Below are 144,179 nucleotides of genomic sequence, written 5' to 3'. Positions count from 1 at the left end.
ATTTTCTTGCTCTATATATGAGTTGTGTGAGTGTGAGTGGAAGAATGACCTTCAAAACAGCCCCCTCTCTCCTCTTGGTTGACCCCCCTTGCCAATTACTCATGCTGCATTCCTATTGGCCCTTGAAAAGCCTAGCCAATAGTATTTGAGTATGAGTTTTACTCTTGCTGGCTTCCTATTGGCTCGTAAATAATTTGGCCAATAGCCTTTGAGAGGCCCAGTCAAGAGCCTTATGACAAGTGTCCATCCTTTTTTCCATTTTGTAAATGCCAAATAATTAATTTAATTATCTGCTTTGCTATTGGACCTTTTAGTCCTTTGGCTAATAGAAATTAAGCAATTTTAGGAACTGCTTAATTATCATTGGACCTTTTGACTGTCCAATAATATTTTAGGGAGAATATTTCTTATTGGTTATTTTTTTGAGCATTTATAAAAATAAAAATTTAGTTTACACTAGCTAACTTCTCATTGGTCCACCTCTGTGTCCATCCAATAGGATTCATGCAAGAATTGGGGGTTTCTTTGCATGCTTGACATGTGTCCTCTTTACTTTGTGGAAAGGGTAAGCTTAGGTGTATAGTGTGTGTGTGTGTGTGTGTGTGTGTGTGTGTGTGTGTGTGTGTGTGTGTGTAGTCACTTCTCAAGCTTTGTCATCTTCCTAACTCGCCCTCTAATTTGTCATCTAGCTATTTGGACTTTTGTACACACTCAAAGCATCCAATTCCATTAACATTTGACCATTGGACTTACACTTTGAAATTTTGGAACTTAACCGTTTGGAAGTCTTAATGGGCTGAACCCTAAGGTCTTTGGAGCCCATTCATTGCACATTGTACATTGCACATTGCACATTGCTCTTCTGCAGATGGTACCCCTTTGGATCCCTATTGTGACCAGTCTGCTAGCCTTCCAAATAATCTAGCTTTTTCTTTGGACTTCCCCATATTAAATGATCAGTTTAACATGAGAATATCATTTAGGAGAATTAGATATTAGTTATTATGACATTACCTCTCTCTTGAAATCATAGTTGTCCTCAACTATGAGGTAGAGATGATAAAGCATAGTCATTAGTCCTTTGCTTAGCGGGTATAGGATCCCTATTTTACCCTATGACACCGTTCCACAATGGATGACTAATCCATTTGGTGCTTGAGAGCCAAAGCTGCAGCAAGCATGTCTGTGCATTAGTCCTATCAATCTTCCATAGTAGAGTGACAAGCTCTACTTGGTGTTTGGGAGACGTTGTCTCCGCAAACGTGATCCTGAGCATGCATACTTATTAACATTTGTGCACAAATAAAGAAAAAAGGAGAGTCTTATAAGACAAAAACATTGATCATTTAAAACATATTTACATTTGCTTACTCTAGGGAATCATTGTAAGCATTGACAAGGTTTAGGTTATCCTTTAAATGTATGCCTTGCATCCATCTAGCATTTTCAAAAGGATAATTATTAAACTTAATAAGATACCATCGGATAATACTACCACATCTCAATACCTTGTCTTCGTGTCGGAGAATGGACTCTGGCTGTAGTACCTCTTCTTGGTCTTCAATCTCCGGTGGGTCTTCTATGGTTGCTTCTTGGGGTGGCTCTCCTTGGTAAGGCTTTAACAGGCTCACATGGAAAGCATTGTGTATGAGCCAGTGGTTGGGCAGCTTGAGCTGATAAGCCGTCTCATTGATTGGCTTAAGAATCTGAAAGGGGCCATAGTACCTTTTTGCTAGTTTAGCATAGTATTTTTGGTGTCCCTAGGATTCTTGCCCGTCGTGTGTCTTAATCGAGCCTTGGGAAATTTAAGCAAGACCCAATCATTTTCTTTAAAGGTCAGGGCTCTTTTGTGCTTGTTAGCAGCAGCCTTTTGCCTTTGCTGTGAGATGGATATAGCATCTTTAATCTTTTGGAAAGATTCTTGTAAATCGCGGCTATATTCATCTGCAGCGAAGATCTTCGCATGTACCTTAAGTAGCAGGGGACTTTTTGATCTTTCCTCAATTACCCCAAAAGGTGCTTTTCCCGTGGATATATGAAGTGTGTTATTGTAAACATACTCCACTAAAGGTAAGTACTTCTCCCATTGGGACCTTTGATCTACTTCAGTGACATAAGCTTTTAGTAGATCAAGAATTGTTAGGTTAGCTATCTCACTTTGGCCATCCGTTTGTAGATGATAGGCTGAAGAAAAATTTAACCTTGTACCTAAATTCTCAAAGAGACCCTTCCAAAAATTGCTGGTCATTCTAGGATCTCTATCCGACACTATTGACATTGGCAAGCCGTGGTACATAAAGATCTGTGATATAAAGAGGGTTGCCATTTGATGGGCCTTAATAGTCTTTTTGGCAGGTATGAAATGTGCTTGATTACTGAACTTGTCTACTATTGTCGATATTCCTGTATTCCCATGGATAGACTTAGGCAATCCAAAGATAAAATCCATGGATATGCTCTCCCAGGGTGAATTAGGGATTGGCAAAGGTTGAAGCAAACCAGGTTGCTTCCCTCTATCAAACTTTGTCTTTTGGCAAACCACACATTTTGAAACATACTCTTGTACGTTCGCTTTCATGGTAGACCAATAGAAGTACATTTATATCCCTCTCAGGGTAGCTTGATTCCCTCTATGCCCCGCATATGGAGGAGCATGAGATTCATACATTACTTTCTCACGTAATGAGTTAGTAACACAGCCTATTACCATAGAGAAGATAACCATCTTGTCGGGTAAATGGTTCCTCCTTCTTGCCTAGTGCAAGGGCTGACATCGCATCTTTAAAATCGGGATCGATAGCGTACTCATCTATCATAGAAGATAGATCATTGTGAGTTGCTATGGAAACCACATACACTCTCGGTTGTCTTGAGAGAGCATCAGCTACTTGATTATGCTTGCCAGCAATGTTAGCAATATGAAAATGAAATTGCGAAAGAAAATTTACCCACCTCATTTGTTGGTCGGAGAGCTTGGTTTGCATCATGAAGTACTTGAAGCTTTGGTGATCCGTCCGCAGAATGAAAGGAGTCCCCAATAAGTAGTGCTTCCACGTGTCTAAGGCATGTAGAACTGCGAGGAGTTCCTTTTCATATATGCCTAGAGATTGCTCAACTGGGTCGAGCCTTCGACTTTCATATGCTATGGAATGCCCTTCTTGGAGCAGCACGGCTCCAAGGCAATCACCACAAGCGTCGCATTGGACCTCAAATGGTTTTGAGAGATCCGGTAGTGTAAGCACAGGTTGAGAGATAAACTTCTCTTTAAGCTTTTCAAAAGCAGTGTTCTCCTTGGTAGTCCATGCATACTTAATGTTCTTTTTTGTTAGGTCATGCAATGGTTCTGCTATGAGTGAGGATTTTTCTATGAAGCGTCTATATTATGCACACATACCTATAAAGCTTCTTAATTCATGCAGATTCTTTGGGTTAGCCCATGCTTTTATTACTTCTAACTTTGATGGATCCATTTGGATGCCATCTTTAGAGATAATATGACCTAAATATTGAATCTCTTGTAAGAAAAATTCACTTTTCTTTTGATTTATGTAAAGCTTATTCTCTCGCAAAACTTGAAAAATTACCTGGAGGTGCTGGTTGTGTTCGTCCAAGGAATTGGAGTAGATGATTATATTATCAAAGAACACTCCAATGTAACTGCGGTGAGGCCTAAAGAGCTATTCCATCATGTGGTTGAATGTAGATGGTGCATTGGTCAAGCCAAAAGGCATGACAATGAATTCGTAGAGACCAAACGTAGTGCGAAATGCGGTCTTTACTATGTCTTGATCAACAATCCTTATTTGGTGATAGCCACTTTTTAGGTCAATCCTACTGAAGTAGGTCGATCCTTGTAGCTTATCAAATAGGTCTTCTACCCGCGGAACGGGAAACCTATCTTTGATAGTGATCCTATTTAGTGCTCTATAGTCGACACACATACGATATGTGCCATCTTTCTTTTGCACTAATAAAACTGGTGAACAAAATAGAGATGAACTAGGCCTAACCATTCCTTTCTCAACCAACTCATGCACTTGTCGCATAATTTCCTCTTGTTAAGCTTGAGAAACTCGATAAGGAGGTTCATTAGGTGGTGAGCTTTCTGGAAGAAGCTCAATTGCATGGTCATCATCCCCTCGTTTTGGAGGCAATTCATTAGGGATATCGTCAATAAAAACATCTTGGAATTCATTAAGAAAATTAGATAACCCTAGTTCTTTTTGATTCCATTTATTTTTATTTGAGAGAACATGAGGTTCATTTTGAAAGTGTTTTACAAATATCATGTACACGGAAATAGAGCTCTTTATTGACTTATCAAAAGCTTGCTTATGTACAAGAGGTATAGTGTTACCTGACTCGTTAGCATATATGTACATGTCTTTTCCCTGTACTTAAAGTAAATTTGCCTTTCAGGAAACTTGATGTTGGCCGCCATGAGATCAAACCATGGTGCCCCTAGGATTACATCCTCATGCTTAAGGGGAGAGATGAAGAAATCCTCTTTGTCCACATAACTTTGGACATGAAGCCTCAATTTCCCAATTAAGGGAGTAACCGGGACTTCTTCTCCCTTGAAAGCACTATCCGCTGGTAGGGGATTTCCCATCTCAAAGGCTTGGATGCCTAGCTTAGTGGCCAACTCCGTGGATATGAAATTGTGAGTAGAGTCATTGTCGAAGAGAATGAAAGCATCATGTTCTCTGACCTTCCCCCAAGCATGGCATAGAGGAGATCCTTTGCGATGAGCATCTTCTTCTTTAACTTCAATTATGGAATCTCTAGGAGGTTCATTGCGTGTGTTCTTTTGTGGGCAAGCACAATAAGCATGCCCTTGCTCCCCACATTTAAAACAACGGTTATCCTTGTGATAACACTCTAGCTCTTCAGGAGAGAGTTTATTTTTGCCTTTGTAGACTCCCTTCTCCTTAGCTTTATTGTTGTTGAAGTTCCCCTTGGGAAACTTTTGGACATGGTCCTTCCCCTTAGGCTCATTACGGTCTTTTCTTTCCATGGGCTTAAATGTTTTCTTAGCCCCTTGTTGGAAGTGGATTCATGAAGCCACCATAGTATGGTGTATGACCGCTGAAATGGTGTGAGTCCTTTGGGAGTTGACATACTCCGCCATATCTTCAGATAAACCCGCACAAAATTGTTGTTTTTGCTCTCCAAAATCTATCTTTTTGTAAACAGTGGCTTTGAGATGTAAATCCCAAAACTTGTCTACGTATTTGTGAATAGATTCGTAGGGAGAGAGCTTCAAGCTTCGCCATTCGGTGAGCACTTTGTCTTTGGCATCGCTAGCCAAAAACTGCTTCATAATGGAAGCTCTTAAAGCTTTCCATGTTCATGGAGCTTCACCGTTTGCTCGTAGGCGAGACCACCATTGCTTGGGAGACTTTTGGAGATGCATGGCTACATCACGTATCTTAGAGGACTCCATGAAGCCCTCGTCTCCGAATGCCGTATCAAATTGTTGAATAAAGGCCAAGACTTTGTCCGTAGCACCAAAGGTGCCATCGTAGGTAAGAAAAGAGATACTCTTTCCTCCCTCCTTGAACTATGGCCTCTCCTTTTGAATTCTTTGGGAGCCGCACCATCACTTCCTTTAGAAGAGGAGGAGGATGATGAAGATGGAGAAGAGAGTGACCTCTTTCTCGCCTTTTTCTTCTCATACTTCCTTTCTTCCTTCTTTGAATTACAGTGAGAAGGACTATCCGATGGTCTTCTCCGTTTAGGGAGTGTTGGAGAGCGTTTTGCCCGCCGTCTTCGTGGTGCCATCTCCACCGAGGTGGCGGGAGTTTCATGTCTTTCTCGTTCTTTTGGTGGGGGCTGTACCGTTGAGATTTGGGCTCTCCTTGGTGAGGGAGTTGCCCCGTCAACTTGTAAGCTTCTAGGTCCTTCGTATGGGTCCTCCTCTTCTCTCACCGTAGAGAGCCCTCTTTTAGAAATATCACTAGGAGCTGTCATAGGCACTCCCTCTTCTAGGTGAGGAGATTGGACAATCCCATGGATGCGTAATTGCTATTGTACTTCACCTTGGAGGGATGGGTTGCCCATGGCTTGCTGAAGCCTAGTAACAAGATAGTTCACAAGCATAGGGGCATCATTAGTAGCTTGGCCATTAGCAAAATCAAAGCCATCAACATTAATTTCACTCTCTCTACTATTGTTAGCCATTCTAACTAAGTTTTAGGTGTAAATTTTTACTTGTACTTTGGCACTTCAAGCCCTAGTTGCTACTCCTCTTTACTTTCAAAGATAAGCACTCAAGCATCTCTACCCGTGGCTCGGAATATCATTAATTGCAAGGAATAGAAGAGAGGGTTTATCATAGCCCATTCGCACCGGTTCCTGTCAAGCTTATAATAGCTCAATAATGGTTAAGCCGTAGGCAAGCCCCTTGGGACTCCATTATTAAGACCATAGCTCTCGATGGTGATACCCCGTTAACTGCACGAAGCAGGCACACCTCAAGGATAATAAATCCCTATTCTACTTACCCTCATGCAATTAATAATACCAACCGTTTGTAGCAAGCTTGAGGACCTCTCTTCTTGAGCAAGAAAAGAGAAACCGATAGCTCTGATACCAATGTAACAAGTAATGGTCTATAAAGCTTGTAAATAGCGGAAAATAACTTAACATAGTGAGCATTTTATTAAGAGAAAATTCCTAATGAGCATACAAGAGTGCTTGGTTGGAGATAACAACATTAGCATAACACCTAATTAGTTTGGCATAACAATACTTGAAAGAGGGAGAGAAATAGAACAATTGACAACTATTGAGGACCGGATTTACATGGACCGGTCCCCCCTCCATTAGGCATTTGTATTATAACTTCTCCCATTAAGAGAGATTTTGTACAATACAATTCTTTGTGTTCCTTGGTAAAAACTCGTCGATGCTATGAAGATGGAAGCTTCATGCACCAAAATTACACGTGATAACACATAACATCAATTACTCGCTGGTCTCAGACCCAAGGCCTCACACACCTTCGAAGATGGTGAGAGCTAGTGGGGTATGAGAGTAGATCTAGAGGAAGAAGGAGTATTCTTACGAGAAATAAGTATTTCCTCACTTAATTACTCTTGTAACTTAGCTTAGCTTAGTAATTAGATAATAGAGCAGAGAAGCATGGCATTGAAGCTTGGCTCTTGGTTGGATTTGCATTCCATATCCAAGAGTTGTTGGTGTAGGCCTCCATTCTCAAACGAAGAAGATGAGCTTTCCATTAAAGCTTGGAGAAGGAGATGATTTTCTTGCTCTACACATGAGTTGTGTGAGTGTGTGTGGAATAATGCCCTTCAAAACAGCCCCCTCTCTCCTCTTGGTTGACCCCCCTTGCCATTTACTCATGTTGCATTCCTATTGGCCCTTGCAAATCCTAGCCAATAGTATTTGAGTATGAGTTTTACTCTTGCTGGCTTCCTATTGGACCATAAATAATTTGGCCAATAGCCTTTGAGAGGCCTAGTCAAGAGCCTTGTGACAAGTGTCCATCCTTTTTCCCATTTTGTAAATGCCAAATAATTAATTTAATTATTTGCTTTGCTATTGAACCTTTTAGTCCTTTGGCCAATAGGAATTAAACAATTTTAGGAACTGCTTAATTATCATTGGACCTTTTGACTGTCCAATAGTCTTTTAGGGAGACTATTTCTTATTGGTTATTTTTTTGAGCATTTATAAAAATAAAAATTTAGTTTACACTAGCTAACTTCTCATTGGTCCACCTCTGTGCCCATCCAATAGGATTCAGGCAAGAATTGGGGGTTTCTTTGCATGCCTGACATGTGTCCTCTTTACTTTGTGGAAAGGGTAAGCTTAGGTGTATAGTGTGTGTGTGTGTGTATGTGTGTGTGTCTAGTCACTTCTCAAGCTTTGTCATCTTCCCAACTTGCCCTCTAATTTGTGATCTAGCTATTTGGACTTTTGTACACACACAAAGCATCCAATTCCATTAACATTTGACCATTGGACTTACACTTTGAAATTTTGGAACTTAACCTTTTGGAAGTCTTAATGGGCTGAACCCTAAGGTCTTTGGAGCCCATTCATTGCACATTGCACATTGCACATTGCTCTTCTGCAGATGGTACCCCTTTGGATCCCTACTGTGGCCCCCCTATTGTGACCAGTCTGCTAGCCTTATTAATAATCTAGCTTTTTCTCCCCTGGTACTTCCCCATATTAAATGATCAGTTTAACATGAGAATCTCATTTAGGAGAATTAGATATTAGTTACTATGACACACTCGTTTCCACAATTCATCAAAGACCATCTATTTCTTTACAACCCTAAGGTATAGCTAGGTGAAATCCCTCGTAAGAGTTATCCATGGTATTCAACACTATCCTTGGCTCTAATGTTGGGTTCTTGAGCTTTGGTACATACTCGTGCCTGATATTTGGCTCCATTTGTTCCTGGTTTGGAGGGATTATTGGTGTAGGTGAGACAAGGATCACACCCTCATGTTTTCCAACTGGTGGTTCTAGTAAAGTTTGGGCTGTTTGCATCATTTCTTGGCGCATTTCAACCTTTTGCTTTTCTGGTTCCGCACATGGATATGTCATCCACCTTTGTTCTTGGGTTTGGTTATTTTTGAGCCGCACTTCATAGGCTTTCAAGAGGACATCTAGTGGCTCATTAACCTTCTCGACCAATACTGATCCTCCTGAACTAGTAGTTCTTGGTTTCTCATCTGTGGATGGCTCTTTTGGAGGCTGAGACATCTATGTAAGAGAAGGTACAACCCTTTCCTCATGTTGTCTTATCTTCTCTTTAGCTTGGGTAAGCTCCTCGTCTAGAGATTTATGTTCTCGTTCCATACGTGCTTTCATCCTAACCTTTCATGCTTTCCAACTATTCCTTTTGCTCTTGGTTTTTTGACTAGGTGTTTCAGTCTTTGGTTCACATGTCTTTGGACTCGCGTCAGTTTTCGTTTTCTCTGTCTCTGGGTTCTCATCAGCTTTTTGAGCTTGCACTCTCGTAACTACTTGAACTGGTATGACGTTTTTGTTTTCCGAGCTTTTGGGTAGCTGAACGATTCTTGAGACATTTGTTGTGATATTTTTGATTCGGTTTGGGTTTTTTGGACAGTTGGAGATCAAGTGAATGACACCACAGTCAACACAGCATTCACTTGAGTGATCTGCGTCTGAGGACATTGTTTGACCAAGCGGTTGTCACGGATTTTGTGACACTCTGGTTCAAGAGCTTCTTCTTGAATTTCCTCTTGGCTGTAAATAGGCTTTGACCTAGCTAAGCCTTTATTCACAATGAACTGCAATGTCCTTTCGTCCATCTCATACCTTATTTCTTCAAGTCAAAATGCAGGAGGTGGAGGTTGTACCGGCCTCACCACTCCATGTGTCTCTCTCTCATTTTCTCTTGCTTTGAAGGGTAGTACACACTTTGGTTGTTATACAACATTGTAGTTGGTACTAGCACTTGTTTATCATATGCTTTTATCATCGGTATGTATCTCATGTCTACATGCATTCTAGCACTTGGAAGTGGAGGTTGTTTTCTTAAGATAGGTTGTGGCCTTGAAACTCCTATTGAACCTGATGCATTCCCCGTAACGTATCTAAGTTGAGTAGATGCTACTGGGGTAGGTTATACATACCTCTCCCTAGTATGTTCCATGCTATAGTAACACTCTTTCCTCGTATGGTTTGTATATTTTCTCTCAATTTTGCACCACTTAAGCTCTTCCGAATCAGACTTTACAAGAGGAGTTAATCTCTTGACCATTTGTCGATAAACTTTTCTTGATTGATAGGTGCCAAAGGTTTTGCAATATACTCACTTATCTATGAATCACTATGATGAGAGGATGTGTTATTGTCTTGACTCTTACGATACTTTTCTTTATATTCCTCACAATTATCCACCAGATAAAGAGCTTCTTTGATCAATTCAGCGTCATGCTTCTTATTATATGCAGATCCTTTTGAAGACCCGCATGTCTTGTTCCATGGATAAAGATAAGCATCAACTGTGCTTACATAGGTAGTTCCGCTCTCGAGTAGAACTTGACATATCTCTTGAGCCATAATGCTGCGTTGTGTATTGATTTACCCTCTTTTTGTTTGAATCTATGGATTTGCGAGACCGTATTGTGAGAAATACCTTTCTGCGAGAGTTCTTTGAACAGCTCGTCTAGAGTCTCAAAATCACTTATTTCCACTGAGTTGAACCATGTAGCCGTGTCATCTTCTAGAGTCAACCAAATCCCGCAAACTGTGTCGCAAAATCTAAAACTTCCTTGCTCTAATTACTCTTCTAAAAGCTGCTACGTGATTGCTTGGATCTTTATCTCTAGAGTATTTCTTGTTTACCCTTTGGACTTGGGATGGTCTAACTCGTTGATTGTCGACAAGTCTAATCATAGACTGTCCCAATCCTTCTCTTGTTTCATGCCTTCTACTATGGCTAGGTTCTTCTTCGAAGGGATTGGTCGTTCTCTTGGAGGTTAGTCTATTAGGGACATTCACTTGAGGAGGTATGTCTGTCATATTTGTGATCATTTCATCCCTCGTTATCGCTCTAGAAGGGAATCCAGGTGGCTCCCTCTTTGGAATTCTAGTGTTTGGTGGGGGTATTTGTGATCCTTCATTGACCAAATATCCATCTATTTTAATGTAGTCCGTGGATTTGTGCTTTCTACAGCTCTATATTCTCATCCATACTTGTCAACAACTATAGATTTCCATTAATAGTCGACTCCATATGTATAGACATATAAGAGCTTGTCATTTGTTAGCTCTTCTGGGTATGGCTCTGAGCACCTATAAAGGTTGATCTCACTTTTCTCAATGTATCTATACATTCCTTTACTCTCCAGATCTGTCACCCAAACTCTCTCAACAAAATTGGTCTTTATCAACTGCAAGTTTGGAAGCTCCATTATGGGCGGATGCTCCTCTATTCCTGGGATCCTGGAGCTTTTGTAAGTTGAGTTTGAATCTAAAGTAGACACGATCTTTGGGCCTAATAGCTCTAGCTCAATGTAAGAAGACTTATTCCAATGTTTTCAAGTGCTTTGGTTAGGAAAAAGTCAAAACTATGTCCAAAACCGCGATCGTTTCCTCACAATTCTCTCAAATTGTCACTTGTAGACACCCCTAACTTCCGGATGCATTTTGAGGCCTCAAACGAGGTTTTTTTGGGTGGTGACTAACAATGAATAATTTTTGTTCATGAAGGCACATCAAATCTTGTAGAGCTACTCTACAGCTTCATTTTGATAAAAAACGTTTCTGAAGACATCGGGAGCTCAAGTTATGGCCAAAACAATCAACCTGTGCTTGGAGACTTCATACGCGTATGATGTCTACCAACTTAGAATTGCTCCAAAATTTAACTGTAGACTCTCCTTGATGTACTCTAACCATTCCAAGTCTCAGGTTGTGATTCTGACACTTTTAGATAGGTCTATTATTCCTTTTTCTATTTGGTTGCTTGTAACTTCCCTGGGAGGTTAGCTAAGCCAAAAGTGATCCAACTTGAATGAAATGGCCTATCTTGTGATGGAAAACACTCTTGTAAGCTCATATGCAAGTTTTGGCTTCAAGTTTGATGCTTGAGACATCATACACATATGCTGTCTTTTGTGCCAGAATGAAGTGAGTTTTATTCCAAAGACTCTTTATCACTCAAGAAACTCTCAACAACTTTCAGAATTCAATTTCAATACTTTTTGTGCAAGTTATGGTCAATGCAAGCATGAATCTGACTCAATTTCCATCTTTGGTATGTGCTCCAAATGCAATGAAATTTTGGCTACGGACTTCTTTTATGCCTTAGGACACTATGGTTTACTCATATGTCTGATTTGACCCAGATTTGGCCTCTAAGACATCATACACGTATGATGTCTTTTGGCTCAGATTTCACTTAGATTTCTACCCAAGGTACTCCTTGATGCATACAACAAGAATATGTGATTACAACAAATTTTGGATGTCAAAACTGCTCAAAATCACTACTTTTTCACCTTTACCTTCTTGGATCTACAAAAATCTCCTTAGATTCAAAGATATGTGTCCAAATGAGACGAAATTTTGCAAACAAGCTTAACACATCATTTACAAACCTCCTATGTGGTAAAAAATGCAATTGGACCTTCAGACCTTGACCCAAGACTCATACGTGTATGATGTCTATATGCTCAGAATTGGATGAAACTTGGTCTATAAGCTTGTCTTGTGGTGCTAAACACCATGCTATGCTCTGATGTCAACTTTGGTCCCTATGTCTAACTGGTCAGAATGAAGTGAAATTCACTCCAGAGGTCCCTCACTACACTGGTAATTCAAAGAAAATTTAAAAATTGAAATCCAACACTTTTTGTGTTAGATATGATCAATTCAAGCATTCACTTTTCCTAGATCCTTCTTGTGGCCTTTACAAGTCCAAAAATGCTTCAAATTCAATGAAATTTGGCCTATTTGCTTCCTAAATGCTTTAGATCAATAGGGTGCACTCAGATGTATCTTTTGACCTCAAATTTTGCCTTTACGACCTCCTACTCTATGTGGTTATGGACTTTTGTTTCTACCACAAGTGCCTCTTGATATGTAGAACCTGAATATGTTCTCACAACAAATTTTGGACATCAAAATTACACAAAATCACCAGTTTTTGACAAGGAGATCTCTCGAAAGAGTAAAATCCCCTCAATCTCAATCTATATGCCCAAATGAAATGAAATTTGGTGTATAGAGTTTTTAACCGTAATCTGCATCATTTCATAACTCTCAAGAAATAAAGTTTTTTTGAGTTATGTCGTATTGTTGACCCGTGGGTCAACAATGATATCACGCGAGTTAACTGGAGATGATTATTAAAAGATCAAAATGTATACTTTTATGTATACATTAGAAGGGGGTGGGGTTTTTTTAAATAGGCCCACAGTGTAAAGATAGTATGTATATTGGGGTATTATTAATTACCTCTCGATGCACATGATATAGGGAGATTTTGATACGTTATTTCCCAGAGGCTAAAAATATAATAAGGAAGTTAGTTGAGCCTAGACTTATACAAAATATTGAGAGTTTATTTATGATTGTCAATAAATAATGTATGAAATGTAGTACATAACCTACATAGTACAACATAGGATTAATTGTGAACACCAAGGAGCTCCATACTTTCCATATCAAATCTTGAGCTCTTCCCTTTGTGTATCTTAGAACTCCCTCATTGCATTGTGATTGAGCTATTTGGATAAAGCCAATGATTTGATTTATTTTTGTCTTTTCAAATTCTTTTGATGCTAATCAAGAAGGCTTCCTTGGATTTGTGCTTAATCAATGTTGTGGTGACATTTAATGTACATATTTTTCATTAAGGTTGCACCTTACAGGAGTAGAATAGAGAGCGGTATTTAGGGTTTCACCTTTTACATAGGCATTGGATCCCCTTGCATTCAAAGAGAAGCTACATATCTTTTTTCGTGTTACAGTTGAGTTGCATTGAAATTGTTGAAAAGATGAGCATGGAATATCATTCCAAAGGTAATCGATATATGAGTGAGAGTGGTTGAGCTCGCAAAGTTGACACTTTCTGGCACTCTCAAAGTAGTGGTGCATACTTTAGATAGCTCCAATGCTTTAGGTTAGGGTTAACTTCCTTGTTCTTTTGGATTGACAATCTAGTTGGTCGTAGAAGACTCTATACTATGATAGTGGCACAACCTTCATTCAGTACCATTTTTGGGGAATGAGAGAAGAACTAAGAGGCAACAAATGCTTGCTTTATGTTGCTTCTTAGGCCAATTTTGCACTCTGAGATAAGTATTAGATTAGGAATTTTCATCATAACAACCATTGTGAGTTGTGAGATGTTAGGGTTACTCTATTGCAATTATAGTGATTTATTGATTGGAGAGAAATATAACATACACGAGAGAGAGAGAGAGAGAGAGAGAGAGAGAGAGAGAGAGAGCTCACTGGCTTAACCCTTCAAACTTGAAGTAATTTACGAAGTTCTTAGAAGCCCTCAATAGTCATCTTGCCGGAACCTCTCTAGCTTGTACTTCTTGCTTTGCCATCGTGTAGAAGAGGCCTCCTTTTATAGATGTCAGCGAGTGTCTATGGGCTGCCCTTTCACATGAGAGGCAATTACCCATGTGTAGACGCATCCATCGACCATCGGCATCCCAATGCCCACCGACCATTGACTGTCACCCACTGGACAACGACCACTAGACATGTATCCACTACACACTTTTCGGCCATTGCCCGTCGGCCAAGATGTTCTGACAAAAAGGTAATATTCTAGTGAGCCCGTTCTAGAGCAAAGCTCAAAACCGAAGATTGATTTTTTATTTTTTGGTGAGTGATTTTTCTCATGCATGATGGCTTCTCCTCATTACGAGGCCATACAAATGTGCTTTTCTAGCATTAGGAGATGTTGGAGATCTTTTAGAGGGCCATATTGAAGAGAGAGAGGAAAGAAAGCGTGTCCAATGAGCAATAGCACAACTTAACGTAAAAAATACATGAAATAAATGAAGAAATAAGATAAAAAATTTAAAATTGGGAGAATCTCTTTTTAAGGTAACATTTTATTTTTACGGAGTTGACGGTTGAATATGTGGACTCGCTACCAAGAGACTCTGATAGAGTCAAGGAGGGGATATTTCTAGGCGAGCAATTTTTGGTGAGCGCTTTTTAGGAATCAAGCGAGCAGATTCCTAAAAAGATTTTCTCTTCCTCTTTCTCTCTCTCTCTCTCTCTCTCTCTCTCTCTCTCTCTCTCTCTCTCGTGCAATTTTGCTAGTCTCCGCTCCTTCGTCTTTTTCTTCTCTCTATCTCTCTCTGTCACACACACACACACACACACACACACACACACACACACACACACAGAGCAACAAGGTATTAGGGAGGTTGAGACAGACAAAGATATGCGAGCTAAACAAATTGTTTCAAAAACAACAGAGACAAGGGTACTTAAAACAAGAACATCCATTAATAATAGAAAGTTACATTTTATTGCACTTGCATTACATAGGCAAGAAGCGTTCATCTTCTGGAAGGCCCGGTTTTAGGAGTAGATGTGCTGCCTTCGAGTGCCAAAAGAAGATTCACCACGTTCCCTAGCTGCTGCATCATTTGTTCCTCATCCTCCTCTGTGATGAGCCCAATCTTTTTCCAGAAAGAGAAAGCGAATTGTCCCTTCTCGTTCAAGCTGAGCAAGGTCCGCATATTGAGTTTCGTGCGGCAATGATAGAGGCGATACACATTGAATGTTGCGTTCAGAGTCTCCCTAAACCAATCGGCTCCATACAACGCCTCTTGATTGAGAATGGCTTCCATGGCATCCCACGCAGACTTAATTTTATTGTCAAGATAGTCGGACATCGTGAAAAGTAAGAGAAGTGCGCTATGGTTGCTAGTGGACGCTTTCACAAAAATAAATTAGCCATTCTGATAATATTATATTATTTTATTCACGATTTGAGACATAAACAACCACTTTCCAAATTTGAAAACAAATTGCAGATCAATGTACCGAAATGTGGCCATTATAAGATAAAATTAGAACCTGATAGAGTTGTCCATTTTGTGAATTGACATATAAAAAGTGAGAAACAACAAATGCTATGCATCCATGGCTGGATAGGTCCGGCCTCGGCTCAGTGCCTTGAAGATATCAGCATCTGCCAGAATTGGTTGATGGATAAACATGTTCTCATTTTGGCTTAACCCTAGCACACGCAGATAAATAAAATACAAATGTTTACACGCAAAATATGGTTTTTGCTTTGACACCCGTTACATGAAGTCTGGACATGTGCACGATGGCTGATTGAAAATACAAACATTGTACAGCCCGACATGACCATCTTCACTTTTGGTCTCTACTTTGAAGACCTCATTAACACCATCTGCCGCACATATCTCTTCTACGACCTTGGCTCTCAGCGCTAGTGCTAAATTGATCTTGCGAAGTAGCGTCCTCGAAAATGGAAGTCCGATCCCGTACACGCACACCATCTCACGCTGTGGCTTGTGCACTGCCTTCAGGACTGGATGTATCTTTTGACTTGAAAGGAGAGTTGTTTATATTTTATGCAGGAACAACTGGCGTTACATTAGAGATTCATTCTTTCCTGATCTCCACTTGATACCCCCCTTCATGCAATATTTGCACCTCATCCTCAGATAGGTTGGTGCCCACATGCACGGGCCAAGTGTGTGGTGGATGTTGAGTTTGCGGCTCAATGTTCTGGTCTACTATATGGCAATGCAAGACATGATCTGGACAAAACCAAAACCACTCGTGCACCACACCATTCGGATGCTTTCGATATCCTTCAAAAGATGGGGCCGGTATACCAAGGCTAGAACCTGCAATACTGCTTCCACACCTTCGTCCTCCTCTTGGCGTGCCGCTACATGTGACTCGACTACCTTGTGGAGTTTGCCGTATGGCCCACATTGCCTCATTGACCTCGTGTTCCACTACATACTACCCACCCGAACCTATACTTCATTTTGGGGTTTGTGATATCCCTTCTTCTGCAAAGTTGATCTTACGGGGTACACTTCTTGCGATCTTTGGTGACCGGGTTGTACTCAGGCCTATGCGATGCATCATCTTCCACATTGATAACCTCATTTGGCTTGCATTTTCGCCTTGATGTCTCCTTATCTCCTGTCAATGGAGTTGGTTGTTTATACATTGGAGTGCCCTCAGTAGCCTCATTCACTGCTCTTATTACTTGACTGGGACGTTTTTCATGGCGTTCCGCAAGCTTCTGTATCGATGGACCCTTCCCAATGTGTTTTCCATGGCTGTATGAAATGGTCTTTGTGCTCTGTAAGATGGAATTTTCAAGGTCGGTTGTACATGCATCATATAATGAAATGCGTTTATGAAAACCCTCCCCTGCTAGCCAGCTACCATGCTTGCTCTCCGCAAGGTTTGTGCATGGAGTATTTGGTCCATCAGACCTTCTTTCTATGCACGTCATAATGCCACCTCAATGTGCAATACGAATTTCCCACCAACTAAGACATGAATCCATGTATGGAATGTTACGGTCTATGTAATGACCGTATGCCACCATTGGCATATCAGACAAGCCTCTGCTGCTGCAGCCTCTTTTGTTGGTGCTTGCCTCCACTTCTCGCACATTTCTTTGCATGTGGGTTGAGAAGCTTGCACCACATACTTCATTGTGTGTCGATTCAAGGTTTGCTTCCAATGGAATAGACAAGAACGCTCTCGACCGCTCATTGTATTGGTCTTGTTGCCAGCATTGAAAACAATTTGAACTGCATTCCAATTTGCTTGAGCTTCATCCACCATGAAGCCAAAGAAATTAGCTTTATCACACCCATATGATAGCATTACATCATTGAGGCACTCCCAAAATAGACATTGCGTTTCCATGTCTTCCTATTTCATTTCACAAGTTGCAATAGTCAAAAGATCCTACATGCTGCAAAAAAATTGTTAGAGAGAGAGAGAGAGAGAGAGAGTCAAAGGCAACCCACAATGTTGTCAAGGTGCGCCTTGTACCTTGGATCATAGACATGACAGGCCATATTCACCCATTCGTTAATACGTCTGGTGTGATCAAACTGGATCCACGCACGTCGAAGATCGTCATCCCTGTCTTGTCTCATTTAGTTCACCAGGTCCACACCGGATGCTGGACCAATTATGGACATTTTGAAGACATGACATTTCTCCCCCTTACCAGGAAACCTGCTTCAATGGAAAAAGTCATGTTTGCAGTCTCGCTTCAGCTTTAGGAGTGCATCAATGCCAAAAGATTCTTTGTCAATCCCTCTTCGTAAACTAGATACTGACCTTCGAAACCTAACAATGTTCATAGTGTTCATAGCAAAAATAATTTAGCATAGAGTTTTGCATCGAAATAAGAATCTAGGAAATGCTCATACCAATTATCTTGCACCAATGGCCGCAACTCCTAAGCAATTGCAAATAGCTGTTGCTCGCCTAAAACTCTTTCGTTGGTGTTGTTGCGAAGAAGTGTTGTACTTATAATTCCTTTTGTCAAACAAATTTGAACCTTCCTGGCTCCTGCGTGTGGGTCAACAGTCAAAATCCTTTGCACCATCACCTTGGTGTTGTCTGTTAGTGTTTTGGATGTGTCGCTGCACACATCGTGTCTATGTGTGTCACGATGAATCATGACTCTAGTGGCTGTCTCATCGGATGGCATGACATAGTATACTACACAATCACATGTTGCACTACAGAAAGCAATTGCCTTGCAAAAGTGGCATGTAAGGCTCTTATCTCCAATCTTACAATATTGTTCGAGTGCAGTTGTCTTTTGTATATACCTGTTGAAATGACTTGTATTGGGGATATGATAATTAGCGAGGCGGGCACATTGTTCATTCATGCACTTTAGAGATCCTATGCAATGATTAAGACGCATACACCCGGGAAAACTATATTGGACGTTTGTGGCTTCGACCACAAATGAGGATCATACTTATGCTCCATTGCATCCATATGGTGCAACCTCCCCATGGTAGGTGAAAATTCTAAAACAAGATCACCATTGTAAGCCCTTGGAATCTCTGCAACTTGTTCCACTTGTTGTGTTTGCATTAAAAGCTTTGTCAGTGTGCCCTTCTTTTCGGCCTGCAGAAGTTTCTGTTTTGTACTCCTTTTGAAGCTATTTGGAAGCAAAACTCGGGCAGGGTGCATAGATCTACTAACTCCTTTTGAGCGAAGTGCACCTCTAACGAACTATCCACAATGGCAATGGGAGTCGTGCTAGGTGAGCCTGCATAGTGTGTTTGATGGGATACGTTGACTTTGTATTTACGTGAAAGTTGTTCATCCAGTACATAGATGAATTCACCCAAATTGTTGAGCGTCCTTTCAAGATGCAAATTCATTTCAATATCACCAACTTCGATTATTGCATCTAAAGTTGTAAATTGTATTAGAGAAATTATTTCTAAAAGATATGATTCAGATATTATAAATTTACCATTGTAAAAAGGTTAAGAAAGCTTTTTATTCAGGAAAAATAAAGAGCAAGCCATAATAATAAGCTAAACAAATAATTAAGCACAAGATCACATTATATAAACTAACAAATTGTTTATATACTCACGTCTAATAAAATAGCCGTTATAAATTTAAATTTAATAATATTTTAACAAATTTATTTAAAATATATATAGTTTCAAAAAATATTTGTGTGCGACCGTGTGCGCACGTCAATGCCAGTTGAACGCAATGGTAAAAGGAGAAATTCCATCCCAATTCTTTTAAAATTTTCTCTTGGCAACTTAAAGGCATGGTGGCAGCGTGTGTTTTTGTGGTAGGGAGGGCGCGCCCGCTCGGGTGTGCGGTCGACTGGGGGAGAGGGGAGCGGGGGCATGTGGGCAGCCGGTGTACAGACGGGCGATTGTGGTCGGGGGGGCCAGGTGTGCGGGCAGGCGGCCAGGGGGAGCTGACTGGCGACCAGGTGTGTGGGCAGGCGGTCGGTGTGTGCGGACAGCCAATGGGGCCGGGTAGTGTGTGTGCGGGAGATCGACTGGTGGGCCAGGTGTGTGCGGACGGCAAAGGGGGCAAGTGTGCAGGCGGCGGCCACGTGCTGCCACGCGGTAATGTGTGTCTGTCCCTAGCCAAGGGCCTGGGGGCCAGCATGCGACGGCCACGCACCCCCACGCGAAGGCGTGTATCCTCCCCTGGCAAATGGTTGCTTGGCGACGTGTAGCCCAAGGGCCACATGTCGCCCAGTGGCAGACAAGGTGGCCACGGAGCGGCCATGCAGGCCGCCTCGTCGCCACGTGGTTTGCCACATGTACCGTTGCCAGTCGACGGTACATGTGGCATGCCATGTTGGCCACGTGGTCTGCCACGTCGGCAGCGCGGTGGCCAAGTGGCATGCCACGTGTACCGCCGTTGGGCGACAGTACACGTGGCACGACACATAGTGTCTTTTTGGTGCCACTGTCGTGCCATGTGTACTGTCGCCCAACGACGATACACATGGCACGCCATGTGGCCATCGCGCTGCCAACGTGGCAAACCACGTGTACCGTCGACTGTCGATAGTAACATGGAAAACCACGTGGCCACGAGGAGGCCTGCGTGGCCGCTCCATGGCCATGTGGTTTGCCGTTGCGTGACACGTGGCCCTTCGGCTACGCGCCGCCCCGGCCATGCGGGGAGACATACTGCCATGCGCGTGGTAGCGTGTGTCTCGCACCGCCCGATACAGTCACACACGTGCTAGTGCGTCTAGCGTGTATGTACACACACACACACACACCAACGCGGGGTGTGTGTGCGTGTTGTGTCACACCCACCCCCATGGGATGGGTGTGTGTCATGTCAACACGCACACGCACATGCAAATGTGTGTGTGGATGCGCATCCACGACACACACACACATCCAGCACACACACACACACACACACACACCATGTATCCACCACACACACAGATACGCTCACCCACCTCTCTCACACACACACACATCTCAAATATTTAAAAATAAATAAAAAATTATAATGTTGTAATTTAAAACCTTTATAAAGAGCTTTTGGAAGCTCTTTTCATTTCTTTTTCAACTCTTAGCTCTTCCTATTACTTCCTTATCTTACACAGATTTCTCTCTCAAGTTCTCTTTAGCTCACTTTTCTTTCTCAAGCTCTTAGCTACAATTTGTCATAAGCCATACTCATATCTATTTTCTCTAATTCTTTAGCCCAACTATGAGAACAAAAAATCGATCCAAAAAGAATGGTGTCGTGGATGAAGTTTATGTTACTACGTCGCAAGAAGTCTCTCCGCGATGCACTCAAGAGAGCGAACAATCTCAAGCTTTAAGTTCTCTAGATCGGATTGTGTCCGTCGTAACCGGTGTGGGTGAAACAATACAATCAAGTGGAGAATTGAGTCATCGTGTGGAAACTGCTACCACAACTGAAAACGTAAAAGATGAAGCGTTTGGAAATGTGGTCGACAAGCATATTTCTTTGGGACGGGTAGATTCTCATAGAGCTCCCTATGATGGAAAACTTCCACGCTTGCCTCTATGTTGACTTCGTTCAAACCCCGCCATCTGCACGCATGTTGATCATGTGGTGGATTTGTAACTCTCCATTGCAAATAAAAGCTACCAACCAACCATGGCAAGTTTTATTGTAAGTGAGCAGACTCGTGGGGATGATCATAAGCAATTCTCTCATCGTGGTCACACTTCGAGAGATCTTGCAATGTCATAGGACTTGGACGAGGAGCTTCGTGTAATCCTCGATCTTAGTCACATGGTCGAGAGGTACTTTGTGGTTTGGGATGAAAATCACAGATTGGAGGCATGGATGCGCTGGATGAACGAGAACAACATCCCAATTGAGAAGGCACCAAGGGTGGAGTGCGTGCTTGTTAATTTTCAACCCCATGAGACAAGGGAGTTTCTATTAGTTTTGGGAATGATAAACAGGTAGGTCCAACTGTTTTTTGCAAATGTAAATGCATTTTATTGTTTTGACAATGTGTATTACTAGGTACCTTCACAAACATGGGAGATGCTATGTTGGACTGTTTTGCAGGAGTGGGGACATTGACAGCACAATGTTTACTACTACGCATGCATTGCATCAATTGTGAGAAGGATTGATCAGTTTTCAGTGCTTGTCTAGAGCCGGCTTAGCGCGTACCTTCCGATTTAGGCTCGACATTGATGTTTTATAGGAGTGATAGAGTTCATGTAACTAAGCATTCGAAGTAGGTGACACAGCAGATTCATCCGCTGGAGCCACCTTTGTCGACACCACTCAGTAGTCAGGCGGGGTAGTAGCAACTCCATATACTGCTTTCACGGCCCCAGTGTTGGCATGGCGTGCAACTGGACCATCTCCCAGTGCATTCAGTGCCTCCACATATGAGGCCCTGCCCAGAGTTGATCCATTGCCTCTTTCACTACCTACAGACACCCCCACATATTGTTCGTACCCTCTGCCATTTGGAGGAGTTCCCCCACCATTTGGCGCACTGCCTCCGTTGGCACGACCTTGGTTTCCTCCCGGATCATATGGCCGCCCATCGCCCTTCTTTTATCCACCTTACCCATGATGTATCCCCCCATATGTATTTACTTTTGATGCAATGGAACACATAGATTTGGGGTTTGCTATATGAAATAGATCATAATTGTGTGTAAGGAGCTTCTCTTTGTCTTATCAATAGTGTATTGAATGCATCCATGGTGGTTTTTGTTTGAATGTAAGTTGGCTTTGAACTTGCAATTAAATTTTAGTTGAAAAGAGAGAGAGAGAGAGAGAGAGAGAGGAAATAAAAAAGAGGGGTTGGGGGGGGGGGGGGGGAAGAGAGAGAGAGGTAGATAAAGGATCTTTTGAGAATCTGCTCGCTCGATTCTTTAAAAGCATTCGCCAAAAATTGCTCGCCCAAAAACTGTGCCCTTGAGTCAAGGTACTAAAAGATACTGATTTAGCTATATGTTAGAAGACTATCATTCTCCCGCCACTAAAGACTATCTACAAGAAGGCTATCTTTTTCCAATATAGGAGCGATTTGAGGGTTCCCTTGAGTGTACGCATATATTAACATATTATAATAACTCAAAACACTATGATAATTTCTAAACTTATCCAGACCACTAAAACTCAATCACATGACTTGATCAATCATGATTTATCCAGTCCATTAAAACATAATCACATGATTTAAGCAATCGTGACTTATCCAGTCCATTAAAACTCAATCATATAACCTAAGCAATCATGACTTATCCAATCCATTAAAAATCAATCACATGACTTAACCAATCATGAATTATCGAGTCCATTAAAACTCAATCACATGACTTAACTGGTGTGATGACTTGTCTCAATCATACGACTTAACCAATAATGACATAATCAATCCACTAAAACTCAATTACATGACTTAACCAGTCAAACAAATTTCTTGAAGAAAAACGACTTGATCTCAAATTCATAAAATCATCAAAAGATCATATAGAAGGGTCTACAAAGATCTCTCTACAAGCAAATATATTAGAGGTTTTAACCATAATTGTGACACCTCGGCTAGCATGTCATAATATTTCAGTGGGCTAAGCCACACATATAGAAAACGATACACACGAGGAAGCTCGGGGTATTTAACGAAAACTTTTTTTCTTCAAGGTCGGTCGAGTGTGATTGCCGATAACAACGCCAAGAATAGTGTGTATTGTTGAGAATCCAAACTTTTAACCTAAGGCTCTGATACTAACTATGAGGTTCGAAGATTGGGACGACTTGATAATTGGCTTTCCTTTATTCTCAAGTTCCATTGGTGACACCCTACTCCGATTTCACAAAGCAAAGATATGAACAACAAAAGAAAAGTTGGTCTGGCCCCCCTCCTCCAAACCTTGACGGAAGGGAAAGGTCAGTTGAAGGTCATCAACTGACCTTTCCCGTAATGGTGCGCTCATGCATGCAAGTGACTGGCTCCGCCAGTCGCGCATGCGCTCACCCACATTACAGGGAAAGGTCGTGACCTTTCGCTATCCCTACTCCTTCAGCATATCCAGATAACTGGATCTATAAATTGATCACACCTAGTTGTACAGAAAAAAGAACACACACGCAAACCCTGGCGTTGCCAGGAGATGGAAAAACTAGCAAATCTAATAACTGGACATGACCAAAAAAAGGTGAATGATTATGTATAGATTATTACATGCTAGTTGTTCCAAAGTACATGTCAAGATTTCTCTTACTGTATGCATGGCCTTCTTTAAAGCCACACATGCAGTCCCTTTTGTCAAAACCACAAGACCTGCCTCAAAAGAATGCTTCTATATTGTGTGCCCTTTATGGTCCTAATATCACTCTTAGCACAATTTTTTTTGTGGATCAGAGTTTTGCGCTCCCATCTCACACTGGATCTGTCGGCATAGATACATACTCATTGATCCTTAGCAGGGAAAGTTCCAGTTTGCAAGCTCTCTAATCTCTGGTAGCGCTGATTTTCTCTCTCTAAATACCTTCTTTTTGCTTCCTCTTCATCAAGCTTTTTGATAGGAAACCACTCTGGCAATTCAAAATCAAGCCATGCACTTCGCTTTGATTCCCTTTCAGCTTTAAATCCCCTTTCCGCTGAAGGGGCAGGAGGCAGGGCGTCTTCAGAAGGTAGAGAGGCCAACAGACGTTGCAGCCTGTATTCTTTGAAAAGATCCGCACCATGGTTTATTCCTGTACCAACAAAAGCGAACAGTACAGCCATTGGAAGAGCTCTTGCAGGCCCACCTGCATGAAAACACACTTCTTACTCCAGTTTTGGGCAGAACTTATTCCAAAAGGCTTGCAATTTAAAATTTAGGCCCCTAGGAAACATCTTTCAAAAAGAAAAAAAAAGCTTGCAATTTAGATTAAGTGAAACCAGAAAAGAAAAGCAAAGCATTAAGTACTTCAGTCAATGCAAATCACAACTGGTAATGCCATATGCAGCAGAGCTGGTGCCAAGAATGGGGTTCATAACTCCAACAGAGTCGTTGAAGGGCAATTCCATCAATTTCTACACAGCTAAACGAACACTCGCACAAAATTTACTTGTCTAACAGTATACGTATAAATTGCAGCTCAACAGACTCAATTTTTATTTATGTTTGCAAGATGCTACATTCTTCAAAGTAAAGCAAAAAATTCTACAGTACACTTTTAACAAGTTCTAAAAGATAGTGGCTTACTCCTGAGAAGGCAGAAGAAAAAAGCAAAAAGAAGAAGACTAAAAAGACTCATGCAAACTGCCTCTTGCACCTCACTCTTTGCCAAAGAAAATTCTACAATTAATTTGAAAATAGTTGACAAAATTCTACAATTAACTTGAAAATAGTCGACAAAAAAAGAGAAATAACTTAAAAACAACCACCCTAGCCTTTCCTTAAAATGGGAGCTTACCTTGAATCCTGCCCAGCAAAGCTCCACTCGCAAGCCCACCAAGAAAGCAATTAGCCCAATCATCTGGGTCAGCAGCTCGAATTTCCCGAGTCAACTCTTGAAACCCTTCAAGACAGTCACCAATAAGGAATTTAGGCAACTAAAAACTTCTACAAATCTTTTCTAGCGAGGTCAAGATGGAACAAAAACCCTACAAACGAATCTTTCACAAGTTAGAAACTTCAATGTACACTAGGAGGAACATCTTCTCCTGAGATGAATATCTTCCATTCTTGAATGAAGACAATGGCATAACTCTATATATTCTGCAGCAGAACTATGACTACATAAGAATTCCAATTAACTCTCCATAAGTTGGAGCATTTATTGATACGTTTACAACATCTCAGCATGTTCACCTATACCAGGCCTTTACACACCCACAAAGCTTACTCTTCAACACAATATAGAAGAAAAATGTGCACCTGCACATGAACTCTTTTCTACTGGTCTTAAAACCGTCTGTGGCATCTGGAAAAGACAATGGCAGAATCACTATAACATTATTCTCTACTCACCACAAAAGACGCATGTAGCTATCGCCCAATTGCCTCCCATTGATGTAGACCATATAAAAGGATTCTGCTTTTTGTAGATTCCCACTCCCAGTCCAGCAAGAGCTCCAACTGCAGCTGAAGTTCATTGAATTCACAAAAAATTTAGTGGTTGAATCTTTTCAATTTAATAAGAGCTTTATAAGCAAACAAGAACTGCACAGATTCATACACTCAAGCTCAAACAGATTTGGATGGAGCATGTGTAACAAGAAATGCCCTTTCTTCCCTGAAGAGACAGACCAGCTGTTTCCCACTATTCTGTTTCCAGAGTGATGGCATTTATGACCTTTTTCTTTTTGCAAAAAAAATTTGAATTTTGCACAAGGATCAGAGATGTCTTGGACTATATCTACTGGAGTTTTCCCAACCAATAGGCACATATGGGACCAGTGACGCAAAATGTCCATGGACAACGGGCGCCAATGATCCCTATTACAGTGCCCATGTTGCAAACAATTCCCTATGACAATTTGGGAGCACTGGAAAAGCCAAAAGCCTACAAAGAAAGTGGTGCAATTGTCAAATTTGAAACTTTCAGCGGCTTTCAGGATAAGGCAAAGGCTCTTACTTTCCTCTAGCAGTTTGATACACCTTATGCAGGGGGGAATTTTACTGAGGCCTCCAAGGTTAGGAACGCTGCCACTTTCTTGAAAGGCAATGCGCTTACATGGTGGATGACACTGTTGATGCAAGGACAGGCACCTGCCACATGGGTATACTTCAAGCAAATGTTTGCATCTGCATGGTAATTAAATGACATTGAAGCCGATGACATAACGGATTGGCACCAACTCACTACGGCTACTTGCAAGAGCTTGCAGGAGTACAATCGGAGGTTCTGTAAAGCGTTGCTCTCACTAACCTCCTACAAGTTTGTGCCACTGACAGAGTAGATTGAGAAGTTTTGTCGTGGGCTGCCTAAAGGGCTTCGAGATTAATGTACAAAGAACAGAGTGGTTATCCTCACTCAGATTATGGAAGTTGCCAACACTGGTCTTGCCTTGTTGAAGGGTGTCACAAACTGGTGACGTGGCAAAGCCATCCAGACAAACACCTCCAATTGACGATGTGGCTGACTGGCTGACGTGGCAGTTGTACGAACACCCGTAAAAAGAGCTAGCTGTACGGGCTGCCGTAAAACACGTTGGCTGATGACGTGGCAAAATTGTACAGAATTCTGCGATTTCCGCTGGTTGCTTTTGACAACACTCGCTTTTGGAGCTCCTTGCTTTTAAAGTTTAATGCTTTTGGGGCTCTGCTTTTAGCAACCCTTGTAACTTATAAATTGAACCCAAGGGGGCTCACTCTGCAGAGCATCTGGACGCAGAGTCTGAGAGCGAGCACCCACGGGCTATTGTACTTTGCTCAAAGATTAATATAAAAGTAAATACCGAAAGGGGCACTAGTCTTTGGGGCCAATACCTCTTGGCACGGAACTACGCCAGGCCATGTCGACTCTCTCTCTTATTTTGTGAAGTGTTTTGAAGTGAATCTCTGTTGTGTCGCGGTAGAATCTTGACTTGGGGTGTCCAAGTTTGTTATAGTGGTATCGGAGCACAAAAAGATTCTTCTTCTACGAAGGATCCGATCCTTTTTGCAGCACACACAGACTTTTGTAATAGAATCTTCGTGTCCCGACCGCGGACTTATTAGGCACTCCCACCCTTCATACATCGCGCATCGGGCGTGCTCCATCTTCATCGCTCTGTCTTACAGGGCATCAAGCCATAAAGAATCCCAAATTACACATGGGTTCTCGTGGAGAATCTGACAGAGTTGACACCTCTCAGTGGGAAGGCAAAGAAAAGTTGAAAATCCAGCAAGGGAACTGAACAAAAGAATAAAGATTTGGGCAAAAAAAATTTGACGGACAAGTTTACCAGAACGGAGTACAAACGTCATCTGCAGATTGGCATATGTGTGAACAGATTGATCAAGTACTCCAGGGACCCAAGATTGGCAAAACACCTTAAGAATTATCCGATTGATAAGATTTACTCGAGATGGCGTGGCCATTGCTGCTCCTCTCAGGTAGGGAGGAAAGCCGAAAGGACAGACGAGTGCAAACAAGCGAAGCCTGTACTCGCAGAAAGAGATGGACGAGAACTCTTGAAAAGAAGATGAACCAAAGGACCACCAGAAGACAAACTGGAGAGTTACAAAGCAGCCAGCTTTTCTTGAGAGAACTGAATGATGATTGAAGGTCGAATATGTTTGACCTTGAAAAAGAACAACAAGATTTTCTGCAATAGGGGCTGACTGTTTCTCTGAAGGCGTACAAAACAAGTTGCCTCCTTTACGTCGTGAAGATCACACGATTGATTCCTGGTAGTACACCACCAAACCGGCCACCTTACAAAGTTAGCCGAGGCCAAAATAAAGAAGCAATGAACCATAACATATTTCCACATTACGAGGATCAATGATATACTCCATAGACTTCAGAATTCTACTTGCCGAATTAATATGAAGAGTGATTATCATCATATCTATATTGCTCCTAGAGACGTCTACAAGACAGCTTTCAGGACGACTTTGTGGATTTTCAGAGAGTACCAATCATTTGTGGGTTTTCCAGACACTGAGGAAGCATAAATTGCTTTAAATGTCAAAAAAAGCCAGTTTTCCTTTCATCACAGAAGCAACTTTCGGAAAAGCTGATGCGATGGGGCTAACATCTTGTCACAATTTCACTTCCAGATTGTCCATGTTCAGGGACAGAAAAACTAAGTGGCAGATGCTTTGTCTCGGAAGCCCCTAGTCTTAGCTATTTCCGCGATTCATCATAGAAGCTTCGAGGATATGGTTGATCAATACGCCACCGATCTAGATTTTTCCGATGTTTTTTTTACTCGGATACAGAGTGGGGAGATAGTGCCAAGATATTCCATACGGGATGGCTATTTGATGAAGAAAACAATGTTGTGTGTTACACAGCCGTTGAGGGAGAAGGTTTTGACCGAGTGCCATTGTCCGCCTTTTACGGGTCACCGCGGCATCAACACCACCTTGAAAGGTGTGGAGCGTTATTTCTTTTGGCCGAGACTCAAGAAGGATGTGTACGACTTTGTTCGCAGTTGTTGTTAGTATGCCAGAAGGTCAAGTTTGACAGGCATAAGGGATGGGGATTACTACAGCCTTTACCCTTTCCCACCCGCCCCTGGGAAAGTATTGCAATGGATTTCATCTTTGATCTCCTGAAGACACAGAGTGGGCACGATGGCCTTTGGATAGTCATCAACAGATTCAGTAAGCAGACTCACTGCTCTGCAGTAAAGAAGACAGTTAAGCCTGATCCTTTGGCGAAACCAGGGTTGTCCATGTCCGTCGAACGGAACGATCTGTCCGTCCCGTCCGAGTTCTGTCCGATCAAAAAAATGTGATTGTTGGCGAAAATTTTTGACCGTTTTGAGTACACGGATTTTGTAGCGCCTAGCGCTGTCAGTTTTTGAACGTTGGGGGCCTTGGAGCCTTGGGGCATCATAAGCCAATGTGCCATCAAGCCCCCCCCCCCCCCCCCCCCCCAACATCCACACACACACACACACACAAAGCCACATGGGCCATGGCCATGGCACATGGAATTTGAATTTTGAATCATGCTCTCTCTTTAACCCTCCTCTCCCTCTCTCCTCAAAACCTATATAAGGTTGCCCACCCTCTCTTCTTCTCCATATCTCCCTCAAGCTCTCTCATTCATCTCCTTCCCTACTCAAGCTCCCTCAAGCTCTCTCCATTCATCAAGGGCCAAGGCTTCAAGCTTTGGCACTCCATCAAGGCTTCAAGCTCCCTTCATCTCCTTCAAGCTCTCCATTATTCCTTCAACCTATCTTCATCTCCTTCAAGCTCTCCATTATTCCTTAAGCTCCCTTCATCTCCATCCATCTCCTTCAAGCTCTCCATTACTCTAAAGTTCTCTCATCACTCCCCATCCCTCAAGCTCTCCATAATGCCGCCCGCTCTTCATGAAGCCTTCAACAAGCATTGCCGCTACTTTGAAAGGGCGAAGAACAAGCAAAATGTTTGCAAATGGTATTGCAAATATTGCCCGGAGACCATGACCTCAAGCTCCACCCGCCTTATCATCCACTTGACCAAGATGGGAGGGGAAGCGGGCCCTTGTCCAAATATCCCCGACGACATTCTCCAAGAGTGCAAAGCAAAGTATCTCCCCTTGAAGATGCGCAAGGGGGTTGCAAAGGCATCGGAGGAGGTGGTTCCGCCCGACCATGATCTCTCCGATTCGGGAGAGGATGCTTCTCCATCAATGTCCGTTGCATCCGGCGCCGCTACCATGGCCTCCATCGAGGGTGGTAGCGTCTCAAAGAGCAAAAGAAGTCATGGTGGGCGGCCTCCAAAGCAAGCTACTCTTGCACAAACGGTGGGTGGAACTTCCGGTCCATTGTCTTTCCTCAAAGAAAGGCAACGACAAGCGGAGATAGAGATTGCACGCACCATCATTGATTGCAATCTCTCTTTTCATGTTCTTCGCACGGATCGTTGGAAACGCATGGTGAAGGCTATTGCCGCGGTTGGTCCATGTGAGGGGTCGACGGGAGTGTCATACCATGACATGCGCACCAAGAAGCTTGATGAAGAGAGGGCACGAATCGACAAGTCTCTTGACCCCGTGCGTGCCGGATGGGTAAAGTATGGTTGCTCTATCCTCACCGATGGATGGAGTGACCGCAAGAAGAGGGGAATCATTAATATCCTTGTCTCATGCCCTCTTGGCACCTACTTCTTGCGAGCGGTTGATGCGGGAGCAAGGGGGAAAAAGGTCACGGGTGCCTTCATTTACCGCCACATTCGTCAAGCCATAAAAGAGGTAAAATTTTTGATTCCACTCTCAAGTATCTACTATTTTCAATTTTGTCTTTTGCCTTGGCTCTTCTCACTTTCCCTTCTTTCTCCATATGTAGATCAGTCCAAGCAACGTCATTCAAGTAATCACCGACAATGCCTCCAATTGTGCTTCCATGGCCAAAAAGCTAGAGGCGGAGTATCCACACATAGTATGGACTCCATGTGCATCTCATTGCATTGACCTCCTCTTGGAGGACATTGGCGACCTACCTTGGGTGAAGGGCATTCTATCCCAAGCCCTCTCCATCGTCAACTACATCAACAAAAAGGTGAGAGTACTTGCGATGTATCGCACTTACTCCGGCTTGGAGTTGAAGAAGCCTTCAGCAACACGCTTTGCCGCTATGTGGCTCCTCCTTGAGCGCCTCTATGATGTGCAAACCAACTTGCAAAAGACAATGGTCTCGGATGAGTTCAAAGCATGGATTGAAGAAGAGACCCAATCATCCCAACAAGATGCAAAGGCCATCCAATGGCTTTGCTTGAAGGAGGAGTTTTGGCAAGAGGTCAAGGGTCTTGTCATGGTGGTATTGCCATTGTATAAGGTGCTTCGGATGACCGACATGGAAAGGTCTACCATAGGTCTCCTTTACCACTTCATGGAGGAGGCTTACAAGGAGATTGAGAGATCCACCATTCTTGATGGAGCACCCGATGGTTCACGGTAAACATTTCACCTTATGCTTTATGTACATTGTAAGTTGTCTTTTTCCATCTACGGTTCTACCCTTCTATGCTTGACTATCTTTCTCTCTCTCTTTGTAGTGATGTGTTGGAGGACTCTCCAAAGAGAGATGACATTCTGTTCCTTGTTAAAAAGCGATGGGATTGGATGAGGCGACCAATCCATGGCTTTGCCGCCCTCTTGCATCCGGCTTTCAAAAAGCCAACCATCTTTGCGGATCAAGCACTTCAAGAGGAGTGCGACAAGTACCTTCCGAAGATACTCAATGAAGAACACCCATGGAGAGTTTCTCCAAGAGCTCATCAACTATGGAGACCAAAGAGGCACGGCATTCGCTTCCTTGATGTGTTGGAAGAGGGATTCGTTAGTGAAGCCTCTTTTTTGGTGGGAATGTTTTGGCTATCAATTGCCTCACCTTCAAAGGGTGGCATTGAGGATTCTTGGACAGGTATATCATATATATTAATAATTATACATAATACCATACCATAAATTATAAATTTATAATCTCAATCATGTCATCATTTGACATTCATCATTCATGTGACATAAATCACCTCTCAATTCCCACAATTCAAATCTCATGTCTCTCTTCTATCATCTATGTGCTCTAGGATTGCTCATCGGGTGCATGTGAGCGGAATTGGTCGGCGTATTCTCTTATAGACACCAAGATCCACAACAAGCTTTCTACGAAGCAATTGGAGCGGCTTATCTATTGTCGCTCCAATTTACGCATGTTGCGGTCCATGCATGAGATGCCAATGGCTAGGAAGGTAATTAAGTTGGCTACATCATACTCTTTATTTATGCTTTCACATGTATGATGTATGATGTATCATGTGCTCATTTTTTTGGCATGCCAAATTGCTAACTCCATTAATCTTCCTGCATGTTGTAAATGACAAATAGGTGAATATAGATGAATGCAAGCTCTCCATTGAGACTCTTAAGAGTCTCAACAAAGATCGCGATCCAGAGGAGGAGCAAATATTTCGAGACCTCTACTTGGAGTTGGAGGAGATTGATCGCCGTGTCTCTCGCACACGGTCCCGCAAGAAGGTGGTTCTGCGAGCTTTGGCAACTACAGGTAGAGGAGCTTCCACTTCGGTTGCTCGTGGGAGTGGAAGAGCGTCGACACGGACACCCAGGACCTATGTGCGGCGAGGCTTGGGTAGCGGATCTACTATGGCGGACACTACTTTGGAGAATGTCCATTTCTAGGCCTGCGGATCCTAGAGAGCCAGAGTTTGATGATGAGGGCAACATCCTTAGTGAGGGAGATTATGGTCTTGCATCTAGTGCATCTAATGCAAGTAGTGATGAGGATGATGCAGCTACCTCTAGCTCAAGCTCTAGCTCAAGCTCGGACCACAACTCCGGTGATGAGAGCGATATGAGCACTTAGAACTCTCTCTTTATGCTTTAAAGTTTGCACCCATGGGCCATGAGACTATGAGTTGTGCCACTACTTTTTGTCACTTGTATCTCTCGAGCCTCGACTCTCTGCTTATGTAATGAATTATGAAATCAAATGCAATCAACATCATCTTTTTTCGAACATTGCCGTTTCCAATGTCCATGGCCAAATTTTTAATGTTCTTACTTGTAAGACATCTCCTTTAAGTTGTATGTATTTAATACTAAGTAGTTACATTACTAAGGTCTATGTCACGGCTCTAAAAGATATATGATTTATTTTTTTGCATCGTACGTTACTTCAACGTACGCCTAATTTTTTTTAGTTCGATTAGTACCGCACGTCTTCGTACGTGTAACCATCGTACGTGACCGTACGTGTCAACTATGGGCGAAACTGTTAGAATATATGGCATGTCTGAGTCCATTGTTTCGGACAAAGATCCCCGGTCTACTAGTTGTTTTCGACGGCAATCTGGGAGAACATTGGCACGTGGTTGCAAATCTCGTCCTCGTTCCACCCCCAGACAGATAGGCAATTTGAAATCGCCCATTCAATGGTTTTGAATTTATTGAAGTCTTCTTCTTCCGATCAGAAGAATAAATGGGAAAAGTATTTGCTCTTGGTGGAGTTTGCCTACAACGACACACGGGAAAGATGCCATTTGAAGTGTTCGAGGGTGCTAAGAAGATTCTTCAACTTCTAAGCACCAAGACGAGATTTGTTTGAAGCAGATTTTTGAAAAAGTCTAGAAGAAATGGAAGGCCACCTAGCAGTTCAGAGGGGGAGAGCTCGTCCTCTTTTGACAATGACCAAATCAACACGAAAACCAAGAGTTAAAGGAAGGGAGTTAGGCCGTCAGGTTTCAGACATTTTTTTTTCAGGCTACCAAGACACTCATTGAGCCCTTGAGTTTGTACAACAGTTTGACGTTGCCTTCTCTAGAGAGCGGTTCTTGAACATTCCAGGGAGCGACAGGCGGCATCTTACTTGAAAGGAACGGTGCAGATGAATATGTCATCATGACTTGGCATCACTTGAAAATGACTGAGAAAGATACATTGGATGACTACTGCCATAGATTTTTGGGATACTTGTTTGCCAATGTCTTCGTTTCGGAAGATTACTTTGAAAGACCAGATTGAGCGGTTTTGCTATGTTTTGCTAAAGAGATTCAAGACTATGCTTTAAACCAGAAGTCTGACTCCATTCAGAGACTTATGGGACATGACTAAGCAACGATTTAAAATGCATGCCGGCTCATTGACTTAATGCGACGAGCAAGATGGTATCCACCTCAAAAAGGCAAGAGTTTGCCAATGTTGAGAATGAATCAAGGGAACCAGATGATAGCTCATCACAGGATTCTGGAGAATCAAAGGGTTCCGACGAACTAAGGAAACCAAATGCAAGTTCAGCAAAGGATTCCAGAGGAAGAGGAATCAGGTGATAGTGCGTCCCAGGTTTCGATGATTGATTCTGATGAGCCAATGGATAGAGAAAGCAAAAGACGCTACCAGCACATCCCAAGGAACAAGGAAGATCAAAACATTCCCCAGACCCAGAACAAGATTTTTGAAGCCGACCAGTACACGGGGGACTTGGACACTGCTTTTGCCAAGGTTCGGGAGGCTTTAGAGAAATCTCAAGAACGACATAAGAAGGCAGCAGATTGACATCATCGAGACTTGAAATTAAAGGAAGACGACTGGGTGCTCTTACATTTTGAGAAGGCACGCCTAAGGAAACGAAAGGAAAAGGAGCGGCTTTTTCCAAAGCGTAGCATGAGGTATTATGGCCCTTTCCAGATAAAAGATGATGTCTCCTTTCGACTCAAGCTGCCCGATACTTGGAAGATTCACAATGCATTCCATGTGAGTCTCTTGAAACCTTTTAAAGGTGGTGTGCCAGTTGATGGGGAGCTTGATGAGCAACCCGAAGTGGAGGGAAGCGAGGACATACTTGTTCCAGAACAAATTTTGGCACACAAGGAAAGAAAGATGAGAGGTAAAGTGATTCAGCGGTTCTTGCTTAAATTCAAGAACTATCCCGCATTGAATGCGAAGTGGATGGAGGAGGAGGACCTAGCAGATACTCCGCAGATTTTGGAACTTTACCTTGAAGCATTCGGTTCAGCATAGTCTACTGCGACAGAACCCCGAATTCAGCAAGGGCAAATCTAGTGCAGCGCGTTTGCACAAGAGGGGAGTTACTCCGCTCCTTCGTCAACAGATTACCCCGATTTTGAATAAGGTCACTGATGTCCCCTTTGGGTTTGAGGGATACTAATGGGCTGACCAGTATTTTTCTGTATGACTTTATGAAACGGAATTCCCGAAACTGAAGATGTTTGATTTGTACTCTCTCACTTGACTTGTTTGAGTGCAGGAACTGAAAGACGAAATGACTCAACATTTCGGTCTCTTAAGTCTCTATAGACATGATCGCAATAAGGATTAGTTAATCGGGCATCACTGAGGTCCCGACTGGATCTAGATGCGATTACTAAATACATTACTGGCAGTCATGGTTTGAGATTTGGAATGAATTTTTTTGTGATTTGTCATGTGATGTCAAGTGATGTCTTGTAATGTGACTATCGTTTTGTACAAGTGTTAGATGTGTCGTATCTAGTGTGTCGAGCAAGATGGTCGGGTAGTAGCTTATGAGAGCGGAATCTTGCAAGGGCCGGAAAAGACTATGCAAATCTACGAGAAAGAGCTACTGGTTGTGATTCATACGCTTTCTGGTTGGAAGCACTACCTGCTAGGTGCTGATTTTGTTGTTCAAATAGATCATCAGACCTTGCAATATGGTTGTGATTCATACGCTTTCTAGTTGGAAGCACTACTTGCTAGGTGCTGATATTGTTGTTCAAATAGATCATCAGACCTTGCAATACTTCTTGACACAGTCAAAGTTATCCGAAAAGCATAGGCGATGGGCAAACATTCTCTCTATGTTCGACTTTCAAATTATGCATGTGAAAGGCAAGAAGAATGTTGTGGCTGATGCGTTATCAAGAAAACCACAAATTTCAACTGTGTCAATTCCTTATCATCATGAGTTTGATGACATGAAGGAACAATATGCTAACGATGAAGATTTTGCAAGGATCTTTGAGCAGTTGCAAGATGGGCAACGCCATGAGCACTACCTCCTCAAGGATGGTTTTATGATGATGCATGACAGACTGTCACTAGGCCATTACGACCTAAGGTTGTGGTAGAAAGCCATGTCCCACCGGATGCATGGCATCGTGGTATAGATGCGACAGTGACAGCAGTCGAGACATTCTTTTATTGGCCTACTTTGAGGGATGCCTTTGTGCAAGCATGCGTGATTTGCCAAAAGGTCAAGTTTGACAAGCAAAAGGCATAAGGGTTATTACAGCCACTGCCTGTTCCAGATATGCCATGGGAAAGTATTGCTATGGATTTTATCTTTGATCTTCCAAGAATGTGGACAGGGAATGATGGTATATGGACCATTATTTGCAAGTTCAGCAAGCAGGCCCATTTATTCCTGTTAGGAAGAAGATAAAATCTGACCAAATGGCACGGTTATTTATGTACAATGGCACGGTTGTTTATGTACAATGTGTTCAAGTAACATGGTATGCCACAGTCTATTGTCAATGATCGTGATCCTTATGACGAGCCTGTTTTGGAGAGGCTTAATTGAAAACATGGGCACCACGCTCAAGTTTTCCTCATTTCATCCACAAACTGATGGACAGTCGGACGAGGTTGATTCTATTGTCTTAGATTTGCTGAAATGCTGTTGTCAGATAATAAGGGCAAGTGGGAACACCATCTATCCATGCTTGAGTATGCGTACAACAATATGGTGCATTCGTCAACCAGCAAGGCACCTTTTGAGATTGTTGAGGGTATCAAAAGGGTTCCTCCCATTTTGCACACAAAGGACAAGATTTTTGAGGTAGATCGGTATGTAGAGAACATGGATGAAATGTATAAGAAGATTAAGCTTACCTTGGAGAAGACTCGGGCAAAGCAGAAAAGAGCTGCTGATCGTCACCGACATGAATTGTTATTTTCACATGGTGATTGGATACTTGTGCGGTTTGAAAAGGCAAGGTTAAAGAAGATGAAGGGCAAGGCGAGGTTGTTTCTGAAGCTAAGCATGCGTTAATATGGGCCTTTTTAAGTACTTGAGATCAACGATGTTGCCTATAGGCTCAAATTGCCTGATACTTGGAAGATTCATAATGCGTTTCACGTGAGTCTTCTAAGACCCTTCGTGGGTGATGTGCCAGAAGTTATGGCAGATGAGGATCAACCAGAAGTTGAGGAACTTGATGAGATCTTGGTACCTGAGCAATCTTGGCACATAAGGAAAGAAAAGTTGCACGACGGTATTTGGTGAAGTTCAGGAACTATCCACCTATGGATGCAAAGTGGATGGAAGAGTGTGAACTGCTACAGTCTGTCACAAACTGCTAACCTGTCAAGTCACTGAAGAACAGAGCCAACCTGCGCATCGCGGCCGAGGGGCCTAAACCCTAAGTGAAGAAGCAGAAGCAGTAGAATAAGTTTTACCAACTTGCAAAGTCTTTCCGAGTGGCCTATTTTTAAAGAAGAGTTCTCACCAACTTATGGGACCCCATCCGATGGGGCCCAAGTGACTAAAGGCATTAAAATAAAGCATCCAATAGACATGCAAATTCAATTGATGACGTGGCAGCAACTGTACGGACGCTCCGTAAAACACGCTGACAGGCTGTACGAAGTTTCACAACTTGCATTGATAAGCTGATGTGGCAAATTGTACGGAATTTCGAGTTTAACGCTGTAGGTGCTGACATGGCAGCTGTACGGATTTCCATAATTTGCGGACTGGCAGCTTTTGGATAGCAGATGCTTTTAGAACTTTAAGCTTTTCATGTAACTGCTTTTGAATGGCCAAGGGCCTTTAAATATGAATTGTGGGCTCTCGCTCTGGCATTTCTACCACAGGCACATGTAGAGCAAAAGCCACAGTGTGTACCTTGTTCAAGCAATATAAAGAAATACCGAAAGGGGCGCCGCGGATTGAGGCCCGTACTCTCTTGGGTGAAATTCCGCCACTCTGTGTCACGTGTCCTCTCTCTCTCTCTCTCTCTCTCTCTCTCTCTCTCTTTCTCTCTCTCTCTCTCTCTCTCTCTCTCTCTCTCTCTCTCTCTCTCTCTCTCTCTCTCTCTTTCAGTTTAGTTGTTATTGAAGTGCTAAAAGTCTATTCAGTCTGTTCTTTTCGATTGGTGCCGTCTGGTGACAGTGGTATCAGAGAGTCAGGCATGTGCTTTTCTGAAAGCATACCGGTCCTACCAATGAGAAGACTGAGCAAACAGGCGCTTTGAAAGTCTACCGAAAATTGTATTGAAGAATCTTCGTGTCTCGACCCCAGACTTATTAGCGATTTTTACCCTTACTTCGAGCATTGGGCGTGCTCTCGTCTTTACCGCTCTGTCTTACAAGGCATAAGCCATAAAGAACCCAAGACATGGCGTTCATGGATTCAACAAAATACTTGCAATTTCTCCTCAACGAGCTTCGCGACATTCTTTTTTTTTTTTTCCGAGAAAAAGATCCTTCTATTAGTTAATGAAAACTGCCCATAGGGCTACATCCACCTCTGTAGGAGAGGGCTACAACAAGCATGATGGGGAGACTCTCCCAATGAAAAAACAGCATATATACAATGGGGCTAAATCAAGAGATGGGAGGAGGGAAAAGCCACACAGGTGGACATCTGAGCACCCCCTGGACCATGGTGTAAAAAGGCCCAGGGCGCCAGAGTCGAAGGAAAGCCTCTCGGCGCTCTCGCATACGGTTGGAGCTGCCCTGTAGTCCCTCAAGCTGTCCTCTGAGAGTATGGATCAGCTCTAGCCAAAAGTCACGAACAGTCTCTGCTGGTGGCACAGGACGAGCCTCAAAGATACGGAAACAGCGGGCCCGCCAGATGCTCCCAACACTCCTCCCTCTCACTGCTCCACTCCTGTGGAGTAAGATCTGTAGCAGGCTGGAGTGTAGGTCGCCCCCCCTTTATCACTATCATCCAGCTGGTGGAAGATAGCTCAAACTGAAGTGCCGGGCCCGTGAGGGTGGACCAAGCCGCTGTCCCCCAAGTGTATTGTCGAGCCGTGGAGAGGGCAGGCATCGGCCGAAGAACTCGTAGCCACACTTGCTGGGCCGAGGGACAGTCCCAAAGACAGTGACGCTGACTCTCCACCAACTGGTCACAGGCTGTACATGCGGCCGAGAGACCACTATGCACAAGCTAGCTCCCAACTGCTGTGGCTTTGTGTGCAACCAACCACTGGAACAAAGTGACGCGCCTCGGCTGTCTGGAGTCCCACAGCCTCTGCCAAAAAGCTGCCAAGAACTCAACTGTGAGGCCCTCCTCCTGCCAATGACGTGCTGCAGCGGGGCGGGCCTCTCTCTGCGCTGCAAGTATATGGTGTCCAAGCCGAACAGTGTACTGAAAGAAAGGGACTCCTGGGCGGTCTGCAGAAGAGAAGGAGTCCCTCCATAGCCACTCACCAGGATCCCACTGTACTCGTGCCAATGGACAGCACTCCCAAGCCCATAGCCTCCAGTGTCCTGTCTCAAGAGCTGCTGGGTCAGGGTCTATGACGCAAGTCCTCCCACAGATGCCCACAACACGGATCCTCTTGAAACAGCACACTGCTACCTGCGGGGCCTCTACTGCAACTCGCTGTAATCATCCCCCACCCTGAAGCTCGAAGAACAGGGCTGGGACAGTCTCTGAACAGGCCCTGACTGAGATGAGAACCTCCAGTCGTGTGAAGGCTCCCATCCATCGGGGTGCTACTGGCTCGAGAGGCGTGAGTCACTCAGCTGGAACTGACTCTGAGATGTCCTGACACATGCTCTGAACCCCTCTCATGCCCTGTAGCTGGACAGCCTGCACCTCCTCTGACAGACCTGTGAACTCTAGCCAGTCACCTAGAGAGCGCGCTGGACCTGCTGCCATGGGACCCCAAGAAACATGAGGCCTACTCCCAACCAAGTTGCCTCTCTGAGTGCTAACCATGGGGTTCCAGACAAGGGACTGTTGTAGGCGCTCCTCCGTGCATGTCGGTTGTCTCTGCTCTAGGCCACGCCGTAAGAGCTCCCAAGAACGAAGCAAACTCACAGCGAATCGGTCCTCCAATCTCCTGCTCAAACCAACTCGGCGCAACTCTGTGAAGATCCATCTGGTCGAAAGTTGCCAAGGTCCTCCTGACTGAGGCACCCTCGCACGAAGCCTCTGCAGCAAGAACTCCTTCCAGGGCTCCTCGCCTGGAAGAAGTCCTCTGACGACGAACTTCCCAAGAAGGGCTCTGCTCTGCTGTGTTGGATCAATGATCCCAAGCCCTCCCTGAGAGCAAGGAAGTGTGATGACCGACCAAGCCACCTTGGCTCGGGCAATCTGAGTGTCGCGTCCTGACCAAAGGAAGTTCCAGATCAGCCTCTCTACCTGGCTGATACAAGAACTCGAGAAGATCCAGCAAGAAGTGATGTACCACATGGTTGCCAACAACACCTGGTTGGCAACTACTACTCTACCAGCCAGCGAAAGTCGTGCTGAGCTCCAATGTAACAGCTTTCTCCTGATGGACAGGAGAAGAGGAGCAATTTGCTGCTCGGGGGACAAATCCAAACCAACCTGACAACCCAAGTATCGAATTGCAGTCCCTGGAGGAATCCACCTGAAACCCTCTCCTGGCATCCACTGTGGCACAGGAGCACTGCCAACCGAGAAAGCCACTGTCTTTCTCCAGTTGATCAGTGCGCCCGATGCACAGCAGAAGGTCTCCAGAGCCTGCCCACACCTGTGTAGATTGGCCTCCTGGCCCTCTAAGTACAAGGCTGAGTCGTCGGCAAACTCAGCATCCAGAAGCTCATCTCCCCGTATAGGGAGTGCTAAGCCCCTCAAACCAACATGCTGTGACACCAAAAATCTGCTCATCGCCTCCGCATAGAACAGAAAGAGAAAGGGGGCAAGAGGACAACCCTGTCTGACCGATCGTGTGAGCATGAAGCGCTCACCTCTACCTCCTTCCAAAAGCACCTGACTGTGAGCCTGTCTGTACAAAGCTGACACCCCTTTGATCCAAGCATCTGAAAAGCCCATCCTGCGAAGCGTGCCCTCTAGAAAGTCCCAGTCAACTCTGTCGTATGCCTTCTCAAAATCGAGAAGAAGAATCACAAGGTCCTCCCCACGGAGACGTGCCAGGGCAGAAGCCTCCCAGAAAGTGAAGATGTTGTCAAGGATACTACGTTCCTTGACAAAACCTGTCTGAGTCCCATGAATAAGGCTCTCCAAAAGTGGATGAATCCTCAAACTCAGAGCCTTGGCAAGAATTTTGTAGGCTGAGTTGAGGATGGTGATAGGGCGCCACTGTCGAATCTCATCCAAGGAGCCACCCTCCTTTGGAATGAGGTAAATCAGGCCCTCACTCATGCTATCCGACATCACTCCTGTGTGCAGAATGTACTGAAAGGCACTCACTACAAAGATCTGGGCCAAGCAAGTCCCAGTACTCCAAGAAGAAGCTGGGAGTCAGCCCATCCTCACCTGGACAGCTACCACAAGGAAGGGCCCTAAGAGCCGTGTGCAGCTCCTCAAGCTGAAGAGGTATCTCTAGCCTCTGGCGCATCTCCTCAGTCACAAGACAAGGCATCTGCGCCCAAACCTGCTCCCTGCATGCATCCTGTCTCTCTGACTGAGGCTCAGCCGACAGTAGCTCACGATAAAAGTCAGTAGCAACTGCACGCATATCCTCAGGCTCACAAACAACTGACCCATCGGGTCTCCTCAGCTGATTGACCTTGGCATGCGAGTGCCGAGGTCCCACTGTCTCAAAAAAAGCACCTGTCACTCTGTCACCTACCTGAGTCCACTGAGATGCCTGTTGGTGAAAGGCAAACTCATGGCGCCTCTCCTCTGTGCAAGCAAGCTCCTGTCTAGCCTGCTGTAATTGCTCCTCCAACCATGGACTGTCTGGATGCTGCTCCTGCATCCTCTGTAGTGAAGCAATGCCTCGTCTGAGACGCTGCTCCTCCTCTCTCGCTGCAGCCCGTCGAGCCAAAGACTCTTGGAGAAAGAAGTGGCTAAGCTGAGCTAGGCCTGAGGCCACTCTGACTGCCGGTAGAGCTTGGCTGTCCCTGCCCTCTTTCCAAAGAGCCTCGACCCTCTGAGTGCTGAGTCCAACAAGACCCGCTCTGGGATGCGAAGCATCGTGCTCCCACTCCTCTGCCTGTCTGCCACTGTGAGGATCACTGGTGTATGGTCCGAGAAGGATGTCCCTGCCAGGATGCCCACTGATCCCCCCATGTCACTGAAGTGGTCACTAGTGTAGAAGCGATCTATCCGCGATAGATTCACTCCTCCCACTCTGCGGTCCGATCTAGAGAAGGCAAGACTCTCTGGAGGCCTCACAAAGCCAGAATGCTGCCATGTATCCAAGACCCTCAAAGTCATACACAACCTCTCCCAAGCTGCTAACTCGACTCCATGCACAGTAGCATGGCTGCCTCCGATCCTGTCAGAGGGGTCCTCCAACATGTTGAAGTCCCCTCCTACACACCAATGGTCAACCTGTGGCAAAGACTCAACAATTTGTGACCAAAACTCTGCACGAGCACTCGCCACATTGGGCGCATAAATGTTCAGGAAGCCCACAAGGTCACCCTGCACCTGCAGAGTGATCCATTGAGCCCTGCCTGGCACAATAATCCCTCTGCCCACAATGGCCTGCTGCAATGAGTTCGCAATAGTCATACATACCCCACCCTGGATGCCTCCAGGTCCAAAAGCAGCTGACCAAAAGGTATCATAACGTCCACGCAAAATCTGACCACATCGCCGAATGCGGCTCTCAGACAAATGGTGCTCCTGAAGCATAAGGAGATCAATCTCTCCTCCCACAAGGCAACGCTGCAGCTCGTGACGCAATCGGCCCCGCTGTCGCTGAAACTGGGGCCCACCTAATCCCTGCACATTCCACGAGACGATCCTCATGGGGAGCGAGAGAGAACAGATGCTGCCGTAGCAGCAAGACGGGCTATCTTCGAGGCAGGCTTGGATGGGGAGTAATCCGCATCCGAGCATCCTCTAGATAGGCGAGCCTGTAGTGAGAGTCTGGCCCAAGCCCAAGCAGAGCGAGCCATGCGTAAAGCAACCTCCTCTGTCCAGGAGTCCTCATGTATGTATACATAGCAAGGCAAACACTGCGTATCAGCAAAAAAGTACACCACAATGTGCCTACATCCTGCTGAGTCTGGGGGTGTCACCGCAAACTTGGCCACTCGCCACGAAGTCTGCAGCAAATCTGTAACTCCAATTTCTCCCATGTGGTGAGAGAACTTGAGAACCTGTGTATGCAACCATCCCTCCACTGAGTCGAGGGACCACTCTGTCTCGGTCCTACCACAGAGGGGAAAGGAGAAACCAACTGCCGAGTCCAAGGCCTCAGTCCCCCTAGCGGCGAGGAACAGAGCGTGGACCCTGAAGCAGGCTGCCTCGTGGTCTACTGCGGAATCGCCGAGAAAGCGAGTGAATCCGTAATCGAAGAAGTCCCAGCGGCGTCGGAGGTCAATGCTCGTCAAACCACGAGGGATAGCTGCAAGGGAAGATGTCTGAATCTGCAGAGGGGGCCGCAAGAAGGGCTGACCCTCTCTCGCTAGGCGACTCGTGGCAAAAGCGCTGCCAAGAGATCTCCTAGCCGCCGGCGAGGGACCAGTCTCCTGAGTCGACTGAGGTACTGGAGCAGGAGGAGGAGGAGCAGGAGCAGGGGGGGGCGGAGGAGAAGAAAAGCGGGGTGGGGTGACAGAGACAGGGGGGCGAGGTGGGGAGTGGGCGGGAGCAGAGGGCGGGGGAGGGGATGAGGAGGAAGAGGAGAGATCTGGAGGTGGGAAGGCTGGCGAGGGTGAAGCGGAAGTGGAGGCTGGCGTAGGGGACTCCTCCTGCTCAAGAGGAACAAAGCGGTTCCTCGTGGGAACCCACTGCTGCTGAGTAGGCACCTGAGGGCCACTCTGCGTGCCAGGCTGTCGCTGTGGCCCCTGGCGTCGACGGCCACGGGCCTGCTGCCACCCCTCCTCCGCTGGAGCCCCAAGCTCGGAGGGTGGCTCACAATCTGTGCACTGTGTCGCTGGCTGAGGCTGAGGCCCAGCCTTGGCAGGCTGGGGCTGAGGCTGAGGTGCAGGTCGTGGCCTCCTCCGTGGACAGGCCTTCGCTAGGTGGCCCATCTGTCTGCAAATGAAGCACTGGTTCGAGAGACCCGAGTACTCCACACTCTGTCGAAACCAACCCCCACTCACCCGAGGCAAGAGGATGACCTTCGGGAGCGTGTGGGTATCTCTGACCAAAACTCGAACTGAAGGGATGCCAGCCGCCTTGGCAGCTACTGATGCTGCCGTACGAGGTGTCTCCAGAACAGTCCCGATGGCGGAGCCAATCCTGGAGAGAAGTGGAAGGTACTCCCTCCGTAAACCCGGAAAGCAGACTGAGATGGGGATGTCTGCCTCCTGTACTAGCACATCCGAAGTCGGGTCAAAACCATGTCGCCACTGTCGAAAGTGGGCGCGTGATCCTCGGATAGCCAGTGGACTCATAGCTATGACCTTGGAGGCCATCTCAGAAGTCTCGAACTCGATCTGGTAGTACCCCCGTCCGAGGATCTGAACATCCAAAATCTTGCCCACCTCTGCGAGAAGGCGGGCCTGGAGAAGGTCTCGCAGCTCTCCTCTGCTAGGACAGGTGCCGAGAACCTTGCAGATGACAAAAGTCGCCTGCAAGCGCTCTACCTCTGCGGCAAGGCTCGCTTGCTCTGTCGGCGAAAGAGCAAGTCGAATGGTGGGCTCAGCGGGTCGGGCGAGGGGGCTTCAGGCGAGTCCCTCTGTGGCGGAGCTGGAGCCTCCATCTGTGTCTACTGCTGAGTCGAAGAAGTGGACGGTGAAGAACAATCTGCAACCGAGGACGCCGAACACTTGTCCGAAGAACAAATGTTGCAGAGCCAGGCGCAAAAAAACCTTTGGGGATACTACGGACAAGGGGGGGGGGGGGGGGGGGGGGATGGAGGGAAGGAAAAAAAGGCGAGCACAGGACCAGAGGGCTGCGGGGGGGGGGGCGGGAGAAAACAGCAAACAGCCAAGGAGTGGGGGGGGGCAGCGGGCGGGCTAGGGGGCAGCTAGGGGGGGAGGGCGACGGGCAGCAGGTGGCGGGCAGGGTTGGGAGGGGGAGACAGCGCAAGGCGGGACGGGGGGGGGGGGGGAGCGTGCAGCAGCAGCGAGCTCGAGAGCTGGGTCTCACATCCATAAGAGGTCCTTAATTTTCTCGCGACATTCTTTCACGCATCCCTGGCAGAATCTCCCGATGCTGCAAAGTTTTCAACAGTTTCTGAATTACATGTTACCCCCTCTGTTGCCCCAGGTGTTACCTCCTCCTCCTCCGGCACCAAGCACGAGAGCTTTCAACCGGCAACCTTTCTAGCTGTCTATTTTGATCGAGGGAGCCTTTAGAAATATGGTGCAGCCATCTGATCCTGATCCAGTGCAACCGCCTTTGCCACATTAGGCGGTTCTTGGTTAAATTCAAGAACTATCCTTCATTGGATGCGAAGTGGATGGAGAAGGAGGAACTAGCAGATACTCCTCAGATTTTGGAACTTTACCTTGAAGCATTCGGTTTGATTTACTCTGATAGAACCCCGAATTGAGCGAGGGTGAATCTAGTGCAGCGGGTTTGCACAAGAGGGGAGTCACTCCGCTCCTTTGTCAACGAATTACCTTGATAAAGTCACTGATGTCCCTTTAGGTTTTAGGGATACTAATGGGCTGATCAATATTCTGCTGTATGACTTTATGACACGAATTCCCGAAAATGAATGATTGATTTGTACTTGACTTGTTTGAGTGCAAGAACTGAAAGACGAAATGACTGCAGCATTTCGGTCTCATAAATCTCTATAGACATGATTGCAATAAGGATTAGTTAATCAAGCATTCGTGAGGTCCGGAATGGATCTAGATGCGATTACTAAATACGTTGCCGATGGTCATGGTTTGAGTTTGGAATGAATTTGTCTGTGATTTGTGATGTGATGTCAAGTGATGTCAAGTGATGTGACTATCGTTTTGTACAAGTGCTAGATGTGTCGTGTCTAGTGCGCGGGTACTAACAATGAGTGTCTACTAAGACAGTTTATGGCCTGTGTCTTTTTTGCAAGCGTAATCGAACAATTCTTTCAACAGAGGGGTATGTCACAAACGGATGACGTGGCACATCCAACTTATGGACCTTTGCTAGAGCCTAGGTGCCATTAATAAGAAGCGAAGAGCATGTTGACGTGGCTGCTGTACGGATTGCCGTAAAACGCGTTGGCTGCTGACGTGGCCAAACTGTATGGAATTCCACGATTTCTTCGATTTCCGCTAGCTGCTTTTGGCAACGCTAGCTTTTGGGAGACATTGCTTTTGAAGTTTAATGTTTTTGGGGCTCTGCTTTTAGCAACCCTTGTAAAACCTTTATAAGTGACCCAAGGGGGCTCACTTCTCAGAGCATCTGGACACAGAGTCTGAGAGCAAGCACCAGCGGGCTCAGTTGTACTTTGCACACAGATTAATATAAAAACAAATACCGAAAGGGGCGCCAGCCTTTGGGGCCAATATCTCTTGGCACGGAACTACTCCGGCCGTGTCGATTCTCTTTTGGTTTTGTGAGTTAATTTGAAGTGAATCTTTGCTGTGTCGTGGCAGAATTTTGACTTGGCGTGTCCATGTTTGTAATACTTGCTCAAAGACGACAATCACTGAACATTTATGTCACTACTTCCGTCGAGATCTTGGATGAGAATCATGATCTATCGGCAACATATTTAGCAATCTTTAAGGTGTAGCGGAAGTGAATGTTGAACTTTGCTCAAGATGAGTGCTCCGAACTGTGATCAAGGTTCCTTTTACTTATTGAAGGTTGAGCCTTCCGTTCCTTTAGTGAGAGAGTGCAATAGACACAAACAAAGTGGTGAACACTGTGAATGAAGGTGCTGAGATTGAGAGATAGAGAGAGAAGAATACGACACCAGAATGTTGTCAAACCCTCCTCCGAAGGCCCCACTCTCTATGGCGAGAGCGGTCTACTTATGATTGCACATATCTCTACAATGCTTGGACTTGCCGACGATGTCGACGATGATGAGAACAACGACGAGACGGGCTGAATCTGAAAATCTCTAATGACTGAAATCTGCAAATCTTTATCTGCTGAATTCTGACTGTATGTCGATGACGATGTCGATGGCGGCGATGCGACGATGATGCACTGGAAACGCAGATGCTGGAAACTATGTTCTCCGAGCTGAAACTGCAGACTTCGCGAGATCTGACCATGCGGCGAGGATCTGCTGCGGGAGGGTAAGATCTATCATCTACGAGGTTCAGGGGTTCTACTGCGGGTACTGACTGTTGAAAACTGAAACGTTGTCTCTGGCTGATTCCGTCGCGAAGATCTACAAAAACGCTGAGGTTGATCTGCAAACCAAAAACGCTAGGGCTGAAAATGGGTCCTATTGCAAACACGTTGTGGATCTACCGGTGCAAACCACTAACGCTAGTGCTTGTCTGTTCCTTGCTGTCGCCAGGCTGATGCAGATGCAAAAACGCTGGCTGATCTGGGTTCTTGTCCAAAAACGCTAGCTCTTCTCCTATGATGCAAAAACGCTAGAGAACTTGGGGTCCTGTTGAGCAAGGTGCTCCTGCTGCCTCTTCTGCTGTAAAGTGCTAGCGCTAGGTTTTCTTTTATACTTCCTTGCAAAATTGCCCTACCTAGTTCCCAACAAAAGTCACTTAAAAATAATAAGTGAAAAATGTCAAAAATAGGGAAAATAGGTCTATGCACTGTAAAAATGCTCCTAATGGATTCTGATTGGAATTTGATGGTCATGCTGTGTGCAACCAGAGGATATGCATCTTATTCTAAGTGTCTAGACATGCACGGTCTGCGAACAGACTCACGAAAGTGCCAGATCACTTCCTAAGCTAACTGAACTGAACCCATCTCATGAAATAGCTTATCCACGTACACATAGGGTTAAATGTGCAAGTGACATCCCCTCCTTTTCAAAGTGAGGTACTGGTACCGAACTGTATGGCGTCGAGGGAGATCGCCAATAGCATCCGGAATCCTGGAAAGGACTCTTCACCGGCCCACTCTAATGCGTGGGTCGTGCGATACTTGAACTTCATAAAAGTCTGCAATGCCTTCTTCTTTGGGCCGCACCGAAAGCGACACAAAGTCTTATGTGGCTCCTTCGATGCTTCAACTTCGTCTATAGTCATGCGTCTACCTTCTTCAAGAATCTCAGAGGCTGGAAATTCTTGAAACCACTTCCAACACAAAAACATGAACATACCCATTCCATGTAAGTGAATAGAAAAATTCTAGTCTTCTCTAAAGATTGTGCATGCAATGTAGATAAACATAGAGACGGAGTGCCAAACCGTTCATCAAACACATGGGAACAATGAGATCAAATCTTTTCTTTCTAATCTAAATGAATCAAGTGTGGCAAATCATAATGGAAATGTCAAAGCTTGATGCTCAATCCTTCTTGTGCTCTTTCTACGACTGTGTCATGCCAAGGAAGAGACATGGAATGTGAATTCCTTGGGTGCAAACATTTCATCTTTTCATGAATCATCCGCATACATCCCTGCTCATTCATGAGTGAATCATGCTCATCGTACAATATGTCACGCCTAAGAAAAGGGATCACATAAAGATGCTGACTAATATACAGGAAAGCATCACGAATGAAATACTCGAACAATGCGTGCGGACTAATCACTCGTACACATAATACTTCCTGTGGGGATTCTTTGGACCTAGGCTCGAGAGCCAAGATCAGTCTTTCGTGATTAATCGTCTCTACAATGAGGTTAGCTTCACTAGAGAGAGTATCAACTAACACATCATCCTTGTGAACAATCACATCATCTTCATGCAAATCATCATGCTTGTGAGAAATCACATCTTGATCATCATGCAAATCATCATGCTTGTCCTTATCATACAATTCTTCATGCTTATCCTTATCATCCAAATCATTATCATGCAAATCCTGTGTGTGTTGCTTTAGAGAAGAAGAGACTGAGAGAGTCTCCTTTTCCTGAATCTCTTGCATCTATGTCTGAACTCGAGAAAAGAGTCACAACATCTCTTTCATGTGTCGGTCGCTCATTGCTTGTCTTGCTTTGTTCGCGCGATCAAATTCTGCTTGTCTTTCTTTGTTCTTGCGATCCAATTTGGCTTGTCTTTTTTTGGAGTCCAAGCGTGCTTGCTCGTGCTCGCGCTCTATGGTTGCCCTTCTTTCTTCGCGTTCACGTGCTATGGCTTCCATTCCTTCTTGGTACTTACGATCAATTGCTGTCTTTCTTTCTTCCGCCACCAAGCACGCTTGCTCATGCTCACGCGCAAGAGCTGCCTTTCTTTCTTCGAGTTCTAACTTCCTTGCTTTGCGTTCTAACTTGCCATCCATAAACATCTGCTCCAACTCCTCCATAGGAGTTAGTGCAATCCTTGGCGTAGATGGGGAAGGGGGAGGGTCGGAAAAACCTCCTAGTGGGGAAAACTCTTCTTCGCCAACTCCATGCTCATCACCTTCATGCAAAGTATCCATTCCGCTTCGGGTGATGACCACCCACTGAAGTCTTGGGTTCTCAAGGTCACAAGGAACTTGGGTTCTTGTGGGTCTTGGGTTCTCGGGTTCTTGGGTGTCTTGAGGTTCTTGAGGGTCTTGAGGTTCTTCTTTAGCTTGCAATCTATGTTAGAGAAGGATCTTCTCTTCACCCGAGTTCTGCTCTTTTCTGCGGGCGCACCCCTTGGCGGCCTTGCACTCACACTAAGGTTACTTTTTCCCACCTCACGTCGATTGGCCGGCCACTAAGTGCACGGTCCGCTCTCAATGAGTGAAAAGAGAAACAAGGGGAGGTTGGACAAGCCCTTCTTTCTTGGGTTTCCTGTCACTCTTCAAAAACACGATTAAGAATCGACACGCCCGAGAGAACTTGGGTTACGTGCGACCGCAACAAGCAAAAAAAATTATGTGGTTCTTTCCTTCAGTAATACAAAACACTGCCAAAGCTCTGATACCAATGTAAGGTGCAACGGAAGTGAATGTTGAACTTTGATCAAGATGAGTGCTCCGAACTGTGCTCAAGGTTCCTTTTACTTACGGAAGGGAGAGCCTTCCGTTCCTTTACTGAGAGAGTGCAATGGACACAAACAAAGTGGTTAACACTGTGAATGAAGGTGCTGAGAATGAGAGATAGAGAGAGAAGAATACGACACCAAAATGTTGTCAAACCCTCCTCTGACAATGCTTGGACTTGCCAACGATGTCGACGATGATGGGAACGACGACGAGACGGGCTGAATCTAAAAATCTCTAATGGCTGAAATCTGCAAATCTTTATCTGCTGAATTCTGACTCTATGTCGATGACGATGTCGATGGCGGCGATGCGACGACGACGCGCTGAAAACGCAGATGCTGAAATCTGCGTTTTCCAGGCTGAAACTGCAGACTTTGTGAGATCTTACCGTGCGGTGTGGATCTGCTGCGGGAAGGTGAGATCTACGACATTCGGGGTTTCTATTGCAGGTACTCACTGCTGAAAACTGAAAACGCTGAGTCTCTGGTTGATTCCGTCGCGAAGATCTGCAAAAATGCTGAGGTTGATCTGCAAACCAAAAACGCTAGGGCTGAAAATGGGTCTTGCTATAAACACGTTGTGGATCTGCAGGTGCAGACCACTAACGCTGGCTGATCTAGGTTCTTGTCCAAAAATGCTAGCTCTTCTGCTGTGATGCAAAAACGCTAGAGAACTTGGGGTCCTGCTGAGAAGTTGCCTGTTGAGCAAGGTGCTCTTGCTGCCTCTTCTGCTGTAAAGTGCTAGCACTAGGTTTTCTTTTATACTTCCTTGCAAAATTGCCCTACCTAGTTCCCAACAAAAGTCACTTAAAAATAATAAGTGAAAAATGTCAAAAATAGGGAAAATAGATCTATGCACTGTAAAAATGCTCCTGATGGGTTCTGATGGAATCTGATGATCATGCTGTGTGCAACCAGAGGATATGCATCTAATCTAAGTGTCTGGACATGCACGGTCTGCGAACAGACTCACAAAAGTGTCAGAACACTTCCAATGGACACAAACAAAGTGAATGAACACTGTGAATGGAAGTGCATGAGACTGAGAGATAGAGAGAGAAGAGAATACGACACCAAAGATGTTGTCAAACCCTCCTCCGAAGGCCCCACTCTCTATGGCGAGAGCGGTCTACTTATGATTGCACAAATCTCTACAATGCTTGGACTTGACGACGATGTCGACGACGATGAGGACGACGACGAGATAGACTGAAATCTAAAATCGCTGAGGGTTGAAATCTGCAAATCTTGTATCTGCTGAATTCTGACTCTATGTCGATGGCGACGATGCGACGATGACGCGCTGAAAACGCAGATGCTGAAATCTGCGTTTTCCGGGCTGAAACTGTAAACTTTGCGGGATCTGACTGTGCGGTGGATTTGCTGCGGGAAGGTGAGATCTGCGAGGTTTGGTACTTGATCTGCGGTGTCTAAGGGCTGAAAACTGAAAACGCTGGGGTTTCTTGAGGTTCTGTTGCGGAGAATCTGCAAAACGCTAGGGTGTGATGCAGATGCAAAAACGCTAGGGCTGAAAATCGACAAATCTGTCGCCAGTTGTCTTGCAAATGCAGAACGCTAGGCTGACCTGATGTTCTGCTGTCGCCGGAATTTGCAAGTGCAAATCGTTGGCTGATCTGGTCGAAAAACGCTAGGTGGTTGTTGTGGAGCAAAAACGCTAGGGCTTGGGGTTCTGCTGAGAAGTTGTCTGTTGAGCGAGTGCTGCTGCTGCCTCTTCTACCAATTAGTGCTAGTCTAGGTTTGCTTATATACAAACTTACTCAATTTGCCCTACCTACTTTCCAACAAAAGTCACTTAAAAATAATAAGTGAAAAATGTCAAAAATACGGAAAATAGGCTAAATGCACTGAAAAATTCCCCTGAAGGATTCTGATGGGAATGCTTATGATCATGCTGTGTGCAACCAGAGGATATGCATCTACTCTAAGTGTCTGGACATGCACGGTCTGCGAACAGACTCACAAAAGTGCCAGATCACTTCCTATTCTAGACTGACTTGACTGAACTGAACCTTGGTCATGCTGTAGCTTGTCCACGGACACATAGGGTTGGATGTGTCACGTGACATCCCCTCATTTTCAAAGTGAGGTACTGGTACCGAACTATATGGCGTCGAGGGAGATCGCCAATAGCATCCGGAATCCTGGAAGGGTCTCTTCGCCGGCCCACTCTGATGTGTGGGTCGTGCGGTACTTGAACTTCATAAAGGTCTGCAACGCTTGCTTCTTTGGGCTGTGCCGAAAGCGACACAAAGTCTTCTGTGGCTCCTTCGATGCTTCAACTTCGTCTAGAGTCATGCTTCTTTCTTCTTCAAGAATCTCCATGGCTGAAAATTCCTGAAACCATTTCCAACACAAAACCATGAACATACCTATTCCATGTAAAGTGAGTGGAAAAAATCTTGTCTTCCTCAAAGACTGTGCATGCAATGTAGATGAACCAATAGACGGAGTGCCAAACCGTTCACCACACACACGCAAACAATGAGATCGAATCTTTCTCTTTTGATCTAAAGCAATCAACTGTGGCAAATTCACAACGGAAATGCCCATGCTTGGTGCTCATACTTTCACGTGCTCTTTCTACAAATGTGTCATGCCAAGGAAGAAACATAGAAATGTGGCTTCCTTGAATGCATACTTTTCAGCTTTTCATGTAAACCGCATACATCTGTGCTCATTCATGAGTGAAACGTGCTCAACGTACAATATGTCATGCCTAGGAAAAGGGATCACATAAAGACGCTGACTAAAATACAGGAAACGATCACGAATGAAACACTCGTACAATGCGTGCGTACTAATCATGCGAACACATAATACTTCCTGTGAGGGTTCTTTGGACCTAGGCTCGAGAGCCAAGATCAGTTCTTCCTGAAGAGGTTCTGTGGACCTAGGCTCGAGAGCCAAGATCGATCCTTTGTGATTGATCGAATATGCAACGAGGTTAGCTTCGCTAGAAAAAGCATCAACTAACTCACCATCCTTGTGAACAATCACGTCTTCTTCATGCAACTCATCATGCTTGTGAGAAATCACATCTTGATCATGCAAATGATCATGCTTGTGAGAAATCACATCTTGATCATGCAAATCATCATGCTTGTCCATGTCATCCAAATCATCATGCTTGTCCATGTCATCCAAATCATCATGCAAATCATTGGCATTCAAATTATCATGCTCATCATTATCATTCAATTCATCATGCTTTTCATAATCATGCAAATCCTATGTGTCATGCTTGGGAGAAGAAGAGACTGAGAGAGTCTCCGTCTCCTGAATCTCTTGCATTTGTGTCTGCACTTGAGAAAAGAGTCGCAAGAACTCTTTCATGTGTTGATCGCTCTTTTCTTTTCTTGCTTTGTTCTCGCGGTCATATTCTGCTTGTCTTTCGTTGTTCTCGCGATCAAATTGTGCTTCTCTTTCTTTGTTCTCGCGATCCAATTTGGCTTGACTTTCTTTTCCTTCCAAGTCGAACTGACGCTCTATGGCTGCCATTTCTTCATCATAGGCCTTTCTGTCTGCTTCTCTTTCTGCTTTTCGTGCTTCGCGGTCTAGCTTCGTGTCCATCACCATCTTGTCGGAAGCCTCCATAGGAGTTAGTGCAATCCTTGACGTACATGGGGACGAGAGAGAGTTCTGGCTGAAAACTGCAGGTTTTCAAGTGCTAATGAAACTCCTTACCGGCTATGATGACCTGCTGCCAATGGCTTGATGAAAAAGCTGAATGGGCTGAGTTTTCCCTTGGCGTTAGTGCTTGAGAGAAACGCTGATCTGGTCAAGGCAAAAACGCTAGCTCCTCCTGCTTGCTAGTGACAGTTGCATGGAATGAAAACGCTAGGCAGCCAGTGAGATGGTAGTTTTTGGAACCGCCGGAGAGGGAGAGGTCGTCTAGGATGAAAACGCTGGTCTTGAGGGAGGGGCCTTGCCAAGGGAATGGAGAGGGTTCTGCTGAGAAGTTGCCTGTTGAGCGGGAAGCTCCTGCTGCCTCTTTTGCCAAAAAGTGTGAACTTTGGTTTGCTTATATATTAATTTAGCAAAATTGCCCTACCTCCTTTTGTTGGAAAGCCACTTAAAAATAATAAGTGAAAATCCCAACAAATAGGAAAATAGGCTAAATGCACTGGAAAATTCCCCTAACTGATGCTGATGGATTTTGATGGGAATTCCGATGATCATGCTGTGTGCAACCGGAGGATATGCATCTATGCTAAGTGACTGGGCATGCACGGTCTACGAATAGACTCACAAAAGTGCCAGATCACTGCTAATCTAACTTGATCGGACTGACTGAACCCTGTTGTGGTGTAGCTTGTCCACGGACACATAGGGTTGGGATGTGTCACGTGACATCTCCTCCTTTTCAAAGTCAGGCACTGATACCGAACTGTATGGCGTCAAGGGAGATCGCCAACAGCATCCGGAATCCTGGAAGAAACTCTTCACCGGCCCACTCTGCTGTGTGGGTCGTGCGGTACTTGAACTTCATAAAGGTCTGCAACGCTTGCTTCTTTGGGCCGCACCGAAAGCGACACAAAATCTTCTGAATCTCCTTTGTTGCTTCAACTTCGTCTAGAGTCCTGCTTCTTTCGTCTTCAAGAATCTCCATGGCTGAAAATTCCTGAAACCATCTCCAACAGAAAACCATGAATATACCCATTCCATGTAAAGTGAAGGAAAAAAATATTGTCTTCTCTAAAGACTGTGTATGCAATGTCGATGAACATAGAGACGGAGTGACAACCCGTTCATCAAACACATGCAAACAATGCGCTCGAATCTTTTCTGTGTGATCGAAATCAATCAACGGTGGCAATTCACAATGGAAATGCCCATGCTTGGTGCTCACACTATCATGTGCTCTTTCGGAAACTGTGTCATGCCACGGAAGAAACATGGAATGTGACTTCCTGACATACAAACTTTTCAGCTTTTCATGAACAATCCGCATACATTCGTGCTCATCCATGAGAGAAACGTGCTCAACATACAATATGTCATGCCTAGGAAAAGGGATCACATAACGATGCTCACTAAAATACAGGAAACCTTCACGAATGAAACACTCAAACAATGCGTGCGTATCAATCATGCGAACCCATAATACTTCCTGTGATGGTTCTTTGGACCAAGGCTCGAGAGCCAAGATCGCTTCTTCGGAATCTATTGAATCTTCGTGTGGGGGATCTGTGGACCTTGACTCAAAAGCCAAGATCGATTCTTGGTGATTGATCGAATCTACAATGAGGTTAGCGTCGCTAGAAAAAGCATCTACTAACACATCATCCTGGTGAACAATCACATCTTCTTCATGCAATTCATCATGCTTGTCTTTTTCATCCAAATCATCATGCAAATCATGGTCAATCAAATCATCAGCATGCTTCACACAATCATGCAAATCTTGTGTGTCCTGCTGTGGAGAAAGAGAGACTGAGAGAATCTCCTTATCCCGAATCCTTTCAATCTTGTCCTGCATATTAGCAATGAGAGATGGAGAATGAGCAATGTCCTCTCCATGAATGACAATAGGAGCATCACTTTTGGCATTGAGAGTTCTAGTGTTAGTCAAAAAATCCATGAGAGTGTCATTATCACGAAACCATCGAATGCCCAAAATCATATCACATCCTAAGAGAGGAGAAACAACAAATCTTCTAGTGAAGGTAGTCTATTTAATTGCAAATAATACATCAAGGCATTCCTCGGTGATGAGAGCGTCCATACCAGGACGAAAGCCAGAGACCTTGATAGGAGATCGCGGACTAACTTCGAGGCGGGCTCTCTCAACAAGAGAGGAACTGATCACATCATGCATACTACCTGGGTCAAACAATATGACAAAACGGTGCCCCGACGTGCGACCATAACATTTAATGAGAGAATCATCAATGGGAGGGTCCTGAGAAACTTTGGGCACAATCGTGTTAGCATTCATTGCATTGACAGATGTAGTGGGTGTTGTGGGTTCTTTAGATTCATTCGATTCAAGCTTAGGACATGTTCGTTTTATGTGACCCTTAATGTGACAATTAAAACAACGACCTTCCTTAGAATACGTGCTTTGTTCTTCCGAAGTGATGTATCCTCCTACAATTCCTTCTGCTACCTTTTCATCTGGAGTAAGCTTAGGTTTAGCAGTTGTGTTAGCCTTACCCTTAGATTCATTGGAAGAATTCTTTGATGAGAGACTGTTGGTAGATTGGTTAGAAGAGTTATCATTCTTACCATTCTTACCGTTCTTACCGTTCTGAGGAGTCTGCGAGGTACCTGTGGAAGTCTTGTTCTCATTAGGCTTTCCCTTGTTGTGCTTCATCTCCTGTGCGAGAGCAATCGCTACCGCCTTGTTGAGATCGATTGGATCGAATACCTCGACATCCTACTTGATATACTCGTCCAATCCAAAGAGAAAAGCCTCTTTGCGTTCATCATCCGACATGCGAAATTGGGTACCTAGCTGCAAAACATGATTAGAAAAGGACATAACCGGCATACCATTTTGCTTGAGAGCGCGCCAATCGTCCTTCAACCGTGCGAGGTACTGAGGTGGCATAAACCGTGCCTTGAGCTTGTCTTGGAAATCAGTCCAACTAAAAGAGAGGGGCGTGAAATCGTCGACTGCCTCTAGGTGCGCGGCTAGCTGTGCCTCTTGCCATGTGTGGTACCAATTGATGGCATCACCGGCAAGGTACATAGCTGCCGTCAAAACTTTGCTATTCCCTGTCTTCTTAGTTGTCGCAAAATAAGCATTAAATTGATGTGACCAAGAATGAATAACTGTAGCATCCATCTTACCGTCATACTTACTGAAAGTCAACTTTTCTGTGACTGGATGGTTGGAATCCGCGTCGTGGCTTGCACCACTTGAAGAACTTCCACGATCTTTGGGTGGTTCGGTCTTCGAGGCTAGAATGTGGGAAATAAATTCTTGATGACGAATCTCCCTTTTAGCCTCTCGTTCATCGCGCTCGCGTTCGAAAGCAAGTCGATTTTCTTCTTGTTTTGCGGCAAGAGCAATGCGCTCACGTTCTTGAGCAAGGCGATTTTCATCGCGCTTGCAGTCCTTGGCTTCTTGTGCTTCTGCTTTGCTTGCGAGTTGTGCCAATGCAACTCGATTCGTTTCTTGTTGTTGTGCCATCATGTCCAACATCGACTTGACCATCATCTCCATAGGAGTGAGTGCAACTCGTGGCGTAGATAGCGAAGGGGGAGGGTCGAAAAAGTCTCCTGGTGGGGAAAAATCTTCGCCGCCTCTCTCATGCTCATCACCTGTATGCGAAGTATCCATTCCGCTTCGGGTGACGACCATGCACTATGATCTTGGGTTCTGCAGTTTGCGAGGAACTTGGGTTCTTGAGGGTCTTGAGGTTCTTGAGGTCCTTGATTCGTGAGAATCTAGGGTTCTTGAGGTTCTTGAGGGTCTTGGATTCTTGGGGTTCGTTTTCTTTCGCTTGCCAAGCGCGTTGAGAAGGATCTTCTCTTCACCCGAGTTCTACTCCTTTCTGCGGGCGCACCCCATGGCGGCCTTGCGCTCACACCAAGGTTGCTTTTTCCCACCTACGTCGATTGGCCGGCCGCTAAGTGCACGGTCCGCTCTCAATGAGTGAAAAGAGACACAAGGGGAGGCTGGACAAGCCCTTCTTTCTTGGGATTCCTATCACTCTTCAACAAAACAGGATTAGGAATCGCCACGCCCAAGTAAACTTGGGTTCGTGCGATTACAACAAGCAAAAAAAATCTTGTGGTTCTTTCCTTGAGTAATGCAGAACACTACCAAAGCTCTGATACCAATGTAAGGTGCAGCGGAATGAATGTTGTATTTTCTCAAGATTAGTGATCTTTATTGCTCAAGGTTCCTTTTAGTTCTTTAGGGAAAGAGAGCTTTCCGTCTTGTAGAGTGTTGTGGTCACGAACAAAGTGAGTGGATGTTGTGCGTGCAAATGAATGAGACTGAGAGAAGGAGAGAGAAGAGATACGACACCCGAGAGTTTGTTATACCCTCCTCCGAAGGCCCCACTCTCGTCGGCGAGAGTGGTCTATTTCTTGATTGCACAACGGTGTACAATGTGTATGCAATGGACAGATGCAAATTGGACTATGCCGATGGCGACGACGGTAATGACAACGGCTAAGGCTGAATTCTGGGATCTTCTAGGGCTGAATTCGGGGTCTTCCTTGGGGCTGAAAATGACTGTTTTCTTGCTGTCTTAATGGCTGAGATTCTCTGTTTTTATTGAGGGGCTTTAGGGCTGAGTAAAAACGCTGATGTCCTCTGCTTTTGGCTGCGTTTTTGGGGTGAGATTTCTTGCTGAAAAACGCTGGGACAGCAGAGAGGTTCTGGCTGAAAACTGCAGGTTTTCAAGTGCTAATGAAACTCCTTACCGGCTATGATGACCTGCTGCCAATGGCTTGATGAAAACGCTGAATGGGCTGAGTTTTCCCTTGGCGTTAGTGCTTGAAAGAAACGCTGATCTGGTCAAGGCAAAAACGCTAGCTCCTCCTGCTTGCTGGTGACAGTTGCATGGAATGAAAACGCTAGGCAGCCAGTGAGTTGGGCGATGGCAGTTCTTGGAACCACCGGGGAGGGAGAGGTCGTCTAGGATGAAAACGCTGGTCTTGAGGGAGGGGCCTCGCCATGGGAATGGAGAGGGTTCTGCTGAGAAGTTGCCTGTTGAGCGGGAAGCTCCTGCTGCCTCTTCTGCCAGAAAGTGTGAACTTTGGTTTGCTTATATATTAACTTAGCAAAATTGCCCTACCTACTTTTGTTGGAAAGTCACTTAAAAATAATAAGTGAAAATCCCAATAAATAGGAAAATAGGCTAAATGCACTGGAAAATTCCGCTAACTGATGCTAATGGATTCTGATGGGAATTCCGATGATCATGTTGTGTGCAACTGGAGGATATGCATCTATGCTAAGTGACTCGGCATGCACAGTCTACGAATAGACTCACAAAAGTGCCAGATCACTGCTAATCTAACTTGATCGGACTGACTGAACCCTGCTGTGGTGTAGCTTGTCCACGGACACATAGGGTTGGGATTTGTCACGTGACAGACGATACAGACGACGATGAGGATGACGACGAGACAGGCTGAAATCTGAAATCGCTAAGGGCTGAAATCTGCAAATCTTGTATCTGCTGAATGCTGACTCTATGTCGATGACGATGTCGATGGGCGATGATGCGACGACGACGGGCTGAAAACGCAGATGCTGAAATCTGCGTTTTCCGGGCTGAAAATGTGAACTTTGCGGGATCTGACCGTGCGGCGAGGATCAGCTACAGGAAGGTGAGATCTGCGAGGTTTGGTACTTGATCTGCGGTGTCTAAGGGCTGAAAACTGAAAACGCTGGGGTTTCTTGAGGTTCCGTCGCGGAGATTCTGCAAAACGCTAGGGTGTGATGCAGATGCAAAAACGCTAGGGCTGAAAATCTGCAAATCTGTCGCCTGTTGTCTTGCAAATGCAAAACACTAGGCTGACCTGATGTTCTGTTGTCGCCGGAATCTGCAAATGCAAATCGCTCGCTGGTCTGGTCCAAAAACACTAGGTGGTTGCTGTGGAGCAAAAACGCTAGGGCTTGGGGTTCTGCTGAGAAGTTGCCTATTGAGCGAGTGCTCCTGCTCCTGCTGCCTCTTCTGCCAATTAGTGCTAGTCTAGGTTTGCTTATATACAAACGTACTCAATTTGCCCTACCTACTTTCCAACAAAAGTCACTTAAAAATAATAAGTGAAAAATGTCAAAAATACGGAAAATAGGCTAAATGCACTGGATAATTCCCCTGAAGGATTCTGATGGATTCGGATAGGAATGCTTATGATCATGCTGTGTGCAACTAGAGGATATGCATCTACTCTAAGTGTCTGGACATGCACGATCTGCGAACAGACTCACAAAAGTGCCAGATCACTTCCTATTCTAGACTGACTTGACTGAACTGAACCCTGGTCATGCTGTAGCTTGTGCACGGACACATAGGGTTGGATGTGTCACGTGACAGGGCAGGCTCTTTTAAATGTGGACACTTTGAGTTTTTTAAAAAGGGTCTGAAACCTGCAGTTTATTAAGACTCGTTTACAGAGACTAGAAAGTTTGTAGAGAATTGAGTTTTTGGCTCTGCTGCTTCTCTCCCACCGCTCCTCTCTCTCACGTGCTCGGGCCCCCGCCGTCACCTGCTTGCCTTCAGATGCTCACGCCGACGCTTAGAGCTACTCACAATACAACTTTTCGCGATCGAAAAGTGCTTGATGGTTGAAAACGCTAGGTGGTTGATGCAGAAAACGCTAGGTGTGGGGTTTCCTGCTGAGAAGGTGCCTGTTGAACTGGAGTTCCTACTGCCTCTTCTGCCAAAAAGTGCTAGCGCTAGGTTTTCTTATATACTACACTTGCCAATTTGCCCTACCTAGTTCCAAACAAAAGTCACTTAAAAATAATAAGTGAAAAATGTCAAAAATAGGCAAAATAGGTCTATGCACTGTAAAAATGCTCCTGATGGGTTCTGACTGGAATCTGATGGTCATGCTGTGTGCAACCAGAGGATATGCATCTATTCTAAGTGTCTAAACATGCACGGTCTGCGAACAGACTCACAAAAGTGTCAGATCACTTCCTAAGCTAACTAAACTGAACCCATGTCATGAAGTAGCTTATCCACGTACACATAGGGTTATTTGTGCACGTGGCACAATCACATCTAGATCTGTCACTAATCTCCACAAATGTCTCGATTGACTAAATCTTCCTTACTATCATGTCCATCTCATCTCTTTGGAAACCAAGACTGAAATGCTCCAGTCATTTCGTCCTCAAACATGCACTCAAACACTTCTCACATGAGAGAGTACACATATATTAAATTCATTTTGAGAATTTCCAGTTTGAGGTACTTCGTTCATAAAGTCATACAACAGAATACTATCAGCCCATTAGTATCCCTGAAATCCAAAGGAAAATCGGTGACTTTATTCCATCTAGGTAATCTATGACAAAGGAGCAAAGTAACTCCCATCTTGTGGAGTCCCGTTTGCACCAGATTCAACCTTGCTGATATCCACGATCTCTACGAATAGTCAAAGCTAGACCGAAAGCCTCACGATAAAGTTCCACTATCAGAGGAGTATCTGCTAGGTCCTTGTTACGAGGACGTGGCAATTGCTAACTTGAGTTGTTGGTTTCTTTCCGATGATTTTTGTTTAATTTTTGGGACCCTCGTTTTGAAGTTGCATGGCCAGTGTGAAACGGCCGACGACCGAGAGTTTCACCCGCAGTCGGGAAGGGCAGGTCACCATGAGTTGGTCGGGCCAATCGACACTGGAATCCGAGCAGTAAAAGGGTGTCTAGGCTCAGTTCAAAGTTATTTAGGCCCCTCGCTACACTTATAAGTTGGTCGGTACTAGGGAATTAACTCAAAAGAGGCAAACTCGACACTCGGCAGTTGTAGAGCACCCTGTAGACACCTCAGCTCGAGGGGGCGTCCAAGAGAGAGAGAGGGCTGATTTTTGTACACACTGTGTGCGCTATGGTGTGCGAGTAGTGGGTGCAGGTCTCACAGCTTTAATGGAAAGCTTGCCTCCTCCCTTGCTCTATGTAGCGCGACAATTTGCTCTCGCGCATCTCTCTCTCCCCTTTGCACATATGGTAATGCCCCACTAGTTGGACTTCTCAAATGACCATGTACAGTTTTGGGGGTTTCATGCGCGTTTGCCAAGCCAAGAGTCTTAGGAACCGGATTAGCTAATTGCTAATCCCCTTCAGGTACGCACAGTTCCATCGTGAAGGAATGCGAAAACGGAGAGTTTTCTCGCGTGAAAACTCGTTCGATTCACAGGGGAACTGTTTTGTTTTGTTTTGTTTTCGGAGTCGGGTAGGGCACGCCCGGCAGCTCCCCTCATACACCAAAAAAGTATACAAGAAGAACAACTACGACTATGCACCCAGAAACCGAAGGCAGACGCTTTTGTCACTAGTTTCCTCTGGACTACGAGAGGCCAAAATTATCTTCGCTCTTAGGGCCACGACTAATCCCTTGAGAGACCCATTTCGCCAACTTGATTTGGGCATGACAGCGACCAAGTACCTCTGTTCAAAGGCCCAGGTACTGCGGGACTTGCTTCGGTCTTCCCTTTGGAGTTGCCTCCTCCAGGTAACTTATTGCTCACCTCACTAAACTGCCTTTGAAACCCGACGGTTTTCCCCTAGGAAATGCCATACCCGCTTGGAAGGGCGTCGGCTCACAGGTGGCGTCCGCTGAGGTTGGTGGTGTCTCCCTTTTGCACCTCCCAACCCCTTTTAGGTGAAGTTGACCCCCCCGGGGGGGGAATGGCACTTGGGCGCTCTTGTAGCTCATCTGGCTTCGCTTGGGGAGAATTACGTCATTTCCCCCAGAAGGGATCGGATTCAAAATAACAGCATAGGAAGGAGAGCATTATCTCCCCATCCGCCTATGCAGAGCACCCAAATACCGGGGTACAACTTCACCGAGGAACTTCGCCACAGGCACGTGCCCTGCGGTTCCGTCCCTCGAGTGCGGATCACGACGTACCCAGATGGGCATCCGCTTCCCGCGAGCCTCCCCACCAAGGAGGATAACGGTCCTTTCTTCAGGGTCCAACGAAGGGTCGATTACGTTGAAGGTGGAGTTGAATCAGTCCAGCCATCTCCCCCTAGATTCATCAACCGCAGAACAATTCATCACCAAATGCGAAAGCGAACGACCCTCTAACTCGGAGCACAGCGTGCAAATGTTGTGTCCGTGCAAGTAGCTATCCGCCAGTTTGAGCCCACCTACTCTCGCGAGAGCCAGCATTCTCTCCTCCTTCCTATTCACTATAGTGCTCCTATTGAGCTGCAGCAGGCATCCACGTGTTTGTTCAAAGCCGGCCTCCTTATAGGGCTCCAACGCCAGGCACGAATGCCTCTCGTCCCACTTGTCCCATGCGTGGTAGCGAACTGAGCTAAAGTCAACCGCTGGGATATACTTATTCATCCAATTCTAGGTTCTTGTCGTCCAAGTCCACTTCTTGAACTATTGGTTCTTGAATGTCTTGTTTACCAAGGAGCCTATCCAGGTAGATGAAATCGAGCGGTACTTGTCAAAAGCCCTTGCTCGTTGTCCCCCACAAAAGGCAAGTACAAGTGGTATGTTAAACTCGTGATGGAGAGTTGCCGTCCCTACAAAGGTTGACCTTGCTCCCTTTCCAAGTAACATTCGCATCCCGGTGGCGACGAGGCGCTGCAGAGAGTGAAGGACACGCTGATCGTGGGCCCCCATAATTTTCGCGCCCTAACAAATCACTGGATATACGCACATCTTAAAAACAGTCAGTCGAGACCATATATGTCACGTGAAACATCCCAACCCTATGTGTCCGTGGACAAGCTACACCACAGCAGGGTTCAGTCAGATCCGTCAAGTCTAGATTAGCAGTGATCTGGCACTTTTGTGAGTCTATTCGTAGACCGTGCATGTCCAATCACTTATCATAGATGCATATCCTCCGGTTGCACACAACATGATCATCGAAATTCCTATCAGAATCCATTAGCATCAGTTAGGGGAATTTTCCAGTGCATTTAGTCTATTTTCCTATTTATTGGGATTTTCACTTATTATTTTTAAGTGACTTTCCTACAAAAGTAGGTAGGGCAATTTTGCTAAGTTAATATATAAGCAAACCAAAGTTAACACTTTCTGGCAGAAGAGGTAGCAGGAGCTCCCGCTCAACAGGCAACTTCTCAGCAGTACCCCCCAGCACCCCCAGCGTTTTGGATTCCATCCTCGCTGGGCCAGTTCCCACCATTGGCGTTTTCAGCTTTGCAGACATCGCCATAGATCCAGGTCCCTCATCCCTTGCAGGATCGCCCCCCTAGCAGAATTCAGCCCTGGCGTTTTTCCCTCAGCAAACCATATCAGCCAGCGTTTTTCCCACAAAAACGCCAGCCTACCAGATGCATATCTCAGCGTTTTTGACCAGCAGAATCTCAGCTTTCCAGCGTTTTTCAGCATGAGCAAAAACGCAGATTTCAGCCATTAGAAAACGCAGGTTTTCAGCAGTTAGAATCGTAGCAGATGATCCCCAAGTTTAGCCCAAGAAAACGCAGCCAAAACAGTCATTTTCAGCCACCGAAACAGTCCCAGAATTCAGTGAATAGAAGAACTCAGATTTCAGCCATCAAGTCGCCGTCGTCATCACCGTCGTCGTCATCGGCATAGTCCCATTGCATACGCATTGTACACCTTTGTGCAATCAAAGTAGACCACTCTCGCCGACGAGAGTGGGACCTTCGGAGGAGGGTTTTACAACCTCTCGGTGTCATATCTCTTCTCTCTCCTTCTCTCAGTCTCATTCACTTGCACGCACAATATCCACTCACTTTGTTCGTGATAATAGCACTCTCCATAAGACGGAAAGCTCTCTCTTTCTCTAAGAACTAAAAGGAACCTTGAGCAATAAAGATCACTAATCTTGAGAAAATAGAACATTCATTCCGCTGCACCTAACATTGGTATCAGAGCTTTGGAAGTGTCCTGCATTACTCAAGGGAAGAACCACAAGAACCACAAGAATTTTTTTGCTTCTTATGATCGCACGAACCCAAGTTTACTTGGGCGTGGCGATTCCTAATCGTGTTTTGTTGAAGAGTGACAGGAATCCCAAGAAAGAAGGGCTTGTCCAGCCTCCCCTTGTGTCTCTTTTCACTCATTGAGAGCGGACCGTGCACTTAGCGGCCGGCCAATCGACGTGAGGTGGGAACCTTGGTGTGAGCGCAAGGCCGCCAAGGGTGCACCCGCGGAAAGGAGTAGAACTCGGGTGAAGAGAAGATCCTTCTCCAACGCGATTTACAAACAAAAGAACCCCTCAAGAACCTTAAGAACCTCAAGAACCCAAGATTCTCAGGAATCAAGGACCTCAAGAACCTCAAGACCCTCAAGAACCCAAGTTCCTCGCGAGCTTGAGATCCCAAGATCATAGTGCATGGTCGTCACCCGAAGCGGCATGGATACTTCGCATTCAGGTGATGAGCATGAGAGAGGCGACGAAGGATTTTCCCCACCAAGAGATTTTTCCAACCCTCCCCCTTCGCCATCTACGCCAGACCCTATGGAGGCAATGATGAAGCAGATGATGGCCATGATGGATAAACAGGAAGACAAGCGCCTTGCTTTAGAACGCGAGCGTGACGCAAGAAAAGAAAGAAAGAACTAAGGAAGGAAGAAGCGGCAGCAAGAAACGCAGCATTGGAGGCCGATCGTGCCGCTCATAGATTGGCTATGGAGTCCGAGCGTGAAACTCGACGAGAGCTATGCACTCAAGAATTGCTTGCCCAAGTCCTAGCCTCGAAGAACCACCCAAAGATCGTGGAAGTTCGTTAGGTGGCGCAAGCCACGACGCGGATTTCAACCATCCAATAACAGAAAAGTCGATTTTTAGTAAGTATGACGGTAAGATGGATGCTACAGTTATTCATTCTTGGTTGCATCAATTCAATGCTTTTTTTGCGACAACTAAGAAGATAAGCAATAGCAAAGTTTTGACGGCAGCTATGTACCTTGCCGGTGATGCCATTAATTGGTACCACGCATGGCAAGAGGCACAGCTAGCCGCGCACCTAGAGGCATCCGACGATTTCACGCCCCTCTCTTTTAGTTGGGCTAATTTCCAAGACAAGCTCAAGGCGCGGTTTATGCCACCTCAATACCTTGCACGATTTGCGCGCTCTCAAGCAAAATGGTATGCCGTTTATGTCTTTTTCTAATCATGTTTTGCAATTAGATACCCAACTACGTATGTCGGATGAAGAGCGCAAAGAGGCTTTTCTCTTTGGATTGGACGAGTATATCAAGTACGATGTCGAGATACTCGATCCAATCAATCTCAACAAGGCGGTAGCGATTGCTCTCGCGCAGGAGATGAAGCACAACAAGGGAAAGCCTAAGGAGAACAAGACTTCCACAAGGCTAGGCTGTCTAGAAAACTTGGCGATGATACAAGGCTGAGAAACACAAACGCTGGCAGATTTGGATCGTTGATGGAAACGCTAGGCAAATCCGGGACTGTGGCGATGAAGGAATGCTGAAAACGTTAGAGCTTGGAGAGGTACTGCTGGAGACCAAAAACGCTAGGGTTGATGGTGCTTGGGAGTTCTTGCTGAGAAGAATGCCTGTTGAGCGGGAAGCTCCTGTTGCCTCTTCTTCCAAAAAGTGCTAACTTGGGTTTGCTTATATATTAACTTAGCAAAATTGCCCTACCGACTTTTGTTGGAAAGTCACTTAAAAATAATAAGTGAAAATAACCAATAAATAGGAAAATAGGCTAAATGCTCTGGAAAATTCCCCTAACTGATGCTAATGGATTCTGATGGGAATTCCGATGATCATGCTGTGTCCAACCGGAGGATATGCATCTATGCTAAGTGACTGGGCATGCACGGTCTACGAATAGACTCACAAAAGTGCCAGATCACTACTAATCTAAACTGACTGAACTGACGGGAACCCTGCTGTGGTGTAGCTTGTCCACCGGACACATAGGGTTGGGAGGTGTCACGTGACATCCCCTCCTTTTCAAAGTGAGGTACTGGTACCGAGCTGTATGGCGTCGAGGGAGATCGCCAACAGCATCCGGAATCCTGGAAGGGACTCTTCGTCGGCCCACACTCTGATGTGTGGGTCGTGCGGTACTTGAACTTCATAAAGGTCTGCAACGGTTGCTTCTTTGGGCCGCGCCGAAAGCGACTCAGTCTTCTGTGGCTTCTTTGATGCTTCAACTTCGTCCAGAGTCCTGCTTCTTTCGTCTTCAAGAATCTCCATGGCTGAAAATTCTTGAAACCAACTCCAACACAAGACCATGAACATACCCATTCCATGTAAAGTGAAGGAAAAAAATATTGTCTTCTTTAAAGACTGTGTATACAATGTAGACGAACATAGAGACGGAGTGACAACCCGTTCATCAAACACATGCAAACAATGAGCTCGAATCTTTTATGTTTGATCAAAATCAATCAACTATGGCAAATCACAATGGAAATGCCCATGCTTGGTGCTCAAACTATCATGTGCTCTTTCCGAAACTGTCATGCCAAGGAAGAGACATGAAATGTGACTTCCTGACATACAAACTTTTCAGCTTTTCATGAATAATCCGCATACATTCGTGCTTATCCATGAGAGAAACGTGCTCAACATACAATATGTCATGCCTAGAAAAGGGATCACATAAAGTGGCTGACTAAAATACAGGAAAGTATCACGAATGAAACACTCGAACAATGCATGCGTATCAATCATGCAAACGCATAATACTTCCTGTGAGGGTTCTTTGGACCTAGGCTCGAGAGCCAAGATCGCTTCTTCCTGAATGATCGAATCATCCTGTGGGGGTTCTTTGGACTTCGACTCAAAAGCCAAGATCGGTTCTTCGTGATTGATCGAATCTACAACGAGGTTAGCTTCCACTAACACATCATCCTTGTGAACAATCACATCATCTTTATGCAACTCATCATGCTTGTGAGAAATCACATCTTGATCATGCAAATCATCATGCTCGTGAGAAATCACATCTTGATCATGCAAATCATCATGCAAATCATTGTGCTTATCATTGTCAATCAAAACATCATGCAAGTCATTCTCAATCAAATCATCATCATGCTTCACACAATCATGCAAATCCTGTGTGTCATGCTTTGGAGAAGAAGAGACTGAGAGAGTCTCCTTTTCCGGAATCTCTTGCATCGGTGCCTGAACTTGAGAAAAGAGTCGCAACATCTCTTGCATTCGTGCTTTGTTCTCGCGATAAAATCTTGATTCTCTTTCTTTGGTCTCGCGATCAAATTTTGCTTCTCTTGCTTTGTTCTCTCGATCAAATTCCACTTCTCTTGCTTTGGCTTCCAAGCGTGCCTGCTCGCGCTCACGCGCTATGGCTGCCATTCTTTCTTAGTACTTACGCTCGATGGCTGCGATTCTTTCTTCGCTTTCTAACTTCCTGTCCATCATCCTCTTGTCAAAAGCCTCCATAGGAGTTAGTGCAATCCTTGTCGTAGATGGAAAAGGAGGAGGGTCGGAAAAACCTCCTGGTGGGGAAAATTCTTCTTCGCCTCTCTCATGCTCATCACCTCCAAGCGAAGTATCCATTCCGCTTCGAGTGATGACCATTCCGCAATCGTGGGTTCTTGTGGGTTCTTAAGTTCACGAAGAACTTGGGTTCTTGCGGGTCTTGGGTTCTTAAGTTCACGACGAACTTGGGTTCTTGGGGGTCTTGGTGCTTGAGGTTCTTGAGGTTTTCTTTCGCTTGCAAATCGTGTTGAAGAAGGATCTTCTCTTCACCCGAGTTCTACTCCTTTCCGCGGGCGCACCCCTTGGCGGCCTTGCGCTCACACCAAGGTTGCTTTTTCCTACCTCACGTCGATTGGCCGGCCGCTAAGTGCACCGTCCGCTCTCAATGAGTGAAAAGAGACACAAGGGGAGGCTGGACAAGCCCTTCTTTCTTGGGATTCCTGTCACTCTTCAACAAAACACGATTAGGAATCGACACGCCCAAGCGAACTTGGGTTCGTGTGACCTCAACAAGCAAAAAAAATTCTTGTGGTTCTTGTGGTTCTTTCCTTGAGTGATACAGAACACTGCCAAAGCTCTGATACCAATGTTAAGTGCAGTGGAATGATTGTTTGCGCTTTGCTCAAGATGAGTGCTCCGAACTGTGCTCAAGGTTCCTTTTAGTTCTTATGGAAGGGAGAGCCTTCCGTTCTTAAGGGAAAGTGCTATGATCACAAACAAAGTGAATGGACACTGGGCGTGCAAGTGTATGAGATTGAGAGATAGAGAGAGAAGAGAGATACGACACCAGAGACGTTGTAAAACCCTCCTCCGAAGGCTACACTCTCGTCGGCGAGAGTGGTCTACTTTTGATTGCACAAAGTGGTACAATGCGTATGCAATGGACTGATGCAACTTTGGACTATGCCGATGACAACGACGGTGATGATGACGACGACAACTTTAGGGCTGAAATCTGTGGTCTTCTAATTGCTGAATTTCGGGGCTGTTTTGGTGGCTGAAAATGACTGTTTTGGCTGCGTTTTCGAGGCTGAAATCTATGGTCTTCAGCATGAGGCTAAGGCTGAATCTGCTACTGTAGAGAAGGCTGAAAACGCTGAGCTTTCTGCTGCGAATGGGCTGAAAACCAAAACGCTGGCAGATCTGGGTGATGCTAGCAAAAACGCTAGGCTGTCTAGAAAACTTGGCGATGATGCAAGGCTGAAAAACACAAACGCTGGCAGATCTAGATCGTTGATGGAAATGCTAGGCAAATCCGGGACTGTGGCGATGAAGGAATGTTGAAAACACCAGAGCTTGGAGAGGTACAGCTGGAGACCAAAAACGCTAGGGTTGATGGTGCTTGGGGGTTCTTGCTGAGAAGAATGCTTGTTGAGCGGGAAGCTCCTGCTGCCTCTTTTGCCAGAAAGTGCTAACTTGGGTTTGCTTATATATTAACTTAGCAAAATTGCCCTACCTACTTTTGTTGGAAAGTCACTTAAAAATAATAAGTGAAAATAACCAATAAATAGGAAAATAGGCTAAATGCACTGGAAAATTCCCCTAACTGATGCTAATGGATTCTGATGGGAATTCAGATGATCATGCTGTGTGCAACCGGAGGATATGCATCTATGCTAAGTGACTGGGCATGCACGGTCTATGAATAGACTCACAAAAGTGCCAGATCACTGCTAATCTAAACTGACTGAACTGACGGGAACCCTGCTATGGTGTAGCTTGTCCACAGACACATAGGGTTGGGATGTGTCACGTGACAGATGCGTTCAATGGAAAAGGTCAAGTCTACGTCGATGCCAAGGTACTTGTACGTTTCACCTACTTCAACCATCTCACCACCCAAAATAAAGATCCTCATAGAGAGATCCTGCAGGTCTCCGTGGAACACCGTGACCATGCATTTATCAATTCCAAAGGTCATGCCCGAGGTCTTTGACCATTCACTTACCTTGTCAAGGCTTGTTTGTAGGCTTTCAGAAGAGTCCCATTGTGTGCGGGAGCACCTGAGACACGCGAAGGCGTGCTCGCTCCGCTCGAAATGATCCAAAACAGAGAATTACAGCTTGCTGTGTTTTTCTGCAGGTTTAGGGTTTCGCATCTAAACTGCAGGGAATCGCCAAGGGAGCCTCGAAAAGGCCTTGGAATGCGGGTACAAGGCAGTAGGCACCTAACAGTGGCAAAACAGAAAATTACAGCATGCTGAAATTGACCTGCAGCTCACTGGAAAGCTTCCATACCGCAAGCGAAAGTGTCCTTGATGTGTACTTTTGACCCACAAGGATTTTTGCGTCGTTATGCTGGCGAAATTGGGTCAAAAACCTGCAATTACAGCCATGGACAGGTTTGGACAGCTTAGCGAGTGTTAGGTGGAAGCGTTCGGATCGTTTATTTGCCAGGGGAGCCTCGGGAAAGCATTGGGTGCTTGTACAGGACAATTTAGAGAGATTTCCCGCTAGGAATCTCGTCTAATTCAAGGGGCAAGTGACCCTACGGGTGCGAGAATCCATAGAAGTGATCGGCACGCGGATCGGAGCGCAAAACAGGGAATTCAACGAGTTGCAATTTCTCGCCAGATTTTGCAAAGAGCTCTAAAGTGCGTGGAAAGTCAATGTTTGCTTGGGATTTTGTCCGTGGAGACTTCTATTGTGGTTATGTTGCCGAAATCGGGTTGGAGTAGAGGAATTTCAGCCCGATAAAAGTGGGACAGCTTGTAGAAGTTTACAAGTTTTTCTCCAGTTTAATAAGAATAAAGAAATACCGAAAGGGGAACCGGTCTTTGGACCAACAAGGTGTCGTTGTCTGCTTGGTAGCGCTCTAGCTGCCATGTTAGGTGCAGCGGAAGTGATGTTTAACTTTGCTCAAGATGAGTGCTCCGAACTGTGCTCAAGGGTTCCTTTTACTTACGGAAGGGAGAGCCTTCCGTTCCTTTAGTGAGAGAGTGCAAGAGATCACAAACAAAGTGGATAAACACTGTGAAGGAAGGTACTGATAGAGAGAGAAGAATACGACAACAGAATGTTGTCAAAACCCTCCTCCAAAGGTCACACTCTCTATGGCGAGAGCGGTCTACTATTGATTGCACAAATCTCTACAATGCTTTGGACTTGCCGACGATGAGGACGACGACGAGACGGACTGAAATCTGAAAACGCTAAGGCTGAAACCTGCAAATCTTTATCTGCTGAATTTTGACTCTATGTCGATGACGATGTCGATGGCGATGACGCGCTAAAAAACGCAGATGCTGAAATCTGCGTTTTCTGGGTTGAAACTGCAAACTACACTGGATCTGACCATGCGGTGAGGATCTGCTGTCTGCAGGAAGGTGAGATCTACGAGGTTTGGGACTTCTTCTGCGATGTCTAACTGCTGAAAACTGAAAACGCTGATGCTTCTTGGTGTTCCGTCGCGGTGAATCTGAAAAACACTAGGACTGAAAACTGTCTTGCTACTGCCGTGGCTGATTTGATGTGAAAAAAGCCAGGCTGCTGTCTTGCTGCTGCCGGGGCTGATCTACAATCCAAATCGCCAGGACTGATCTGGGTGAAAAACACTAGGCCTTGCAATGCAAAAACGCTAGGTCTTCTACCTTGGGAGGTCTTGCTGAGAAGTTGCCTGATAAACACAGGGTTCCTGCTGCCTCTTCTTCTGTAGAATGCTAGCGCTAGGTTTTCTTATATATATTCTTATTGAATTTGCCCTACCCACTTCCCAACAAAAGTCACTTGAAAATAATAAGTGAAAAATGGCTAAAATAGGAAAAATAGGTTTAATGCACTGGAAAATGCTCCTGATGGATTCTGATGGTACTGCTGATGATCATGCTGTGTGCAACCAGAGGATATGCATCTACTCTAAGTGTCTGGACATGCATGGTCTGCAAACAAACTCACAAAAGTGACAGATCACTTCCTAATCTAGACTGACTAAACTGAACTGAACTGAACTGGGAACCCTTGTCATGAAGTAGCTTGTCCACGTACACATAGGGCTAGATGTGTCATGTGACATCCCCTCCTTTTCAAAGTGAGGTATTGGTACCGAACTGTATGGCGTCGAGGGAGATCGCCAACAGCGTTTGGAGAATCCTGGGAAGGACTCTTCGTTGGTCCACCTTGATGTGTGAGTCGTGCGATACTTGGAACTTCATAAAGCTCTGCAATGCTTGCTTCTTTGGGCCGCGCTGAAAGCGACACAAAGTCATCTCTGGCTCCTTCAATGCTTCAACTTCGTCTATAGTCATGAGTCTACTGTCTTCAAGAATCTCCGAGGCTGAAAATTCCTGAAACCACTTCCAACACAAAAACATGAACATACCCATTCCACATAAAGTGACTGGAAAAATACTATTCCTTCGAAAAAACTGTGCATGCAATGCAGATGAACAAAGTAACGGAGTGCCAAACCGTTCATCAACACACGCAAACAATGGGGTTGAATCTTGACTTTTTGATCTAAATCAATCAACTGTGGCAAAACACAATGGAAATGCCTATGCTTGATGCTCGATCCTTCTTGTGCTCTTTCGGAAACTCTGTCATGCCAAGGAAGAGACACGGAATGTAAATTCCTTGATTTCCTCTTTCCATGAATTATTCGCATACATCCGTGCTCATTCATGAGTGAATTGTGTTCATCGTGCAATATGTCATGCCTATGAAAAGGGATCACATAGGGACACTGACTAAAATACAGGAAACAATCACGAATAAAACACTCGATCAATGCGTGCTGACTAATCATGCGAACACATAATACTTCCTGAGAGGGTTCTTTGGACCTCAACTCGAGAGCCAAGATCGGTTCTTCGTGGTTGATCGAATCTTCATAGTGGGGGTTCTATGGACGTCGACTCGAAAGCCAAGATCGGTGCTTCGTGATTGATCGAATCTGCAATGAGGTTAGCTTCACTAGAAAAACATCATACTCGTAGGAAATCACATCTTGATCATGCAAACCATCATGCTTATCATTATCATGCAAATCATGTGTGTCGTGCTTTGGAAAAGAAGAAACTGAGAGTCTCCTTTTCCTGATCCTTTGCAATTTGTGCCTGCATACTAAAAAAGAGTCGCAACAACTCTTTCATCTGTTGGTTTCTCTGTTCGGCCACCAAGCGCGCCTGCTCATGCTCACGCTCTATGGCTATTGTCACAAAGTGATGACCTGGCTGCCAGAAACCCTAATTCTGTTGAAACCCTAACCCTAAAATCAGAAACCCTAATTTTGTTGAAACCCTAACTCTAAAATCAAAATCCCTAATTCTACCCTAACCCTGATTTGCTGAAGTGACGGACTGACACATGGCTTGCTGTACGGACACCAGCGTGATTTACGAAAAGCTGGGCAGCTTTTTGGCGTTGCTTTTTCTACGCAAATTGCTGAGAAAGAGAGAGAACCCTCCTTGCTTTATTTTAGCAAGAGAGAGAGAGAAAGAGAAAGCCTCTCTGCTTTATTTATTAAAAAGAAAGAGAGAGGAAGAAATTTTGCTTTATTTTCAAAGCTTTTACTTGAAGCTTTTGATTTCAGCTTTTGGGGCTCTGCTTTTAGCAACCTTGTAACTTTAAATATGTGAGCAAGCCTCTCACAACTCAAAGCATCTGGACACAGACTCTGAGTGTGAGCGCCTGACCGCACTCTTGTACTTTGAACTCAGATTAATACAAAAAGAAATACCGAAAGGGGCGCCAGTCTTTGGGACCAATATCTCTAGGCACGAACTCTATCGGGCCAGTGTCGAATAAAATTGTAAACTGTGAACTGTTTTGAAGTGGTTATGTGGTGCTGTCGCGGTAGATTCTTGACTTGGAGTGTCCAAGTCTGTTACAGTGGTATCAGAGCACAGCCGATTTCTCTTCTACGGGAAATCCGATCCCTAAAAAAAAAAAATCTGCGGCACCTATGGCTTCAGGCAAGGATCAGTCGACTCCCTCTGTATCCGGAGATGCGGGAAGGGATCACAACGAGGATTCCGGCAAGGAGTATGGTCCGCCTCGGCCTACTCAGGCGGAGCGTCAAGAGATGGAGCGTCAACAATTGATCGGCGACGCAACAAAGATGATGCTCAATTTTGCGAAGGACCCAAAATTTGCAAAATATATGAGCGAGACTTCTTTCCAGGAAGTGCACACACAGTGGCAGAACACCACAACGCCATCCCCAAAACCCGCTCTCAAAAAACCTTCTGCTCACAAGAAGTATACAGAGAAGGAATTAGAAGAGGTGGTTGATGCGCGAATTGCTCATCTTTTTGACGCGTAGAACAAAGCTAAAAAGCACGGCAAAAAGCAGAAGAAAGGCACCGACTTCCCGGGCTTTTTGGGTCGTCAATCGACTTTTGAAAAAGCAAAGAAACAGAAGAAGCGTGTTCGATTTGAAGGAGTACCCGGTTCTTCTTCTTCTTTTTCTTCTGACGGTTCTTCTAGCTCATCTGACTCGAGCGAAGAAGACCACAAAGGCAAAAAGCGAAGCAAGAAACAACGCTTCGGAAAGGGCAAGAAAAAGGCAAAGAAGTTTAAATCTCGCCCAGTGAGAGACAGTTCTACCAAGGACTCGTCTACAGACAATTCAGACTCCGACGACAGCAACTTTTATGCAAAGAAGAAGAATTTTTACAAAGCCAACCAGTATGACTTTTTGGAAGATAAAAGCCAGAAAGTCTGAGAGTTTAAGGAAGTGGACAGTCAATTAAATTTGACACTTTTTCTGGTTATAGAGATGCTTCGAAGGCTTTGTCTTTTGTACAGCAGTTTGACATCGCTTTCGCGGGAGGACACTACTCAGAGCACTCCAAGATTTGGAGAGCTGCCTCTTACTTTAAGGGGAATGCTCAAACTTGGTGATCCACGCTTCTATTAAACAGGACTGCGCCAGTTGACTGGCTGAAATTCAAAAGGCTTTTGATTTCTTCTTGGCTGACTTGAGAGTACGAACGTGATATATGAACTGCTTGGAACCATCTTCGGATGACCAAGAAGGATACAATGGACGCTTATTGCGAGAGATTCTAGAGCTCTTTTCTACCCGCCTCTTCATTTAAGAAGATCTCGTCAAGGAACAAATTGAGCAGTTTACCTTGGGTCTACCTACAGAGATCCGAGACCACTGCTTGGAACAGAAATCAGCTTCCATTCAGGAGTTGATGAGTCATGCGAAACGGGGTTTTGCCATACACTCTGGCAGTCTGATCTACCCCACCAACAAGATCATGACACAAAGAGTCGAACATACTTCTAAAAATGAAAGTAGCAAGAAAAAGAGCAACACAGAACAGAAAGATAAGGATGCACGACCCACGCTTACTCCTCGAGAGAGGGCTCTCTACATAGAGAAGGGGAAGTGCTTTGAATGCGGGGAAACTGGGCATATCTCCGCGAAGTGCCCTAACAAGGCACCGAATGAACAGGATGAAGAAAGGCCAGAAAGTTCAAAAGCAGCTGAAAGACGTGGCAGAAAAGGCAGATAAAAAGCAGAACTGGTATCACATTGCGTGGGGCCTGAACCGAATCAAATGAATGAAAGTACAAACTTTGCCCCTTTTGGGGCAAAGTGAAAGATCAGGAAGCTCTTTTGAAGGAGCCAAGGCCAACTTCTTTTCACTTAGAATTGGCGGCTCGATTTGGAATTACATCCGATAGGCTGAGGCCACAGGCGGAGGTAGTTCGAGTGGCACCCGGACGGGATATTGCCATTACACCGAGCATTGGCAAACTTCGTTTGCAATGACAGGGGTGTTTAGGGCACGAGGAGTTTTACGTATTTGCCTTGGAAGGTTGTGACGTCTACTTACCACAAGAACAACGCCATGGTTGACTATCGGGCCGAGAATGCGACTTTGACAAATGAAGGGCTCAGAGATTGTACTTGATGAACTTCAGTTTCTTTACTCATTTTTTTGGGGAGAGAACTGAACGATGGATGAAGGTCGAATATGTTTTGACCTGAACAAAAGAACGCCAAGATTTTCTTCACACTCATGCCGATTGCTTTTCAGAGGGCCTGTCAAGCGAGTTACCACCCACTCGTCCTGAAGATCATACTATTGATTTGATACCAGGAAGCACACCACCGAATCGGCCATCTTACCGTGTGAGCCGAGCCAAGAACGAAGAGATTATGAACCAAGTGAAAGACCTCTTGGAAAAGGGTCTTGTCCAGCCTAGTACTTCACCGTATTGCTCTCCAGTGTTGTTGGTTTTGAAGAAAGATGGATTCTTGGAGAATATGCATCAATTATAGAGCTCTCAACAAAACCACCATCAAGAACAGATTTCCGATTCCTAGGATCGATGATATACTCGACAAATTACAGGGATCCTCGTTTTTAGCAGGATTGATTTGAAGAGTGGATATCATCAGATCCGAATCGCGGCGGGAGACGTCTACAAGGCAGCCTTTTAGACAACTTTTGGGTTATTTGAGTTTTTGGTGATGCCTTTTGGCTTAACCAATGCTCCTGCGACATTTAGCCGGATGATGGACATGGTTTTTCGAGAGTACAGGCTATTTGTTGGCACTTTCTTTGACGATATCATTGTTTTCTCCAAGAATGAGGCAAAACATAGAGATCATCTGCTTCAGGTCTTTTAGGCATTACGAAATCACAAGTTAGTGATTAATGCGAAGAAAAATGAATTTTTCCTACCAGAGATACACTTTTTGGGACACATTGTGTCAACAACAAGAGTGCAAATGGATCCGGCCAAGATAGAGACTATTCGTAATTGGCTCGAATGTCCATGAAGTTAGAAGCTTCTTGGGATTGTGTTCGTACTACAAGCGGTTCATTCGAAAGTTTGCAGAGGTTGCTTCCCCTTTGCATATCTTGACACAGAAAGGAGTCCCTCTCTCGTGGGGACCCACTGAGGTGACTGCCTTTCAGACATTGAAAGAGAAATTGACTACGGGACCAGTTTTGACTTTGCCGGACTTGCAATCGTTTGAGTATATTGTGATACTTATGGTCATAGTCAGGATGCGGTCTTAATGCAAGAAGGCCAATGTCATTGCCTACGAGAGCCGATTGTTCTCAAGGCCGGAATTGACAGCACAGATCTGTGAGAAAGAGCTTTTGGCGGCTATCCATGCTCTTATTCAGTGGCGACATTACCTACTCGGAGCCGATTTTACGGTTTTCACAGATGATGCGAGTTTATGCTACTTCTTGTCACGGAAGCAGCTATCGGAAAAAGCACATGCGGTGGGCAAACATCTTGTCACGATTTACTTCCGGATTGTCCATGTGCAGGGACAGAAGAAATTGCTGGCAAATACTTTGTCCCAAAAGCCGTTGGTTCTGGCTTTTTCCGCGATACATCATAGAACTTCGAGGATATGGTCGGTCAGTACGCCACAGAAGAGCTTTTGCAAATGTATCCAGTTGAATACAGAAAGGGGAGATAGTAGCAGACTATTCCATTCGGGATGGCTACTTGATGAAGAAAACCATGTTGTGCGTTACACAGTCGTTGAGGGAAAAGGTTCTAACCGAATGCCACTGTCCGCCTTTTACGTGTCACCGCGGTATTTCTACCACCTTGAAAGGGGTAGAGAGATACTTCTTTTGGCCGAGACTCAAGAGGATGTGGACGAGTTTGTGCGCAGTTGCTTGATATGCCAAAAGGTCAAGTTTGACAGGCATAAAGCACAAGGATTGTTACAGCTTTTACCCATACCCACCCGCCCCTGGGAAAGTATTGCAATGAATTTCATCTCCGAGAACACAACGTGGGCACGACTGTTTATTGCCCAGGTCTTCAGATTACATGGCATGCCTTAGACGATTGTCTCCGACAGGACCCCAGGTTCACGAGTTTGTTTTGGACGGCTATTTGGGAGAACATAGGCACGTGGTTGCAGTTATCGTTCCACCCGCGGACTGACGGGCAATCAGAGATTGCTAATTCAGGGTTACTGGATTTGTTGAGGTCTTCTTTGTTGGATCAGAAGACTACTTGAAAAAGGTTTTTTACCTATGGTGGAATATGCCTACAGAAACACGATTCACTCTTTGATGGGGAAGGTGCCATTTGAGATTCTTGAATTTGCTACGAAGGTTCCACCCTTCCTTAGCACGAAAGATAAGATTTTTCTTTGAAGCCCGCCAGTTCACGAGGGACTTGGTCCGGAAGGCTTTGCAGAAATTTTAGGAAAGACAGAAAAAGGCAGCAAATCGCCATTGTCGCCATTTGAAAGTGAAGGAGAATGATTGGGTGCTCTTACATTATGGGAAGGCACGCCCGAGAAAGAAAAAAGGGAAAGGAGCGGCTTCTTTGAAAGCTTAGCATCAGATAATGTGGACCTTTTCAGATATAACGAAAAGATAAACGATATCTCCTTTGGATTGAAGCTGCCAGAATACTTGGGAGGATTCACAATGGTTTTCATGTGAGTCTCTTAAAGACTTTTGAAGGCGATGTGCCCGATGATGGGAAGCCAGAGGTGCAACCCGAATTGCACGAAAACGAGCAGATACTCGTTCCAGAACAGAAATTGGCACAGAAAGAAAGAAAGAAGATAAAGCAAACTGACGGTTCTTGGTTAAATACAAGACCTACTTCGCGATGGATGCGAAGCGAATGGAGGAGGAAGACCTAGCAGATATTCCTCGGAATTTGAATATTTACCTTGAAGCTTTTGGTTAAGCATAGTCTATTCCAAATGGAACCCAGAATTCAGCTTGGCCGAAGATCTGGTGCAGTGGGATGCACAAGAGGGGAGTTACTCCGCTCCTTTGTCAATAGATGCCTCGATTTTTGAATACTAGAGTCATCGATGTCTCTTTGAGCTTCAGGGACTCTGAGAGTTGACAGTATTCTGTTGGATGATTTTATGAAATGGAATTCCGGAATACGAAACTAATTTGTTCTTGACTTAGTGCAGGAACTGATAGACGAAATGACTGCAGCATTTTGGTCTAATTGATCTTGAATAGACATGGTTAGGGGTAGTCAATCGGGCTTCGATAAGGTCCCGACTTGATCTAGATGCGATTGCTAGCTACATTGCCGATAAATCATGGTCTCAGCTCCGAATGAATGGTGAATGTCATGTGATCTCCTGTGATGTCTAGTGATGTCCTGTGATGTCGTGTGATGTAACTGTCGATTGATACATGTGCTAGATGTGCATTCCTAGTACGTAGGTACTAACAGTCAGTATCTGCTAAGATGGTTTATGGCCTTTGTCTGTTTTGCAGGCGTAATCGAGGGCGATTACAATGCTTTCAAGAGGGGGGTATGTCACAAAGTGAAGACGTGGTTGCCAAAAACCCTAATTCTGTTGAAACCCTAACCCTAAAATCAAAAACCCTAATTCTGTCCTAACCCTAACCCTGATTTGCTAACGTGGCGGGCTGACACATGGCCTGCTGTACGAACATCAGCGTGATTTACAGAAAGCTGGGAAGCTTTTTGGCGTTGCTTTTTCTACGCAAATTGTTGAGAAAGAGAGAGAGAACCCTCTTTGCTTTATTTTAGCAAGAGAGAGAGAAAGAGAAAGCTTCTCTGCTTTATTTATTAAAAAGAAAGAGAGAGGAAGAACTTTTGCTTTATTTTCAAAGCTTTTACTTAAAGCTTTTGATTTCAGCTTTTGGAGCTCTGCTTTTAGCAACCCTTGTAACTTTAAATATGTGAGCAGGCCTCTCACAACTCAAAGCATCTGGACGCAGAGTCTGAGTGTGAGCACCTGCCCGCACTCTTGTACTTTGAACTCAGATTAATACAAAAAGAAATACCGAAAGGGGCGCCAGTCTTTGGGGCCAATATCTCTAGGCAAGGAACTCCGTCGGGCCAGTGTCGAATAAAATTGTAAACTATGAACTGTTTTGAAGTAGTTACTTGGTGCTGTCGCGGTAGATTCTTGACTTGGAGTGTCCAAGTCTATTACAGCTGCAATGCTTTCTGCGGATTCACGATCTATGGCTGCCAGTCTTTCTACGGATTCTAACGTCCTTGCTTCCCATTCTAACTTCCTTTCCATAAACACGTGCTCCAAAGCCTCCATAGGAGTTGATGCAATCCTTGGCGTAGATGGGGAAGGGCCATGCTCACCACCTCCATGCGAAGTATCCATTCCGCTTCGGGTGATGACCATCCACTACGATCTTTGGTTCTTAAGTTCACGAGGAACTTGGGTTCTTGTGGGTCTTGGGTTCTTAAGTTCTTGGATTCTTGAGGTTCTTGAGGGTCTTGAGGTTCTTCTTTAGCTTGCAATCTGTGTTAGAGAAGGATCTTCTCTTTACCCGAGATCTTCTCTTTCCCGCAGGCGCACCCCTTGGCGACCTTGCGCTCACATCAACGTCGCTTTTTCCCACCTCACTTCGATTGGCCGGCCGCTAAGTGCACGGTCCGCTCTCAATGAGTGAAAAGAGAACCAAGGGGAGGCTGGACAAGCCCTTCTTTCTTGGGTTTCCTGTCACTCTTCAAAAACACGATTAGGAATCGACACGCCCAAGAGGACTTGGGTTACGTGCGACCACCACAAGCAAAAAAAAAAAATGTGGTTCTTGTGGTTCTTTCCTTGAGTGATACAGAACACTGCCAAAGCTCTGATACCAATGTTAGGTGCAACGGAAGTGAATGTTGAACTTTGCTCAAGATGAGTGCTCCGAACTGTGCTCAAGGGTTCCTTTACTTACGGAAGGGAGAACCTTCCGTTCCTTTAGTGAGAGAGTGCAAGAGATCACAAACAAAGTGGATAAACACTGTGAATGAAGGTACTGAGACTGAGAGATAGAGAGAGAAGAATACGACACCAGAATGTTGTCAAAACCCTCTTTCGAAGGCCCCACTCTCTATGGCGAGAGCGGTCTACTATTGATAGCACAAATCTCTACAATGCTTTGGACTTGCCAACGATGTCGACGACGATGAGGACGACGACGAGACGGGCTGAAATCTGCAAATCTTTATCTGCTGAATTCTCACTCTATGTTGGTGACGATGTCAATGGCGACGATGCGACGACGACGCGCTGAAAACGCAGATGCTGAAATCTGTGTTTTCCGGGCTGAAACTGCAAACTACGTTGGATTTGACCGTGCGGCAAGGATCTGCTGCGGGAAGGTGAGGTCTGCGAGGTTTGGGACTTCTTCTGCGATGTCTAACTGCTGAAAACTGAAAACGCTGATGCTTCTTGGTGTTCCGTCGCGGTGAATCTGAAAAACACTAGGGCTGAAAACTGTCTTGTTGCTGCCGGGGCTGATCTGCTGTGCAAAAATGTCAGGCTGTTGTCTTGCTGCTGCCGGGGCTGATCTGCAATCCAAATAGCCAAGGCTGATCTGGGTGAAAAACACTAGGCCTTGCGATGCAAAAACGCTAGGTCTTCTACCTTGGGGGGTCTTACTGAGAAGTTGCCAGATGAACACAGGGTTCCTGCTGCCTCTTCTTTTGTAGAATGCTAGCGCTAGGTTTTCTCTTACTGAATTTGCCCTACCCAATTCCCAACAAAAGTCACTTGAAAATAATAAGTGAAAAATGGCTAAAACAGGGAAAATAGGTTTAATGCACTGGAAAATGCTCCTGATGGATTCTGATGGTACTGTTGATGATCATGTTGTGTGCAACCAGAGGATATGCATCTACTCTAAGTGTCTGGACATGCACGGTCTGCGAACAGACTCGCAAAAGTGCCAGATCACTTCCTAATCTAGACTGACTGAACTGGACTGAACCCTTGTCATGAAGTAGCTTGTCCACGTACACATAAGGCTAGATGTGCCACGTGACATGCCAGGCCGTGGTTTGTCTTGAAGTGTTGAATTCCAATCACAGGCTTATTCGTGAATTCCTTTGTGTCATAAAGTTAAAATAAAGTTATCGCGTGAAAGCCAAAGCCTACCGCCCAATGGGCTGGTTTCTGTCCTCCTCCTCCATCCATTTCGCATTCAATGCCAAATAGTTATTGAATTTAACTAAGAACCGCAGTATCATTGTACCTTTCACTTTCCTTTCCTTGTGAGCCAGTATCTGTTCTGGAACGAGAATCTCCTCACTCTTTTCTACTTCAGGTTGCTCCTCAGGCTCCTTGTCCACTGGTACCTCACCTTTGAAAGGTTTCAACAGACTCAGTGTGAATCTTCCAAGTATCTGGCAACTTCAATATGAAGGATACATCCTTGATCTTCTCTTGAATCTGGAAAGGACCATAGTATCGCATCCTCAGCTTTGGAAAAAGCTACCCCTTCCCCTTTCGCTTTCGTAGGCGTGCCTTCTCAAACCATAAAAGCACCCAATCATCTTCCTTCAGTTGCAAGTCACGTCGATGCTTGTCTGTTGCCTTCTTATGTTGTGCTTGAGAATTCTCAAGCGCCTCGCGCACCTTGGCAAAAGCAGTGTCCATATCTCGAGTGTATTTTTCAAAAATCTTACCCTTGGTGCTTAGAAATGGTGGTACCTTCTTAGCACCCTCGATTAATTCAAATGGTGCCTTCCCCGTCGATGAATGAATTGTGTTGTTGTAGGCAAACTCCACCAAGGGCAAATACTTTTCCCATTGAGTCTTCTGATCCGAAATATAAGACTTCAACAAATCCAAAACCACTGAATTGGCTGTCTCACATTGCCCATCTGCCTGTGGATGGAACGAGGACGAGAACTGCAACCGCGTGCCAATGTTCTCCCAGATTGCCCTCCAAAACAAACTAGTGAATCGGGGATCTCTATCCGAAACAAAGGACTCATGCATACCATCTAATAAAAAAATCTGTGAGATACAGTTTTGCCAAATGATCGGGCTTAGCTTTCTTCTTGTCTCCCCCACTCTACAACCAGTGAAAGATGTCTGCAAAATCAAGATCCGTGGCGTATTGAACTACCATATCCTCCAAGCTTCTATGATGGATCGCAAAAATAGCCAGAACCAAGGGTTTGCGAGACAACACGTCTGCCACTAAATTCTTTTGTCCCTAAACATGGACATTCAGGAAATGAAATTGTGACAAAATGTTAGCCCACCTCATCTGCTTTTCCGCGAAAGCTGCTTCTGAGGCAGGAAGTAGCGTAAACTCTGATGATCGGTGAACACAATAAAATCGGCTCCGAGTAGAAAATGTCACCACTGTGTAAGAGCATGGATAACTGCCAAAAGCTCTTTCTCGTAAATTTGTGCCACCGTTCAAGATGTGAAAACATCCTACTCTCGAAAGCTATAACATGGCCCTCCTGCCTCAAGACTGCTTCCAAACTACGACCACAAGCATCACAGTAGACCTCAAAGGGCTTTGCAAGTCTGGCAAAGCCAGCACTGGTCCAATTGTCAACTTTTCCTTGAGAGTCTAAAAGGTTGGAATCTTCGACGGTTCCCAAGTAAAGACAACCCCTTTTTGAGTCAGCACATGCAATGGAGAAGCTATCACTGCAAATTTTCAAACGAATCATTAATAATATGAACACAAACCCAAAAAGCTTCGAACTTCATGAACATTCTTCAAATTGGGCCAATCACGAGGTCTCTACTTTGGCCAGGTCCATCTTTACACCTTCCCCAGAGACGATGCGTCCTAAAAACTGTATCTCTGGCAAAGAAAAACTCGCTCTTTTTCGCATTTACTATCAATCTATGTTGCCGCAATGCATAGGAAACTTGTAAAAGATGGTGTTTGCACTCTGTCTCATGTCGTCGTCGAAAAAGGTGCCTACAAATGAGCGGTACTCTCTGAAAATCCTATCCATTACGCTGTTGAATGTATTCGGAGCGTTCGTGAGACCAAAGGGCATCACACCAAATACTCGTACAACCCAAAAGGCATCCTGAAAGCTGTCTTGTAGACATCCCAAAGAGAAATTCGAATTTGATGATAACCACTCTTCAGATTAATTCTGCTAAAGCAAGTAGAATCCTGAAGTTTGTCGATCACAACTGAAAGAGATGACACGGCCCGGCCTAGTTCCGTGCCCAGAGGTATTGGCCCCAAGGTCTGGCGCCCCTTTCAGTATTTCTTTTTATATTAATTCATGGCAGAGTACAATGTTCGAGGGTCCTCTCTCTGCTCGGTGCTCCCAAGCCAATCTCAGGGAGAGAGGCCTTGGCAATTCTTGTAAAGAGAGTCTGGCCCAAAAGCAATACATAAAAAGCTTCAGGTTCTAAAAGCACTTGTCCCAAAAGCTGCAGCACTAGCTACCGTAAATGACGCCACAAATTGTGGAATTTCGTACGCTGTGCCAAGTCAGCAGTCACCATAATTTGTGGGGCACCGTACAGTCTGCCACGTCAGCATTCTCTATGCACCCTTTGGTCCCTACTTTATTTTAATTTCCTCGAGTCCCCAAGCCCCATCGGATGAGACCCAATAGGTTGGAATAACTTAGATCATTTAATCTGCCAAGTAGACCTGCTGTTAGACTTACACCACTCTGCTGCTTCACAGGTCTAGGGCATATATGTACGGCTAGTGTGCCTCCTGGCAGGCCACCCTTTGCATATGCATTTAGACTGCATCACTCCAGGCCGGCCGCCCACTTTTGTCCAATTGCCCACATATATTTTCATATATAATTTTTTTGTTGGGTCGTGGGATTTTTATCAGCCCTTACCCTACCTTCCCTTGGGCACCTATTTATAGGGCCACGGGCATACCCACTTGCATCACATACTGATTGTACTGAGGGTCTTCTGCTCATGGTAGTTGGGGGGGGGGCTGATCGCCCCCTCTTCCCTTTCCTACACATAGCGCAGATGCCATCAGGCCCACTTCCAGGAGCCCCGCACCAAGGGGTGGCTTTTTGACACTCTAGTCACACCTGCCATGATGTATGCAGCCGCTGTATGGGCTCCAGGGCTATCCGCATCCCTATGGACACAGATAGAGCGCCCACAGATCATCATGATCTCCCGTTTGCTCCACAGCAAACCCTCAGTACCACATGATATCATCAGAGCAGAGCTAGCTACCCCACCGATGCTAGTAGAGGCTCTCTTTCAGACAGTTTGTTTCATCCAACGCATGCGAGAGCTCCCACCAGACAGACTCACCCGTAGAGCTTTTGAGGCATCGATACAACTGCATCAGGATGGGGACACGAGGGCATGGTACTCACAGGTCATAGAGTGGTTTACATCCCATGGCGTGGACATCATGGATCTGCCCCCTTTTCAGTATGATCCCGACTCCCCTCACATACGCCTCTCACACACCGAGAGGAATCGAGTTCTCAAACAGGATCTCTGGCAGCTATACATCAAGGAGACATGGATCACACCCAGAGAGCCTCTTCCCACGAAGAGGCAGTACTACAGAGACCACTTCCTCACTATTCTAGCAGATGGTTTCATCCAGAGACCGAGATACATGGATGTCTATATGCCACATAGAGCACGGGTCACCATCGGACAGCTCAGAGTATCATCACACCAGCTAGAGATTGAGGCAGGCAGAGCGGCACATGTCCCCAGAGCAGAGAGGATATGCAGACTTTGCACAGCAGAGGTTGAGAGTGAGGAGCATTACGTATGTAGATGTAGAGCATATGAGGAGATTAGAGGCAGATATCCGACCTTGTTTGCAGATCAGCCCACTCTACATCAGATCTTTGAGTCCAGAGACTAGCGACAGCTCGGCCGCTTCCTCATAGAGGCACAGTAGCATCGGGACTCCCTCCTCCAGGCAGCACTAGGGATGAGAGACGAGCGCCACACACAGCTCACGGACTTTTTCCAGAGGACCATAGCAGCACTATCACCTACGACCACCCAGAGAGGAGTGACTCTACAGCATAAGGAGGTCCGAGCTCGCAGACGCCCACGCACACATGGACATAGGGCAACCCGCCTACACCAGAGAGAGATCCAAGAGATCCAAGAGCACTACTACAGATCCTTGGAGGAGCGACGTACTCGGGCTTTTGCAGATCCAACCGCCATCTTACGCGGATTGTCCGCACCCTACCCATCCATGCATCATGTATTACACCCTGATTATGGGACTGGATGGAGTTAGAGATAGGATAGCATCTCATGATTGTATTTACCCCAGCATATAGGATTGCATCTCTCCCCCAGTTTTTGGAGCTCCACCCCCACCCTCTTTGTATCACCTCCCCCCAGACATTACACAGGATAGTTTACTTTTACTTTTGTACCCTTTTATCCTTTATGGATACACAGAGGACACCCACCTCATGTACTTTGATTTGTCTCATAGGCCGATTTCAGCCTCTTTATAGACGTTAAAAATCTTTCTTTCTTTCTTTCTTTCTTTCTCACGCGCACTCACATGGTATCAGAGCTTCAAACTCTTCATGTCCAAGGAGCATCTCCGCATCAGGTTTCTCTCCCAAGAAAAGATCTGCCAACGCTTTTTACATCAGCCAAGCAAGTGACAGGATGCTGAGTTTTCTATCGCGGAGGACCCCTCTCCACCTGCGTTTTTTGCAGATCTCCTCCAAGGTTAATTTGATGCACCTTTGGATCCTTCTTGATGTGGGATTGCGGATGGCCACCAAGGGGTAAATCTGGGGCTGGATTGCGCTCCCGCTGTGAGAAATGAAGGGCTGAAAACACAGATCTCGACGATGCCAATGATGGACAGCAATGGAGCACTCGATGCCGGCGAGGGAATTGCCGAGGGGAGGCTCGATGGGTTGCTCAAGTACTGGACCGCGAAGGCAGATCCAAGCCGTTTCCGGCGACGGATAGGGGCTGAAATCTGAAAATGCTGGTTGCTGATCTGAAAATGTTGGCATTGATATGAAAACGCTGGTGCTCATCTGAAAACGTTGATGCTGATTTGAAAACATGGCACTAATCTGAAACGCTGGTGCTGATCTGAAAACGTTGGTGCTGCCCTTTTGCTAGCGCTAGGTGATCTGCAACCACTTGCTCCAACTGATGGGCTGCCAGGCTCCCTTTATAGGGCTGAATTTTTGACTTATAAGCTCCCTTAGGCTTAGGTAGGGCAAATGGTCCACCAAACCCAGCAAATTATTAAATCATAAAAATGATTTATGAATAAGTTTGGCCAGGGGGTCGATTTTCGAGTTAAACTATCGCACATCTTCCCACCCCGGAATCCGGTCGATGTGGGGGATGGCTCGTTGGATTCCTCTAGCCTAATACTACATGCACGTCGTGCTAGCTGCCCACCTTAGTGTAATAACATCTATTAAAACATTTGTACAAACCATCTATACAAGAGGGTTCCAAAACTGGGAAACCTAATCTAATGGACTCGTCCGGACAAGCAGGTCCTACGAGCACGCTCACAAAATTGCCAATACTAATCCTCTTAGGATTTTAGACACTCTGTAGACGACTGGATAGTTCACTGTGTGGGAACGTCTTCTTAGAGGATGGGCAGCGAATTACTTAGTAGTTACTATGGTAATTACTACAGTAAACCCGAAGTGTATAAATAGGACCCATTGCATTGTAATCGGGTTGGCAATTATTATCATTTGGATTAACGCCTTGGCTATACTTGTACTTGAGAATCATTGGCAGTATTGTCGGCTGTACTTTCTCTCTGTAAATCATATTCGCTGTAATCTTGATCTGGAATCCCAATCATGGCATATATTTCAGTTATACTTACTTCTCGTCCACTCTTCTGAATCTGAACCTTAATTCCAGTACATAAGTCTGATTCTTATTTCAGTATCCAAATTCCAGTCTAGTCTCTGATTCCTGTCCAGTCTGCTGTCTGAAATCTTCCTAAACTAGTAGCTGAAATCTTCCAACACTGGAATTAGTTGTCTCAAGAGATCAGCTCCAATTCCATTTTGGCGATCACGGTGGCACGAGCTGAAGCTCGTTGGTTGAAAGACTCTTCTCCCAGTTCGAAGTTTTCAGCAATGGCACCAAAATCCAATCGTGGCCGGAAATCCACCATTCGCGTTGACCCCATTCCTGAGGAGTCAGGAAAAGAGTCTGACCCCAAGCAAGAGAAGATGACTGACACTGAGGCTCAGGAGGAGCATAGTCAGGCTGATGAGGCGCAGGACTCACAGCACTCCAGTCATTCTCGACACCGACGGGCAGAACGGGAAGCACGGAAGGCAAAGAGCTCCAAGAGTTCTCGGTGCCGGCAGAGAGATGAGGATACCAAGGGCAGTAAAGGAAGTCAGCGTACCTCTAGCAGACAAACCAGAGAAGACACTGACACGGAGACAGAGACAGAGTTGATTGGGATGCTGACACTGACAATTGCAAGAAGGCTCCCAAGCGTCATTCTGAATCCAAGAAGAGAAGTGGCAGGATCAGTAGTAATCGGAATGATTACACAACTTCCCTGAAGATTTCTTTTCCAATATTCGAGGGAGCGAAGAAGGATGATCCCGATGTTCACATACAAGCTTTCGAGCAGTATGCTGAACTAAAAAACATTGATGAAGATGATTGGGAGGAATATTTTCCACAAACCTTGAAGGAGGCAGCGAGGAAATGGTATTACCATTACCTTGCCTGCCAGCTCAAATCATATAACAAATTGCTCAAGGCCTTCAGTTTGGAATATTCCGACAATAGAGGGAACGAAGATATTCTCTATGAGTTAGATAAGATAAAACAGAGGAATTTGTCAATCCGCAGTTATGTGGAAAAGATCAAGGAGCTAACCAGGCAGTTGCAAGAACCGCCATCTGAGAAGAGATTGAGGGCATGGTTCTTAAATGGGTTCAGAAGCAAGAAGCTTAGGGAACAAGAGGTACCAGCCCCTACTAAGAAATTCAATGATATGGTCCAAAGGGCATTAAAGCTGGAATAGCAGGCTAAGAAGGAAAAGAGCCACAAGAAGCGAAGGACCAGTAGCAGTAGCTCTGCTACTGAAACTTCTGATTCCAGTGAGATGTCCAGTAGCTCCGAGAGCAGCTCTAATGAACGAGCAAAGGAGAAATCAAAGAAGAGATCCTGGACCAAGAAAATTGAAGAGATGGCTCGGCAGATTGCCGAAATTAGCCACACAAGACAGCCAGTTTGAAAGATGGAGACTTGGTGTTCAAGATGCAAATCCAAGGACCATATCTCCACTGAATGTCCACAATGTATCTACTGCAAGGCCTTTGGTCACCTATGGAATAATTGTGGCATCAGAATTCACCACTTTAAGAAAGGAAAAGATTTGTTAGTGGTTGCCTGCACTGAACTAGTGAAGGTAGAACCAGTCAAAGTAGCTCAAGAGGAGAGACCAGGTACCAATGGTACTGGTCAGGGACGTAGCAGATACCAACCAGGAATGGGCAAAGGTAGAGGAAGAGGCAACTTCCAGAACAGGAGTATGAATTGCTACACTTGTGGGAAGTACGGCCATTTTGCAGCCCAATGCTCAGATGCACCTGCAAAGACCACTACTGAGGCTAAGGCACTGGAGCCAGTCCCAGTCAGGGTAGTTACCAGGAGCAAGGGGCTAGTAATTGAAGAAATCCCAGACACTTCAGAAGCACCAATCAATCCTACCAGAGCAAGTGGGCTCAACAAAGAGAAGTTTGGAAGGCCAAAGGTAAAGAAAAGGTGGTAGATGAGTGGCAAGAGCAGAGGGAACTAGCAGCTAAAATCACGGAGGATTTAGCCAAGAAGCTGCTAGAGCAGCCAGAAAGTTCCGAAGCTAGAGTCATTCAAAGGATACCAGCCCAATCGACTGATAAAGATCAGTCAGTACCGGCCATGACAGAGACCATGCTGGCTGTGGTACATGGACTAGCTGATGAAATGGGAGTAGATGAAAAGAGTGGAAGCACTGCAAAAGAAGAATGGCAGTGTGAAGATACCAGTTCTTCAAGCTCTGACAGTCAGTCTGACCAAGAGAGAGAAGAAATTCATGTGAAAATTTGTGATAGAATTCAGAAGCTGACTGTAGAGCTGGAAGATATAAGAAAAACCTTGCCTGAGGTGGCCAACTTTATCAGACAGCGCAGGAAAGCTGAGGCAGAGCCAGAACAGTGGACCTGACAGCTGTCTGAGATGATGAAGTTCCACTTATTCAGGTAGACTACAAGGTCAGGAAGCAGTGGGAACCTCTCTCAAGCGTTATCCTGGATGGAGGGACAGGAGTCAACATAATGGGAGCCCATCTTCAGCAAAGAATGGGTATCACTAATATGACACCCGCACCATTTAAAGTACGGATGGCAAATCATAGAGTCGTACAGGCGACGGGTATGATTGAAAACATGCAGATAAGAGTTGGGAGAGAGAAATTCAAAACCAGTTTCCTAGTCTTGGATGTGCAGGGAGCATATGAGATGCGACTAGGGCGCCCATGGTTGAGAACAGCACATGTTGTTCATGACTATGCAAACCAAACTTTGACCATAGAAGAGGCCAGTGGCAAAATCCAAATCCAGACCAACAATACAAGGAGCTAGAAAAAGGAACTGAGGCCGAAGAAGTTATGTCAGAAGTACAGAGCCAAGAAGATCGAGCGAATGCTAGCGGCTATGAACATATTCCCTTTGGCAGAAATTGACTTGAATGCAGTCTTGCTGAACAAAGAGCACGCTGACAAGCAGAAGAGACAATTCCCTGATCAGTTTACTGAAGTCAATACAGGGGAAAGAACAGTTCAACTAACTGCAAGGATGGTGAAACCAGCTGATACTCGTATAGTAGAGGAACTAGTATATTCTGAAGAGTACCCACGGGATCAGAATATTGATTCAGAAATGAATGGAACATCCTGGGATTACGTTGAAGAATCGACCAAACGAAAAGGAGGCGGACCAAACTGGTTGCTTCCAGACGATCAAGAAGTAGAACAGTGGAACCTAGGATCAGATGAAAATCCTAGAATGGTTAACAAGCACCTCAACCCGGCAATGAAGAAAAAGGCACGGAAAATGTTCCAGAACTATAAAGATGTGTTTGCCTGGGAACATACAGATCTGAAGGGAGTAGATCCTGAAGTCTGTCAGCACCGAATACCACTGAAACCGGATGCTAGGCCAGTACGATTGCAAAGATACCGGATGAACCCCAACTATGCAAAGAAGATCAAGGAGGAGATTGATAATCTTCTCAAGACTGGGTTCATTACAGAAGTGGCAAGCAGTGATTGGCTATTAATATCCCATAGTCGTCGTCCCCAAGAAGAATGGAAAATTGAGAGTTTGTGTCGACTATAGGAAACTAAATGCCCAAACTATTAAGGATCCATTTCCCTTGCCTTTTACTGATATGTTGCTTGACGAGATCGCAGGATATGAGATGTATAGCTTCATGGATGGTTATAGCGGCTATAACCAATTACAGATCGCTCCTGAAGATAGGGCCAAGACCACTTTCATCACTGAGTGGGGAGCTTTCATGTATCTGGTGATGCCTTTTGGCCTGTGCATTGCACCAGCTACCTTTCAGCGGTGTATGATGGAGATGTTTAATGAATTCCTTCATCGGTTCCTCGCCATTTTCATCGATGACTTCACTGTCTATTCAGATGAGGAACAACACCTTCTATTCCTAGAAATGGTTTTCAAACGTTGTCAGGAGAAGAGGATTTGTTTGAATCCATTCAAATCTGTTTTTCTAGTCTGGAAGGGACAGCTACTGGGACATGTGGTTTCCCAAAATGGAATAGAGATGGCTAATGACAAAATTCACTGTGTTCAGCAAGCTAAAGCACCCAGAACTGCTTCAGAGTTGAGTTCTTTCTTGGGTTATGTGAATTTCTATAGAAGATTTGTACATAAGTTTGCTTCTCAAGCAGTGCCACTATATGAGCTTACAAAGAAGACCAGTAAGTTCAACTGGACTGCTGAATGTGAGAAGAGCTTCTAGAATCTGAAAAAAGCCATTACCAGTAAACCAGTCCTTAGGCAGCCAAATTGGGATATTATTTTCCACGTACATGTAGATGCTTCAGGATTGGCAATGGGGGCAATATTAGCTCAGCCAGATGGAAGAACAGACTATCCGGTTTATTTTGCTAGTCGTAGATTCAGTCAGACTGAACAAGGCTATACGACTACTGAGAGAGAAGCCCTTGGAATGGTTTTCAGCGCTACAAAGTTCAAGCATTACCTGTTGGGAAAGTTATTCCATTTTTATGTGGACCATCAAGCTCTTCTATTTCTGATTAATAAAGTCATTATTCAAGGCGGGCTGATAAGATGAATGATGTTCCTTATGGAATTTGAATTCAGAATGTTCCATAAGCCTGGCCGAAACCATTGTGAAGCTGATTTTCTTTTAAGAAGTACGGAAGGATATTCACAATCACCCTTGAGAGATGAACCAGTGGATGCTGATTTATTTCAGTTAGAGACAGAAGACTCAGTGGATCCTGAATGGTATGATATTTATCAATTCCTTTCCCAAGGTGCCTTTCCAGAGGATTGGAAGCAGAATCAGAAGAAAGCTCTGATCATAAAAAGCCTGAAATTTACTATCATAGGAGGATTACTTTATCGACTAGGTATTGATGGTATATTTCGACGATGTGTCCCTATGGAAGGAAGAATGCAAGTAATTTCAGAAGCGCATAATGGTGAATCTGGTGGACACTTTTCCAACGAAGTAACCTATAAGAAGATTTTGCAAGCTCGTCTGTGGTGGCAACCATTGATTGCTGATGTCAGAAGTTTTTGTAAAACTTGTGACATATGCCAAAGAATGGGTCAACCGACAACTGCAGATATGACTCCCTTGATGCTAGTACAACCACTGGGAGTATTCATGAAATGGGAACTAGATTTTATGAGACCTTTTAAGAAGGTTACTCCCAGGAAGAACAAGTACATAGTAATGGCTACTTGTTATGTTACCAAGTGGGTTGAAGCTAAGGCTCTTCCTGACAACACAGCCAAGTCAACTGCAAGGTTTCTATTTGAGAATATTGTCTGCCGATATGGATGTCCAGTAGAGATTATAACCGATCAAGGAACACATTTTATTAATGACACTATGGAAATCCTATTGGATATGCTTTCAGTCAAGCATCGGAAATCTACTCCTTACTATCTCAGATGCAATGGACAGGTTGAAAGTAGCAATAAGACAATAAAGACTATTCTCACTAAGGTGGTGCAAAAGAAACCAGACCAGTGGGATTTGAAACTTCAGACTGCTCTATGGGCTTATAGGACACCTTATAAGGTGACTACTAGAATGACACCATTCAGAATGGTGTATGGTACTGAAGTTGTGGTTCCTATGGAGTTTGTGATCCCCAGTCTGAGAATGGCTGTGAAGTATGGGTTAGACTTCAACCATAATCTTAAAAAGAGGCTAGATGAACTGATGCAATTAGATGAACTCAGGCAAAGGGTCATGTTGGAACAAGAAATTGTTCAACAACGAAGGAAACACTGGCATGATCGCCGAATTAAAGTTCGAGAATTCCAGAAAGGAAACTTAGTGTTTCTATATCAGTGTAAACTGGGTCCAAAGAAGCCAAACCTGAAGATTGCCTGGGCAGGACCATTTGAGGTAGACTGGATCTTCTCCAATGGCACAGCCAGACTGAAAGATTTATCTGGATTGTTGTTGCCAGTTGTTGCGAGGAGTATATAATGGGGCAAAGATCAAGCTTTATTATTCAGAGACCAGAGAAACTAGGCCAGAACAAGGTACTAAGGAACTGGAACTTGCTGATCAAGAGATATCAGAATCAAACATTTTTGCCATTTGGACTTTTTCATGTGCAACCAATTCCAACTTCAAAACCAGTACCAAAAGAACCAGATCAGGCTGACCTTAGAATCAGTACCAGTATGGTAGAGCCAAACTGGAAATCAATCCAGTATCAATGGGGACACACTTTCCAATTTTTAAGCGCCCAACGGTCAAATGGCACGCCAGTAGTAATTATTTCAAGGATGGGTCGCAGTCTTGTCCAATGCATGTTTGCCACAACAGCAACGACGCACACAAGTCTAGGAGCGGCGAGTGGTGGAGCTTTTATGGCGCGAACACGTATAACAGTCAGGAGAGTTAGCATTTTTTCTCATAAATCCCCTGCGTGACACTTTCCTCCTATTAACCATTCGCCATCGCCAAGCTCCGAGGTTTCTTCGGTACAGCCGCAAACCTCGACCTCTGAAGAGACAGTTGACTGTCAGCTATCCTTGCCAGCGACACCAGGAAACGGCTTCGATACGACAAGTAAGTCATCTTCTCCTTCGCCTGTTTCATCGTCATCATCTTCACAGTGTATGGGTAGAAGGAAACGCTCAGAGAAGATGCAGGAGTCTCTTGAGGAAACCCGAGCCATAGTTGCTGCTGCAAAGGCAAGCCTTCCCATTATACCGTACAGTAAAATCCAGCGTTATGTATTCACTGACCAAGCAATGACTCTGCTACAACTCTGGGATCTTCAAGTTGTGTTGCAAGCTACAAGGATTGCTTTTGACGCAGACATCATCAAGCAAGTTCTTGATTCTTTCGACGCTGAAGATGGCAGTGCCATGGTAAATGGTAGGAAGGTATCAGTGACACCAGAAGCCATACCATTGACATTCAGAATGCCCAACGAGCCTAAACCTTCTGTGGCAACTGCACAGCAGATAAGTATAGCTCTGAAGGAGGATGAAGCGCTAAACGTAAGCGCAAGGCAAGTGCTCAAGGAGTTCCAGTAGCAGAACTGGAAGCTTCCACTGCTTACAGGTTTGTAGCCGAAGCAGTAAGCCTTAAAAACAACCCAACGTATGTATCTGAAAAACTGTTTGCTATGCTGTTGGCCAAGATATTGGATCCACAGGTTCCTATTAATCTTTGTCAAATTCTCTCGCACAATGTACTCCAACAAACTGCCAAGCTAAAATCTCAAAATGTTTTCAAAGCTTGGTATGTTTGGCAATTCCTGTATTAAGCTACTGCTGCAGATGCTATTGAGCAGGTAGAGAAGGCTTGGAGTGAGAAGCCAATTTCTGAGCCGAAGAACATTGAGCTGTCCTCAGACGATGAAGAAACGGACAGTTAAACTATTTCAACAGACCTAAAAAGGAAAGCAACTGCAGAACAGGCTGGCAATTCAAAGAAGCCAAAGACTACACTGACAAAGAGCAGTGAGTTTTTCAAGCAGATAGAAAGCCAGGTCAAGACAGTAAACACTGAGAAAGCTGTAGTGAGCTAGACAGAGCAACAATCTGCTCAGAAGACTGTGCCTAACCAGTGAGTAGCAAAAAGTGCAATTGCTATTGGTTCTAGGAAAGATCAGGCCAAGCCAGCCACTTCTGAGAAGATAGCAGACCAGTCAGGGGACAAAGGCAAGAGCCAACTGGACAAAGGGAAAGGTCCAACTTCCTTGACTCTGCCAAGTGAAGTTCCTACTCCAAATACTGGAAACATTCTACAACTGGTAAAACAGGACAAGTTGCAGCAAATGCAGACTAAACAATTGAAAAGGCATCTTCTGCTAAGCAAAGCTGATTATGCAACTTTACCCTACATAGCTCCAGTGGCAATATATGAGCCTACCGATTCTGATCCAACCACAGTCAAAGACAGATGTTCAGTCCTCATACAGTCTTCTTGGAATACCATTGTCAGTTGTATGGGACAACTGATGGAGGTTGCTGAAGATGAAGTTAAAAAGCTCAAAACTGAATTGATGGAGGCACAAGATCAGATTGAAAAGCTCCAGAAAGCCCGGGAAGAGCAGAACATACAACACAAGGTACTCGAAGCTCATTCAGAAAGGACTAATGAGTTGCTAAACAAAAAGTTAGCTAAGGCTGAATCTGAAATAATGATCATCAAAAATCAACGAAATGAAGCACTAAGAGTTGCAGAGCGGGCTGAAACAATCCTAAGGATGAAGCGGGCGGAATTCAAAAACCTGTTAATGCGCCATACAGCTTTGAAGGCTTCTCTGACTGAAAGATACATCTATAACAGCTTGGCTGAAATTTTAAATCCATCCAGCAGTGCTGTTTTCAATCTAGAGAATTTAAAGTCCTTGATGGAAAGTATGCAGAGTGATTTGCAGGACAAGGTGACTGAGTATAATAATGCTCTGATGAATCAAGCTATATTAGATTATATTGAGCAACAGACTTCTCCGGATGAGGAAGAAGAAGACCAGGAAGATGAAGCTGATCAGGAGGAGGATGATCAGGAAGCAGGGCATACAAAGGATGATGATGCCCCACCACCACCTCCACCTCCAGGACCTGGTACTAGTGAGACAGGGCCAACTGAAAGAGGCCAGTCACAACCAGACCAGCCAGGCCTGAATGAGGACCAACAGGCAAGACAGGAAGAAGGGCACCAATCAGGTAACCAGCAAACTGAAGAGCAGCAACCCAGTCACACTGGGAATCAGCCAACAGATCAGTCCCAACTCAACAGAGATGTTAAAGAAAAAATGAAAGTGCAGGATGAGGGACCAGTTGCAGATCATCAACATTCACTACAGCTCATTACCCTGAATAGGCAATTGAGACATCAAAAGGCCTCCATAACCAGACAGTATCTGGAGGATGATGATCTCTTGTCTGATTTGGAAAGATTTCAAAGGCTATATGTTGGAGCCAGGGAAATGGTAGAACATTGAAAATCGGCAGCTTTCCATGATAAAGAAGCTTGCCGTCTCCCTGCTCATCCCAATACAGTCCAGCTGCTGGAACGAGTTACTGAATGGATACTCAATGCTGATGAAAGAGTGGCAAACCCGCACTAGCAAAGGCAGTCTACTGCAGATTGTTGCTCCCTAACCCTGGAACTGGAACTTCTGCTGGGTAACAAACCAACTTACCGATGTATGAAGGATGTTAGGGTACAACTCAAGGAAGTTTTGGTGCAAATGCAAACTGCCAGAGGTGTTTTGGATCAGAGTCAAAGCCATTCTTAAGGACCAGACAGCCACTAGCAAAGAACCTCAGACTAGAATGTCAGTCGGAGCACAGGCAACTACTCTCCGAACACTGTTCCAGCTAATGAGAATCACCAGAAAGATGATGCAACAGGAGAACCAGGCTGTTCTCAATTTCTTAGAATTTATGCCTGATTCTCCAGTTCTCTTGTATGCTGTTCCAGCAAGAGAAACAGAGCTACTAAGATTCTTTCCAGCGCTGTATCCTCAACATCCAGAACCAGTTGATCGCCTGACATACTTCAAAATCACTAATGAGCTTCAGGATTGGTATGAGCGATCAACTGTGGAATGGAAGACTTGGCAGACGCTGTTCAATGATGCTCTCCAGATCAATGATATCAGGCACTGAAAGAGGAGATGCATAGGATCCAGCTGTGTATGGGCCAGTGGAAGATTCAAGTCAGAGGACTGACAAAGATTACTAATCAGTTGCTACAACTTACGGTCGAATCTTCTAAATTGCCTGAAAAAGACATTGCAGCAAAGCCGGGTCTGGCACCACAGTACAGGGAGATGGCTGAGATTCTTTTCGAAGCTCAAGTCAAAACTAATCAGCCTCTTCCAGAAGGATGGATCCATACTGCTTCGCATTTTCATAAGCTGGCCAGAACCAGACTGAGCAAGGGCAGGCGTACACTCTATGATCCTGACACCAAAACCTATCATTCCCTCACGCCTTATGAAGTAGAGATGACCACCGACCCGCGGGATCAGCTTGAGCAGGAGGCCATTTACCGACTGATTCAGAAGGAGAATGCTGGTACTGGGACTTCTCATGCACCCTCAAGGTCAAAAGGCAAACGGAAGACAGTCCAATGGAAGGATACTAGGTAGTTCCATCTCAGAATTCAGTGGCGACTTTTCTCCTCAGTAGGCAGGTGGAGATGACAACTCTACCTTGGTCTGATGACAGCTCCACCTTGGCCTGGTGAGAGCTCCACCTTGGCCTTTTCAGCTGCCTCTCGCAATCCTTGGCCTTTTCAGCTGCCTACTCGCAATCTTTGTATGGCCATTCTATCAGTGGTCAAGCCGGAATCCCAACATCAGAACCAGACAATGGATTTTTCAATCTCACATCAAAATCAGACACGGAATTTTTCAAAAATTTTGGAATCTTGCCAAAATTCAAGAAAGAAGGGAAGGATGTAGACGGCTGGATAGTTCACTGTGTGGGAACATCTTCTTAGAGGATAGACAGTGAATTACTTAGTAGTTACTATGGTAATTACTACAGTAAACCCGAAGTGTATAAATAGAGCCCATTACATTGTAATCGGGTTGGCAATTATTATCATTTGGGTTAGCGCCTTGGCTATACTTGTACTTGAGAATCATTGGCAATATTGTCGGCTGTACTTTCTCTCTGTAAATCATATTCGTTGTAATCTTGATCTGGAATCCCAATCATGGCATATATTTCAGTTATCCTTACTTCTCGTCCACTCTTCTGAATCTGAATCTGAATCTGAACCTTAATTCCAGTACATAAGTCTAATTCTTATTTCAGTATCCAAATTCCAATCTAGTCTCTGATTCCTGTTCAGTTTGCTGTCTGAAATCTTCCTAAACTAGTAGCTGAAATCTTCCAACACTGGAATTAGCTGTCTCAAGAGATCAGCTCCAATTCCACACTCCTATCTAGGAAGAAGGGGAAAACTGACTTTGGAAGTCGATGAAGCATGTCCATGTGGCACACAGAGCCATGTGCACGTGACATCTGAGCTAACTCATGGCTCTATATGGTGGTGCGAGTAGGAATGAAATTGTTATAGGCTTGAACACTCCAAGCAAGAAATAATCAATAGCAACATACGAACGTAAACTACAAAATCACTAAACTTGACGAGAGAGAGAGAGAGAGAGAGAGAGAGAGAGAGAGAGAGAGAGCACAACAGAGTTCTGCGCCGAGATGCACTAGCCCCAAAGACTGGCACCCCCCTAAAGATTGGCGTCCCTTTCAGTATTTCTTTATTATTGCTCGCTCGCCCCTTTCAGTATTTCTTTATTATTGTCCACTATTCTCAAACTCTGCATCCAAATGCTCTGCAGAATGAGGCCCCAGGGGCTCTTATAAAGAGTACAAGGGTTTGTCCAAAAGCAGAGTCTCGAAAAGCTTCAGCTCTAAAAGCACATAATTCCATAAAGCATCTGCACCCGAAAAGCCCACGCAAATCAGCAAAAACAGCCCAAGCAAATTACAAAAATCTGTATGGCCTGCCACGTCAGCACAGCAACGCGTTTTACGAAAATCCAGTACAATCTACAAGCATGTCAACGCGACTTACGGGATGCTCAGCTAGAGTTCAAGCTTTTGACTTAAGGTTTAAAAGAAATTAGCATGCTTCTAGCGTTTAGCTCTATTAGGCCGACATTGAGTACATTCTTGCACTTAATTCTTAACGAAAGCATTCATGTATGGCCACTAGAATACTGGCTTACTAAGGCCAAAGTACGGTATATCTTCCACTGGGAGGATCGTGACACTCAAACAAAATCTTCTTGCAGACGTCCTCATCAACGGGAAACACACATTGCCTTGCTTGAAAAGTAATCCACCATGCATGGAGTACTTTTCCATTACCTTTCTCTTCGTAGCCAATCGATGGGTGTTCAGACCACCATTGGCTCTTGGACTTGTCGTCAAACCTCACCACAAAGTGAGGATCTAGTTGGTAACACTCTTTGAGAGAGAGAAAGAAGTTAGTCAAGATTTCAAATAAACAAAATAGCATTCACTTCCGAGATCCTACTAGCAGCATCGGCCACCGAGTTGGTAGCGGGTAGTGTGTCCCAAAATTGAACTCCTATATGAGTTCGCCCACCTTGCCTTGAAGGTCAGGCTAATTACAGAGAAATGTAAGTGTTGGTTGCTGTCTATTTTTTAGAAAGATTTATGATAGAGCCACTGTCGTTTTCTGCAACTCGATAGCAACTTTCCCTACCACTTTTACACTTATCATACATGACAGTCCAATTCTCTATCGACCAGAAAAGACATTGCATAACATACACGGCTGGCTTCCATGCTAAAATTCATGCTTTGGAGTCATGAAAGCAGCATCTTCTTGGGACCGATTTTATTGCTCGCATCAATCACTAGTTACTGTTTGACTCAATCTAAGCTCTTGAATTCATGGGCTAACTTTTTCTCTAATTTCCATTTTCAGATTGTACATGTGAATGGCAAACTTCCTCTAGCAAGAAGGTGCGTAGAAAGTCATGCTTCACCCCACATGCAGAGGGGTATCGATGCCCATATTAACTTTGTGGAGGATTCCATCTATTAGCCTTCTCCTTGTGATATGTGGAAGCTTTTTGTAAAGAGTTGCAAACAGAAGACTCCAAGATTACGTCACTCCTAGGGGGGGGGAGTGATCTTTAGTCCAAGGTAGTAGGCATGGCTGGAAATGTCTTCATGCCTGACTGAAAATCGCCTAGCAATTTCTTGGCAAGCCCCTTGCCTTTAGAGCAAGCTACTGCCCCTCTCTCTCTCTCTCTCTCTCTCTCTCTCTCTCTCTCTCTCTCAATGCAGGCAGAATATGAACCTCCATAGAAAGTGCGAGTGGCAATTCGAGTCTCCCAATTCTGGCTTCCTTGATAGTCGAGAGGCCGTCCGCTCGGGCTGAATCCACCCCTTCGTTCTGCAATCCTCTGCCGCCGACGACTGGAACTCTCCTCCTCATCGGATGCTGCCATACGAGAGAGAGAGAGAGAGAGAGAGGTGCCACTGTGTGGTTAGAGGCACTATTCTATGAGGCGAAGGCCTTAATATTGACATAGGCTAACTAAGCCTTCGAGTAGGTGTTACACATTTTGAAAAACAAATGGGAGAGAGAATCTTCGAAGATGCTCTCAGCTTTGAGTAGAATTGAGGTCCGTGCATGAGTACTTCCTATGAAGGGACGAGAGAGAGAGAGAGAGAGAGAGAGAGACATCTCGTTTTGATAAATGCAAAATGAAGCGAGTATGGTATGTGCCATCTTCGTGCAGAGAGGTACAAGGTGGGCGAGGTGCATGGGAGGAGGTTGCGCAGACCAATGGAGATGGGCAGAGGAGACGTCTTTGCGTAGAGACATGGAGAGGGAGAAGGTGGGCAAGGTGCAGGGGAGTAGGCCTCTCAGCCCAAAGGAGATGGGGGGGATGGAGAAGGTGGGCGGTGCAGGCGAGGGCGCAAAGATAGCGAAGGCGGGCTGAGGGGCAGGCTTTTGCAGGCGAAGGCGCAGATGACGAAGGGTTTTTTTAAAGGGAATCTTCTTATTAATGCTTTTTTTAAAGCGAGAGCTAGTAGTAGGGGGTACCCAATTTTGAAACACAAAAAATGGAATGGAGAAGTGTGTGTGTGTGTGTGTGTTGGGGGGGGGGGGGGGGGGGGGGGGGGGGGAAGATTACAACCGTAGAAGGAAGCGGAGGTGGTGCCAAACGCAAAGCAAGGGGCGAAGACGGGGACCAAGTGGGAGCACAGGTGGGCGGGTCTACATTTGATGAGCAGTGTGCTTTTTTTAAATGTTAACATTGGGGCTAGAGTCACGGATTTTGTGGAGGAGGTTTGGTCTAAGCCGGCCGTGAAATGAGTGATACTCTATTAGGAGCTAAGTTTGAATACAGTATCCTGCTTTTGGAAGCTAACGGATTGACTGACTTGGGATCAAAGATTTCGTGGAGGAATCTAAGTATTAAACAAATAAAGGTGAGAGCCTGTGTCATAATAATCAATATCTAATTCTCCTAAATGATTTTCTCATGTTAAACTGATCATTTAATATGGGGAAGTGCCAGGGGAGAAAAAGCTAGAAGATTGGTTAAGCTAGCAGACCGGCCACAATAGGGATCCAAAGGAGGGAAAATAGGGATCCAAAGGGGGGGCCATGCAAAAGAGCCATGTGCAACAATGGGCTAAAAAGACCCTAAGGTTCAACCCATTAACACTTCCAAAATGCTAAGGTTCCAAAATTCAAAGGTTATGTCCAAAGGTCAAACCTAGGGGAATTGGATGCTTTGTGTGTGACCAAAAAAGTCTTTGTACATCCCTACTTGGGAGGGGGCGATCCTTTCTTCTAGGGGATGAGAGAGAAAGCCACACACACACACACACACACAAGCTCCCTTTACACAAAGGGAATGAGAGACACGTGTCAATTCCCTAGGCCAGATGCCCACAAGGTGTACCCAATTCCTATTGGATGGCCTTAAAGGTGGACCAATGAGAATTAGGCTAGAGTAAATCTAGTTTAATTGATTTAAAAACACTTAATAAAAAGAACCAATGAAAATTAAGTCTCCTGGATGATTATTGGACAGCCCGTGAAGGGGTCCAATAGGAATTGAGAAGCCCAATGGGCTACTTAATTCCTATTGGTCAGAATGGGGAAAAGTCCAATGGGGATTTAATTCATTTAAATCAATTAAGTTTAATTGATTAAGCTCTCACAAAAGAGGAAAGGGGGACACATGTCAGAAGGCTATCACGTATGCTGCTTAATCACCATTGGCTTGACTTGGGGAGGTCCAATGGGGAGCCTGCAAGAGTAAATAGCAAGAGGGCTCGCCCAAGAGAGAGAGGGGGCTGATTTTTGCAAGGCATTATCACACACACACTCACACAATCTCATGTGTGAAGAAAGAGAAGACTATCTCTTCCCAAGCTTTAATGGAGAGCTCATCACCTACTCCAAGCTTGTGAGATAGAAGCCTACATCGACACACTCTTGGCATGTGGATGCAAATCCAACCAAGAGCCAAGCTTCAATGCATGCTCATCTCCTCTACCATGCTAATTCCTAAGCTAAGCTATGTTAATATGAGTGATTATGTGAGGAGATGTGCATCTTTCTCGTAAGATACTCCTTCTTCCTCTCAATCTACTCTCATACCCTGCTAGCTCTCACCATCTTCGAAGGTGTGTGAGGTCTTGGGTCTGAGAACAGGGATAATTAAAGTTGTCTTTGCTAAGTGTTTTGCTTAGTGCATCAAGCTTTCATCTTCATTGCACTAGCTAGTCTTGAAGGAGCACAAAGAATTGTATTGTACAATGTCTCTCTTGATGGGAAAAACCATAATACAAAGCCTTTTGGAGGGGGGACCGGCTCCATGCAAATCCGTTCCTCAACTGTTGTCAATAGCTTAATTTCTCTCTCTTTTGAAACTATTGTTGATGCTATCTAACTAGGTGTTATGCTTTTTGAAACTATTGTTGATGCTATCTAACTAGGTGTTATGCTTTTTGAAACTATTGTTGATGCTATCTAACTAGGTGTTATGCTTTTTGTTGCTCTCTCCACCCAAGCACTCTTGTAATTCTCACTAGGAATCTATTCTAATGAAATGCCCACTATGTTCATGCTAATTTCTGCTACACACAAGTTTTTAGGCCAATAAATGTTACATTGGTATCAGAGCACAAGGTTTCTCTTTTCTTGCTCAAGAAGGGAGGTCATCAAGCTAGCTATAAATGGTTGGTATTATTAATTGCCTGTGAGTAAGTAGAATAGGGATTTTTCAGCCTTGCAGTGCGCCTGCCTTCGTGCAGTTAACGGGGCATCACCGTCGAGAGCTATGGTGTTAATAGTGGAGTCCTACGGGGCTTGCCTACGGCTTAACCACTATTGAGCTATTAGAAGCTTGACAGGAGCCGGTGATGTTTTGGTGTCGAAAGACCCTCTCTTCTATTCCTTGCAATTAATGGTATTCGAGCCGTGGGTACAGTAGCTTGAGTGCTTTTTCTAAAGGGGTAAAGAGGAGTAGCAACTAGGGCTTGAAGTGCCAAAGTACACCTAAAAAATTTTCACCTAAAAGTTGTTAGAATGGCTGACAATAGTAAAGAGAGTGAAATTAATGTTGATAACTTTGATTTTGCTAATGAGCAAGCTACTAATGATGCTTCAATGCTTGTTAACTATCTTGTTTCTAGGCTTCAACAATCCATGGGCAATCCATCTCTCCAAAGCGAAGTGCAACGGCAGCTCCGTGCTCACGGGATTCTCCAAGCTCATCACCATGACGAGAGAACACCTAGGAAGCCTCCTTGTGGGACTCCCAAAAGAGGTCTCTCTCTGATTCGGGAAGAAGAAGAGAATCCGTACGAAGGGCTTAAGAATTTACTTCTTGATGATGCATCTCCTTCCCAAAGGAGAACTCAAGAGCCTCCACCGAAGGAACGAGAAAGAAGTGAGTCTCCTGCCACCTCGACGGAGATGGCTCCATGAAGACGGCCGGCTAAACGCTCTCCATCACCACCAAAGCGGAGAAGACCATCACACTCTTCTCCACGCCATAATTCAAAGAGGGATGATAAAAAGCAAGAGAAGAAAAAGGCGAGAAATAGGACACCCTCTTCTCCATCTTCTTCATCCTCTTCCTCTTATGAAAGTGATGGTAAAGACGACGAAGATCAAGACAAGAAAAAGGCGAGAAAGAGGTCACCCTCTTCTCCACCTTCTTCAAATTCTTCACCTTGTGAAGAAAGTGATGGTGCAACCTTTGAACCATCAAAAAGAAGAGGCCATAGGAAATCCTATGCCGCATGGAAGAGGTCATCCAAGATGAAGAAATTCAAAGAGGGAGGGAAGAGGATCTCTTTCCTTACCTATGATGGTACCTTTTGTGCTACGGACAAAGTTTTGGCCTTTATCCAGCAATTCGATGCGGCGTTTGGAGATGAGGGCTTTACGGAGTCCTCTAAGCTACGCCATGTAGCTAGGCACTTTCAAAAGGCTTGGAGATGTGGGCTTTACGGAGTCCTCTAAGCTACGCCATGTAGCTAAAGTCCGCCAGGCAATGGTGGTCTAGCCTACGAGCCAACGGTGAAGCTCCACGAACATGGAAAGCTTTAAGAGCTTCCATTATGAAGCAGTTTTTGGCCACCAATGCCAAAGACAAAGTACTCACCGAATGGCGAAGCTTAAAGCTCTCTCCCTATGAATCCATCCACAAATATGTAGACAAGTTTTGGGACCTACAACTCAAAGCCGCTGTCTTCAAAAAGTTGGATTTTGGAGAGCAAAAGCAACAATTTTGTGCGGGCTTAACCGAAGAAATGGCGGAGTATGTCAACTCCCAAAGGCCACGTACCATATCGGCGGTAATACACCATACTATGGTGGCCTCTCGAATCAATTTCCAAACGGGGGCTAAAAGAAATAATAAGCCCACGGAAAACAAGGGTTCCAATGAGCCTAAGGGGAAGGACAATGTCCAAAAGTCTCCTAAGGGCAACTCCAAAAAAGCTAAAGAGAAGGGAGTTTACAAAGGTAAGAACAAACTCTCTCCTGAAGAGCTTGAGCGTTATCGTAAGGATAACCGGTGTTTCAAGTGCGGTGAGCAAGGGCATGCGTACCGCGCTTGCCCCCAAAAGAACAACCGCCAAGATCCTCCTAGAGCTTCCTTGGTTGAAATCCAAGAGGAGGAGACTCACCAAACTCACCACAAAGGATCTTCTCTATGCCATGCTTCGGGAAAGGTAAGAGAACACGATGCTTTTATTCTCTTTGACCCTGGTTCTACTCACAATTTTATATCTATAGAGTTGGCCACCAAGCTAGGCATACAATCCTACGAGATGGGAGATGTCCTACCCGCAGACAGTGCCTTCAAGGGGCAAGAAGCTTCAGTCACTCCCTTAATCGGGAAATTGAGGCTTCATGTCCAAGGCTATGTGGACAAAGAGGACTTCTTTATCTCTCCTCTCAAGCATGAGGATGTAATCCTAGGGGCACCATGGTTTGACCGCCTGGCTGCCGATGTTGAATTTCCTGAAAGGAGAATCTCCTTTAAGTTCAGGGAAAAAGACATGTATATAGATGCTAAGGAAATGGGTAACACTATTCCCATTGTACATACACTAGCTTTCAACAAGTCAATAAAGAGCTCTATTTCCGTGTACATGATTTTTGTTAAAGATTCTCAAAATGAACCTAATGCTTTAGCAAAAGAAAATAAAAGCAACCAAAAGGAATTAGAGTTATCCAATTTTCTCAAGGGGTTTCAAGATGTTTTTATTGACGACATCCCTTGTGAGCTACCTCCTAAACGAGGTAATGATGACCATGCAATTGAACTTCTTCCAGGAAGTTCACCGCCTAACAAACCTCCTTATAGAGTTTCTCAAGCTCAACAAGAGGAGATTATGCAGCAAGTGCATGAGTTAGTCGAGAAGGGCATGGTTAGGCCTAGCTCATCTCCATTTTGCTCACCGGTGCTATTAGTGCAAAAGAAAGACGGCACATATCATATGTGTGTCGACTATAGAGCACTAAATAGGATCACTATCAAGAATAGGTTTCCCGTTCCACGGGTAGAAGACCTATTTGATAAGCTACAAGGATCGACCTACTTTAGTAGGATTGACACAAAAAGTGGCTATCATCAAATAAGGATAGTTGATCAAGACATTGTAAAGACCGCATTTCGCACCACATTTGGTCTTTACGAATACATTGTCATGCCTTTTGGCTTGACCAATGCACCAGCCACATTCAACCGCTTGATGGAGAAGCTGTTCAGGCCTCATCGAACCTTCACTGGAGTGTTCTTTGATGATATTATCATCTACTCTAATTCATTATACGAACACAAGCAACACCTCCAGGTAATATTTCAAGTTTTAAGAGAGAATAAACTTTATGTTAATCGAAAGAAAAGTGAATTTTTCTTGCAAGAGATTCGGTATTTAGGTCACATTATCTCTCAAGATGTCATCCAAATGGATCCATCAAAGTTAGAGCTAATAAAAGGATGGCCTAAACCAAGGAATCTTCATGAACTAAGAAGCTTTATAGGTATGTGTGCATACTATAGACGCTTCATAGAAAAGTTCTCACAAATTGCGAGACCATTACATGGCCTAACAAAGAAAAGCGTTAGGTACACATGGTCTGGTAAGGAGAACAATGCTTTCGAAAAGCTTATCTCTCAACCTGTGCTTACACTACCGGATCTCTCAAAACCATTTGAGGTCCAATGTGATGCTTGTGGTGATTGCCTTGGAGCTGTTTTACTCCAAGAAGGGCACGCCATAGGCTATGAGAGCCAAAGGCTTGACCCTGTTGAGCAAGCTCTGGGCATATATGAAAAGGAACTCCTTGCAGTTCTACATGCCTTAGACTCATGGAAGCACTATTTATTGGGGACTCCTTTCATTCTGCGAACGGATCACCAAAGTCTTAAGTACTTCATGACGCAGACCAAGCTCTCCGACAAACAAATGAGGTGGACAAATTTCCTTTTGCAATTTCATTTTCATATTGCTCACATTGCTGGCAAGCATAATCAAGTAGCTGATGCACTCTCAAGGCGACCGAGAGTGAATGCGGTTTCCATAGCCACTCACAATGATCTATCTTCAATGATAGATGCGTACGCTATTGATCCCGATTTTAGAGATGTGATTTCAGCCCTTGCAAAAGGGAAGAAAGAAGAACCATTTACTTTACAAGATGGTTATCTTCTCTATGGCAATAGACTATGTGTTACTAACTCACTACGTGAGAAAGTAATGTATGAATCTCATGCTCCACCTCATGCGGGGCATAGGGGGATTCAGTCTACCTTAAAGGGAATTGAAACATATTTCTATTGGCCTACCATGAAAGTAAACATACAAGAGTATGTTTCTAAATGTGTGGTATGCCAAAAGACAAAATTTGATAGAGGGAAGCAACTTGGATTGTTTCAACCCTTGACAATCCCTAATTCACCATGGGAGAGCATATCCATGGATTTTATCTTTGGATTGCCTAAGTCTATCCATGGGAATACGGGAATATGGACGATAGTAGACAGGTTCAGTAAACAAGCTCATTTTATACCTGTCAAAAAGACTATCAAAGCCCATCAAATGGCAACCCTCTTCATTTCACAAATTTTCAAGTACCATGGCTTGCCAATGTCCATAGTCGGATAGAGATCCTAGAATGACCAGTAATTTCTGGAAGGGTCTCTTTGAGAATTTAGGGACAAGGCTAAACTTCTCTTCGGCGTATCATCCACAAACGGATGGCCAAAGTGAAATAGCTAACCTAACCATTCTCGATCTACTAAAAGCCTATGTAACGGAAGTAGATCAAAGATCCCAATGGGAGAAGTACTTACCCTTAGTGGAGTATGCTTACAATAACATTGTACATACTTCCACGGGAAAAGCACCTTTCGAGGTAATTGAGGGAAGATCAAAAAGTCCCTTGCTACTTAAAGTACATGGGAAGATCTTCGTTGCAAATGAGTATAGCCGAGACCTACAAGAATCTTTTCAAAAGATTAAGGATGCTATCTCTATCTCACAGCAAAGGCAAAAGGTTGCTGCTGACAAGCACAAAAGAGCCCAAGCCTTTAAAGAAAACGATTGGGTCTTGTTAAAGTTTTGCAAGGCTCGATTAAGGCACACGACGGGCAAGAATCCTACGGGCCACCAAAAGTACTATGCTAAACTAGCAAAAAGGTACTATGGTCCCTTCCAGATTCTTAGGCCAATCAATGAGATGGCCTATCAACTCAAGTTGCCCAATCATTGGCTCATACACAATGCTTTCCATGTGAGCCTATTAAAGCCTTACAAAGGAGAGCCACCCCAAGAACCAACTATTGAAAACCCACCGGAGATCGAGGACCAAGAGGAGGTGCTGTAGCCCGAGTCCATTCTCCGACATGAAGACAAGGTATTAAGAGGCGGTAAGACTATCCGACGATATCTTATTAAGTTTAAGAATTATCCTTTTGAAGATGCTAGATGGATGCAAGGCATACAACTAAAGGATAACCTAAACCTTGTCAATGCTTACAATGCTTCCCAAGAGTAAGCAAATGTGCAAAATGTAAAAAATGAACAAAGTTTTTGTCTTATAAGACTCTCTTTTTCTTTATTGTGCACAAAAATGAAGTAGTATGCTTGCTTAGATCAAGTTTGCGGAGACGACGTCTCCCAAACACCAAGTAGAGCTTGTCACTCTACTATGGAAGATTGATAGGACTAATGTGCAGACATGCTTGCGGCAGCCTCAGGCTCTCAAGCGCCAAATGGACTAGTCATCCATTGTGGAATGATGTCGTAGGGTAACATAGGGATCCTCTACCCGCTAAGAAAAGGACTCATGAATATGCTTTATCTTCTTTACACCATAGTCGAGGACGACTATGATTTCAAGAGAGAGGTAATGTCATAATAATCAATATCTAATTCTCCTAAATGATTTTCTCATGTTAAACTGATCATTTAATATGGAGAAGTGCCAGGGGAGAAAAAGCTAGAATATTGGTTAAGCTAGCAGACCAGCCACAATAGGGATCCAAAGGAGGGAAAATAGGGATCCAAAGGGGGGGCCATCTGCAAAAGAGCCATGTGCAACAATGGGCTAAAAAGACCCTAAGGTTCAGCCCATTAAGACTTCCAAAATGCTAAGGTTCCAAAATTCAAAGGTTATGTCCAAAGGTCAAACCTAGGGGAATTGGATGCTTTGTGTGTGACCAAAAAAGTCTTTGTACATCCCTACTTGGGAGGGGGCGAGCCTTTCTTCTAGGGGATGAGAGAGAAAGCCACACACACACACACACAAGCTCCCTTTACACAAAGCAAATGAGGGACACATGTCAGTTCCCTAGGCCAGATGCCCACAAGGTGTACCCAATTTCTATTGGATGGCCTTAGAGGTGGACCAATGAGAATTAGGCTAGAGTAAATCTAGTTTAATTGATTTAAAAATACTTAATAAAAAGAACCAATGAAAATTAAGTCTCCTGGATGATTATTGGACAGCCCGTGAAGGGGTCCAATAGGAATTGAGAAGCCCAATGGGCTACTTAATTCCTATTGGTCAGAATGGGGAAAGGTCCAATGGGGATTTAATTCATTTAAATCAATTAAGTTTAATTGATTAAGCTCTCACAAAAGGGAAAAGGGGGACACATGTCAGAAGGCTATCACTTATGCTGCTTAATAGCCATTGGCTTGACTTGGGGAGGTCCAATGGGGAGCCTGCAAGAGTAAATAGCAAGAGGGCTCGCCCAAGAGAGAGAGGGGGCTGATTTTTGCAAGGCATTATCACACACACACACACACTCACACAATCTCATGTGTGAAGAAAGAGAAGACTATCTCTTCCCAAGCTTTAATGGAGAGCTCATCACCTACTCCAAGCTTGTGAGATAGAAGCCTACATCGACACACTCTTGGCATGTGGATGCAAATCCAACCAAGATCCAAGCTTCAATGCATGCTCATCTCCTCTACCATGCTAATTACTAAGCTAATCTATGTTAATATGAGTGATTATGTGAGGAGATGTACATCTTTCTCGTAAGATACTCCTTCTTCCTCTCAATCTACTCTCATACCCTGCTAGCTCTCACCATCTTCGAAGGTGTGTGAGGTCTTGGGTCTGAGAACAGGGATAATTAAAGTTGTGTTTGCTAAGTGTTTTGATTAGTGCATGAAGCTTTCATCTTCATTGCACTAGCTAGTCTTGAAGGAGCACAAAGAATTGTATTGTACAATGTCTCTCTTGATGGGAAAAACCATAATACAAAGCCTTTTGGAGGGGGGACCGGCTCCATTAAAATCCGGTCCTCAACTGTTGTCAATAGCTTAATTTCTCTCTCTTTTGAAACTATTGTTGATGCTATCTAACTAGGTGTTATGCTTTTTGTTGCTCTCTCCACCCAAGCACTCTTGTAATTCTCACTAGGAATCTATTCTAATGAAATGCCCACTATGTTCATGCTAATTTCTGCTACACACAAGTTTTTAGGCCAATAAATGTTACAGCCTGACAATAGTAGTATGCGAGTTAAGCATACATTCCATCAAGTTGGTGTGACAAAATTAAGGGTAATGGTTCCCCTTTAGTTTTAGTGCAAACTAATGTTCAAAGAGGAAAGAGGAAAGGGAGGTCCAAGAGTTGTTAGTAAATTTTTGGTAATCTTCTGTGACGCATTGCAGTCTGGAGCTGAGAAAGGCCACGATTGGGTTGAGAAGGGTAGTGAGTTGAGGTTGCAAAGAAAACAAAGGGTGAGGAAAAGTCTGGTCGCAGTTGCTTCAAGGGGAAAAATTCGGCAGATCGTACATGGAGTAGAGAGGGAGAGCCAAGAGGGCAAGGAGAGAGATCGCTGTGTGTGTGACAGAAAGAGAGATTTTGCAAACACGAAGGCAGGGAGAGGGACCTCGAAGACATACAAACAAGCTAGGTGAGGAGATTATTTATTGAAAGGATACTAAAATATGTTTTTCTCTCTCTACTTCTCTCTCGAGTCTCTCTATTTGCACATAAACATATTTCTCTCGCCCTCAGTATGGGTCGTGACTTGTGCTCTCTAGTTGTCTCACTGTTGTATGTACGAAGGTGCCACAAGAGGGAAGAAGGATTGGCAATGGGAGGGTCGTGAAGCAGGAAAAATCTGTGTGTGTGTGTGTGTGTGTGTAATGGAATTGGCCTATTTACTTGAAAATAGCAGAAACTAGAAAGAGTACTTTTGTGAAATTACTTTGTGAGCATAGCGGGGTGAACATAATTGAAGGTAGAAACATAAACATAGCATTTAGTTAACTTGGCATGAACAATACTTTTGCAAGAGAGAGAATTTAGAGAACATGACAACATTTGAGGACCGGATTTATGTGGAACCGGTCCCCCCTCCAATAGGCATTTGTATTATAGTTTCTCCCATCAAGAGAGACTTGTTACAATACAATCTTTGTGTTCCTTTTGTGACCTAGGTGATGCAATGAAGATGGAAAGCTTCACGCATCACGAGCATAACATGGACTTTGTGGAAAGCATTAACTATCCCAAGCCTCAGTCCCAAGACCTCAAACACCTTTGAAGGTGGAGAGAGCTAGTAGGGAATGAGGGTAGGGAAGAGGAAGAAGAAACAATTCATTGGAGAAAGAACTAGTTCCTCACTTATCATCCCTCTTCTTGCTAGCATACATAATAGCATAGTAATGAAGATGGAGAAGATGGCAAGCTTAAACATTGATCATGGTATTGAGTTCGAAGAAGAGGTTAGGACAAACAAACAAGGAAAAATGTACATGGATCGAAACAAAACTCAATATGTACAAGTTGAAAACCCTGATGTGATAGACAAATGGGGATTAGAAGTAAACACTATAATCCCAGATATGTCAGCAAAAGAAGGACCACCAACTTTGGAATTCGAGGGATACGATCAAGTAGACTTGAAGCCTTTGAAACGTCTTAGTATGGATAATTGTAGGATCGGAGTCTATTGTTGGGAAGATAGACACATAAAAGAACTTTTGTGAACTTCTCATACTAGACCAGGACAATTAACGGCCATGAAGATCATCTATATCTTCAAAATCAAAGATAAGGGATCTGCGGATCTCCCAACTTACTTGTTTAGGGATTGTTATAACAACAACTTTGTTACGATGACTCCTGAGGAGGTAGAACAAACCAAATACCAGGGGTATTCCATACGGGATTGGATATTGGGTCAAGGACCAGAAACCACTCCAAGAGACGAACATCGTGAGAGATCATCTGAGAGTAATGTAAGAAACCAAAAACCACCTCATCACGTAGAAAAGCAGGTGACACTAAGGCCAGCCCAAGGCTACATGAGTCACTATTTCCGACAGACTGGTTTGAAGGACTCAAAATAGGACCAACTCCCAAAAGACCGGGAGTTGAACCAAATAGACGTTTCAGACCAGCTGATTTTCAAAAATGGGTCAGAAAATACAGTGGATTCGTGGATCCATATGACCACTTAGCAAGCTTCAAGCAAGTGCTAAGAGCATAGCGTATAGTCGATTTCCATACTCAATTCGAGGGGTTCGGAATGACATTAGAAGGAAAAGCTTTGACATGGTTCCAAAACATTCCACCAAGGTCAATGATGGATTTGAATACATTATCTCAAGGATTTGTAGCTGCTTGTTCTAAAACGGGAATTAAACATAATACGGTAGCTCAAATCTACATCTTTAAATAGAAACATGGTGAGTTTGTTAGGGATTGTGCAACTCGAATGAAACAATACATTGCCAGATGCCTAGAGATGGAGATACATGCAGAAGAGCGACTTGTCTCATTGTTTCTGGAGGGACTGCTAAACAAAGAACTTCATGCTATACTCTATAGTAAAAAGCATACAACCCTAGAGGCGTGTGTGTCTGATGCTATCGACCTAGGAGACAACTATGATACCTTTAATGAAGAGGATGTCCCTAAGGACAACCAAGGCGAGAAGACTACATCCACAAAACCAACACAAGTGGGAACAGTTGCTGCGGCACCACTCTCAGCCATAGAAGATATGCTAAAAAGGATGAATGACATGATGAACAATATTTTTGAGAATAAGTCCATATTAATGCTATAATTTTCATTATCTGAAACGTTTATGCAATGCAACCACCTCCTTCTACTACCCCATAACTTGAGTCTATTATGAATTGCCACCATTTTGGGACTCCATCTCTGTAGTGTTTCCTCTTCCTCATCTCTTTAGCATTGTTTGAGCAATATGCTTGCCCCCCCCCCCCCCCCCCCCCCCCTCTCTCTCTCTCTCTCTCTCTCTCTCTCTCTCTCCAATGTTGTGTGTGAGACGTCAATCTCCCCCCCCTTGCAGGATCAAATCCCTTTCTCCACTCTCCCCTACCCTTGTTGGACTCATGTTTCCTAGTTTTGCATTGGAGGGTTGCACGATGGGGGCTTGTTTCATGGAAGACAATATAGAGGAGATCTATTGTAGTATATTCAAGATCTATTTGTTGCTTGGTCTCGATAGGAAATAGTGTACTTACTACACCTTGACTATGAAACGTTTTCCTTTCTAGCAAAAACCAATCAAACAAGGTGAACCCACTAATTATCTTAATGTTCAACTCTCTCTCTCTCTCTCTCTCTCTCTCTCTCTCTCTCTCTCTCTCTCTCTCTCTCTCTTTGTGTGTGTGTGTGTGTGTGTGTGTCTTTGAGCATAATATAGTTTGCCAATTACTTCTAACTTGAGTCTTAAAGAAAAAGAGCCAAGGCTTTTTCAAATGAAACCTATTGTTTGTAATGGCTCTACATGTGGAGAAGTTGGAGGTCACTTTATTTGAAGACTTTCCCAATAAAACCATTTACAGTTTCTAGGGCTTTTAACATTCAAGTTCACTATTTTCAAGTGAACCTTGAGGATTCTTGGAGAATCTTAGTAAGGAGCTGGATCTACAGATTGACACTGAGAGTGGAGATTGGTGTGAGAGCTTTTGGTAGCCTCTGTAGGAATTGAGGTCAATTATGTACAAGACCTCCTTCTCCCTTGCTTTGGCCCTTGTGCCCTACTATTGCTCCAAGCCTTTCCTTATATAGCTTGACATCAAAGTCTTACCATAAACAGTGAGCAAGACAAAGTTGGACAGGAGATTACGAGCAAGTATAAAGATTGTGAATAGCAAAGCAAGCTTGAAAGGCTAGAATCAAGCAGGAATCACAACCAAGGGGCAACCGATAGTGAGCTCACATGGGGATGAACTCATGCCTGAAATCGGACTCAACAAGTCATGATTTTGAGAGCCTTGAAGGCTTGAGCATTCAGTTGCAAGAAGCATAGAGTGCAGTAGACTCAAAGGAGGAATTGGGTGAGCCATTAAAGTGAAGGCACTCAAATTGAAGGCACTCAAAGTGAAGGCACTCAAATTGAAGGGGTTGCAGGAAACCGGGGCTCAACTGCAATCTTATCGAGTAGAGCATCAAACATGGTCGAGAAGAACTTTTGCAAGCAGAGGCATATCGGGCGTCGTGAGCACAGTAGGAGATTCTTGGAGGGTGAAGGGGGGGTCACTTAGTAATTATGTGACTAGCACGGGAGTGCAATAGAAGGGGTTATTCAATTTCATCTTTTCTATTTTTTTATACAAAAGGGCACTGTAAAATAAAATCGAGAGAAAAAGTTACAGGCTGAATAGAAAAAGGGTGTATTTTATTTGTCAAAAATTCACAGATAAGGAGTTCTGAAAATAGTTCTTGAACGCACATGATAGATATAATTTTCACATACGGACCCCCTCGAGAGGAGATTGAGGTAATAGTGGTGAGCAGAGCAAGGGAGTGTGTGTGTGTGTGTGTCCACACACACACAAACACCCGTGGTAGCCATTTCATATCTCAAGATCCCAAGTCCGACAACATAAGCATTCTTCTGCAGGCAGTTCAACAATGAGCAGAGTTAGTCTTTATTTTAAAACTTGAAGCTTACACACTTTGTGTGCAAGGGATTTTTCCCAGGATGTCCTCAACCATCCAACCCCTGACTTCGTACCCCACTCACGCACACACACCGAGCTTGTAGATAGAGAAAGATCTATGAGAGATAGAGCAAGAAAGTGAGAGAAAGAAAGAGAGCTCGAGTGAGAAAAAGCATAGAGAGAAGACGCAGGCTTTGATGATAGTAGAGCTTTGGAAGCTTATCATCTGCACGAGAGAGAGAGAGAGAGAGAGAGAGAGAGAGAGAGAGAGAGAGAGAGAGAGGGAGAGCACTACAAGAGGTTGTGTGCTCTTGTGACGCTGTTAGCGACGGAAATACACAAGGTTTTTATAACCCCCGACGTCGCTAAAACCGTTGCTAATAGCGTCGCTACGAGAGCGTCGCTATAAGTGTCGCTATATAGAGACGGTCGTAGCGACGGTCATAGCGACGGTCATAGCGACGGTTATAGCGACGTTTACACAGAAGTCTATAGCGACGCTCATAGCGACGCTACAGAGTCATAAATAGCGACGGTTATAGCGACGCCCGAGAGAATTTTTTTTTGGTGACAGGGCATTGAATGCCCTGCCACCCATCAACCATATTGTACTTGATTCACGTTTCAAAAAAAGTGCAAGGGTAGATAATAGACCCAAAATAGTCACCCACAAGACGCATTGTTTGCAAAATTGACAAGCGTAAAATTGACAATTGTACACATCATAGGCAAAATGAATTGATTGGCAAATGTAATAATGACAATTGTACAACATCATAGGCATAAAGAATTGATTGGCAAAATGAACTGCGGTGACAAATGTAATAATATACATGGTTCAAAAAGACGTATAAAATCCGTCTCATGATACATAAGCTATGAGAAACCCTAAACTAATGCTATCTAGCTACGGCTAAGCTGACGTCGTCTAGTCAGACGTCTCATCGTGTCCAAGCGGCGTATCTGTCGGATTCTGCAAAAAAAGACAATAAGACAGCTTTCAGTAAGTATAAACATATAACGACATTTATAAAACAATACAAAAAATAGAAAAGAGTAAACCCTAATAATAACCATGCCGCCGCGAGAACTGAGAATGTCCATCAGGGAGTTTTAGCCCTTCCTGCCTGCGTACTCGCGCTCGTACGGTGTGGGATCACGTCCTGTCATCGACCACTGTCAAAACATACAAAGATTTCATTATGTTAGAATTAAAAAACTCATAAACCCTAAACTATCGAACATAAAGAGCAATGCGAAACACTTACAAAATCGGCCTCAAATGATGCCCATCCACAGCTCCCCAAGTGGTGCGAGCTCCCTGCCTCTACTCGCGCTCTGGCTGCATCCTTTTGTTGCTTCCACTTGTCGGGATTCTTGTGCACTGCTTTCTTCGCATTCTTCCAATCTTCTTTGGCCAGCCAATCTGGCATGTTCCACCCATGCTTGATTGCTTTTTGCACTTCAGAACGCTTGTGTTTGCAGTATTCGCGCATTTGAATCTTCATCAGGTCTTCATTGAAGCGCTGATCCCGTGTTGGAATGGGAAACTCATCATGAAGTATGCTGATGACTCTGTTTTTTAAATCACTTGGTACTTCACTCCATTTGTTTAGTATGTAGTGTCTAAACAGCTGAGAGCAAAGACCACGCATGGGCGAGATCACCTTCTTGCCGTCATCATCCATGATGATGCCGCCGCTGAAGTCGACGGAGTAAGGCAAGCCCTCTGGCCGGTGACGCGTGAACCTGGGTGTCCCGGCAGGGGTCTCTAGCGGCGTGTCGATGGGGGTACGGACGTCAGGTGTCTCCACCGGCGTCTGGGCCCCGAAGCGAGGAGTGTCGAGTGGGGTGGCTCCTGGCGGAGTAGGTAGAGGTGTGTAGCTGCTAGGAACAGTCAGCCGCGCAAAACCTGGCGTAGATGGCGATGCTGTGGCTGGTGTGGGGGCGGGCAAAGAAGGGGAGGGTAAAGAGCCTCGTCGAACACGAGGCGGTGTGGAGGTATCGGCGGCGGAATCCCCACAACAACCGCCACCGCCACCACTAGAGCGCCGGTGTCTAGATGAGTGTGAAGCTCGTCTCGTCGACGCCGAAGCTTCGGAGCGCGCCGAATGCTCCGAAAGAGAGGGAGATGCGGATGGAGTAGGAACGCGCGATGATGCGCCAGAGCGATGACGCTCCACGTACCACTGTCTCTGCTGCGGTGACAAAGAAGAAAGAAACTCCTCATCATCCATACCTGCATTAAACACACGAATATTTATACTTAATATTGAATGAATAGAGTAGACAATGAATGAACTTAATACCTGCATTAAACACACGAATATTTAAACTTAATATTGAATGAATAGAGTAGACAATGACGCAAAGACCATTAAATACAATGACGTAATGACGCATATAAATACAATGACGCAATGAATTGAGTGATAGAAGAGGCAAGTCGAAAACTCAGAATTTTCAATCAAAAGATGTGAGCGCGAGTAGAAAAGAGCGTTATACACCATGGAAGGTACTTAGAGAGCCAGAGCTTTTACAACACGGAGCAAAATTGTTCAAATACAATATTTGTGGCTTTAAGAGATCTCTCTCTCATCCTCGCATAACTCAGCATAACTTCCTATATATATATAGAGCTCTCCGTTTAAACACATATCCTCTGTTTCATTTTGTAGCTCCTCTGCATGCACCCCATATAGAGTAGTAGCATCTTGATGCTCGTCTGGCACCACCGCAGCGGCTTCTGATTGAGCATCTTCTCTGATCTCCTCCATTGATGCCGTTGTGATTGGCACATGGTAGCCTTCATACGTCCTTGCACTACGAGGGGCTACCTCTATGACGTACCACCAGTTTGATGTAGACTTTGTAGGATGAAATATTACCTGCCAGAGCCACATAACTTACATGAGAGCTTTCAAGCACATAACTTGTAAAAGGGGGATGTTAACTATTTACATACTTACTTGTTCACAATGCTCGGGTAGTCGAAAGTGTCTCTTAGGTCATTCCATTTCTTAGTAGAATCCACCTCAAGAAAACCAGACTCTCCTCTACGCACAGTAGCGTTGCGACCCTCCATGATTATCTTGAACCATTGCACGTCGAACAAGTCAATCCTCAAAATCCTCTGTAATCGATCCTAAAACGCTTTTTGTCAATCCGTTCCACCCTAAAATGTCGACCTTTACACCATGCTGCTGTGTATGACTTATACTCAACGAACAAAGATTATGAGTGGGCGTTCAAACGTTTAGAAATAAAGTCATTAGCTAGTCGTACATTGCAAACTTACCTTGGTCGCGCAACCCCGAGAGTACTTCCACTCTTCCTCAGTCACTTCGTCACCGCATTGTTGTGCGCTTTTCAATTGGTTGTGCAACCATCTTAAGCTCATGAATGTTGGTAGGCTCTCCAGAACTGTCGGATAGTGCCTCGGTGGTCGTCTTCCCCGTCTCCACTCGATTCGTGCCCTTTGTCGCTCTTGCTTTGCATCCTCATATTGTGAAATCCACTTTTGCATCACTGGATTGTGAAGCATGAAAAATCGGTTGATTTTAGCCTCTAGATCTTCCGTCATCTTCTTCTCAACACCGAGATTGCACATGACAATCCCAAATATGCGCTCATCATCTATGGTTCGCCATAGCGTGTCCCGAGCTTTATCAAATCCGTCTAGCCACTCTCCAATGTACACTAGGGACTCTGATACCAACCAACCTTCTGCCATGCTACCCTCCGGACGTGCCTTTTGACGCACATATCCCTTAAGCGTTTTCATGAAACGTTCTAAGAAGAACATTCATCTGGAATGAACTGTGCCAGCTATTTCCACCTCATCAACTATGTGAACAAGAAGATGCACCTGAATGGTTAGCATGGTAGTAGGAAAATGTTTCTCAAACATGCACACAAGCTTCGCAGCATTTAGTTTGGCGAATGGTATGGAGTCTACGTCGAGAGACAAACATCCCTCAATGGCAACCGGTAAAATAAACTGTAAAGTATGTGCAGCAATGATATTAAAGTCCACATTTTATGCAATGATATTAAAGTCCACTATGAACGTACCTGACACATTTTATGCCAATCGTGTGACTTCAAACCGGTAAGCTTTCCTTCTTTAGTAAAACACGTTCGGAGCGAGTGCATTACGCTAGTGGGGGTCCGCAAAGATCGAATGGTCTCTTTTACTTTGCGTTCTTGGGCTCCTGTGAAAATCCATGGTGCTTTAGGGAGTTTTATCGATCCATCAGACGCTGTTTGCGGCCAATATTGCTCCATACGATCCACATTTCTAAGGTCAACTCTGGCTCCCAAAGTATCTTTCTTGCCGGTCAGATGGTCCCATAGTAGATTACCCACATTCTTGAATATGTGCATTGGATCGAGCAAGTGATTGATCATGAGTCTGGGCCAGTATGGTAACTCGTACCATAGAGATAGTCTCTTCATCCCTGGAGGCAATCCGTCATCGCACATCTCCTTCTGCTCTAACCATGCTTGTGCAGACATCCTTGGTGGCTCTCTTCCCAAAAAGCCGTCGCGTAACACATGATTCTCTGGAAGATACGCTTGATGACCTTCGTAGATTTGCTTCTTCAGTGAGGGCGCCCTACGTGCATTCAGTCTAGGTCCACATGTGACACATGCTCTGTATCCGCTTGTTTGAAGCCCTACATGTATACACATGATAATAGATCAACTATGGGAAAAAACAAGATTTACAGTGTCTGAGTGAGGAGTGTCAATAGATCACCTGAGCATTCTGTTAGCCCGGGATAGTCATGCATGGTCCACATTAGAATGCCTCTGATCAAAGCATTCCGTCGTCCTGTGTGTCGGCTCATATCCACCACCTCTATGCCAATCCACAATTGTTGTAGCTCTTCCAATAGTGGACGAAGATACACATCCATATTCTCCACTTTATATCGCCCTGGCACAATCAAGCTTAGCCATAGGTGCCCCTTCTTCGTAGTCAACCACGGGGGAATGTTGTAGTTGACGATGACAACGGGCCATACACTGTAAGATGTTGATCTTTGACCAAATGGATTTACGCCATCCATAGCTAGGCCTAAGCGCAAATTTCGAGCTTCCCTAGCAAAATCCGACCATGTTCCATCTATATGTTTCCAGGCTGCGCAATCTGCAAGAATTCGTAGCACACCATCCAAAGATTTATTCTCCTCATGCCATGATGCTAAGGCGGCCATGGACTTACATTCGAAGAAATGCTTGATGCGAGGAAGCATAGGAAAATGTCGCAAAACCTTTTGTGGAATTTTTGTCCCGTGGAGATCTACTCGATATCTTTCGGAATCACATTTCGGACACTTCTCCATGTCTATGTATTCCCCTCTGAAAGAATGCAGTCATTAGGACAAGCGTGGATAGAATTGTAATCCATCCCCAAGTTTCGCAAAATCTTTCTTGCTTCATCTCGGGAATCTGGCATCACATTGTCAGCTGGTAGTATGTGCTCTTTAAGCAATCTACACAACATAAAAATACGATACAGTCGTGTGAAAATCTATCAGATCATTATACATTTAGAGTTTTATTAAAGTAAACTAATTGTAATAGATCACCTGAAAATCGCTGTGACGCTAGTGTCACTCCATCCAAACTTTGCCTGCATGTTGAGAAGAACCAGGAGTGCTTTCAATCTAGACATACGTGCTCCATTATACAATGGCGTATTGGCTTCACTTTTAATATCATCATAGATAAGCCTTTCTGAATCCATGATCGTCTCGATCATTTCATCAATCTCGAGCTCAAACATTGCCTCGTTGGGAATGTGCTCTGCATGATCATCCCCCGAGCTGTCAGAGGCTACATCTTGTGGCCTCACATATGCTGCTTGACCAAAGCGCCTGCGAACACGTCTATTGGGTTGCAAGATTGCCGCTTGTTGGCCAACGTCAGAGTCCGACGAGTTATAATTGGCAACAACTCGATCTATAATAGATGGATTGAACTCGCCAAATTCGCGAACGTGCTGCAAAGAAACACGTCTTGTCCGTCGCACAGCATGCTTGCATTGATTACAAGGACATAAGACCCTCGTTGAGAGATAGGTGTTTCGGTTGGACGGTCCTACATCCTCGTCACTACTCATAATGAGGATAAAAATCTTATAACCTGGACAACAAATTTAATATTCTATTGGCATTCTTCGTCTTATCTCTCTCTCTCTCTCTCTCTCTACCTCACATTCTCTAGTCATGTCCAATCCCCGCACACCTCAGTCTAGAGGTGCACGGAGATCAGAACCACATCTCGTCTTTATTGGTCAATACCTATATTTGTGGGTACAAGAAATCTACAGACCCACGTCTACATGATACTGCATGTAGTGGACAAAACCCCTTTGCCTCTTCTCTAGCTGTAGCACTTCACAGCATCTTAACATCTTTTCACAGTAGATCTTTTCACTGTTCGTCTAACTCTAAACCCTAAACCGTAAGTAATTCTTGCGTGGACTCGATCTAACGTAAATAAGCGTAAATCTAAATAAACGTAAATCTAACTAAAAATAAACCTAAATCTAATTTAACGTAAGTCTACATCTAACTTAATCTTTAACGTCTTTTGGGATAGTTTCCTACGACGTTAAAACTCTCTTCTTCTTGTGTGTGTGTGTGTGTGTGGGTAAACCTAAATAAACCTAAGTCTAATCTAATATAACATAAATCTAAATCTAACGTAAATTATGTTATATTAAAAACAAAGAACTAAACTAACAGGGATTATAAGAACCTTAAAACTTATTTTTCACATAACTCGGCAAGAGTTGGCATGCTCATCACTAAAGATGTGAGAGTTAACTTCCGGCGGTGACGCTGCCTCATCTCCATCCACATCTGACGATAGCAATTGGCCCTTTGGACCGTTCTTGCTCTTGTTACTAACTTTGAAGTTGTTGTTGAATGACTAGAGGTTGTCTAGATGGTCATTGTCGGGGATGTAGTGACTCTTGCCGCCCTGAAGATCCACCTTCTTCCCTATCTTCTGAAGACATTTCACCAGTATTTTTGGATCGACGGAGCCCACCATGAGTGAAGGCAGCAATACCCTATATTCCATTGAGGGCTTTCTTCACCCGCTTCATGCAGGCATCGCAGTCTATGGAGACCTAAATCTAATCTAATATAACATAAATCTAAATCTAGCGTAAATAAACGTAAATCTAACTAAAAATAAACCTAAATCTAATCTAATTTAACTTAAATAAACCTAAATCTAATTTAACGTAAGTCTACATCTAACCTAATCTTTAACATCTTTTAGGATAGTTTCCTACGACGTTATAACTCTCTTCTTCTTGTGTGTGTGTGCGTGTGTGGATGTGTGTGCCAATAAAAAGAGATAAATGGTATAACCTTTCTATCACCCATGCCAAGTATGATAAATTGGTTATGCCATTTCCCTCTTGAATAATAGGTCTTGAGTTCAACTCCTCGTCAGCTAGATCTTTAGGTCTTTTAATTTTAATTAGTTTCCTACGACGTTAAATTAGTTTCTCTCTCTTTCTCTCTCAATGTGTGTGCGTTTTTTTGTTTATGCATGTTTTCTCTCTCTTTTCCTCTCTCAATGTGTGCGTTTTTTGTTTATGCATGTTCTCTCTCTCTTTTCCTCTCTCAATGTGTGCGTTTTTTGTTTATGCATGCTCTCTCTCTTTTCCTCTCTCAATGTGTGTGTGCATTCTTTGTTTATGTATGTGTGTGTGCGTTTTTGTTTATATTTGTACTCTTTCTCTCTCTCTCTCTCTCTCTCAAAAACACTATGTGTGTGTGTGTGTGTGTGAGAGAGAGAGAGAGAGAGAGAGAGAGAGGGAGAGAGAAAGAGGGGAAGGGAACATGAGAGTGAGGAGAGGAAAGGAGCATACCTGGCTCTCCTTCCTCTCCTCGTGTGTGTGTGTGTGTGTGTGTGTGTGTGAGAGAGAGAGAGAGAGAGAGAGAGAGAGAGGGAGAGAGAAAGAGGGGAAGGGAACATGAGAGTGAGGAGAGGGAAGGAGCATACCTGGCTCTCCTTCCTCTCCTCGTGTGTGTGTGTGTGTGTGTGTGTGTGTGTGTGTGGAGAAGAAAGAGAGAGAGAGAGAGAGAGAGAGAGAGAGAGAGAGAGAGGGAGAGCGTTACCTGCTCTTGCTTGAGGGCGCCGAAAAACTCAGATCTGAGATCTGAGTTTTTGGGCGCTCTCTGTTATTTTTTTAGCCCAAGCCGGCGTCGCTATGATGCTCATAGCGACGCCGGGAATTTTTTTTTTGAGCGTTGCTGTGTGAGCGTCGCTAATATGAATAGCCTCTTGTAGTGGAGAGAGCACTTTATTCAATTATCCAACAATCACGCATAGCATCGGTGGCTATGGCTTTGACAGAACCTTCTTCTTGACGATTCACCTTGGCTCGACATTGGCGATTCGCAGTAGCTCTTGGCAATTCGGAGAGCTAGGACATTCTGATTGAGAGAGCTTCTCCTAGAGAGTTTTGGAATTCTCCTTGGCATTGGAGACTCTCGTCCGGTGGCATGAGGCGGCATCGGCATCGATTTCAACATAGATTTGGCGGTCGTTTAATTTTAGCATTGTTTTTGGCGTTTTACATCGCTTGGCCTTGGTTTCAAGCATCGACTATTGGCATCGGTTTTGACAATAACTTAGACGACATTGGCAGTTAGCCATTTTGACATTGGTTTTGAGAGTGATCATGCAGCTATTTGGCTAGCGTACTTCCGCACAGTGGCAAAAGATGGCATCGATGATTATTTCCCGACCTCGACATAGTAGGAGAGGTATAGAGAGTGGCATTGACTCTCCTCTAGCCCCCATCTCGAGCAGCTTGGCATTTTCGTTTTGACATTTTCTCTAGTTTTCAACGTTGACGGCTCATATTGACACATGGGCTCTGACAACCCATTTGGAAGATGGTTTTTCCTCGAGCGTGCTCAGCTCTTGGCAGTCGTTTTCGATCGATGTGTTTACCAATAGATGAGGTAGTGTGTTCCAGTTTCCCAGCGGTTTTACTCACATATTGCACAGTCTTGTGCAATTTCATGCTATGTATAAATTATGCGGATACAATTTGAGCATGGTATAGCTTGCAAGTAGTAGGTTCGCAGGTTTATAGGTATTTTTGGATAGGTATACATCCAAACTCGATCATCAGGAGCGAGCTGTTCTTTCCAAGGGTTTGGTAGTACTATGTATGCCATTTGTGGATTTTTCTATTGAGACACTGTCTATTTTTAGTATCACTTTTTTGGGTGAGCTCCACCATGCTCACCAGACAAAGCATTTAGTTGTGCAAGACATGCCACTAGACTTTGTAGAGACAAATATAGAGCGGCAGTGCTCTGGTGAGACACACCAAATGTTGTCAAAGTTTGTGCAGATAGAGTAGAGTGCAGGTCTGCTCCCTAGAGACACAAACATAGATGGCATGCATGGAGTTATTTGCTATGCTCATGTTAGAGGCTGATGATTTGGTGCTAGGATGCAAAGTTTTATCAATGGGTGACAGGGTTGTAGCTATCCAAGTGTCGTTAGTGACACATCCATATGCGATGGGTAGTCCTGATGATGTAGTGATTGCAAATAGAAAAACGAAGGCGAGCACAACTGATTTTCACATATTTTTTCAGCATTTGGGTGTCTCATGTTCGACTTACTACTGTTGAGGCAAGACCTAGCAACTGTAGTGGGAGAATTTGCAGCAGGGGTTGCCAGTCCTACAACAACTGACACTAGCATGATGCAGTGGATTTTTTAAGACCATATAGAGTAGTCTGCAAGATTTACATGTAGGCTCTAGCGTGGGTACGCACACTTGCCTACCACCAGATCGATACAACTGCGTTTAGATCGATTGAATGAGCCAGTGGGCATAGGTTGAGAGAGTCTCTCACCTAGTTTCTTTTACATACTAGTAGCTTAGCTAGTAGGTCTAACTAATCGGCACATCACCTTTAAGTGGGTGTTTGTTGGGGTAAAGGCACTACACCTTTGCCCAGGTCTAGGTGTCCTATGTCCGCCCGCCCGCCTGCCATGTGTACATACCCTTTTTCTTTTTATATGAAGAGTAAGGAGCTCCTCACTTACACATCCTGATGTTGCTCCACCAACACCATCTTGTAATCCTCCTCTTCCCTGCATGCACCACACCGCACCGTGCACGCATCCGCGCTCCAAGCACTCACAAATCTATTGTGCCAACCATTACTCTTCATAATATGAAAAAGGCTCACTCTCGCAAGGTGGAAATGAGTCTTCTCCATATTCCATCTATGAGTGTGGCCTCCATGGTTGTAATACAGAGGTGATGTATATGAGAAGAATTTCAATATGTACAATAAAACAAAACGATCTATACTTCATTTGGCTAAAGTGTAAATCCTCCGAAACACTAGGCATCTCTCTGTTTATCATACTCCTAATAACCTTTACCCATTCGAAAAAAGTTCATTCTAAACTTCTAAGCATAAATTTTGTTCTCATTTATCTTCTTGCTAACAACACAATTGATTCCATCCTTGTTAAATATGTAATTTGCAAAAAGTTTTGCATAAAACTTGTAGTGGACTAAAAGTTGCATGTATGCGTCACAACTTGTGCTATATTATGCATATATACACATAACGTAACAATTCATAGTACTATAAAATATTTAGTAAGGCTACGACACCTTCCGTGCTCTTCTTTCACCAAAATCAGAGATTTATAGAACTTGAATATTTGCATTCTTGCCTGGAAATGCACTCTAATTCAAGAAAGAAAGGAAAAATGCACCAGAAACTAAAATCTAGCAAAAAAAAAAAAAAATTCTAAAGGCTATACATAATCCGAATCCACACCATCCCCCATAGATATTTCCAAAATCCAAGATCATTTTGTATGCCTCTTTAAAATACAATCTAGCAAAAAAATACAAGTGTAGTCATACATGATTCCAAACTACACCATCTCCCATAGACATTTCCAATAGTAAAGATCATATTTTTTGCCTCATAAAAATTCCAAGGATGAGCATAGTACCAATATATGAGGGAGAAGAATAGAGAAATCCTTACCCTTAGCTACTTCTTCATTTGATTTTGCTAACTGCTCATAGGACCATAGCCAAAAATAAGCTCTTATAACATGTAAAGAAATGGAGAAGGAGAGATGCTGATCTCTTGCAAGCACACATGCACACAACTAAGAGAGTGCACAATGAAGATGGACGCACAAAGATGCTCCTTCCTCTTTACTACTCAAAATGTAGTTAATGTCTTCAAAACATAAGGGAAAAATACAAGATAATACAAAATATAAATGATTGCTAATGTGAAACCACTAGTGATGTAGTCCATGTCAGTGAAGTCCATTTATGATACAATTGGTGATGATCCTTGTGTCTTGTACCTCATGCTAAGGATAATGTAGATGAGAATTCATCTCGACATTCCATGTATTGTTGGTCATGATATCTTGATAGTCCTCAGAAAAGCAAAAGGGGAACCCGTACCACTTGTTCCTTGACATCTTGCATGTTTTCTAGATCTCATTAAATTTTGATGGATTCATTAGAGAACGACTTAAGCAGAGGCACACAAAAAGGCCATCACCAACAAAGAATGAGAGTATGTATGAGGTTGCATACCAAAGATAGAGTACTCATATGCCTAAACCACATCGTAGTGTCTACTTGATTTTATCTTTATAATTGATAATATAAATTTTTCTATTCTAAAGTGACTTTCCTTTAAGTTAGTGAGAATGATTTAGCGGCTCGACGGGTAGGGGACATGTGATTGCCTTTTGACAAGATTTGCTCATTGAGCAACCTGTCATACATCAACTGCAACTGAACACAATGATCATATTACTGAACTTTTTTTTTGGGTTGATGCTTAGGATACAATATATTTACCTGAAAAGCTTGGTGGCACTCATGTCAGACCACCCATAAACAGACTCCAGATTAAGCATTGCCAAAATGGTATGGAGAATTGAGATTTTTGCACCATTGTAAAGCGGCATACATGCAAGAGTCTCCATCCTCTCACCCTCTTTATCATTGCTCTCATGCCATCAATATGGATGGAATGATTGAGGTTGATTTGTAGTGTTTTCTTGAATGTTGTTGCCACCTTGGTTTTGAATGATGGGGCCCATGTCAAAGCACACATTTAACATTTTCTCCATCTCAACTTCTTGGAATGTGGCATCGAGTATTGGTGGGGTAGACTCCACCGATGGTCGTTCCTTTGATAATCACCTTCTCTGTGATGAAATTGGAGCAATATCTACTCGTAGGGATTGATCAACTGCATTTGGACCATGAGATTGATAATGCAGACCTTCTAGTTGTTCTATGCAAAAGAGACCGTTATTGTGTATGTGTTGATCATAGATATTTCATTTTCAAAAGATTTGATGCTTGCATCGTGCACAAGGACATGCCATCCTATCATCCATAATTAATCTACCAATGATGCAACAAATTAGCAAATCTCTCTTGTCATAAATCCTAAGTTAGATATTGTAGATCACATCAAGCATTTAGAACACTCTGTAATTAAGATCATTTACATTTATGAAATCCGTTTAAATTTTTTAAGTTTATTTGCGTTATTGAGGGCCGTCTGCATTACTTTGTTTGCCAAAGTCCATTTGGATTTTTAAAGTCCATTTGTGTTTTTTCTACCATTTTTCGCTAGCTATAACTACCTCACATTCTCTAGCCATGCCCAATCTCCGCACACCTCAGTCTAGAGGTCCACAAAGATCATGACCATCGGGTAATAATCGCGTCTTCATTGGTCAATGCCTACATTTGAGGGTTCAACATAAGTACACACCCATGTCTACATGACAATGCATGTACGTAGATCCAATACAAACCCTAATCTAGTACATGCGGATTACTTAAATGGATCGGTCTAATACAGACTGTCATTTATGAAGATCATTTGGGTTTTTGGATTTTTTTTGCATTTTGAAAATTCTATTTGCGTTATTGAAGTCCATTTGCCTTATTTTACTTCATTTCTGAAGTTCGTTTGAAGTCCGATTGCGTTTCTAAAGTCCGTTTGCGTTTTTGAAGTTCGTTTGTGTTTTTTCTTCCATTTTATGCTAGCTCTCTAACTACCTCACATTCTCTATCCATGCTCGATCCGTGCACACCTTGGTTTAGAGGTGCATGTAAATCAAGATTACCATGTAATAGTCTCGTCTTTATTGGTCAATGCCTATATTCGTCTTTATTTAGCCATTTAGCCACTTAGGACTGTATTCACACCGCTTAGGGTTGGCCACTTAAGGCTAGCTGCTTAGGTATTCAATCGTGTATTCGTGTTGCTTAGGCCTATCCGCATTGTTATTTAGCCATTTAATCGCTTAATTAGGGCTAGTCGCTTATGACAAATCAATATTCAAATCGCTTAGGACTTGCCCCTTAGGGCTAGCGGCTTAGGTAATCAGCCTCTTAGCTGTGCCGCTTAGGCCTACCCGCTTCATTATTTAGCCACTTAGCCAATTAGGACTAGTCGCTTAGGGCTAACCGATTAGGGCTAACCAATTAGGGCTAACCGATTAGGTATATTTCAGCCGCTTAGCCGCTTAGAACTAGCCACTAAGGGCTAGTTGATGTTCAATATGCCGTTTAGGGTTATCCGCTTATGGTATGTCCCTTAGGGTAAGCAGCTGGGCTGTTTCAGTCCGCTTAGGGTTTAGGTGTTAGCTAGGGCTATCGCTTATCTGTTTGGCCGTACCAAGACACTCAAGATTTAGTTGCTAGGATTTGGATGTGTTTGGATGGTTAAAGTAGAAAAAAAAAACAAATGGACTTCACAAACGGCTTGTGCACTTCAAAAACACAAACGAACTTCGACAAACAAAGTAAGATAACGCAAATAGACTTCAATAGCGCAAATAATGCAAATAGACTGCAAATAACGCAAATAGACTTCAGTAACACAAATACACTTTGAAAATGCAAACGGATTCCAAAAATGCAAATGATCTTTTGAAATGGCAGTCTATATAAGATCGATCCATATTAGATCGGTCCATTTAAGTAATCCGAATGTACTAGATTAGGGTTTGTACTGGATCTACGTACATGCATTGCAATGTAGACGTGGGTGTGTACTTATGTCGGGATAGGACTACACAGCTAAGCGACTGAATACCTAAGTGGCTAGCTGAAGGCAACTAACACTAAGCGGCTAACCCTAAGCATCAGCTAGCCTTCAACGACCTAAATATGGAATGGTCCTAAGCGACTAGCCTTAAGCGGCAAGCCCTAAGCGGTCTGACTATCGATTAGCCTTAAGCGGCTAAGTGACTAAATAACGAAGCGGATAGGACTAAGCGGGCGGCTAAGCGACTAAATACCTAGGTGGCTAGCTCTAAGCAGCTAGCCTTCAATGGTCTAAGTACAGACTAGTCATCACCAGCAGATAAGCGATTGAATACCTAAGTGGCTACCCTTAAGGGGCTAACCCTAATCAAGCAGAGAGCCCAAAGCGGGCAACTACGTCCGATTGACATAACGTCAATTTTCCATAAGCGATTGACATAACAACATTGATTGACGATCTACAAAAGGCATGAAGTTAATTAAAGGTAATTAGAACCTAACACTAAAATTAACTAAAAACATTCTAATTTATATTTACAACACCTCCAGTTAGTCACAATTTCAAAAAACAACATAATTTATAATTAATTTGCATAAAAAATAAAAAATAAACTATAAAATGACATAAATCAAAATAACTCTTTTTTTATGGTCAAATGTCATTATCTTTCTTTGTTGATGGTGATTTTTAATTAGTAAAATGTATAACAACGGTAATACACACGGTAATAACAACGGGTATGCCTACGATAATATTTGAAATACAAAAAATGCTCCCCCCCCCCCCCCCCCCGCCCGCGTGCCCTTCCTCCTCCCCCTCACCCCCCTTTCTCTTCCCTGCCCAGCCCATTTTGAACTCTCTCTCTCTATAAACGCGATAAAAGGGCACGACAAACATTTTGAGATTTTTATAGTGTCTATAGTACCATTGTATATAATATTAATTGTCCCTTGTAAGTGCACCCCCACCAAATGCAACTGGGAATGCCCCTTTCTAAATGCAATATGCACGTGGTATTGATGGTCGGTCCCTTGTAAGTGCACCCCTCGAGTTCTCACAAGATGCAAATAGGAATGCTCATGCACCTTGAAGATATGTGGCCTTATTCAAGACCTTCACATGGGTAAGAGAATGTAAGGTGAGATTTCTGCTTAGAGATGTTGGAGAAACATCTGCTTGGTCTTATATTGAAAGCACATAGATATCTTGATGAGCTTTGTGTCCAATTAAATGTTGTCTCTTGGAATTAGGCATTGACTTCACGATATCTCAGGGGTAGTGTTTGAGATGATAATACTCTCTCTCTCTCTCTCTCTATCTCTCTCTCACACACACACACACACACACACACACAAAAAAAAACCATTTCTCGAAAAGGTGCATTAAGCTTATTAACGAAAGTGGTTACGAGGTACAACTTGCTCAGAATTTATTGCAAAAGTTCAACAAGAAAAACAATCCATTATCAATACATCAGCTTTATATCCTCACAAAAAAAAAATCGTCGACGTTGGCATCTCAGGCGTCTCTTCTACATTGAAGGATGTAATTGTCAATCAGAGATGTTAACATCCAGTACCAGCGCACGATCATTTCTGTAAGAAGCATTGATGATCTCATGTGCCATATATGGGCAGCCGCAACGAACCAGGTGAAACTGGGTTCTGCCTGGCAGCGAAGACGTCGGCTCGAGGTCGACCTGGCAGCCTGGTGCCATATAATCCGCGGCTGTGGTGCATATTAAAGATTCCAGGAACAAAGGCGCCATGGATAGCAGCTGGAACTGGACTGGTCAAGACAACAGGTTGCACCAACTGCTGAACATGAATATATGGAGGTGAGTAAGCCAGGTCGGATGCAGCTGGTGGGAGCGTAAACTCGACAATTTGCGCCACGGGACGGGGGGCCGTGGCATGGTTGCGGCGATGAGCAGGGGGGCGTGGCGGGATCGGGATGCCGTCGTCATTGTCATCTTTCATGTTGTCATCGTCGGCGAGTACCGAGGTGGCAACCGAGCTGGTAGAAGAGTAAATAGGGGTGAAGTCGGAAATGGCAGAGAGGCAGCCGTTGCAGAGTGGGCAGGTGGAATGAGGCTGCTTGGAGCGGACCCAGCGATAGATGCAGGCCCAGCAAAAGACGTGTCCGCAGCAGGTGAGTACGGGCTCCTTGGGCGAGTCGCGCAGGCAGATGCTGCAGGCGAAGGCAACGTTCGACGAAGAAGTAGTGGCAGACATTCTGGCAGAGAGATTGCACTTGATTACCATTTCCGCCTGAGGCCCTAACTTTATACACACATCCAACATGTACTGCTTTCTGAAAAGCACGCGTGCCCAATGCGGGCGCGTAGAAAGCATCGTGTCCAAGGCCCGTGTAGAAAGCATTTGATTTTCGTGTAAGTGCCGGTCCCGGTCTCGCTACAAAGGCAAAAGTCTTGAGTGTAGTTAGTACCCAGTGTTGCTCCTTTCCAAACATTTTACGCGAATCTTGGCAGATGTTGTGGAAAATTACAGAGAAAAAGGGCATGTGCACGACAGGTGGTGCAAAGTGGAGACAAGCCAAGATCCGAACCATTCAACCAAGTGGTGTGACTTCCGAGCCAGGCTAAACACCCTGTGAGGCATGCACACAAAGGGCTACCTAGACATTCCAACACCATGACATGGGACGATGCATATATTGGCTTTTAATCAATAAAGAAAAGGACATGCAACATGCACCGAAACTCACAAGATTGGTTAGCTTGACAACAATTGAACCAAGGTCATATCCATTCGAGTTCAAAACTTGCCTTGGGATCTTTTAATAGACATGCACAAGGGTGGGGTATGGAGAAAAATGGATTCTCCAAAGATTTTCACCTATTAGGGAGAGCCAGTATAGTATATATGGTTCAAAAATTATAAAATCTTGAAATTTCAAAAGGCAAAGCTGCTCCTCAAACAAACTTCTTGATACTAAACTAATAATAGCCCTTTCACTAGAGAGGGGCCAGCAAGTTACTTTTCCATTTCCCGTCGAGGTCAGGGGGCATTGCCTCCTTGTCATACACCTACTGGCACTTCCTAAGCAGAATGCAGCTATTCTCCATACGCTGCCTACCGGACATTCTCAATTCTACGCTGCCTACATCTAACAAAAAGTGCAGATCCTCCAAGGTTGCAGATCTACTCTCTCTCTCTCTCATGCTTCTCCCACTCTAGCTCAAAAACAACTTACAAGAAGACATCCAAAACAACTCAACAAGAAGCAAGTGGGAATCAATGCGAATTGGCTCTCACACTCAAAAATGAGTGTTGCATCATCAAGACAGCTTAGGTATGACTCTTGAACAGACATATTCCTCGGCATGGATCAACGCAGCAGGTAATCTATGTGAACTTTTGCCTTATCAGCCTCATCAGAAAGTGCCATTGTCTTGGTCCTAGTTCCTTCCTGAATGGTGACGAAGGTCCATGTGTGAAGCTTGGTTGATTGCATGGGTGCGGGAGTAGTGTGCACCAAATAGATTTTCTCACTTCACATTCCATGGAGAGTAGGTACCCTGTCAAATTGGATCCTTAGGCTTGATTGCCGAAGATGTTCGCTACCTCCTGAAGATTTGGCCCTTGGATTTTCCTTCTTGAAGTACTTACTGGAGTGCTCTTGTAGACCTTGAAGTCTTGCTGAGCCTTACCTGGAGTTGAAGTAAGGTATGTAACGGAAGTTACCGGCTGGGCTTATTGAGCACCGATCCATCCCTTTAGAGAAAATAGATGAAGCCTTTTGGATTTCTTCTTTGCCATACAAGACAAGGTTTTCTTCAGATTGCCTAGGCGCAGGTATAAACAATCCCATTGATCCCTTGAAGCTTTGACGTACTTATGGGACTCGATTGAACCTGGATGTTTCAATTTGAGTCTTTCAAACTTGTGGTCAAGACTTGAAGTAGGTAACTTGAATAAAGGGAGATGGACAGTGTGCCTCTCTTCTCGTTGCTTGCTTTAAGCTTGTCTTGGATTGAGCCTAAGTGTTCACATCTGGATGTTCTTCTCTTGAATAACTTTGACTTGTTCTCCACAAACTTCTCTTCGTTGACCATCAAAGGCAAACTTGAGAATCACTCATCTCGGTTCTTCATGGTTGTACCTGTAATGGCTCTTATCTAAGCCCTAATGTAGGTATCTTTGTTTGATGGGTCTATGTCACCGCTCTTTTGACATAGCCTTGATTGCTTCTCTTCTAGTAAAGATGAGCCCACTCTGCTTGGGTTGAGATTGGCTTTAATTCATGAGCAGTGCTATCCTTTGGGACCATCACTGCAGGAGGCATCACTCAATGTCGCGCCTTCTTGTGAGGGGGCCTTCCTCATGTGGTCCTAGTGTTGAGCCGTCTTTGTGGGGGGGCTATCCCTGAATATTTATGTTCAAAGAGATGCATGACCCACCCACTTGCAAGCCTCCAGCTTCGCTATTTTTTGACAGCCCCTTCCTCTTAACTACCTAGCTTAGCTCTATTGCACACGGCGCGCCCGCTCGTAGGCCTCTAACTTCATTTGGTGCTCAATCCACCACATCTGGGTCATCCGGGTTTGATTGGATGCATGGTCCACCCGCTCATAGGTACCAACTCCGATGTCTTTGCAGGGTCAAGCCAAGTTGTTTTGGGTCCCTGGCTTCACTTCTTTCTGGTGCACGGTCCACGCAAGGCTATTTGGGTCATCGGCTTTGCCGATTATAATCCTGACTCTTAGGTACTTCGATGTTCCACACTCACACTGACCTGCTTATGAAGATCTGGTTTGTTGCTTTGAGGGGCTCTAGATGTAGCATGGTATTTTGCAAGCACTTGGTCTTCCTTTTGAAGTTCTGTGGCTTTCGTTGATTCTCTTGCGTTTCGATTGCGTTGGTGGATATTGCATTGCTTAGCTCACCCACTTAGCATTGGGGCTATGATCCAGACTCCTTGTTATCACCTTTCGATTGAATTCTCCTCAAGAGGTAATCTCGACCTCACGCTGATCTAGGTGATTTCTTTCACCGGATTTCGCTTGTGGATATATGGAGGAGGGCCAACTCTTTGACACCTACCTCGTTGATGTTATTGATGCCAGTTTCCCAACGGTTTTGCTCACATATTGCACAGTCTTTGCACTACAACTTATGCGGCATACGTAGTGCTCATGTACGATTGTGTCGAGCATTCTAGAGAGCTTTTGGCACGATCTTGTGCATTTACATGCTATGTATGCATTATGCGGATACAATTTGAGCATGGTATAGCTCGCAGGTAGTAGGTTCGCAGGTTTATAGGTATTTTTGGACAGGTATACATCCATAGAGAAACAAGGTCAGGAGCGAGTTGTTTTTTCCAAGGTTTTGGTAGTACTATGTATGTCATTTGTGGATTTTTCTATTGAGACACTGAGTGTCTATTTTTAGTGTCTCTTTTTTGGGTGAGCTCCACCATGCTCACCAGACGAAGCATTTAGTTGTGCAAGACATGCCAGTAGACTCTGTAGATACAAAGATAAAGCGGCAATGTGCTCGTGAGACACACGAAATGTTGTTAAAGTTTGTGCAGGTAGAGTAGAGAAGGTCTGCACCTTAGAGACACAGACATAGATGACATACATGGAGTTCTTTGCTATGCTCATGTTAGAGGCTGACGAGTTGGTGCCAGGATGCATAGTTTTACCAATGGGTGACAAGGTTGTAGCTATCCCAGTGTGGACAGTGACACATCCATACACGATGGGTAGTCCTGATGATGTAGGGATTGCAAAAAGCACAGCAGATGCGAGTAACACGTTTGGGTGTCTCATGTTTGACTTACTAGTGTCGAGGCAAGACCTAGTAGCTGTAGTGGGAGAATTTGCAATAGGGGTTATCAGTCTTGCGAAGACTGACATTAGCATGATGCTTAGTGGAGTTTTGCAAACCATATAGAGTAGTCTATGGGATTTACATGTAGGCTCTAGTGTGGGTACGCACACTTGCCTACCACCAAAGCCAATACAACTGCGTGTAGATCAATTGAGTGAGCTAGTGGGCATAGGCTGAGAGAGTCTCTCACCTAGTTTCTTATACATACTAGTAGCTTAGCTATTAGGTCTAACTTATCGGCACATCACCTTTAAGTGGGAGTTTGTTGGGGTAAAGGCACTACACCTTTGCCCGGGGCTAGACGTTCGGTGTCCGACCGCCAGCCCACTGTGTGTACATACCCTTATTCTTTCTATATGAAGAAAAAGGAGCTCCTCACTTACACATCTTGAGGTTGCTCCATCGACACCATCTTGTGCTCCTCCCCTTCCCTGCATGCACCGCACCACGCATGCATGCATCCGCGCTCACATGCACTCATAGATCTATTGTACCAAACATTACTCTTCATAATATGACAAAGGCTCACTCTCGGAAGGTGCAAATGAGTCCTTTCCATATTCCTCGTATGAGTGTGGCCTCCATGGTTGTAATACAGAGGTGATGGTATATGAGAAGAATCTGAATATGTACAATTAAGAAAAAAGGGCTATACTTCATTTGCTTAAAGTGTAAATCCTTAGGAAACACTAGGCATCTCTGTGTTTATCATACTCCTAATAAACTTTATCCATTGGAAAAAAGGTCATTCTAAACTTCTAAGCATGAAAGTTATTCTCATTTATCTTCTTGCTAACAACACTATGATTCCATCCTTGTTAGGTATGCTTGCAAAAAGTTTTGCATAAAAGTTGTAGTGGACTAAAAATAGCATGTATGTGTCACAATTTGTGTCACTTTATGCATATATACACAGAACGTAGCACTTCATACTGCTATAAAATATCTATGAAGACTACGACACCTACCATGCTCTTGTTTCACCAAAATGAGAGATTTATAGAACTTGAATCTTTGCATACTTGCCTGGAAGTGCACTCTTACTCTAGAAAGAAGGTAAAAATGCACCAAAAACTAAAATCTAGCAAAAAAAATAAATTCTAAAGACTATACATAATGGGAACCACGCCATCCCCCATAAAAATTTCCAATACCCAATATCATTTTTATGCCTCTTTAAAATACAATCTGGCAAAAAAATACAATTCTAGTTATACATGATTCCAAACTACACCATCTCCCATAGACATTTCCAAAATTGAAGATCATATTTTATGCCTCATAAACATCCCAAGGATGAGCATAGTATCAACATATGAGGGAGAAGAATAGAGAAATCCTTACCCTTAGCTACTTCTTCATTTCATTCTGCTTACTTCTAATAGGCCCATAGCAAAAATCAAGCTCTTATTACATGTAAAGAGATGGAGAAGGAGAGATGTTGATCTCTTGCAAGAACACATGCACACAACTAAGAGAGTGCACAATGAGGATGGAGGCACAAAGATGCTCCTTCCTCTTTACTACTCAATATGATGATAATGTCTACAAAACATAAGGAAAAAATACAAGATAATACAAAATATGAATGATTGTCAATGTGAAACCACTACCAGTAGTGAGTGAGTTGGTGAGACAATGACCATCAATTTTGTTAGGTCAACCATGTCAGTGAAGTCCATCTATGATACAATTGGTGATGATCCTAGTGTCTTGTACCTCATGCTAAGGATAATGTAGATGAGAATTCATATCGACATTCCATGTGTTGGTCATGATATCTTGATAGTCCTCAGAAAAGCAAAAGGGCCACCGCTTTTTCCTTGACATCTTGCATGTTTTCTAGATCTCATTAAATTTTATGGATTCATTAGAGAATGAATTAAACAAAGGCACACAAAAAGGCCATCACCAACAAAGAATGTGAGTATGTATGAGGTTGCATATCAAAGATAGAGTACTCATATGCCTAAACCATATCGTAGTGTCTACTTGATTTTATCTTTATAATTGATTATATAATTTTTTCTATTCTAAAGTGACTTTCCTTTAAGTAAGTAAGAATATTTTTTGCGGCTTGACAGGTAGGGGACATGTGATTGCCTTTCGACAAGATTTGCTCGTTGAGCAACCTGTCAATACATCAACTGCAAGTGAACACAATGATCATATTACTGAACTTTAATTTGGGTTGATGCTTAGGATACAATATATCTACCTGAAAAGCTCTGTGGCACTCGTGTCAGACCACCCATAAACAGATTGCAGATTAAGCATTGCCAAAGCGGTATGGAGAATTGAGACTTTTTGCACCATTGTAAAGTGGCATACATGCAAGAGTTTCCATCATCTCACCCTCTTTATCATTGCTCTCATGGATGGGATGGCTAAGGTTGATTTGCGGTGTTACCTTGAATTTTGTTGATGGGTCCATGTCAATGAACACATCCAACATTTTCTCCATCTCAACTTCTTTGAATGTGGCATCGAGTATTGGTGGGATAGACTCCACCGATGGCTATTCCTTTGAAAATCACCTTCTCTGTGATGAAATTGGAGCAATATCTACTTGTATGGATTGATCGACTGCATTTGGACCATGAGATTGATAACGCAAATCTTGTAGTTCTACTATGCAAATAAAACCGTTATTGTGTATGTGATGATCATAGATATTTAAATTTTAAAATATTTGATGCTTACATCATGCACAAGGACATGCCATCCTATCGTCCATAATTAATCTACCAATGATGCAACAAATTAACAAATCACTCTTGTCATAAACCCAACTCAAATACTGTATTTTAGAGTGCTCTAATTTAGAACACATCAAGCATTTAGAACACTCTCTAATTTAGATCATTTGCATTTATGAAATCCGTTTGCATTTTTTTAAGTTTAATAGCGTTATTGAAGCATGTTTTCATTATTTTACTTTGTTTGCCGAAGTCCATTTGCATTTTTTATACCATTTTCTGCTAGCTATAACTACCTTACATTCTCTAGCCATGCCCAATCTCCGCACAACTTAGTCTAGAGGTGCACAAAGATCGAGACCACCAGGTAATAATCTCATCTTCATTGGTCAATGCCTACATTTGAGGGTTTAACATAAGTACACACCCATGTCCACATGACAATGCATGTACGTAGATCCAGTACAAACTCTAATCGAGTACATGCGGATTACTTAAATGGATCGATCTAATACAGACCATCATTTCTGAAGATCATTTGGGTTTCTGAAATTTGTTTGCATTTTTTAAGTCTATTTGCGTTATTGAAGTCCCTTTGCCTTATTTTACTTTATTTTTGAAATTTGTTCGAAGTCCGCTCGAAGTTGTTTGAAGTCCGCTTGCGTTTCTAAAGTTTGTTTGCGTTTTTGAAGTCCCTTTGTGTTTTTTCTACCATTTTATGCTAGCTCTCCAACTACCTCACATTCTCTAGTCATGCCCGATCCTTACATACCTTGGTTTAGAGGTGCATGGAGATCAGGACCACCAAGTAATAGTCTCATCTTTATTGGTCAATGCCTATATTCTTCTTTATTTAGCCGCTTAGCCACTTAGGACTGTATTCACACCGCTTAGGGTTGACCACTAAGGCTAGCTGCTTAGGTATTCAGTCATGTATTCGTGCCGCTTAGGCCTACCCGTCTTGTTATTTAGCCATTTAGTCGCTTAATTAGGGCTACTCGCTTAGGGCAGATGGATATTCAGACTGCTTAGGGCTTATCGCTTAGGACATGCCACTTAGGGCTATCCGCTTAGGTAATCAGCCTCTTAGACGTGCCACTTAGGCCTACCTGCTTTGTTATTTAGCCACTTAGCCAGTTAGAACTAGTCGCTTAGGCCTAGCTGATTAGGTATATTTCAGCCACTTAGAACTAGCCACTAAGGGCTAGTTGATGTCCAATATGCCGTTTAGGGTTAGCCGCTTATGGTATGTCCCTTAGGATAAGCGGTTGGGTTGTTTCAATTCGCTTAGGGTTTAGGTCTTAGCTAGGGCTAGTCGCTTATCTATTTGGATGTACCAAGATGCTCAAGATTATTTTGCTAGGATGTGGGATGTGTTTGGATGGTTAAAGTAGAAAAAAAAAACAAAAAATGGACTTCAGAAACGGCGTGTGCACCTCAAAAACACAAACGGACTTCGACAAACGAAGTAAAATAACGCAAATAGACTTCAGTAACGCAAATAACACAAATAGACTTTGAAAACGCAAACGGATTCCAAAAATGCAAATGATATTTTGAAATGGCAGTCTATATTAGATCGATCCATATTAGATTGTTCATTTAAGTTATCCGCATGTACTAGATTAGGGTTTGTACTAGATCTACATGCATGCATTCCAATGTAGAGATGGGTGTGTACTTATGTCGAGGTAGGACTACACAGCTAAGCGACTGAATACCTAAGCGGCTAGCTAGAGGCGGATAACACTAAGCGACTAACTCTAAGCAGCTAACCCTAAGCGTCTAGCCTTCAACGACCTAAATATGGATTGGTCCTAAGCGGCTAGCCTTAAGCGACAAGCCCTAAGCGGTTTGAATATCAATTATCCCTAAGCAACTAAGTGACTAAATAACGAAGCAGATAGGACTAAGCGGGAGGCTAAGCGACTAAATACCTAAGTGGCTAGCCCTAAGCAGCTAGCCTTTAACGTTCTAAATACGGACTAGTCATCAAACATCCAAGCGTGAAGGATTTTATACATTAGTGGCATAAGCTCTTTGTGGTTGTCTATCATTAGAAAATGTACTTGGATGTCCAACACCATTGAAGTTTTGATTCTCTTCAACACTTCTTCTAGTCCCTTGCTCCTTCATTAAAGCATATTGTACAATAGTAGGTTTCAAGGCTTCCAATTGCGAACTAATTGATTATCTCAAACTTGACAACAATGGGCTTTCTGCTGCTTTATGTTCGTTGGTGGTGTGTAACGTCTAAGCCTTGTAAAATTTGAGTAGTCCCCTTCCAGGGATAAATTGTATTGTTTAAAGCTAAAAAACTCATTCATCTTTATTGCTTTGTAGGCAGGAGCTAAGTATCTTTCCTTCACTGCTTGTTTAATCTCCCTCATACTCTAAGAGTTATCCAATACTCTTGTGTGATGACAATGTAGTTTTCACCATAACTTTGCTTTCCCCGAGAGACAAAACATTCCTAGCGGCATCACTTGATTTGTAGGTGTGATCCTTGCGATAGAGAAGTAATCATCATCCATGGCTTCAATCCATACTTACCCATCTTTTTAAATATTATCACCTTCTCCTTTAAAAGAAGGTGGTTGCATTTGTTTGAGCAACAGTTTTTCCTCCTAAATTACGTCATAAATTACATAGTTCTAAGGATTTTCTAATATAGGAGTAATTTGAGGGTTCCCTTGAGTGTACGTATGTATTAATATCAATGTTTATAATAATTAACTCAAAACACTAAGGTGTTTTCCAAACTCAGACTTATCGAGTCCACTAGTTGTAATATTGTTGTGGTTTATGCCCTGGGTTTAGAAAACATTACACACGAGGAAGCTCGGGGTAACCAATGAAAACTCTTAACCTAAGGCTCTGATATCAATTGTGACTTGATAGTCAGCCTTCCTTTATTCTCAAGTTCCATTGATGACACCCTACTCCGATTCCATGAAGCAAGGATACGAGCAACAGAAGAGGATAAGATCTCTATCCATCACAATTGTGCTTATAAGGGTTATAGGCCACAAGCCAGGTCAATAAATCAAAGGGTTCTAATAGAAGCTAATTCATGTATCATAAAGATAAAATCTCATTGGCATACTTAGGATCTATAAACAATGCTTTTTTTCCCAACCTTTAAGAGGCAGGAATACTATTCATAAATCATAAATGTGATATGAGATTTACGATTAACTTAATAATAGTCTTATGAAATATACCTGACTAATCAAGTCCACCCTTCTGTAGACATAGATCAGGTGGTTGGATACTAGTCTCCCACTTTCCACACTATACTCACCCGACCTTCTTGTTTTATAATTACTACCACATTGATTTACATATACAAACAATGTTCATTTATCAATCCCAGACACATGTTCTTTCATATAGGCCTTCAAACATCATCAAAAAAATTCAAACAAGGCCTAATAAAGAGAGTCCTATGTTTTAACCTAATTTTTTTAAATAAAATTTCTTATGAGTTTACCTCTACCCACAAACTTTCCCTGTCTAACAAATAGAGCTTTTACAAAGGATTTACTTATTCACTAACCGCAAATTGGGTAACTTTTACAATTGCTAACCGCAAGAATATCTTCCTAACCACGAGGCATCTCACTATTGGCGAGGCATCCTGCTAACCACAAGGAATCTCGCTGACTGTGAGGGATACAAAGAGAGCCAATAAACGTAGCTTAATTTTGGCCAATCGTAGGATCATCTTGCCAACCGCGAGACATCTCGCTAACCACAAGGAACAAAAGATATTATTTCAATAATTATTCTCTTCAAACATGATCAACCAACTTTTAATATCCAACAACTAACTCCTAATATCAAACAATAATAATTTATTAAATAGTGACAATTTATCAAACAGTTCTTTCTATACTCTACAAAAACATATGCTTCTTTCTTGTGATAAAATCACATTTCTTAGAAGGTTTAGGATAATTCCTATGCTTGGCTTCCAGGTTCAATATGAATAACAACGCATAATAGTAAATTTGTCTTATTGGATTATTGAAATATTCGACTACCTCCCTTGGTTGAGGTTGGGCAGCTTCAACTTCTTCCACAGTCGATACCTCCGCTTGAGTTATGATTGGAGTAGATCAAACCTTTCTTTGTACCTTCGTTGGAGGTGGAACAACAGGAGCATCCTTGGAGTTTTGTGTCACTCGCTTTGGGGCCATCTTATTGTGGGAGAGAAGAGGGAGAGAGAAAAAGAGAGCTATAAATTTTGAGGGACAGTACGATGACATGGAGAAGGAGTTGTAGATGGAGCTGGAGATGGTTTGAGGGAAAGAGCTTGAGGGAGAGAGGTTGAGAGTGAGAGATTGAGGAAGAGAAGATACGTACCGCATCAAGGCAAGAGAGCTTCCGTTCTTCTGAGAACTTCTATGTGTGTCTTGAAAGTGAGGGAGAGGGGTTTTTATATAGACTCTCAAGGCCAAAAGTATGAGCTAAGCGTATAAAAATGCAAGAAGATAAGTTCGCGCGCATTTGTGGCTATTTATTTGATTTTATTTATTATAGACACACATCTTGATGCGTAATTTTGAGACTCTATTTTGAGAAGAAGCTTGTTTAATTTGAGAAAAAGAAGAAAAGAAGTTCTAATTTTTACTCACTTCTCTAAAAAATCTCTTTCTTTCCTAAAAACACTCTTTCTTTCCAAAGACTACTTCTTCTTTCCTAAAACTTAGCCTAAAATTCTACTTCTTTCTTAAGGGTAAACTTTCATCTCCAATTATAGTCTTAAAGCTTAAATTTCCCATAGCAACATATTGTTCCCATATAAGTAAGGGCCAGAATTAAAAGTCTAGGAGTATAATTTCCGATTTGATTGTTTTGTTGAAACTCTCTACGACTTAACAAAAATACAAACCTCAAATACTTTTCCAAAGTAATTGAAATAGTCTTTATTGAAAACTCATCAGTACATTATAATCTCACCAACTTATGGATTCAAGATGTCCTCATCTCGAGAAAAAGTGAGGGTAGTCCTAGTCTCATCACCACCTCCCCCACCATTATTTCCAGAAGGGTGGTACCCTTGGTCTGCTTAAATTGCTATTGGGACCGCCGGGGCTTTTTTTCCCTCGCTAGGAGGTTTTTTTTCTCGTGCATTGTATATACACCCATCATTCTATGGCTAACTATCTTTTCATTTCATACTAAGTAATACACTTTGTATTGTGTGCCTTGAGCTTCCTTCATCTTCTCCAAGATATGTGTGTTTTCTTGCAACCCTAATTCCAACAATATTTGCCAAAAATGTTTTCATCAATCTTTGAGCCTTAAATGATGTAGAATTACTCCCATAAAAGTAACTACGTCAAAATGCAGTTGAAAATATGAATAAATTGATGTTATATGCTTGAAAAAAAAGAATAGGAATTTATGAAAAATTCAAGATATGTGTGTATACTTGTTGCTCGCATACTTGCAACTTTCATATGATAGAAAATTCTTTTCGGAGTATACAAAATTATATGAAGTTGTGTTGGTCTGATTTAAAGTTTCATCAATTCAATTCTAGGCAGAGTAAGATACATTCTATGAAATTTCAAGATGTATGAAGATATATGTGCACTAAACGCATCCACATAGTAAGTACAATATGCAAAAACTAACTTTTTTGGAAGTTTAAGAACGCATATGGTCTTATAATTCTAAACGTTAATATATTACAAATTCACTTTTCCTATACATTAGACATTTGCTATAAAATGCACATAAAAAAAACTCTTTTGGTGGATAATGTCAACAGAGGTCTAATTTCTTGAGATGGACATGATTAGGGAGTCAATAATCCTCCTTTTATGGTTCATTCAAGAGGACTCTTCATTTTTAAGAAATTTTGCAAGACATGATTTATGCAAGCATGAAGCCCCCCCCCCCCCCCCAATTTTTTTCTTCTTGATTTTGATCTAAATAACTATATATGATCATAAAATTTCAAAAAAAAATCATTGCCATGTTCTTGGAAAAGCTTTGAAAGGCCAAAATTTGTCTGGTTATAAGCATTTTTAGAATAATGAAATCTCAATTGTAACTCCAATTGGGCATGCAATCTACATCTTGAGACTTGGATCTTTATTTTTGTATGATTTGTTTTACCATTTTCACTTTACAAACATGAAACAACATATAAGTATTTTAAGAGATTTTTGACAAAACAGCTCCAAATTTTGCTATAATTTTGACGTAGAAACTTACCACCAATCTTTTATCATGGTGACTAATTCCAAGTGAATTCACTTTAGTTTTGACCTCATAAACTAGTTACTGTATAAACAAGACATAGAAATCTTTTTTCTGCCTTGCTAAAATAAAATTTACACACAATAGATAGAAAAACAAGACACTTCGGTGTCTTAGGAAACTTTAGTGTCTTAGGACACTTAAGTATCCAATTACAGAAGTAATGCTAATGTACAATATGAGTTCAAGAGGAGGGGTTTTCAAATGTAGAAGTTCTAGGCTAGTTAACAAAGATACATTACCAAAAGTGGTTTCTAAATTTCATTTTGGGAAAAAATCCTAAAAATAGGGGTTCTTTTATTCATTCAAACATGTGAAAAAAAGAGGTTTATTAAATATCCCCTGAACAACGCACAGGGTTCAAAAAACTACACCCCTCGAGTACGCAAGTAAGCAAGCATGTTATATGCTGATAAGCATACAACAATTCTAATAAAAGGGTTCAAAATAGTGCACCCCTCGAGTATG

At 43.9% G+C, this 144,179-nt stretch overlaps 3 protein-coding genes and 1 pseudogene across 3 annotated transcripts; 2 read left to right on the top strand and 2 right to left on the bottom strand.

Annotated features, from left to right (window-relative positions):
- Positions 1-23,831: 23,831 nt before the first annotated feature.
- On the bottom strand, positions 23,832-100,311 carry LOC147439931 (Mitochondrial import inner membrane translocase subunit Tim17/Tim22/Tim23 family protein). Its single transcript, XM_086485648.1, has 4 exons — positions 100,105-100,311; positions 25,509-25,622; positions 24,952-25,056; positions 23,832-24,300 (listed from the first exon to the last, which is right to left on the bottom strand). Exons 1-4 carry the CDS (start codon positions 100,253-100,255, stop codon positions 23,960-23,962), a joined length of 711 nt encoding a protein of 236 aa, XP_086341774.1. The 5' UTR covers positions 100,256-100,311; the 3' UTR covers positions 23,832-23,959.
- Positions 29,220-32,854, top strand: LOC147439933 (uncharacterized; annotated as a pseudogene).
- LOC147439932 (uncharacterized) lies at positions 84,540-85,363 on the top strand. The gene has a single exon (XM_086484505.1). The coding sequence runs from the start codon at positions 84,563-84,565 to the stop codon at positions 85,361-85,363; it is 801 nt and encodes a 266-aa protein (XP_086340631.1). The 5' UTR covers positions 84,540-84,562.
- Positions 100,312-130,271: 29,960 nt separating the features above from the next.
- Positions 130,272-131,122, bottom strand: LOC147439930 (E3 ubiquitin-protein ligase RMA3-like). The gene has a single exon (XM_086484429.1). It carries the CDS (start codon positions 131,107-131,109, stop codon positions 130,492-130,494), a length of 618 nt encoding a protein of 205 aa, XP_086340555.1. The 5' UTR covers positions 131,110-131,122; the 3' UTR covers positions 130,272-130,491.
- Between the last annotated feature and the right edge of the window lie 13,057 nt (positions 131,123-144,179).

Source organism: Adiantum capillus-veneris, chromosome 16 (assembly GCF_014529385.1).
Source record: "Adiantum capillus-veneris isolate H3 chromosome 16, ASM1452938v2, whole genome shotgun sequence".
In the NCBI taxonomy this organism is placed as follows: Eukaryota; Viridiplantae; Streptophyta; class Polypodiopsida; order Polypodiales; family Pteridaceae; genus Adiantum; species Adiantum capillus-veneris.
This window is presented reverse-complemented; position numbering and strand designations above follow the sequence as displayed.

Coding starts and splice junctions, on each gene's coding strand:
- LOC147439932 (XM_086484505.1), top strand. CDS start 84,563: ATGATGTATGCAGCCGCTGTATGGGCTCCAGGGCTATCCGCATCCCTA.
- LOC147439931 (XM_086485648.1), bottom strand. CDS start 100,255: ATGGCAGCATCCGATGAGGAGGAGAGTTCCAGTCGTCGGCGGCAGAGG. Junction 25,623..100,104: donor CACTCGCACTTTCTATGGAG/GTTCATATTCTG, acceptor AATGAACTTCAG/CTGCAGTTGGAGCTCTTGCT. Junction 24,301..24,951: donor TTTGCTGGGCAGGATTCAAG/GTAAGCTCCCAT, acceptor GTTTTCATGCAG/GTGGGCCTGCAAGAGCTCTT.
- LOC147439930 (XM_086484429.1), bottom strand. CDS start 131,109: ATGTCTGCCACTACTTCTTCGTCGAACGTTGCCTTCGCCTGCAGCATC.